Source organism: Pinus tabuliformis, chromosome J (genome assembly GCF_031772625.1).
Source record: "Pinus tabuliformis cultivar Carrire ecotype Pingquan chromosome J, CPIR1, whole genome shotgun sequence".
Lineage (NCBI taxonomy): Eukaryota > Viridiplantae > Streptophyta > Pinopsida > Pinales > Pinaceae > Pinus > Pinus tabuliformis.
This window is the reverse complement of record NC_142295.1, coordinates 982,299,989-982,444,167: the sequence shown is the minus strand read 5'-3', so window position 1 is coordinate 982,444,167 and position 144,179 is coordinate 982,299,989. Positions and strand designations below refer to the sequence as shown.

Below are 144,179 nucleotides of genomic sequence, written 5' to 3'. Positions count from 1 at the left end.
TGTAGTATTTACAGTATACCAAACTGCTAAAACATGACAAATGTACCACTTATTGGAGCTTTATAACACAACTTGATATGGTATTTACAATGACCAACACATATTCTTATACACATTTTCTTCAACCAACAAATAATCACAATGTCTATGGAGCTTTATAAACACATCTCAATACAATATTTACAATAATATACACATATATACATATGCACATTTTCTCTAACCAGCAAATAAAAGGATATGATGCCTGCGTCAACAAAAAGGGAATCCATAGGCTCACACCTCCACCCTCAAAAGTAGTACTAGGATTCACCTCATTTCTAGGAAGTCCAAAATCCACTTCCAAAATCAAAGTCTGCAGCCAATGTCCAGCACCACAATTCTTGCGCTACTTGTTCTCTCGGTGAACAGTTACTAACTCGTTATTGAAGGGCACACTCCCAATGTGCTTTTGATTCCTTCTGGAAATGATAATGACAAAAATAAATTCATTCCTTGACCTTCCCTTATCTGCTATACAGTCGCTCGATCAATCCCATCACCCCCTTTCGTGCAATCACACACCTTCCAAGTTCCACGGGCATACCCTTCTCGGGCGATCCATCCCTTGGCAAGGTTTCCTCACATCGAAAGGTCCAAAAACCAAGGCATATACCTACCTCAAAACCATCATACCAGTCATATCATTCTCATGGAAATAAATGGACACCATTGGGTACCAATATCCCACAATGGCCCTACTCCTAAATTGCTTTACCAACACACTGTTGCATGTTCCAATTCCTTTCACTGTTGTTGCTAACATTCTGGCAGCCCATTCCAACCAACCTAACCATGCATTTTCCCTGTGTTAATGTACCAAGCGCATAATTTCCATTAGATTCAAAAGGAGTTGAAATAATTTCAAATCATAACTCATTGGTAACTCGTCATTAAGGTACACCTACAATTCTATTTACTTCCTATCACAACAAGTCAAACATTTGGTTAGCTCAAAACGCAACCATCATACATCAAAATCATAAACTATGTGCATAATTAAACTAAAATAAAATATTGATACTTATCTTTCAAATGGTTATTTTCTTATGCCTTTGTTCTTTGTCCTTTATGTACACACATTGAATCGGTTTCCAAACCCAGCAACCACCCAGTGCCTTCTCTTCTCTTCAACCACATGCACACACTGGTTCAGTTTCCAAACCCGGAAAGCACCTAGTGCCTTCTCTTCCATATCAACAACAAGGGTGTCCAAAGACTTTCATGTCTCAACCCTTAATATCAGCAACTCCAGATTGGTCTCATCCCAAGTTGTCTAGGAATCCAAAGCATTTTTCCCAACCCACAGGCTCTGGGACTAATAACTCAACCCACATCCTCTAGGGAACCCAAGTTGTTTCAGGCCTCCAAAGTGTTTTTCCCAACCCTTAGGCTCCAGTGAATAATAAATCAACCTGCAGCCTCTAAGGAATCCCAAGATATTACAGGGCTTCATCCACAGCCTCCATGGATCCAGAGAACCTATCCACAACATGCACATATACACACAGTGTACATCACACCACATACACCCACACATGATGTATAACACAACGCATACACCTACACACAGTGTAAAACACCACACATATATGTACACATAGTAAAACGCAATAAATACACATCATGATACAACAACTACACAATACATGTGGCACAATACAACACGTACACAACACAACATGTACAACATGTACACAATAGCAATATTGCACATCCAGATACCACACTGTCTCTACCAAGCAACCTTGCCTCTAGTGCCTTTCCCACACCTTACTTCGTGCATCCACAACCAAAGCTCTAATTCTATGGATCTTTCCACTATCCATTCTTATCACGGCATATTGCATATCACATTGTTGTCATTTCGTTGATGTATCCTTCAACATTTCTTGCCCTTATCATAAACATAGACCTAGTGTAAGCACATATTATCAAAATCGTATCCAAATGATACTAACCTAATAGATCTTCCAGGACTACTCTTCCCACTTGATTCCTCATAGCCAATAAAATTTTCATGCCATTCACTTGCATAACCAATCATTCTTCCAAAATAATGATCCCTGATGACCCTGTCAAATAATGGCACACACACACACACACACACACATATATATATCATCATAATCATGATCACAACATAATTTCCAATGCTTGTAAGTTTAAGGTTAAAAGAACTCCCTATATCCGGGAAAATCATGCACAACATTGAGAACAACAGTTCCCAACATAGCTAAGGCATTTTATACCTCAAATCCATTTGCTCTACCTTTCCTGATTACCTTTCTCATGATTGTCCTGCCACTATCCATTTACTCCAGTGGACCCAAACAGCCCAACTAGTTGTCATATTATTGCCTTCATCTACCCTTTACTGATGCATTGGGATTCATTTGGGTCTTACATTACTTGTTCGGTTTCATTCATCTCTCCTTGAGCTCCATTACTTTCTCTTTCCCCAACCAATTTAAAATACCCTCAAAACATAAAAGAAAATAACAGTAAGGATAGATAAATCAAACAAGGAAAATCAAACAACAATACAACCCCACAAAAAAAGTGGCATTTCCATGCACTAGATGCAATCAAAAAGCACAAACAAATCATAAAGGACCGAAAGTACAAAAATTTCAACATACACAATAACTCAACCCCCATGGTTTCCAGTTCTTCCAAATATTCGTGAGTGAAATCTCAATCCAATATTTCCTCAAGATATATGGCAGTCTTTTTTTCCATGCAATTCCCTGCATCATACTATCATAAATACACAATTGTCAGTGCATAAATAAACATCACAATATACCAGCTACCTTACCTTATTGTACCCAACACACTGCCATGTAATTGGACTCATGCACATATCATCTCTCAAGGGACTCCAATTCCCTTGAAAAATCCATCCATAACTGGAAACAAGTTTTTATGCCTGCATCTAATCCATCATCTTCCATGTAGTTTCCTCAACCCCAAAGTGCTTCCACACACTTTAACGTGCTCTATCATTTAGCCTTGGAGAATTATCTCCTTCCATTGCAAGATGCATTGAGGCTCTTCCAAGAACTGTCCCCTTAGTTCTACTTCCTCCTTAATGATGGATACCTGATGATATGCCTTCCTGTTATCAATTGTTGCATAGATCCGGGGAATGCTCTGACCTACATCCCTAATTGTTCACTCCTAAAAACTTGACATCAAACTCATCCCAAATAAGCTCCTCGTCTATGATGCCTTTGGCACACTTAGCACCTTCCCACTAGATACCTGCTTTTTCCTTGAGACTAAAGGTAGTTATTTTGGCTTTCATATTCTCTGAGTAGTCATGAAATTTGAAGAACTTCTTCATCCCAAGCAGCCATGCTTCTTCATCTCCTCACTTAGTCAACTTCACCATCAAAAGTATGAGGCTCGGCTTTCTTGAACCCTTTTGTAAAATACTGCTTCTCACTCCTCCTATAAGGATGTTGGTAGTAATGATGATAATGTATCTCAGAACCAAAACTAGAATAAAATTCATGAGTATTAGCCCTCCTTTCAGGTGTATCCAAATATTTGTCATCTTTGATCCATGTCCAACCTATAATCTAATCAATACCTTCTACCATATGCCTCATTAGTCATTTCCTCTTGTCCACGACTGATCCTCAGTTGTCCCTTCTTCTTCAAATATGAAAGACTCTGAAGGATGACTACATTAGCTTTTTCTTTATTTTCCTGATCTATGGAAAGTCTTTCATGGGCCTCAACCAACTTGCTATTATCTTCCTTACAACTTCTGATTTCCACCTTCAAAATTCTCAGTGTATCTGCTATATCAAGAGAGTACTTATCTCCTTGTTTCTCAACTGATGTGTAAGGCGAGTCACGTGAATTGTAATCCATCATTCTTCTCATCGTATTTGATCTTCTATCTTCCTGCAAAGATACCATGTTAGATAAACCAAATATAAACATAATCAGAATCATACCGTAGTGTGAGGTTCATGGGAGGCTATCTCGTTTGCACAATCAATCCAGATTAGCACGATATATGTACACATAATTACATCAACATATGAATCATATCCACATCATCATCATCATACAAGATTGTAGTAATTACTATCACATTTCATGCATAACAAACATATCGACTACTAACATGCATGAATAAGAATTACATCTAGCCCATCCAGTCCAAGTGTTTGAACCTAAAAGCATTGATACCAATCTATAACTACCCCTCCTACATTTACCCACTTTTACAAGATTTATAGGGTAAATATGTGACGAGTATCACTATGACATGACACGACCTCCAAGTTCCATTTATGGAAGTGGGTCTGGCTCGCCGACACCTTATAGGCATCTCTTAGGAACACTAGATCACCCAGAAGTCAGTCCACAACCTCTGATGACCAGATCCTGAGTTGGAACTAATTTTTCACAAGATTAACCTCTAACCATACGCACAAGATGTAATTCATGTGGTTATGAGCCTCCAATTGCAATCATAAGCCAGTCTCCATGTGGTTTTGAACTAAAAACTTCAGTTCTAATCATGCGGTTCTAGGATCTATTCCACCTTTTCAGGCTAGCCTCCAAACCATTGCCTAGAATTTCCTGTAACTTTATACAATGCAATCAAAGCTAATAAAAAATCCAACCAATTAGAACTCAAGCAAGAACCTGACCCAAAAATGCCTAATCCATAACAGACATTTCATCAAACATATGGAAAACATGTAAGCTATAGCTCATGAATGCATATCTAATCTTAAATTGATAGTATTCATTTGAGAATCACCAAGAAGGCTCCAATACCTCTCTAACTAGTTGCAATAGAACTTTTTAGTCCATGCATTCATCACCCATTCACTAACTTATCAAAACATGGCAGTAGCCATAGATATAATACATCATATAACGAGCATATAACTAGCATACAACCAATATATCACCAACATAGAAACCATGGCATATCAGTCATAACATCACCATCATAATCAATACAAATGCTCATAGATCACAATAATAAAATATCTCATATTAACATATGAAAACTCCAACAAAGTTAGGGACTTCCACGTACCACCCGACCAAAGATTGGGTTGATCCAAATCTCTCTTTCATCCAATCACCCCCGCACCATATTCAAAGCATGAATATGGAATATCATGGAATAAACCAAGACAAAACTAACGATGGCTTCCATAGGCCAAACCACCTCAACCCTCAACCATAGTGATTCCACCTCTAATGTCTAAAAATCACTAATATCAACTAGATCAATCTCTACCCAAGTTTTTTAGCGCTCCAGGAACTAGTAACTCAACCAATAGCCTTCCAGGGCTCTAGAGCGTTTGTTCCAACAACATCTCCAGGAACTAGTAGCTAAACCCACCAAGGGCTCTAGAGTGTTTGTCCCAACCTATGGCTCTAGGAACTAGTAACTTAGCCCAAGTTGTTTTATGGCTTCTAGAGAATTTATTCCAACCTACAATCATAGGGAACCTGAGCACCAATTAGAAAAACAAGTGGGAAACCCACAACACCATGGTTATCCAAGAAATGGTAAGGCAAGGATAAGACCAATGCCAATCCAAGAAAATATACATGTGAATTACAACACAAAACCATGGAACCACATGCATATACCATGCATCCAAAAAAGAGCATGTTAAATCTCACATGCACACTTTTACCTACAATCCATAGCTAATTTCTATCACACTTGTCACTATCCAAGCTTCCTCTTGCGCACCCTTGTTTTCCTGGATTGCTTGTCCAAGTGCTTGTTCCTTCTCCTTTGTTGATCCTAATCAAAAAATGAGCAAAAGTTGTCAACTGATTCTCAGGTGCCTTTTTATTATTGACGTCTCTTTTTTTCTTCATTTTCCTTCATTTTTCCTCTAATTTCCCTTGCATGCAAAGTTGTTTCTCTTCAGCTTCCTTTTCTCCTCTTTTCCTTTATTTTCATAAATAAATGCCAATTATTGCCTCTTTGCCTTTGCCAATTTCCATAGCCATTAATTAATCACAAGTAATGCCCACTATAATTTTTACCCAAGATTCAAATTGGAATACGTGTCCCATGAACTTAGTCTTATTTTTTTTACATGGAAAATCAGCTAGGGGTTGTTACAGTTTCGTTCTTCACTTATCTTTGAATCATTTCTTTCATGTTAAAATGGGTTTGGGTAGGGGATCAAATAATTAAGTTGAACTTATTGCTCGTGGATCACTTATTTATTTTGCAAAGGAAAAGGGATGTGTTTCCCTTCAATGTTTTGGTGACTCTTCGTTAATAGTAAATTGGGTCAATAAGACTCGAAGATACAAATATATTAATCTTGATCATATTGATGAGGACATGCAGAGTTTAAAAAATAGATTCACTTCAATTTCATGATGTCATGCATATAGGGGAGGAACGGGGACACTGACAAACTTTTTAAGGAAGGCCTACTACTAGACCAAGGGTTATGGCAGGTGACCGACATGATGGGTTCTAAACATTTCCAGTTTTACCATGGGCCTTTTTTGGACAGGCCTCCACATGTTTCTCTTGTTTAATTTGTTTTTTATTATATCTCTTTTATTAATGTTGCATAGCAGACTTTGTATGTATATATATAGATATTTTGTAGGTTTGTTTACAAATTTTTGATCTTGAACAAAATTGCACTGACTATATATCTTGATATGGTGATACATAAATGTAAGCATATAAAATAGTAAATTATCATTTTTGTAAGTTTTTTTCCACTGAAGGATATGGGCAGATCCTTGACAAATGTACACACAAGGTGTGTATATATAAAATGTATTTTCTTTTCAATTATGAATGAAAATATGGTTTTCTTTATGCAAGAAAAAAAAATGGTACTCATAAAAGAAATAGGAGCTTCATTATTATCACTATCCTTTTTTGTAAGGGTAGCTACGTTATATTGATCAAAGGCGAAAGTATAATGAAATAAATCATGATTCAAATCAATACTACATGAAACAAGAGCCTTAGAAGTAGTAATCTTAATTTTATCAAATGCCTCTTTCTCTTCTTTATTCCATTTAAATTTGAAATCCTTATAAATCATCTTTTTTAGTGGATTTATAGTGTTAGCAAAATCAAGTATAAACTTCCTTACAAAATTGATCTTCTTAGAGATTGACTACAATGCCTCTTTGCTATGAGGAAAAGGAAATTGCAAAGTAAATTTTATGTGCTTGAGATCAATATTTATACCTTACTTTTTTAGGATGAAATCGAAGAGTTTCTCTTCTAAAATACTCAAAAAATCTTAAATTTCTTAGGATTGAGGGAAATTCCATAGTTATGCACCTTTAAAAAATAGTAATAAGATGTCAAATAAGATATGCTCTATTTTTTTAGAACCTATTATGTCATCTAGGTAAACCATGACACTTTTGTTGATTAAAACCCTAAAACCAACATCCCTTGCTCATTGAAAATGATCCAAAATGATCCAGGGGATCAAATTTGCTCAAAAATTGAAATGCTTGGAATCGCTCGAAACTGGTGCTAAATCGTAGATATTGTCATTTTGATTCTAGTGATGCTTGAATCATCTTAATCTGACACCATATGCGAAAGTTATCGTGTTCTGATTTTTTGCAAACAACTAAAAAGTCAACTTGCAGGGTTGACTGGGCAGCTGACTAGGCAGGTCATACAATGATGTCATGCTCCACAAGGCAAGTCGTACCTTGTCTTGAGGATGAACCACATTAATTGGTTCTAAACGTCGACCAAATCCTAACGATGTGATTAATCCGAAAGACTGATATCAACATGCTAACTGGGATGTACTGTGAACAGGTGTACAAATCTGAGCTCAACAAGTGGCATGACTGTATGAGGCTAGGTGGTGGATTTTCATTGGTCGACTGATTGTTAAGTCACCCAATGAGGAGATGCCAAATGGCCCATTGAGAGGGCACCATGTGGGCCTCGGTGATTGGAAAAAAAAATTATAGGTCAGTCAACTGACCTCGATGAGTTTCAACCCCTCGACCTCATTATAGCAAGACCAACACACTACCACTATGCCATTGCATGTTTCTTCTTATATATATGATGCTATTTCTATTTGAATTGGTGTGTCAGATGGGTTGTGGGGATGGGTTGGCTTGGTGGGCCCGCCCGCCCAGCCCTGGCCCCAATCATATCGCATTACATATGACCACAGTGAGAAGGTGGAGAGGGCAGAGTTTTTATCTCTATCCCTGAGACATATGGGAACCCACACGACCCTGGTGCGGAGGAGTTGGCAACTACGGTGGGGGGGGCGGGGATATGCCTCGTCCCTGATTCCATTCTTAACCATATGACAACACGCAGAGCTAAACTAGTGGGGGTGGGTGGTTACCCCTACCCCTAGCCATATTAAATGCCACATGACCATGGCCAGCAAAGCGGGGACTAAGTCGGCAGGGGCAAGCGGTTAATCCAACCCCCTACCATATGTGGCCATGTGACCGCCCTTAGGGGCTAAAAGTTTGCCACTAAGGCCATGCTATCACATTTAAAAGACGTGACAAATTGCACCAATTGCAATGGTAATTCCGCCAATCCCAAGTAAAATTGTCACTTGATGGTTAGCGAAATGACGGATTTCGTCACAGAGTTAGCCATATTGGTCAATTTTTAGGACAGATAGGAAGGAAATGGAGAAGGAGGCCTAACTTGGTCATTCTTCAGCCTTTTTAAGCCAAAGAACGACCTACATAGGGGTTTTTGGGTGTTATGAACTCAATGGAAGTGTTATTTTTTGTGCTTTGAGCACTATAAGTTGGGTATTTTGCAGAGCCAAGTCCTTATGTGTTGCAGCCAAATATTGTGTTTGAATTTTTGAGGCCATATGGAGGCTTTTTTTAGCATGGAAAGAGCCTAGACAGGGGTTTTCTAGCCTTCTAGACACATCTACAGTAGTTGTTTCTCCATTAGAGAATCCATTTTAATTATATTCTCAGTTTGATTTTGGAAAAATACCATTTCAACACTTCATGATGAAGTAGTTGTTTTTTAGCTTTTTAATTTCGGAATGAGTATAAGGACCTCTTGCCACATTCAGTGTGAGAGTCCTTTTTCTTTTGTTTCTATCATTTATTTGCTAAAGGGAGTCAACTTTTGAGTGAGATTTATCTAAAGGAGAATGTTTCTTTGTAGTATAAACAAGTGCCACTCTAGAAGGAGGTTTACTCTATGAGTCAAATATTTGTATTGTACTCCTTTTATTGTTGAGATCAATAAAGCAGCCTAGCCATTGGAGCGGGGCCCAAAGACGTAGCCCAGGAGGGATGAACTTTGTTATAACATGGTTATTATTTTTTACCATGTTGGGTTTCATTTTATTTTGTTTCATATTTAAGTTCATTGAAAAATTAACTATTCACAGTTGGAAAAATTATGAACCAAGTTAACTTTTGAAGACCCATATTTATCAAAACTCGCAAAGTATCAGAGGAGGATCGAGTTTCATTTTCAGATCAGAAAAGTAGCATAAATAATATTTAAACCAAAAGGAATTCATTCATAAGAAAAAATTTCCCACTTAGCATGAAAAATATCTTAAGACAATCCTCTTCTGCCACTAGAATTTGGTTCTATCCAGAAGTAAGAAAATTTCAAATCCAAATATTATTTAGAATTGTTCCTTGGGTGGAATGGAATAGTTATCATTTTCTAAAGCTTTTTTCAAGTTCCAAAATCAACACAAAGGAATATTTCCTCATTTTCTTCCTTATCGATATGAGATTAGCAATTGATATTGAGTGTATAACCTCAAAGATGATCATATTGTCTATAAATTTCCTTAAATCCTTTTGGATTAAGGGTTCAAGTGAAGGGTGAAAATTACACATTTTTTTGTCGAAAATGCTTAATATTTTTCTTCATCAGTATAGTATGTCAAATCATTTCTGTCATATGATTTTATATCTTGATAGCACCAAGCAAAACATCATGTTGTTCTTTGAATAAATTAACATAAGCCCTTTTTTCCTTCTATGAAAATGATTTTCCAAGAATAGTATTTTTTGGGTTTTCTATGATACCTAAATTAATCACTCCATTATCTAGACTAGAGATATTAATTTAACATTCAATGACCCTTTGAAACTATTGTCTAAATCAATAAAATCTCAAGATTAATAACTCCTTTTTCCATTGTATGTAATTTCGGCTTTTCATCTCTTCAGTACTTTCATTTAATGATGTCTGAGAATATTTTTCCTTCATTGAGGCTTGGAATTACTCATCATTTGTTACTATATCTCTAAGCTTCTCACCATTGGTGAGGAAATCTAATATTTGTTCATCTCCTTCAAACTCCCTCTAATTTGTGATGTTATTATGAACTGAAGATTTGTATACATATTCAATGATGAGATTAGTGGCCTCAAAATCTTCCAGATGAGATAAACTACTAGAAATTGTGGCTAATGAATAGGCCACCATATTTTCAAATCATGGAATTGAAATGATATTCAAGGTCAAAAAATTATCTATCATTATATGAACTTCCTAATGATAATTCCTAAGATGTGCATAACTACAATTAATTGCATTCTTAATCTATTTGACTATAATCTTAGAATCATCCAAAACATTAATTTTTTCTATCTTCAAAATAATGGCTTTATTGAGGACTTGGACTAAAGCTTCATATTATGTCATATTATTTATGCAATAAAGTTCTAAGCTACATGACAAAAAACTATTTTTACCTCTAGGATCAATGAACACACATCTAGATCCTACTTCCTCTTGATACTTGGTACCATTAAATAACAAAGTCCACATGTTTGGGGCAAACCCTAGTTCTAACGTATTTATGTGACTTTCTTCGATTTCAAATTTTTTTCAATTGAAGTAGAATTTACATAATTCACAATATTGGTGCTTACTTCCTTTTTTTAGGAACGATATTCTGCTGCGAAACCAAATTTGGCATCTGTGTTACTCGCACTTTAGATGCCAAAACCATAAAATTCCCAAAATCATAATCAAGTGCACAATTTCCCAGAGTTAGACATTCAAATGATGAAAGTTCATTAGTGGCATATAGGACAGTAACGATATATTTCATGTATTTTCCCTATCAACTCTTATCTTGTTAGGCTACCCATTCCATGGTAACCATAAGTGAGAGCAATCAGAAGAGAAGTAACCTTGAAATTTTTTTGACCAAGCTCTACTAAACAAAAGTTCATAAGTTCTATAATGTTCACCACAACCATGTCAATGATTTTATGATTTTTTTAATTGGAAGCTACAGTAATCAAAACATCCTTTAATTCGCCAATTATTTTGACATTTGTTCTATCAATATAAATGATATTTTTTGAACTTTTAGTGGGTGTGGAATTCAACAATATACATAATTAGTAGGGCATAACATTTGAGGATGTTCCAAAATCAACTAAATAGTTGTGAAAAATCAATTGAATATCTCAAAAGTCAACAAAAAAGGTGTTAAGGAGATATACTTTATTCTAGTTAAAGTGACATTCACTATTGACTTCTATGGATTAGTTGATCAGTTGTATTTTCAAGTTTGGCAAGGGATATAGGTTGCATCTTATCCTTCTTTAAAGCATCTACAAGAAGATTTTGTTGCTAAGAAATATTACATGGATTTAGAATAGAAATATTCACTTTTATTTGCTTCATATCTTCCATGAAATTATACTGTAAAGGCTCAACTTCAAGAGCCATGGTCTTAGATGAAGATTTAGGTCTAGTGATAAGAGTTTATCTTCATGATTTCCTATAATTAGAAACTTGAAGCAAGATAGGATGTGTATAAGAAGCAAAACCTTTTATTTTGATCTAGATTTCTAAGGTATCCTCTAAAATATCATCCTCCTCTACCACATTCACACCAAACATCATATCCCAAAAATCATAGTTGTCTCCCCTAATTTCTCATATGACTCCCCTTCTATGGTCCCTTATTTCATTGCTCAATGCAAGCACATTTTCCACCAAATTCATAGCATTAATACATTGTGGGAAGGTCACTAGATCTTAACCCTTTATAATTAATCATTGCAAAGAAATTATTAATTAAAACAAAAAATATGAATGGAAAATACAAAGATAAATATAAATATTTTATCTTGGAAACCCAAAACTGGGAAAGCAACCATTTTTTTCAATATCTCTTAAAGACTACATAGCCATTATTGAATTCCCTCTTAAAAGAGGATTGTCTTCTAGGGAAAAATATCTTCACATAACTTCTATCGTCATATCTACAACCTAATGATGAATTATCTAGGTTGGCTATGAAATTACACTATTTTACTAGAGGTGTTGCCCTTGAAATCCCTTTCCACGGGGGGATTCAACCCCCCATAGAGTCAATTATACAGGGTGGAAATCTCCCATGTTAGGAATTGGTGTCCAAATATGTCTAATCATGCAAATAATATAATTCATACCCAACATTCTCCCACTTCTTGTTTTCTTTGCATAAAACGGGTCATAGGAGAACATGATCAATAATTTAGGTTGATAATGCCCATTGTTTATCTACACCAAGATAATTTCTCAGTACTCACATATTTTTTCTATGAATTTGTAACATTCTTCAAAGTGTTCACCTTTACCAGTAGCACCTTCTCTTCCACCATATATCTCACAAAGTGATATTGAACATCAATATGCCTTGTATTTTAATCATGAGCAAGGTTATTTTCTAGGAAAATTGCACTTTGGTTGTCACAATCTATCCTTACATATTTTTGTACCAACCTAATACTTGATCACAATATCTATAACCAAACTACTTTCTTTATTGCATGAGTATCTACTATGTATTTAGCTTTTGTAGTTGAGAGTGACATATTGTCTCTTGTTCATCCAACTTATTTCTCCTTCAAATAGGCTAAACAAATACCCACTTGTACATCTTATGTGATCCATATCTCAAACCTAGTATGCATAAACAAATCCATGTATGTCCATCATTATGTCCAATCTTGGTCTTCCTTGCTATAACATTCCATAATTAGTGGTGCCACACAGATATCTAAAAAACTCTCTTATTGTTTTCCAATGCTCCTTTCCTAGTTTTGACATATACCTGCTCAATACTCTCACTGCATGTGCAATGTTTGGTTTGGTACATATCATTGCATACGTCAAATTTCAAACTACACTAGCATATGGAACATGAGACATGTCATCTTCCTCTTCTTGTGTCTTGGGACACTAATCTATAGATAAATTTATACGTACAACAAAGGGATCTTTACTGGTTTACTTACCTACATAATTAACTTATGCAATATTGTCTCTGCATACCTCCTCTAATTTAAGAAAAGTTTCATATTTGCCTAATCTCTTTCAATTTCCATGCTCGGAATGAAATTTGTAACACCAAGATCCTTCATGTCAAATTTAGAGGAAAATTAAGTTTCAACATTGTGGATAATTTCCCTGTCATTTCCATTTAGAAACATATCATCCACATACAAGACCAAAAAAATAAGATGATCACCAACTAATTTAAAATATACATAGTGATCTACTTTGCTACTTGTGAAGCTAGGTCTCAATATATATGTATCAAATTTTTGATACCACGCCCTTGGTGATTGATTTTTTAACCTGCATACTAGCTCTTTATATACATTCAATGCAAATCCTTTTGGTTGCGTCATGTATATATATTCTTCTAGAACCCCATGTAGGAATTGTCTTTACATCCATCTACTCTACCTCAAAGTTAAAAGTAGCAGCAACAAATAAAATAAATATAATAGAAACTAACTTGGCAACAAGAGAAAAAAATATCGCCAAAGTCAATTCCCTAGACCTGGGAATAACCTTTTTCTACCAACCGAGTTTTGTATTTCTCCACGTTGCCTTATGCATTCAACTTATTCTAAAACACCCATTTGTTTCCAATGGGCTTTCTTATAGCTATAAACTCCACTAGATCCCAAGCCTCGTTCTTGTCCAAGTCTATCTTCTCTTCAACCATGGACTTTTTCCAAAATTTTCAATCCTATGAATCCACTGCCTCCCTAACAGTTCTAGGATAATCATCAGTTGACCAAGACTAGAAGCAAAAATCTCCCCTTTCATCTAAGGAGGTTTTTTATTTTGTATAAGGAGCATCTTAGATCCCTTCCCTTTATCAGGAATTTTAGATTGACAATATTTCTTGTAATTCACTTCTTTCCACATCTCCAACATATCTTTATGAACTTTCCTAGAGACTTTGGTCTTCCACTAAATTTAGAACTCCCACTCGAGGACTTATTTTTTTCTACTCTATGAACATCCTCTTATAAACAAGGCATTTGTGTTGGGAAAATGTTTCCAAGGTTTTACTTCATAGCTCTAAATATTCATAACAATGCAAATTTTACCATCACCATAATTCATGATGTGCTCACTCATTGGTCTAGTAAGCAGCTACAATTAGAGAATACTAGTCTTGAAAAGAAAAACCAAATTGTGTTTGGACATCTAAGCATGCTTGTTAAATTTTGAATCTTTCAAAAGATAAATGTTGATTTCCTTTTCATTTGGCACATTTATGACCACATTGATCAAATGTTTGGTATTTTTTCATTAACATTGATGAGGAAGAATATTGAAATCCAATCATCAATAGTTGAATGTATTAAGAAATCATACATTCCAACGCTTATTTTTTACATATTGGAGGAAACTATTGAAATGTGAATATTTATTCTAGGATTGCACTATGAAGAAAAATGCATTGAACAACTTAATGACATTAGCTTCCAACATCAATTTTGTATCAAAAAAATTGATGAGAAAACACTTATATCGGACAATTATTTAAATACTACAAAATGGTGCCCTTCATCAAGTTTAGCATTTTTGAAGTTCGTTCCAGATCATCCAATATTTGCATCAAAGTTATTATTACAATTATTTGCTAAAATCCATAATGCATAAAGGCATAAGAGAGATGTAGATTATTCTGAATTATTGGAAGAAATTAAAAATTCTATTCTATTAAAGATACAAGTGAATACTTTGATGATGTTGATTTTGTTTGGTGGGAGTCATTTTTCAATGATCAAGGTAACCTAATTTCAAGCTCTAGAAATGGATATATATTTTTAAAGGCTCCATTTATTTGGTTACAAAATATGTCAAATGAATATGAGAAAAGAAACATTGTTGAACAACAAGAATCTCAATGTATTATTAGTCTTCACAAATGGAGGAGAGAAAAATGTATATTGGTTCTAGAAGATCATGTGCACAAGATGAAACCATGAAAGACCTTTACATGGGTTTTATACATAATATTAAGGAGGGTTGCATGATTGTAATGTTAGAAAATTAAGATCCACATGGTTATCCATTTTGGGTTGTTAAGGTTATTAAGGTCATTAAAGAAAATAAAGATATTGCAACAACTCAAGTACACTAGCATGCAACATATACACACCCATTCAATGGGGTGTACAAGCCAAATATCGTAGTTGAGAAATGAATCAACAGAAAGAGAAAAGGAAGGGTCCAAATATAAAACATTGTTGCATTGACATCTTAAAATTAAAGGAAGTTGAAATACTTTTTTGTGACTTCAATTTGACAAACAAACAAACAAAAATCACGTTAGTACCACCGATATTATCAAGAAGTTTCTACCAAAAGAAATAGTGGCAAGATAGGAATCTATTGAACCCAGTCCTAGATCTAGAAGGATTTTTACATGTGAAATGTTGAGCATACATATAGACTAAGATGGGGCACTATTTGACAATAAAGAAGAATATGGATTATCTACAGCTCCAACCAGTCATTCATCTAAAGATTATGTAGATTATGATGGTGTTGAATCTATGAGTCAATTTGAATAATTGTATAAAAACATTTTATGTAATTTTGATCAATACTATGTTTGCATGGTAACTTGAAAGGAATGTTTTAACTTGCATATGATATTACATGAAGTTTTTGGTCATGTCTATGTTTGTTGGATTATATGTTCTAATTATTCATAATTTGTTTGTTTTGAATATTAACAGTGCCACAATAACTTTGAGCAATAATGTATGTTTCATTCAATGCAATTAGTATTGAGGTTTTGATTAAAAGAAAAAAGAAAAAATGGAATTAATATTGAAATTTTAAATTATATGGCAATATTGACATGCCATTATGTATTATTATATTTTCTAGACCATAGTTAAAACAATGTTGTGATTTTAATGCCCCACTGAAAAGGGGATGTTATTGATTTTATATTTGCTAGCAGTAAGTTTCAATTTGATGGTTGATTTTTAGTTTTTGGTTGAAATGGGTTAAGTTGTCTTAGGCTAAAATTTCAAACGAGCTATAATTTTAACATTTAAAATAAAATTTCTCTTGGTAGAATGACTCACAGATTAAGATGTTGATTTTTAAGGTTTTGTGTACTCAAAATATTTGGTTTTCAATGTCACGGTTGGAAAATGTTGGAATTTCAAAGTTTACGTGATCATATTGTTTATTTTTAATTCCATGGTTGAATCATCCATAAATTTTCATGGATATTTCAGTAGACAATTCGTCATAGCAAATCCAATAATAAAAAATTACTAAACTTCGAAATATATATGATGAGGATTAACTTTACCTTAGATTTCTGGAATTATCAAGTTATTTGTTATTGCATACAAATGAAAACTATAAATATGCAAAAATTAGATAACAAATAGGAAATTCACTCACAAAAGCACAATGACAAAAGATATGGCTTGGAAAACCCTTTCGGGAAAAAACTCAACTGGAAGGTGAGGCTACTCTAGTCTCTCTTGCTCTTAATGGAAATTGATGCAAATACAAAGGGCTGAGACCTATTTCCCACGGGTTGCTATAGAACACAAATCTTTTATGTTTCTCTCTCTCTATCCACTCCTAGCTACTCTGCTCATCTACAGAGCAAAATGCACTTTAATATAATGGAACCCATTTTCCTCCTAGTGGCTTGGTTATAACACAAGTCGATAACCTACCAGAATAAATTTTGACTCCTTCAGCTCTTAACTAAAGCTACAATATTGACCCTTCTAGAGTATTTTTCATTTTTTTCACCTAGATAACCCCTTGTCCATCAGTAATGGGGGTTGACATTGTTGAGAATTCAATAGGGTTGTGAATATGTTAATTCTCTTTAACTTGATAACCGTTTGTGTTAACTTTTACCTTATTAGCTTTGTTCCTTATTATTGTATTGTGAGATACATAAAACAACTGCCAAAACAATAAGAACAGTGACATGGTATATAGGTTGCAAGCCAGGACCAAAACACCTCCTCCAGAGGGGAAAACCCTTAAATCTCTTCTCTTATTATAGATCCTTTAATTGATGAATACAAACACCTAGAGACTCAGACAAATACCCGCCAATATCAAGGTCAACTCGGCCTTCTTCTGCAATATCTTTGACCTCCTATTTCTAATCTGAAATTATGTCTCTTGGCAATTGTCGGTTCTCCTTAAGAAGACTTCGATCTTCTTCGTATGGCCTACTTTCCCCTTTGCTTGCCTTTCTTTGAGCTTTAGGGCTAGTGAGCCACCCTAAGACACCTTCGCTTTACTTATTTTCTCTTTTGACTCCAATATCAAACCAAAGATATATGCAGCACATACACCCTAGCTTCATCTTTCACGTGGGAGAGAAAGAGAGACTTAACCCAAGCACTTTGACTTCCTTTTCTTCTTCTTTACCTTCTTCTTCAACCTCTTTTAGCCTTCTTCCTTGCATAGAAAGATATGAGTTTGATTGTGTCTAATGGAGGATGAGTTCCTCTCTATATATAGGCTTCTTCAAGGGTAGATGTGGCTCTTCATGTAGGCCGACTTGGCAGCTTCTAGGCTAACTTGATCTTGGAGGGAATTTTGACACTTTAAAGACAAAAACAAGTTTTCTCTACTTGATACAATGTGCCCATAGGGTCTTCAATATATGACAATGAATATTAAACCCTAGAAGCACTCAATGGGTGCTTGACCTATAAAATAAAAGGACTTGAGCATGAAACCCATGCTTCAATAATAATTTCTTTTCATTTTATATTTTACAAGAATACATTTCATACTTATGAAGACCGAACCTAGTTACACATTTTTCAACACTCCCTCTTAACTAGGGAGGTATTCATAAGAGGTACATGGTCATTCTCAATCTGAAGAGATCTCATAAAAAGAGTCGGATTGGTAACCTATCTATCTAGCATCATATTTAACTAGCATTGTAACATAGAAAGGCCTTGACTAACATCTCTATCTCTCCACAAGATCATATCACAATATTCGCGAGACCAATGAACTATAGACACCATAATCATTATCTCTCAAGGTACATACTCCACTCGGGTGTTCAACGAGTATGACCTTCATTGGACTATTCTTATCTTGGGTAGCTAATCCTCAAATAATATCAGTCCATGACTACTCTTATTTTAAATGCTCTACCTCATTCTCAAAGAGTATCGAATGCCATATGGTTACCCAATCCTCCATTCTTTCTTCTCAAGTGAAGACAAGAACGTAGTGTCTATCTCTCCCTCTCAATTAGGGATGATACATCAACCAACCCAAGCTTGTCTCTTAAGCACACAAGCTTCTTGTTTGGAAGTGACTTTATCAATATGTCAGCTACCTGCTCATAAGTGGAGATATATTGTGGTTGTAGCACACCATTTTGCACTAGCTCTAGAATATAGTGATACTTGTTGTTTATATGCTTTGTCTTTCCATGAAACACTAGATCCTCAAACAAACATATACAACTGGTGTTATCACAAAGTATCACTATAGGGTTCATCATTCCTTCAAATAGGTCGAATAGTATCTTCCTTAACCATACTACTTCTCTTCTTACTTCACAAGCAGCAACGTATTCAACCTCGGCACTACTTAAAGAAATTATGTCTTGGTTTTTGCTCATCCATGAGATCATGGAGGATCCCAAATTGAAACATCCTCTCGTTTTTCTCCTTCCATGTTGCTCATTTCCTCCCCAGTCAAAGTCTATATATCCAATCCATTGGACATAATTTATTCTATCATACTTCAAACAGTAGTGGATGGTTCCTCGTAGATATCTCATAATATGTTTTGCTGCTACCTAATGATCATGCTTCAGCTCCACTTGGAATTGACTAAGAACATTTAATGAAAATCATATGTTTGTTTGATTATTCACCAAGTACATCAATGATCCAATAAGTTTCCTATACTTGGAAGGATTCATAGGGTTGGACTCGGAACTTCTTAGTCTCTTCAAATTTGTGATCATCGAAGTAGTCATAGGTTTGAAATCCATCGTGTCAAACTTTTTCAGCAGCCTGATCACGTATTTTCCTTGACCCAAATAAACTTCATCTGTGCTGCCTGACTTCTAGTCCCAAATAGTAATGCATCAGCCCAATATCCTTCATGTCAAATTTTCCTGCTAGTTTCTTCTTGCATTCCTCAATTCGACCTTCTACACCTATTAAGAGAAGATCATCTACATACGGAAGAATGATTATAGGTTCGCCGTATACCACCTTAATATAAAGGTTCGGATCTTTTGAACTTGTTGTGAAGCCTATTCTTTGAAGATATACATCCATTCCAGTATACCATTCCCTTGGTGCTTTCTTGATTCCATATAATGTTTTCTTTAATGTAAAAACATATGCCTTTCTATCTTTAACTCTGAACCCCAAGGGTTTTTCTATATAGACTTCCTCATCTATTTTGCCATTTAAAAATGCAGCCTTGGCATCCATTTGGTGAGTGTTCCATCCCATTGTTGCTGCCAAAGAGACCAATGATTGAATTGTTGTATATCTTTTTGTTGGATCAAATTTCTCTTCACAGTCGATGCCTTCAAGTTAAGAGAAGCCCCTAGCCACAAATCTTGCTTTATACTTATCTATACTTCCATCATATGCATGTTTGATCTTATAGATCCATTTGGAAGTAACCACAGATTTATCATCAGGCCCAGGTACGATCTCCCAAACTTCATTCTTCATTATAGATTGATATTCTCCATTCATGGCATCCTTCCATTCTTGATTGTTTACATCCTCTTGAAAAGCCGACGGTTATTCTTTTATTAGTTTTTTCATATATTCAGCATGCCCACAATATCTTTTGGTTTTCTTTCTTTCTCTAAATGATCCTTTCATTGCCTAATGACCTTCTCCATCAAGTAGAGTAGATTTTAACCAATTAGGTATTTTTCTTGTCACAGGAATAACCATAGGTTGAACAGGATCACTAGGACCTTGTTCTTCATTGTGTGATTCTTCTTCTCCCTTATCCAGTTCCTCTTCAAATACGGGAAGTTCTTCATCATCAAATTCTATGGAAAGTTCCTTTGATTTCTTGAAAGCTATGATTTCATCAAATATGACATCACGACTAACTTCTATGTGATGTCCATCTTTCATGTAGATCCTATAAGCTTTTGATGAGTTGTTGTACCCAACAAATTTTCCCTTCATTCTTGAAGGATCCAGCTTCTTTATTTTATCCTTGGGTATGTGGATATATACAGGACACCCAAAGATTCGGAGATGATTTATAGATGGCTTATTTCCAGTGAACACTTCTTCTAGAGTTTTTTGTCTAAACATTTGTGGGGACTTTGATTTTGAATGTAGACAATGGTCTTCGTGGCTTCTTCCCACAGGAGATTAGGAAGATCTTGATCATGTAACATTTCTTTTACACTTTGTTTAATGGATCTATTCTTTGGTTCTGCAAGTTAATTTTTCTCGGGATTTTATGGGACTATCAACTCCCTCTTCATCCTAAACTCCTTACAGAATGGCATAATTTATTTGAATGTATATTCTCCTTCATTATCAAATCTTAATATCTTGATTCTTTTTCATGTAAGGTTCTCCACTTCAACTTTGAATTCTTGAAATTTTGAAAATACTTCGTCCTTCGTTTTCATTACGTAAACCCAGGTTTTTATTGAGTGATCATCAATGAATGTGACATAATACATATGACATCTAAGATATTTAGGAGTCATAGGGCCACATACATCGTAATGAATGAGACCCAAGATTTCTTTTGACCGTGAAGCATTGCTTCCAAATGGTCTATTGGTATTCTTGCCCAATGCACATCCCTTACAAACTCCTTCATGATCTTCCTTTAGATTCGTAATTTTGTCTACCATAGAATTTATAGTTGGAAGGATTTTAAAATGTAGATGACCAAATCTTATATGCTAGAGTTCACATGGGATAATTTCAATGTGAACTGAGGCTTGGGCCATAGGATACATTAGTATGTAAAGTATTCCTTCTCGAATGCCAATGACTTTAGCTTGATCTACACTTGAGTCTTTAATCCATACAACGACCTTACCATCAGTGAAAGCTACACTATCACCCTTTTTTTCTGGACTTGAAATGGAAAGTAAATTCTTGTGCAAACCTAGGAAAAATAGAATGTTGTTGAAGTGAATGTTGCTTCCATCTTCCATCTTTATGGCAGTTGATCCAATACCTTTCACGGGATAGATCTTGTTATCTCCAGGTTCCACTGAATAAACAGATTTTCCTTTTGATAAGGTATTTAATTGATTGGAGTGGCCAGTAATGTGCCTTGATGCACCACTATCAATTACCCAAATGTCTTCATCTTGGAATGTGCCAGAGAGAGCCGAGAAGATGCATTCATCCTTTTCTTTGATTGATACCTCGTTTGTAGAAAATAAGAAACTTCTTCCTTGATTCCTTTCTTGAGATGGCTTGCAATTTTCTTGATGAACTTCTTCACTGTAGAGGAGATCTTCATGATGCCATTAGATGACCTTATCTCTAATACCATGTTGAGAATTCAATAGGGCAGTGAATATGTTAATTCTCTTTAACTTGATAATTTTGTGTGTTACCTTTTACCTTATTAACTTTCTTCCTTATTATTATATTGCGAGATACATCAAATAGCTACCAAAACAATAAGAAAATTGACAGAGTATATAGGTTGAAAGCCAGGGCTAAAACCCCTCCTCTTGAGGGGAAATCCCTTAAATATCTTCTCTTCTTATAGATCCTTAAATTTATTAATACCAAGACCTAGAGACTCATACAAATACCCTCCAAGATCAAGATCAACTCGGCCTTCTTTTGTAAGATCTTTGACCTCCTATTTATGATCCAAAATTTTGTCTCCTGGCAACTACTGCTACTCCTTAAGAAGACTTTGATCTTCTTCGTATGGCCTCCTTTCCCCTTCACTTTCCTTTCCTTGAGTTTTAGGGCTAGTGAGACACCCTATGATACCTTCTCTTTACTTATTTTCTCTTTTGACTCCAAGATCGAGCCAAATATGTCCCCAGCACAGAAACCCTAGCTTCGTCTTTCACGTGGGAGAGAGAGAGAGACTTAACCCAAGCACTTCGACTTCATTTTCTTCTTCTTTGAACTTCTTCTCTGACCTATTTTATCCTTCTTCTTCGCATAGAAAGAGATGAGTTTGGGTGTGTCTAATGGAGGACAAGTTCCTCTCTATATATAGGCTTCTTCAAGGGTAGACATGGCTTTTCATGTAGGCCGACTTGGCAGCTTCTAGGTCGACTTGATCTTGGAGGGTATTTTCACACTTTAAAGACAAAAACAAATTTTCTCTACATGATACAATGTTCCCATAGAGTCTTCAAGATATGACAATGGATCTTAAACCCTAGAAGCACTCATTGGGTGCGTAACCTATCAAATAAAAGGACTTGAGCATGAAACCCATGCTTCAATAATAATTTATTTTCATTTTATATTTTACAAGAATACATTTCATGTTTATGAAGACAGAACCTAGTGACACATTTTTCAACAGACATGGCATTCTCTCGAATTATTGTGGTCAATTCATGATAGGTCAACTTTTGGGAGGCATATTTTATCATACGAGTCTTATTGAGGAAATTATTGTATTGTTGGAAAGGTATCAGTGTGCAGATTATGGAATATAGGTCCACGGTAAGTTTGAGACCTCAAAAAGTGGCCATTTAAGGTCTAAAAGTGCTCTTGATCTTTTTCACCCACAATCTTCCAAACTCGGATCGTCAGTAAAAATGGTATTGTGAGATGATTCCTCAATTGTTTCCATTCTGAAAGCATCAATATGAATCAAAAATAATATAATGATCCAATCTATAACATATCTCCCCATTTTAGGAGGATTTTGGTCCCTAAGATCTTTTACTGCATGAGGTGAGGAATTTTTCCTCTACCTTCTCTCTAGAGTATCATTCAGCCTCGCTTGGAAGTTGTCCTTTCAACCAAATATTTCAAAGGTCATGTTTCCCCTGTCTTGTAGCTCTAGAAATATTCTAAAAATTTAATCCTTTGTCAACTTTTCCTTATAATCTAGTATCAAGTTCTATACAAAAGATAGGCCCTTGTTCCTCTTCCTTATCTAGCATAGAAGGCTCATATAGTTTTAGAATTTCCACATTAACTACAGAGTAAATGCACCTGTATGGTATTATATTGAGTCTATAGGGTCATATCCCACCTTTTCTAGTATCTCAAAGGAACCATATCAGAGAGCTTTTCATTTATTACTAGGACCTTATACACTATCCTTGTTCAACTGCAACCATACTCTGTTTTCCACTCTAAATGACTTCTTTATTCTTTGTTGATAATTCTTGGCATTGTACTTCCCTTATGACTTCTACAACATATCATGTACCTGTATATGGATTTGCCTGATATTTTAAACAAATTTTTATGCCCTTAAAACACCTCTTGTGAGATCCTCTCTCACTCCTCCTTCATATCCATATGCAATATCCAAAGGTGAAGGTGGAAAATATCTAATAAATGTTTCAAATTGCGACCTACCAGTAGAAGTGTAGACTGCTTTTTTACAAGAGTTTTATATATATATAACATATTTTCATCCCAATTCTTTGAATGCTTCTCGTTGTAACCCCTAAAAATTTGCACCAAATTCTTGTTGACTAATATTTTTCCCCATCTACCTATCTATGGAATGTTGTAGACCTCTTCAACCTCCTGTCCATGTTCTCCCAAAATGTAGTCCAAAAGGCATTGAGAAATCTTATGTCCCTATTAGAAAAAATGCTCTTTTGGATCCCAAAGTGCACCCAGACCTGTCCAAAGAACAATTTTGTTGCTTCTTTCCCATTGATGGTCTTTTTACAGAGCATGAGCATGCACATCTTATTGAACCTACAAATGACCACGAGCTGGTAGTTAGTCTCTTCCTAGTTGTTAGTAAACCTCCCACAAAAGTCCATGGAAATTCTTTCCTAAGGATGAGTGGGTATAGGTAATGGATGTTATATATCTTGTTTCTTGTTATTAGGCATGTCGAAACAACAAAGCATACATATCTTATGATCTTGGCTACATCTTCTTGCATCCTAGGTCAATATACATTCCTCTATAAGTTATTCATTTTCTTCGCTACACCAAAATTCCCTGCAATCTTGGAGGCATGAGGCCCTCTCACTATTTGTAGTTTCTCACCTGTAGGAACACACAACTTTTCCATCCTATAAAGTAACCCATTCTGGATATGGTATTCAATTGTGTTATCTGCATCATGTACATTAGTTTGGCTCAGTAACCACTAAAACACCTCCTTGAAGCCCTCAACCTCTGTCTATGCCTCTTTGTATGCACCATGGGTGAAAGGATCCATATACGTTAGACTTCCAAAATTTGTGATATTTGATGTGGGTGACATTGAACACTTGTCATCCAACTTTTTTGTGTTTCATTTCTTGTACTTGATCACTAAATTAAACTGTTGTAAAAATCTCATCCACTTGTAATGCTTAATTTGTTGTAACTTACTATGGGCATGTAGACACTATAGTAGTTGGTGATCTATTTGGATTACTATCTCCTTTCCTATTATGTAGTGCTTCCACTTTTTAATAGCTTGTGCCAATCCATAGAGATCCTTGTCATAGATAGGGTAGTTGAGAATTGCCCCATGAAATACTTATAAATTGTAGCATGCAGACCTTCCTCCCTGCACCAGCACCACCCTCATGGAATACCCACTTGCATTTATCTCCACTTCAAAGGGTTATTGCAAGTTCAATAATGAAAGAACCAGTGCTTGATTTATCTTCTTCTTTAATTCCTCAAAGGCCCTATGTTGACCCTTTCCCCACTAGAAACTTTTGTCGCTTCCTTTTATGGCATGGCATGGTGTTGATACTACTAAAAATGAGCCTTTGAATTTCCTTAAGTATTGTGCTACCCCGAAGAAACTTGTAACCTAAAAAAAATTGTTAGGCACTAACCATTTCATGATCGCCTCCATCTTGGTAGGATATATCTTCAGCTCTCCTCCACCTATCACATATCCCAAATACATCAAAAAACGTTGTGATAACTCACATTTCTTGAGATTTCCTAGCAATTAGTGCTTCTTTAATGTCTCTAGCACCTACATTAAATGTGAGATGTGCTATACCCAAGTAGCATTGTATACCAATATATCCCATTTAAAAATTAACAAATGAATATATAAAATTGTGTAGTATATCATTCATTAATATCGTGAATGTAGTCGGTGCATTACATAGGCCAAAAAACATAACTAACCACTCATACAAACCTTATCTAGTTTTGAAGGTGGTCTTCTAGGTATCTTCTACTCTAACTTGAACATGGTGACACCCTGACTTTAAGTCCATCTTGGTGAATTAGTTTCCTTTTTTCAATTGTGTAACACTCCCTCCCACCCCCTTGAACTATCTTAGGTTGTGGGAGGTGTTACTTATTAAATTAACCTAAAGTCAAAAGTCTTTTATGAAGATGGGGCCACAAAAATCCTCATTTTAAAACTTATTCAAATATCAAAACAAATATCACCATCACATTAATCTCATCTATATCTATCCAACGATATAAATTTTATCTCAATCTGAGTCACAGACTAAAAGTTATGCCTTCCTAAATTTTGACCAATCAGATAGGGCCACATTAGTATTGGGTTTCGACGTGGCACCCACATGTGGTTATCCCATGTAATCATAAGAATTTCCACATCAAAAACGTCCCCTAAACGGCTTTCTTGTGGCCATTATTAGGTCTCCATGGTACCTGTCATGTCAACCCAGGCTCATGGGCCCCACTAGGCTCGGCCCCATGAATTATGCAGTGATTCCAGATTACTCCCAATTCTAGTTCCCTGGATCCATAGTGGTTTGTTATAAAAAATTTCCTATTACAACCCCCCCATTAACTCACGCCAAACTAAGGGCACCCCACAGGTGAACCTAGGTCGTTAATCATCCCCTACTATGATTGCACCGCCACGAGGTGGCATCCTTTTTAAATGTGAGACCCTTGGGAGGATTCCCTATGTCGAACCTCTCCCCATTAACTCACAGTGAACAAGGGGGCCCTAAAGTGAATGAGGTTCATCGATCTGGCCATGCTCTAATCAACGAGCAATCCGATGAGTAGTGTTTGGACCCATCAATTGACAACCTTGATAAACAAGAAGGTGTCATAGCATTTTTTCGTCGTCACTAGCGCCACTGCCCATTCCAGATTACATTACACATTGGTTACAATGGCGAGTAGTGGGCGGTGGGCTCTAGCATGGTTCCACACCAAAACCATAATGGGTCAGCCTCTTCTTCACTAGCACATCTATATTACATACTCAAACTTTCACGTGGTGGGTAGTGGTAAGGTCACAAGGCACCCACATGGCCTCCACATCGCTCCAACAAGTCATCAAAAAGGATCCCATCTCCACAATATCGCATGTGCAAGCCCCACATGGCCCTTACCCATCATGTTTAACGATGATTCTACATTATATTTGGTCATTGCAAGAGTGTGAAATCTTTTGTCAACCCCAGATATTGAATTTCCCCGAATCCATCTCTTGTGTGATACAACTGGTGAAAGACCAACTAGAAATCAATCAACTTCCCACATTGTATCTCGGCCATGGTGTATATAGGGTTCGAAAGAATTGTGCACTCTCACCACACTCGGATCTCTCAAATCTTCAGATAACCCAGCAACGCTTCAAAGTAATCTGACCTCGGATGTATCCAGATACAATTAGCAATTGGAAAAAAATGAAGAAGTATCTGTCTCGGACACAGTGTGCAATAAGAGGACCATCTAGTCCTTGATGAGTTTTGGATTTTGCTGAGACGTGTAGAGAAGAAAAACTTTAGGAAATTTACCAGAATTTCCTAAGACTAGGACTTCTACCAAAAACATGAAACCTCTCAAACAATGGCCAATTCGTGAGGAACAACCTTTAGATGCACTATGCCATTTCTACAAGAACTACAAGCACCAACAGAACTTAACTTACAATGGATTCTAAGCAAAATAAAGAAGTGGCTCCAAAGGCCATATTTCACAAGGAAGCTTCAAACCAATCTTTGATTAGAGAATATAAATATCTCTCAATACTACACATGCATGTATAAACTATGAAATCATTACATCACTCTTGAACCAAGTGACTATCAACACAAACCAAATCATCATTTAACATCCAACACATAGGTTACCTTCTCATCATGTGAGATAATATTAAGTGTGGCAATGAGTCATTCAATTCATAAACATATCAAATGGTTGGAAAACACTTATAATAACAAGTTCATAGAGAGACCTCATACAACCAAACATAATCATATAACATCCCTGCAATTCATGAAAATAATAACCATCACATAGTTCCAGAAGTTTAACATATCCATAAAGACATATGGGACAACTCATTCATCATGAACATGCAATGAATTCAACCACCTTCCATGATTAATGTTAAACCATAATTTTCCAGCAATATATCAAATAATTTCACTAACCATAGTTCATTCATGCATGTCATTATACTTAGTTGAATAACTTGAATTGGCTAGCAATTGAAGGAGGGACTTTACCTCTCCACCCAATCATAGGCCATATACACCACAACTTTCTTATAGTTGAACACCCCCAAGTCGGATCCAAAGTCTTAGGGGATTCTTTCTTAGGGAATTCACCTTAAGTTTAGTTGGGGTATTGCTCAGTTCTAGGAGTCTAAATATACTATCTAGGTTGTTTATCAATTGTATCTTCATTAAGGAAATCAGTGCAATAGTATGTAGCTCACTGTCTAGATGGTTTATAAACTTACTTAGCAATCACTAAGTGGCTTATCAAATTCCTCAACAAGTACTTAGTGGTTTATTAGCTCTTTTCAACAAGCACCACAGTGGCCCAGCTTACCTTCCTAGTGGTTTATCAACCTTACAACAAGCACCTGAGTGGTTTATCAGTCAATTCAAAAAGTACTAATTGGTTTATCATCTTATCCGGCAAGCACTTGGTCGTTTATCAACTTACTTAGTAAGGACTCATAGTTAAATCTCCCACTAAGCCTCCCACTGGTCATTCAAGCTCGGACATCACATTCCAACAACCTCAACGCATCAACACAAGGGAACACAGCCACTTCTCCTACACTCATGCTCAAAATTGCGGGAATCTTTTTTCTCCTCTTTGCTCTCTTTTTTTCTGCTCGTTTTTCCTTCTTGCCTCTTGTTTTTCCTTGAGGCCCTTTGTATCGTACGAGACTATCAACTTTGCTTTCCTTCACATTGTGGAACAAAAATTTCGCACTTTATTCCATATAATCACATCTTCACCATGTGTCAAGCGGTGGTTTGATCTGTTATTCCACCAAACACCTCTCTCCCACTTCTCCACTCTTCCTCCAACTTGGATCCATGTGTCCTTCTCTTCATCCTAGCATTTCATATTTTCATTATTTTCAAGAAGACAATTAATGCTTGAATTGTTTACAGGGTTTGTCTTAGAAAGTCATGATTTCTATGTTGGTCTCTATAGTTATGACCACATATACAAAAACAAGGGGTATAAAGGTAGGGTTGTTATAAACCCATTGTTCGCGGTGTTTCTATAACTAGAAAGAAAAATAAAAAAACTAAACTTTATAGTCATAGCTCTTACATATGCTTAATCATTAAACAAATGTAGGTATGGTACCCTTATTTTTTCTACCATATCCCAGACAGCTTCATTGAGTCCAAAGGGCTTCCATTGCACCTCTAACTTCTCTATTACTCAATTCTAAAGTGTGATGTCTCCTATTCATGATGCATAGTGATTCTACTTGGAACTCTCCCTCAAGTTCCACATGTATCATAGGCCAGTCAATAATATGAATAGTGTCATGTACATACTTTTTAAGTAAAGAAATGTGGAAAACTTTGTGTTCTTTCACTATGGGTGGTAAGGCTAATCTATAAGCCACTAGCCTCACTCTTTCCAAAATTTGAAATGGTCCACAAAATATAGCTTCCAGCTTAGCAAAAGACCCCATTGTCAGTGAGATATTCCTCGATCTTATGTAGAGATATACATGCTCTCCCACTTGGAATTCTTTGTTCATTCTTTGTTGGTCTACATAACTCGTTTTCCTATCCTAAGTTGCTTTCAATTTATGCCTGATATTGATTACTTCTTGCTCCATTTTTGTTAGTATGTTAGTTCCAAGAATCACTTTACTCACTGGATCATCCCAAATGAAAGGTGTGTTACATTTTCAGTCATACAATGCCTCAAAAGGACTCATCTTTAGTGACTCTTGATACCCATTTTTATATGCAAACTTCACTAATGATAGGAATTCTTCCCAATTCTTTGATTAATGCATGGCATACATTCTCAACATGTTTTCTAGAAAAAATTTCAATCTCTTCATTTGATCGTATTTCTGAGGATGATATGTGGTATTAAAATCTAGTTGGGTTCCAAAACCAACAAACAATGTCTTCCAAAAATTGGAAGTGAACTTGGCATCCCAATCTAAGATGATTTTCTTAGGTATGCATGCAATATGAATATTTATTTCATGAATAACTAAGTTATGTCAATGGCTTTGCGGGTGGACTTGATAGCTATGAAGGGGATTCTTTACTCAACATGTCCACTAACACCATAATTACATCATGTTGTTTGGTTGTTTTCAGTAATCCCGTAAAGAATTCCATAGATATGACTTCCCACTTCCACTTAGGAATTTGGATTGGTTGTAGCAATCCTACTAGGTGCTTGCATTATACTTTGACTTGTTGGCATTCCATACACTTGGCAATATATTCAACAAATTCATTCTTCCAACCTCGACAATAATACATTTTCTTCACGGTTTTCATCGTTTTTTTATAACCAAGATGACTTGAGTAGGGTCTCTTATGAAACTCGTCTATGATGAGCTTCCTTAATTTAGCTACATAAGTCACATACCATTTGTCTTTAAACAGCAACATACCATCATCAGTGAGCTTGTAGCTCTTTCTCATTAATCCCTCTATATCCTTCTACAAACATTCCTTCACATGCTAGTAATTCTCATCTTGAAGTAATGCCTCTTTGATCCTTTCCTTGATTTCAAATTTACAAGTTCTCGCATATGCCAAATGAGCCACTTGTATACTTATACTAAGTGCACTACCTTGTTTAATCACCCTTAATATGCTTTATCTCAAAATCAAACTCATTAATCAATGCTAGCATCTGGATTGTATTGAATTTAAATTGGGTTGATCAAACAGTGTCTCAGCCCTCCATGGTTTGACATTAGCACGAGCTTTCTCTCAAGCAAGTAGTGCCTCCACATTTTTAAGCATGCACTATTGTTGCAAACTCTAAGTTGTGAGTAACATAGTTCTTCTCATGTTCATTTAATTTCCTTGACTCATAACAAACCACATGTCCTTCTTACATTAGGAATCCACCTAGTCCTTCCTTACAAGCATCGATACAAGCCAGAAAGTCCTTCTATGTATCTGTTATTCTCAAAATAGGTGCACATGTGAGTACTTTCTTAAGCTTCTCAAAACTAGCTACACATTTTGATGTTCGTTGATATTTGAATCCATTTCTTTGTAAGGATGTGATTGGATTCCTTTTTTTTGAAAATTTTTGAATGAATCATCCCAATTCCATGAAGGATCTAATCTCTATGACATTTCAGGGAGTCGGCAACTCCATTATGTCCTTGATTTTTTTGAGGTCCACAAACACTCCTTTTGAAATGACATGCCCCAAATAGTGAACTTGTATTTGGAAGAATTCACATTTGTTAAGTTTAACATACAACTTATGCTCCCTTAGAAATTGCAACACTGCTTTTAGATGAACTTCATGCTCTTCTCTAGTTTTCAATTAAACCAAGATTTCGTCCACAAAAACCAATACAAATTTGTCCAAATATAGGCTAAGGACATTGTTCATCAAGCACATAAATGTGGTTGATGCATTTGTAAGCCCAAATGGCGCCACTACAAACTCATAGTAACCATATCTTGTCCTAAAGGTTGTCTTGTGGATGTCATCATCCTTAATCTAAACCCGATGATACCCATACCTCAAATCTATTTTTGAGAACACTGTAGCTCCTCTCAACTAATCAAACAAGTCATCAATCCTGGGTAGTGGGCACTTGTTCTTTACTATGGCTTTATTCATCTATCGATAATCAATGCACATTCACAGCGTGCCATCCTTCTTATTTACAAAAAATGTTAGGGTTTCCCAGGGTGACATGTTGGGCCTAATGTACCCGTTATCTAGCATTTATTTTAACTACATCTTCAACACCACTAGTTCTGGAGAACTCATACAATATGGAGCTTCTAATGTTGGTACTGCCCCAGGATTAAACTCAATGGTAAATTCAATGACCCTCCTAAGTGGTAATCTCGGTATTTCTTCCATAAATACATCATTAAATTGCTTTAACATTGGATGAGTTTCCATTCCATCCTCACTACTTTCTAATTCTCTAATCACTTTGAATTCATACAATGCACATTGCTTCTTGTTGCATATTTTCACTTGCAGCACTGATATTTTCTTAATAGTGGTAGGCTTCATTATTCCCTGGAGCATCCTTTCCTCTCCCTTGTCATTTAGGCACTCCAAAAACTCGTTGTAGTAGCCAATTTTGGTTTTATGAACCGCTCACAAATCCATGTCAATTAGAACATCATATGATCCCAACGGTAAAATATTGAGAGTGGTTGAAGTAGACATGTAGCTCATCGTCACGGAGCATGATTCCACGATGTCTGTGACCCGAATTTTGTTTCTCATGGCCAGCTGAACCAACTACATTTCTTCATGGATTTTATTTTCTAGAGCACATGTATCAACTACCTTCATGTTTATATAAATTAGAACTTGGGTCAATTAAAACTAAAATTGATAGGTTAATGACCATACCTCCCATCTCGATTATTGAATCTTGATGGTCTGCCTACCTATTATCTAATGCATTGTAAATTTGTGGTAATTTTGAACCACATCATTCACTATTGTTCTCTCTCACGCATTGTACAACTTTGTGCCATTTTGTTCTTATTGAGGGAATTTTCTCTGCAGATGGTTCTCTCCACATGTCCAACAAAATATGGGACCTTTACTGAACCCCTCGATATATTCTCTTGATGGTTTAGTGGGCCTATTTTTGTCAGAAGTAGTGGATTTTTTTTTATACTCATTCTTGGCAGGAGTGGTGAACTTAACATTCCTCGCTCCTTTCTTATATCCCGAGGATTTTGGCCCTTTTCCCTTGAAGTGGTATTGTCTCACTTTTTCCATTTTGTTTGGAACTCATCTTTATGTTTAAACTATTTAGAGAAATATTTGACCTTTTTTATAGTGTCCTCTAATGTTCTTGGCTCATCAAACTCAACCATGTATTGATAATCTTGTTGTAACCCACTAAGGTACCTTTTAATTTTCACCTTATCATCTATGATATATGGTGCATACCTCAACGGGTCCAAAAATATATTAGTGTACTCATCAGCAGTAAACTTCCCTAGCTTATGCTCGTCGAATTCCTTAACATTGTTATCATAGTACCTCTCAAACAAGTACTTCTCACTCAAATATTTCTCATATTTTGTCCATAACAGTTCCTTCGCCCTTATGTTCTTAACATTTCTCAAATCCTCTCACCACATATAAAATTTTTACTTCAAGCTAAAAATGGTTACTCTATCCTTCATGTTCTCAGAGTAGTTATGCACCCTGAAGTATTTCTTCATTCCCAAAAACCAATGTTATGCCTCTTTAGCCTTATTTATCTCTCCATCGAAGGTAGGGTGATTTTATCTCTTAAACTCTTACGACATTGAGCTCTTCTCACTTCTCTTTTTATGATGGTGACTTCTAATTGTCATATCCGATGACTGGTCATGGCTACTTGACTCTCTTTCCGGAGTGCTAAGTGGAATTTCTTCTCTCATTGTGTCTTCACTTACTTTCCTATGTATTTTCCTTGACTTGTTTCCTTTTTCCCTATTGGTCTCCAATCCCCACTTCTAGATATTCAATGGGATTTCCTTTGATTTGTGTCTGCCTAGATAGTTGGCACCTATCTCATGTTTATTTTTCCTTTGCATCCGATAAGCTCTAAAAATCATTGCATTCACCTATGCTTGTTTTTCTTATGCCCTGACAATCTTTCCATTATTTTCCTTACAACTCCTCAACTCAACTGTCAAGCTCCTGAGAGTATCCATCCAATTAAGGGAATTTTCCTATGACTCTTCCCAACATAGACCTCTTCCTAATCATGTCGAGACTAAATGCGTAGTACTATACCATTATGTTGCTAATTTCTCTATTTCTCAGTTGCAATTGTGTCTTATTATGTGTTGTCATGCACACATAGTTGTTAGTTAATTCAAACACAAATAAATATATCTACACGTCACCTTGGTATATTTTTAATAAGCATGTCGATCTAAAATTGGTTGTAAAACAAAATATTATGTTAATATGCATGTCATAAAACAAAATAGCATATTAGAAATCTGTGAAGCCAAAATTCATATCACCTGCAAGTCTAAAATTAGTACTCATTAGTATATATAAATTAATCTATTAGATTAAGTGTTCATCATGTGTGTGTGGGCCTCTTCAAGTCCAATGTTGAACCTTAGCTCTAATGCCACTTTTTAATTCTCCCTCCCACCCCCTTGAACTATCTCGGGATGTGGGAGGTGTTACTTATTGAATTGATCAGACCTCCAAGGTATTTTATGAAAATGGGGTCATAAAAATCATAATTTTAGAACTTATTCAAATCTCAAAATAAATACCACTATGTCGTTCATCTCATAAGGATCTTTCTAACAATATAAATTTTATCTCAATCTGACTCTCGGATTGAAAGTTGTGCCTTCCTGAAATTTGACCAATCAGATAAGACCACATCAGTATTGGGTTGTTGTGTGGTCCTATGATATCATCATAAGCATTTCCACATCACCCATGTCCCCTACATGGCATATTTGTGTACATTATCAAGTCTCCATGGCACTTTCCATGTCAACCTAGGCTCATGGGCCCCACAAATTATGTCATGATTCCACATTAGCCCTAATTATGATTCCCAAAAATCGGATTGGTTTGTTACAAGAGGTTTCTCGTTTCATACCCTCACTATTAACTCACGGAAGACCAAGGGGGATCTCGAGGTGAACTTCGACCCACTTTATTGCCCTTTCTTTTGGCCTATGTTTTCGATGTGTTTTGCCTATATACAAGCCTCATCCATTGTTTTGGGTTTGGACAACGTCATTGGCTTCCATAGATGGCTTTATAGACCCCACAAATAATTGAGAAGTACATATGGGTTATTGGGAGAAATATACAACATTATTTCCATATTTCTGAATTATACTCCTATACAATCTACCCCTATCCTTGCTTGAAGTAACGCAGTCGAATCCATTGGTCCTCTACATACCCTATAGGATAGAACTATGAATTTATGAGAGCTTTGAAATTGTCCCACTTAGTCACTAGAGGATCCCCCTCCAACCTGGGTTTTTGTATGGCTTTCCCAGTAGGCTAGGGCATGGCCCCCTAGCATGAAATAGGTGAACAAAATTTTATGTTTTTCCTTTATGTGATGAATGCTAAAATATACTTCTAATTGTTGCAGCCAGTGATTTAATTTCAAAGTGTCAATATCACCTTGATATGGCTTGATTTTGACCTTCCCTTCCATATTGAACAAGGATCATGAATGGTTCATGGCAATCGAACCAGGTTGTTCTCTTTTGGGTTCTTTCCTATAATCCTTCTCTAACTCTTCTTAATCCCCTGATTTTCCCTCTAATTTGATCTTTGAGTTGGAACCTTTGTCTTCTCCAAATCAAATTTTGTTCATAAAAGTCGTCATGGGAAGGTTCATATTATATTTGATATATGTGACCTGCACTTCTAACCTTGTGAATCTCTTCTCTTCTAGATCTTAAGGATTATTAATAGATTTGTGAGCCATGGCTAGGGTTTTATGAATTTTAGCATAACTTATCTATATCACCTACAAATCCCCACAATATACTCAAAGATACCTACCCTAACACCATATGCTTTGTAAACTTCCATTGATAACCCATTGGACAGTTCATCACAACAAATTTGATAATGAAAATTTGTTGAACCCTGAAATCTATATTATGAGGGTTAAATTTTCCTTATATTTATGGAAATATTAAGTTATGGTTTACTATATATGTAGGCAAAAAATTGAGAACAAATAAAACAATCACTCACAAAACCAAAATCACACAAGATATGACTTGGGAAATCCTTTTGGGAGAAAACCTAGTTGAAAGGTGAGATTGCTTTGCACTCTCTCTCTCTGAATGGAAATGGATGCAAGTACAAAGGAGTGAGACCTATGTCTTGTGGACTACTACATAACACAAACCCTTTATGTTTCTTTCTCTCTCTATCCATTCTCAGCTACGAAACAAAATGCCCTCAAATAGAATGTAACCCATTTTCCTTTTAGTAGCTTGGTTATAACACAGCTTGATAGCCTACCAGTGGTTAAGTTTGACTCCTTCAACTCATAATTAAGAGTTAAAATATTGACCCTTGTAGTCTTCTTCATCATGTTCACATGCATAGCCACTTTTCCGTGAGTAAGAGGGGTTGATGTGGCATTATCTCGAATTATGGCAATCAATTCACGATAAGTCAAATTATGGGATGCGTAACTTTCTTATATGAGCTCTGAATGGGGAAATAATTGCACCATTGGAAAGGTATTGGTGTGTATATTATGGAATCTATGTCCCTATTAAGGTTGGCACCACAATAAGGCTTAAAAATGGCTCCTTTTTAAGCCCCAATTTTCCAAATTGGGACCACTCGTAAAAATGGTCATGTGAGATGATTGCTCCAATTTTTCCGCCCTAAAAACATCAAGTTGGATGAAAAATAATGTAATGATCCAATCTGAAAAGTGTTGGAATTTTAAGGTTTTTATATTTATAATATTTAATTTTTAATGCCATAGTTAAAAATTGTTGGAATTTTGAAAAAAAATTTAGTCATAATAATTGGTTTTTAATGCCATAGTTGAAAAAATGTTGGAATTTTGAGGTTTTTCACAGTCATGATATTTGGTTTTTAATGCCATGGTTGAGAAAATATTGGAATTTTGAGGTTTTTTACACTCATTATATTTGGTTTTTAATGTCATGGTTCAAAAAATGTTGGAATTTTGAGGATTTTCGTAGTCATGATATTCAGTTTTTAACGCAAGGTTGAAAATGTTGGAATGATAAATCTAGAAACCAATCTACTACTAATAGCACCACTTTTTTATTTAGGGATTTTTCTTTCATTTTTTTCGCAAAAATATGGGTTTTCAAGGTTAGAATTCTCATTTTGCACATGAGTGCATGATGTAGCGGTCAGCGCAGTCAATTTGCACGCACCCCGGCCGCGATCGAATCCTGTGGCGCTGCGCGGATAGTGTAGTATTTGTATATTGGTTAAACGTTGATGGATGTGACCGATTTGACGGTTGTCCGCTGTTTCAGCTCACTGATATGTAAATTTGTAAAAAGAAAAAGAGGGCCAATTACGCTTCTTTTGGGAACTAGCCCCTCCCATTTCTAAAAAAGGTTAGAGTTCTCATTTTGAGGTCACAATGTTGGTTAAGTTGGTAACTTTGAAATTATTATTTCCTTTTCTTTCTTATAGGTTTTTATGTGTATTTATTGCGTATATGTACAAGTTTGTGGAGAACTTAGGGTCGACCCATGAATAGCACAAGTGGCAAACGGGTTCATCCTGTATTAACCCATACCACTTCAAATGTAAAGGGTAACCCAAGAAACTAAAGACTCTAACTTGGTCAAAGTTAAAACCACCACTAACCTTCAAGAAATGTAAAACTTTCGCATTGTTTTTGTCTATAATACTATGTTTTTTTCCACTAAATATGAAAGCCAAATATAGAACAAAAAAATTTGAACGTGCCATAGTGTTGTCCCATGAATCTTTATCATCTAGAATGGCGACGAATGAATCATCAACCAAATGGAGATGAGTAATTTTATTCTATCAAGGCTATGCCATTGAATGCCTTTGATAAGGCCTCGAAATGTTGTATTCTATAGTAGACAATCCAAGGCTTCCACAACCATAACATGTAATGCATAGGCTAAAGGAAAGTCATAACAGAGACTAGTAATGATTCCAATCCCTTGTGCTTTACATATATTAATTGAGAGGCAGGTAGAGCCCTCTACAAATAAAGAATCAACAATTCTAACGAAGTAGCCAAAACCCAAGCCTTTGAATGTAGCTAAAATAAAGTCACTTTGCACAATCATAGGATTTTTCAAGGTTTTTTTTAATAAACGAGAGCATTATTGCCCAGATATTAAACAGTGAATACTCTCCCATACCATAATCATATCCAAAAATAAAACTACCTCAAATGAACCATAAGTTTTCCTAGGTTACATTATTTTGTATAGGATGTGTTGGATATGAAGTGCCAAGGGATGAGCTAGGATTTTGTAAGTAAAATTTAGTAAAGTAGTTGGCCACCAATTTGTTATGAGATCAAGATATCTTTGGAAATAAACCTAGTAAGACCTTATTAAGGTTAGCTCCCATAGATTATTTTGACATAGCTTCCTTACAAAACTACAAAGGCTCTAACCCAACAAAGTCCCATGTTGCTTTATAAAAATGGCAATGGAACCCATTTAATCTCAGGGCTTCAACATTAACAATACTACTTGGCATCAATGTCAAGTAATCAAGGGATGTGCTTATTCGCAAGCTCCCCATGTTCCTTTGAGAAACAAAGAAGGACCACATCCAATATTTTCTATAAAGCAACCTCACATTCTCCTCATTGGATAATTTGTGTTCAATTGTACTATACATTTAAAAAACAAATATACATAAAATCTATAATGAAACAACTACAAATTTAAGAAATCATAACTTCAAAGCTTTTGGTAAAAAATATTAAACCAAATTTAATTAATCCACTAAGCTTTTAGATTATTTAATTCAGTGTAATCAACAAACAAATTTGCATTACCTCAAATTTGTTTAAAATTTGAAGTATTTGAACCAATAAATAAGAATATGGTAAAAGACAATCAACACATATAATGACAAAAACAAAATAATATCCAAGTAATACAAATTGAACCAACCAGTTAAACACTCAATTGCTTAGATGGGTAAATCAGCCTAAATCCATCTTAACTCCGGATCTACCAAGCGCCAAGAGAGATCAAATCTCTTTTCACTTTAAAAGAATCCAAAATAAGTCGCTACATCCACCAAAGAACCTAAGAAGTTTCCCTTGATAAATAAAAAATGTTAACTCTCACTACATACAACATTGATGAAGATTTTATACCTATCAAATTGAAATATTTAAAGTACATGCATTTGATGTTTAATAGCACCCAAACATCTCCAATGTTAGTCATTTATATTGTTGGTTTATCAACTTTATATGTAATTTTGTTAATTAAATGGATCATTCTCGAGCACTTATTTGGACGTGAACAACCAACACATATTAATTCTTTGTAAGACTGAGAAGATAATTATTTATGGGAAACCAAAACACAATCTTATGTTAAAAGATTTTCTAACAAGCCAGTTCTTTCGAAAAAAATGGGAATTGGATATTATACCTTACCATAGGCTATGATACTCATTTTACATCAGAAAGAAAATGCAAAATCCTTGTGACAATCTTTCCCATCTAATGGTGTCTTTGTTGCCATCAATGAAAATAAAATTCTCATCCAGTAAATGGAAACATAAAATATGTTCTTCTCCATATTGCAGTGTGAAAACATGATAAATTGCTCAAAATAGTCATGCAAAAATGGGGTTGAATTGTACAAATATTAGAAAGATTGTCTCTTGAAAGCCTATAAAATTGAAATATTTAAAGGACATGCATTTGATCTTTAATAGCACCCAAACATCTCCAGTGTTAGTTATTTATATTGTTGGTGTATCAACTTTATATGTAATTTTGTTAATTAAATGGATCATTCTCGGTCACTTTTTTTGGACGTGAACAACCAACACATCTTAATTCTTTGTAAGAATGAGAAGATAATAATTTAATAGCACCCAAACATCTCCAGTGTTAGTTATTTATATTGTTGGTGTATCAACTTTATATGTAACTTTGTTAATTAAATGGATCATTCTCGGTCACTTTTTTTGGACGTGAACAACCAACGCATCTTAATTCTTTGTAAGAATGAGAAGATAATAATTTATGGGAGCCAAAACACAATCTTATGTTAAAAAAAATTCTAACAAGCCAGTTCATTCTTAAAAAAAGGGAATTGGAACATGCATTGTTATGAATGCAAAAGACGAGAAACTGAACCCGTGAAAACATTGATTTAAAAACAAGACATGCCAAATGAACTTTGACAGTGTCTCAGCAAACTAACAAGCTAGTTCTTTCTTAAAAAAAAGGAATTGGAACATGCATTGTCATGAATGCAAAAGACGAGGAACTGAACCAGTGAAAACATTGATTTAAAAACAAGACATGGCAAATGAACTTGACAGTGTCTCAGCAAACAAGGTAATGATGCTAGATTCTGATTTTTGGGGAAGATTCATCAGTATCCCATTCAATTGGTTCTCTTTTATAAACATTACTGCGAAATTCAAAGCTCTTTCCTTGGAATTGAATAAAGCCTGAGTTGGAGGCTTAAACTTCGAGTTGTTTTTAAAAATACACTAGTTATCAATCAAAAAAATACATGATTTAAGAAATTTCACATGTTTGAAAAGATCCTTAGGAAGAGATTGAGGTTTGTTGGATTACCTTGAGCCTTTTGAAATCAGTCATTCACGTTCACAAGGAATAAAATGGTTTAACAAAGAAGATTATTGTTTTTGTTGCTAACAACAATATTCATTTGATAGAACTTACTCAAAAATGTGACATCGCGCAAATCACGACAACTCTACCTGACAACTGTTTGATGAGAACACATTTTTTTAAGAAGAAAATTTTGGCCTATATGACTCCACAGCTGCTGCTTGTGATATTATTCAACTTTAAACTAACGAACTACCAAAATTACTTGAAAAAGTGGATCAAACGTTCCCTGTTAATACTATACGTTGGTGTTCTCGAGAAAGAGAACCTTCAAGGAGGATCATATATGTCCCATAAATTTAGGAACCTATTAAAATTCATGTTGGACACTTAGATGATGAGAAAAAGAAACAATTTGCCTCGTTGAGGGATCTTATTAAAATTTACTTGAAGTTGTGATCACCTGCATGATCGTATCCTTATATTACCCAACATGAGGTTCCAATCAATCAACCCTGGAGCTCAGCTTGTAAGACAAAGACAACAGGTTATGAGCCCTCCCTTCAAAGAGCAGTCACTCAATTAACTTCATAAATCTAAAATAACATTCAGTGGCAAACCCTATTTTGGTCAGAAATAAACATGGAATCATCATATTATTGTCAATTTTTACCATTTGAACAAATCAGGTACGAAGAATGGTCACACATTGCATAACATGGATCAGTGCAGCAAGTTCACGATTCACAGATTACGTCACTTCTTGATGGATTCACCCACCATAATAAGATTGTAGTAATGCATAAGAAAAACAAATAAAGACCACATTTACCACTCAAGGTGGTGCAGCTACTTAATTGAATATATTTTCTTAATATACAGCAGAACAACTTTTTGAGGAGTTTAAAGCCTGTGATGATTTAGTTATACAAGTTTATCTTGAAAATTTAAAAGTTCATTCTAATGAATCATTTTTTAGATATACAAGTTTATCTTGACAACTTATGAATTCATTGTTATAAATCATTTTTGAACAACTGATAAAAGTTCTTAAATGTAAGAAACGTGGTGCGTCATTAAAACGTCTTTGGGCTTTACTAACGAAAAGCTAGTAAAAAATGTTAAAGAGTCGTTATCATCATAGATCACTGGCAAATTGGCCAATTAAAGCGATACCACTTCTACTAGAGAGAACAAAAAAAATACAACCCTTATTTGGTAAAGTCAACGCTCACAAACGAACATTCCGGATTCTTCAAGCCCTAGCGTTCATTTTAAGGTTATTTAACGACCGAGAGAGATTATCTGAACCGCCTACACACCCGAATGAAAAAAAAAAAAAAAAAAAAAATATATATATATATATATATATATATATATATTACAGCTGCATCGTTCCGGATTCTTTTAAGCCCCGGCGTTCATTTTAGGGTATTTTACGACTTTATAACACCAAGAGAGATACACTGGCAATATACACGGTTATATTTAATATATATATATATATATATATATATATATATAACCATTCCGAGCCAAATAATTCAAAAACTGGGTAGTGCCAACCACAATGTGCCATTATACCCTTGAGATTCCGGCTCCATGGACTTTATTAGTGCACTCCCCACTAACCAGGTGACAACCTGATATAAGTTATTGGCTTTCTGTCATCTTTGAAAAGAGCAATTTTGTCCCATGTAACAAAAGCACTGATCCTCACGATCTGTTACACAATTATACAAGTTCACTCGTCACCTTCACTAGCATACAGTGTTCTTTGACAAACCTTTCGTTCCTAAATTATAATCAGACCGATTGATACATTTACAAATTATAATCAAATCGATTGGTAACGGAACAGATATCTTCATGTTATTCAGGATAGATACGATACCAAAAAAATTGCAGAATGCGCATGTCAAACAGTGAATCAAAAGTTGTCCACTCTCACAATCCTACAGAATTAGTAATAAACGATGAACTATATCAATAAACTATCGTTAACTTAATTAAATATTGATACACACATCGGATCGATCTGAACAGATCGTGCCCCTTGTATAGGTTTAACACAATCTTTGTGTTTTCTGACATTAGTTTACTGTGTTGTAACCCTTGCATATCACAGCTACTACACAAATACGGTGGTCAGTCCTCAATAACTGAATAGTATAATAGTAAATACTTCAGCTAATGTCCAAAGCCAACAAACATAAACATATTTCTGCTAGACAAAATACAGAGATGAGGTTATTAAAATTAGCAATTAGGCCAACATAGTCACTGTCTATAAGAGAGTCTAACCATGGATAACCACACATAAATGCACTTTATTTGGTAAAAATAAATTATCACAAATCAGCTGGTGTGATCATACATCTCCAACTAAGAATTTCAACGGTAGACACATTCGCCATAGCTACAACAACATCATGGAAAATTGTTCTAACAGTTGACTGCATATTTATGCGAATTTACAAACCATATTCTAATGACAATCCTTTATATAGTAATGAGTCAAGTACTTCAAAAATTACATTTAGAGACAGAAGATGCCAAAAGCGTTCTTATTGAAGTTATCTGGTCACTAGTGAAAGAATCCAATAAGTCCGTACTATGTAATCCAACCATAAGTTCAACTTCAAACTTTGTTCTTCAACCAAACAGCCTCCTTCAAGAGACTTCACCAAACAAAGTGAAACATAAACCAGAATTATTGGCCATAGTTGTTTGCTCTCAACTTCAGCAGCTTAAGGCCATAGCAGTAAAGAAACTGCTTTGTTGCAGAATACACACAATACGATAGTAGATCGGTTGTATCTTCCATTTTAAGATGAATGACGATGTTGGATGCTGGATGAGCGTTCACAGCTTCAAGACATGATATTTCAATGCAACCTCTTCTTCCCATATATATACCGAGTATTGTTTACTCTTTAACAACTGATATACAAAAAAGGCAGGCAAGAGCTTCAGTGCTCAAAACTATACAGCGACATCTGTCACAATGGCAGTTATGTCTTTAATGTCTATTTCAGAATCAGGACCAACAACTTCTATTTTGGAACTATTTAAAGGTGCTGTATATTTAATTTGCTCTAGTACTGGACTTATGTCTCCTTTTCTGATGGCTTCTTCAGTTTCCTTGGACAAATCTTCCTCAGTGACACTAGAAACTATTCCATCTCCATTACTCTTTGACTCGATTTCTTCTGAGAACTGTGAATTTTCACATGTAGGAACACCACTAGATGCATATTCAATAGTGCCATTCTCAATATTGACTTCTGAGCTCCCACACAACTGATTTGACTGTTGAACCTCCATTTTCTCCTTTACATCTTCAAATTTAGTCATTTTCGCTCTCTCTTCATCACTTACACTAGCAGAAGAATCTTGACCTACCCTGGATGCAGTGACTCTTGCAATCTCAGCTGACTTGTTAACAGACCCCTTTTCTGATATTTTCGACATCCCTTGTCTCGGGCTATCAAACCTATCATTAGGTTTAGTGATAATAGATTTTTGAGAAGGTAATCTGGTCAGTGACCTCCGCATTATCTTCTTGGTTGGTGTACCTTCTTTAGTATCCATGACCTTTTGTTGACCCCCATTGATCTTGCTTTCATCCAAGCTCAAACGAGATGTTCTATTGCTGTTATGCCGCCCCAACTTGGGTGAAACTGCACGGGTTGTAGGTATCTGTATTTAAGACAACTTGATTAGACATTTGACAGGATCCTCAGTTTACCAGGAAATAGGATAAATGATAAATAAGACAAATATCAAACCAAACCAGCAATTCACACAATAAAATACACTGAAACCATAAGCTACAGCACACTATCACGGAATCAATTTTTAGGCTAGAAAATGAGAGGATTAGCTCATTCATTTTGTGATGTTAAAGTCCACCTATAATTTTTGTACCGTTCATTCATTTGTGATGTTAAAGTGCACTCCGCTCTATTTTGCTAGCCTTTGGTTTTTCTCTCTTCTCGCTAAATAAAAGAGTTGTCAAGTAGAAAAACTTCATTATTACAATGCAGAAAGGATAACTAATACGCCAACTGTCATATGATATGTTATACGCTTAAATCCAAAGCAATACGTTAAGTAATTTACTAACGGAATGCTATATATGACAAATCACCAATAATCATGGGCAAAAGAAACGGCTATTATATCTAAGAAGCAGTATTGGCAAGGTAGGAAAAATGAGCGCTAGCTTAAGCAAGTAATTCATCGGCTCAAGGAATGCTGAGTGTCAACAAAATCAAATCGACGAGCATTTCCAGCAAGATTGATTGGCAAACGGAACATTTCAGTGGCCAGTCACTACATGCAAGTTGCCAAAGGCTGAATGTTCATTAACGCTGAAAACTAGAAGATCTGTCATTAAAACCAATGTTACATTTATCATTATTGGCAATTTATCACCAGGGGTCCCAAATATAAATTTATTGGCAATATCGTGGAAAATATTGGAATTATCAAAAAAACTTTTACAAAAACACAAAAATAATCAATTTTTTCCAATTTTTTAACTTCTAAAGCAACATCAACATCAAACAAATAATGTATTGCTACATAAATATGAAAATAAAATTGATATATAAAATGTATAAGATGTCAAGCAGTACAACAGATATCGATACCGAAATATGATATTTGTACTTAGTCATATGATCTGACAGGCTGATACAAAATCACATCACAACAAAAGTAAATGTAACCCGTGTTGAATCATGGCAATAAAAACAACAGATTTCCGCATGTTTGCTTGATGGAAAATGTTCACAACACCCTCAACAATGTTATCAGAATCAAATCAAAAGATTGGTCGCCCGAAAAAATACATAAAATATTGAAATTTTGAAAGGAACACATAATTCAGGTGCATCCATATGAACCTAAACCATTATATACAAATATGTGAAGTTTCTCATGTATATATAACAGACAAGGGTGCATATAACCAAAACTGGTGATTGAAGTAATGTGAGTCCTGAGAAAACTGAGAGATCCAAGGTTCAAATCCCCCAGTTTGTGACTCAGTTTACAGAGGACAGGTCGTAGACCCCCAGAGGTTTACTAGTAGCTACATCAAGCAGGCTGTTGGATTCCTCTGGGATACAAAAAAAGGGAGCTAAACATGCATAATCAGTGATTTTGTTTTAGTGAAGGGTACCTTTTTACTAAGGTCATGACAGAATCCAATAGAAACGTTGCAATCCTACCAATCCTGAAATCCTGAAAACTGTTAAGCCTGCTGAATTTTAAATGGAATCTAAAATTCTACTTTCTCCATATGAAATCCAGTGAGGTTGGAACCACTGTCAAACATCCTGAAAGGTCACTTTTACTTAAATTTTCATTTTAAGTAAGGAGAATGGATTATGTCACTTCTACTTGAATTTTCATTTAAAGGAAGGAGCATGTCATTTTCAGTTTCATCATTTTAAAAATTTAATATTACCATTAACTACTAGGGTATGTATCTCATAGATGAATCATGGGAAATGAAAACAACAAATTTCACCTTGTTTTATTGATGGAAAATAGTCACAATATCCTCAGAGTTCAATCCCCCAACTCACTTTAAAAAATAAGTTAAAAGACCAAAAAATGTTTTTAGGTGATAATGACAGGGACAGGGTCATAATTTTAAAATTAATGCAAATAATTACCAAAATTATCGCGATAATTAAAAAAGGGAAATTAACAATATTTACTGCCAATATTATAGCCTAGGTTGGTTTTCATGGTAATATCGAGATAAATGCAACACTGATTAATCAGCAAGGGATTATTAATAAATCATTCACTAAACACAGATATGCTTAGTTGCAAGTTTCAGCAAATGTCTACATTGCTAATCAGTTGCACATAAACTATCAATTTGTCTGTATTTAAAACAATGACATGCATAAGAACAAGAGCATTACTGACTCAACCTTTTGTTCAAGGCAAAATGTTTGACAAAGGTCTATGCCCACAAGAGTGAATGATGAGACAAATGCAAGGACTCGAGACATATTTTGTCATCAGAATTTGTAAGCATGGGGGAAATTATGAATAGCAGGCCCGACCATTGTAAATGATTTTCCAATTTCTCTTTTATCAATGGAGCATAACCATCTCATTCTCTAGAGTCTATTGAAGTAGCCATCTTTTCAAGTCCAACCACGCCTACATCAACTTTCACATATAGGAATTGCATACACTGCAGCTATTCTGTATGCAACTCAATTGATGACAATATGTCAAAAAAATGATTCCCACGAAAATGTTGTTGTTGAAGAAAATTTCAAAGTCCGTTATATTTAATTCACGTGTCCTCACAAATACCAGCAATTTCAATTCTATTTTATGCATTCTTATGTAGAACTACAACCTCTGTGTTCTACAGAATGTTTCTTGAGCCTACCTACTACTTATTACAACATGTGATATTCTGAAGCATCCTAAGTTTACTGAACATACAGGAATACCCACTACTCTATCAAGGATGCTGTTCCACAGATTATTGTTTCCGCATACCTAAATCAAGGATGAGTTCAAGAGAAAGACATCAGATTGATATACGTTAAAGATATGCTCCCTGCTACTAGGGGCTGACAATGGGAAGAAGCTCCACACTGTTGGCCTATGTCCGTTCATTGGAGAAGCAAATTGTATTTGATTCATTTTCCTCAAGAACAGAAATTCCATGGGGATCTAAAATAAAACAAATTCAGAAAAAATGGGATTCACTACAGTATTATTCTACCAATAGATGACAATATGCAAAAGGAATGATTCCCACGAACATGTTATGTAATTTGCATAACCTCACAAATACCAGCAATTTCAATCCTATTTTATGCATTCTTATTTAGAATTACAACCTCTGTGCTCTACAGAATGTTTCTTGAGCCTACTACTCATTACAGCACCATGAGCTATTCTGGAGTATCATAAGTTTACTGAACAATTACACAAAGACGGTAGACCCATTACTCTATCAATATAAGGCTTCTGAAGTTGTTCCACAGTTTAATAGTGAAACAAATGTATTTGATTCATTTTCCTCAAGAGCAGAAATTCCATGGGGATCTAAAATAAAACAAATTCAGAAAAGAGGGATTCACTACAGTATTATTCTACCAATAGATGACAATATGCAAAAGGAAAGATTCCCATGAACATGTTATTTAATTTGCATAACCTCACAAATACCAGCAATTTCAATTCTATTTTATGCATTCTTATGTAGAATTACAACCTCTGTTCTCTACAGAATGTTTCTTGAGCCTACTAATTACAGCAACACGTGCTATTCTGGAGTATCATAAGTTTACTGAACAATTACACAGCGAGAGAGTAGACCCATTACTCTATCAATATAAGACTTCTGAAGTTGTTCCACAGTTTATAGTTCCCGCATACTTAAATCGAGGATGAGTTCAAGAGAGATACATCAGATTGATATACATTAAAGATACGCTCCCTGCTACTAGGGGCTTACAATGGGAAGAAGCTCCACTCTGTTGGTCCACGCCCATTCGTTCATTAGAGAAACAAATTGTATTTGATTCATTTTCTTCAAGAACAGAACTTCCATGGGGATCTAAAATAAAACAAATTCCGAAAAAAGGGATGTCCTACAGTACTCTTCTACCAATCCCCAAAAGTACTCCTTCCTGATAAAACATTGCTTTACCCTTTTGCAGCCTAGGCAGCATTACTTCCTCTCCCCCACCCTAGAAAAACAAAAATTCCCTCCTCGCGGCATTTCCAACATGATTCATTTTGCAAAATCGTCCAACTCAAATAAATCCCTTCATGTTAAAAGTAGTGAGGGAAATGTTATGAAGTTGTGCCTTTCATGTCTTCCTGATATTTAGTGGAAGCTAATTGCAGCTCCTACCATGCAGATCATGGATTTTTCAAATAAACCAGACCCTATTTCATTCTGTGTGCATCAGGATAAATGTCAATAACAGAGTTACAATATGGATTGTTAAAACTGGGTACCAACCAAAAAATATAGCAAAAATAGAGCATTTCAATAGAACGGTAGTTTCCTCTATGAAAAGTGTAGCTTCCCTCTATCCACGCTAACTTTTTATAGACTTGAATGTATATCTAAATTTAGCTTTCTTACATGCCCATATTAATACAGATAGGTCCCAACAAATGTTTCAAAACTCAGACTCTGCCTCAGAATCGGCCTAGGATCAACTCAGACTGAACTCAGTTTTGGCCATGACGCAGACCAGTTCGAATTTAATGTCTCCGTTTAATAAAAAATACATTAAAAAAGATTATATATATATATATATATATATATTATAAAGATTCCAAATCAATAGAGACAAAATATGCAAAGTCTACTCATGTAGATATATCCCAACGAATGTTATAAAACTCAAACTTTGCCTCAGAATTGGCCAAGGATCAACTCGGACTTGACTAACATTTGGCCATGACTCAAACCACTTTGAATTTAAAGACTCAGTTTAATTTAAAAAATACACTAATATATATATATATATAAAGATTCCAAACCATTAGAGACAAAATATGTAAAGCCTGCTCACGTAGATACCATGTTAAGGGTGAATATATCAAAATGGCACCAAGTGCAATACACATCAGAAACAAAATACATAATCAATGAGGGACTCTAAATAGCATAGTTTTAGAACATGGCCTCGGATTCGGCACCGATCGATTCTGACTCAATATCCACTCGGCCTAGTTGATTTCAATGACTCGCTCTTTGTAAAAAATATACTAAATATTTAATTTTTTAATGAAAAAACACATTTTTAAAGATTTTCATTCATGATTCCAAACTCAAAGCATTAGAATATAGAGAGAAGACAACATATGATCAAAGTATGCTCATGAATATATCTATTATATCAAAATGGCACCCAGTGCACTGTCCAATACATATAAAATATAGAGATCAGCACAAAAACACAACCAAGCAGAAAAAATCAATTCTCTTGAATACAGGTTGCAACAGCAGAAAGCTCTTAGTGAATTTGAACATCGACGACAGATTAACCTTCACAAACAATAACATCAAGAGCAAGAATATTTTGAGAGACGATTGAAACAAGAAAATGCACAGCTACAAGAGACATCTGCAAATACAGTTGCAGATATCATTGTTGAAAAGGATAATAAAATGAATCAATTGCTCATTCAGACCAGAGAATTACAGGACAAACAGTCAGGGCTAGAATTCCTGAAGAAAGAAGCTTTGAAATCAGACGAACGGTTAAAGGATTCTCAGGAGGAATTCCACAAAAAGTTAAGCCAGATTCAGAAATACCATAAGACTCTTAATGAATTCTCCAATATAGTCAAAGACAAATTGTCTCAACAGAAAATTGCACAAGATGCATTTGAAAAATTGAACAGTTGGCAGGTGTAACATTTATTGGTACCAGCTAGCATTAAGAGGATTCGGATTTCCAAAGAGGACAAACTCAAAACACAGATTGCTCTAGATAACTAGTTGCATAACTTGAACTTTGCAGTGTTGCACAGAACCTACTCACAAATTCAACCAAATATTGTTCAAATCTTTAGGATAGTGCAATGGACATCATTATTGATTTCGACATGCCAAATGTACAGCTTTTGGGGGAAACAGTTTTCAGTGAATTGTGTTTTACTGATTTACAGCAACAAAGGTAAGAGACTGACAATTTAATACAGGGAATAGGTAGATGGACTATGCAAACTATTTTTCAGGTCCCAGGACGGCCGGTTTAAGACGGGCTGGCCGAGCCCACCCATACGTTACCGAACCAGTCGAGTCGGTTACCAGGCTGACCAGTTTAAGACGGGCTCAGCCAAGCCGGCCGGTCCATTACTGAACTGGCTGAGTTGGTGAAGGACTCATCCGGTTCGGTAACGTACCGTCTGCCAGACCGCTTTTTTGACTGAGCCAACCCGGGCAGGGGTTTGGCTTGGTCTACCAGGCCGAATCCAAGTCAGACCAGCCTGGTTTTAAAACTATGCTAAATAGCCACTAGAGTCCAGAAAACTTGCTACAAACTACTGGCCTATTACAACACAGTGATCACCATGATCAATTATCAAATCATCACCACTGCTAGAAATGGGATTCTCAGCAAGAGATACAAGATCACCCTCTGGTTCGGAGTCCTCGGATTCCTCAGGAACATCTACATCAGCAATAGTGCTAATAGAAGTGAGCCAAATAGAGGTTGGGCAGTCTCTATATAGTTTGCTTTTAGGGTTTACGGTGATAGGATTTAGGGTTTAGATGGAACCTTTTTTTAATTTAAATTTCCTCAAACCCTGCACTGTGGTGACAAAGATGATCAAACCTGTTTTTAATTTAAATTTTCCTCTAGCAAGCTTTTGGCATACTTTCTATCTTACATAAACACAACAACATAAGCATGCCAAAATTCTACACCTAGACAACAATGAAAGAGACCTATATCAGTCATGTCAAAAAATGAGCATAATTCAAATTTTGAATAATGTATACCTCAGACCCTGTGATGCTTGTGTCAACCGCATACACCACTTCGATGTCCAATGATTATTTCATCCACTATGATCACCACCTCATCACCAATGCTTCTCACATAAATATTTGTGCTAGAAGGGCTCTTTATGTGAGAATTTATAAATTTTTTGATTCTGTAAGGAATTTATCAATTTTTTGTGTCGTAAGCCCTTTGTTCACGTTTTTAATTGTAAGGAGCTTTACTTAGGCTACATACCAAATGCTTCTCAGCTGTTGTATCCTGAAACCCCTGTGGCTGATACATAAATAATTCCTCTTCCAAATTACCATTGGCAAATGCACTCCTTACCTTCACTGAATACATTTTCCAGCCAAAGAAGGCCTGCCATTGTTGCCACAAATCTTACTGTGACTAGCTTTGTTGTTGGAGCAAATGTTTCCTCAGTCCACTCGTTCCTGCTGAGCAAACCTTTAGCAACCAGTCTTTCCTTGTGATTGTCCAATGAACCATCTGCATAATAGTTTATGTTGTATACAGATTTGCAACCAATGAGTGTCTTCTCTAGAGTAACACTTGAAATAATGAAGTGTTCTTTCTCGTGAACAAATCAAGATAGCCTTCTACAGCCTAGGTACACATCTGGCAGTCCCAGGCACACTTATGAACAGATCTGGGCACCTTCAGTTGAAACAGTTCGAACTGGGCAGTGATAGTGCACTTGCTCTCTTCCACATTCAACAGTGTCACAGATTAGATTATATAGGAGTGATTGTTTTTCTATTTCCAAGAATCTATCCTATACTGTTTGCATGTTATCATCAGCGGTATGCATGTGTTAGTTCTGTTTTATTCTAACAGTTTTCTAATTTTGACTCATGTCTAAGTTCAGTTAGGTAAGAGGCATGCAATCCAGTTAAGATCACAGGGCACTAGGGGGATGCATGCTTGCATACCTAAGATCATCTTCAGTAGAGAAATTTAGTTGGCTCTTTATCCATGCAAGGAAGGCTGCCAGTATTAAGAGTTAAGACCTTCAGTTGAAGCATTGTTGTGCATGTGTCCAGATCCATTGTACCTTATAGACTATAAGGGACAGGGCAGAGATATAGTATTAAATCATTCCATTGAGCAGCCATCAGTGAATCAGTTAGCAGTTTTCTCCTGTGGCAGATTTCAGGTCAGAATTAATGAGAAAGCAGTAACAGGTTTTGACAGTCCACCTACTGAGTTTCTGTTATATATTTTCTGTGGTGTGCGTTTCAAGATTCTAGCATTATTAGAGTTCCAGTTTTGTGTGGCTTTCAGTATTCTGCTATCAAGTTTCCATTTGGAATTCTTTTAGTGCAGTGTATTTGCTGTGGTCCAGAAAATTTAACAACATACTCAGACTTCACGGCCATTTGCCACTCATCATGTCCACTTGCTTCCTCATATTTATGTGATTCAAACCAATTATCACCAGCAAGTAGGAATGCAAAATTTACACATTCAGGTGGGTACCAAATTACAAGCTTGCCCACACCTGTCTTTAGCAGACCACCACTGTTTAAAGAATCCCCTGGACATAACAGCCATTAACTAGGCCCTTGTAACATCCCACCATTGCCAAGCACCATGTTCAACCACAACAACGCATCAAGCAATACTCCCATGCAAGTGAGGTTTAGTGAGGAAAACAGATCAAAGGAGACCAAACTTGAGCATTCAAAAGGATTCTTGCAAAAAGATTCAAGTGATGACAATGGCAATAATGTGCCACACATGGCAACTTCCCTCCGGAATAAGATATATATCCTTCACCTTCAGCATTTCATGCAGAGCAATTTGCTTCTTTTATTTATCACCTATGTTGCACAAAACATCTATGAACCCGGCATTTCGTGCCATACCGGTACCTGAAAAACTGAAACTCGGCTGAAACGCAGGTGCCATACCATCATCTATGAGAGTTAATATGGACTTGGTTCTCCTTCTAAATTGTCAATATATATGCACAAAATATCTATGAACCCGGCATTTCGTGCCATACCAGTCCCTGAAACACTGAAACTCGGCTGAAACGCAGGTGCCATACCATCATCTAAGAGAGTTAATATGGACTTGGTTCTCCTTCTAAATTGTCATCTATGGGTCTTATTCCTTGTTTTATTGCAAGATAATGTGCTTTTCACTCAATATATATATATATATATATATATATATATATATATATATATATCTTACCGGATCCGCCAGGCCAAAGGACAAGATCTGCGGATCCCCGGATCAGAGACGGATTCAGATCTGGATCCAAGGAGATTCGCCCCTAGCATCAGTCAGTGGGTTAAGTTGTCAGACGTTAGCGCACACAAACACATCAGCGCAAACATCAGAACAAAATAGTTTGCGGACAAGTAAATGGATAACCCAATAATATGTGTTAATAAATGGATTATTCAACTGGCGTCAGCGAAACAGGATAATTCAACATCAACTAAAATAAAAAAATAAAAAATAAAAAAAATCAGAAGAGGGAATAATAAACCACTATTAGGTTAAGAAATGGATTGTGGTTAAGAAATGAATTATTAACGAGCGTCAGCGAAACTAGAAAATTGAGCGTCAACCAAAATGAAAAAAATCAAAGGTGTGAATAATAAACTAGTTTGTCACTAGTTACTTTTTCCTTATTATAAGATTTAATGCTAAGTTGCACGAAACACCGAAACATTTCGGAGTTTCTGAAACGGGTACATTTAGAAACGTCACCTCCCAAAAATCGAAACGTCAGCAGAAACGTTATATATATATATATAAGTGAATAACACATTCATTATCTTGCAAGAAAAAAGGGAATAAGACCCATAGATGACAATTTAGAAGGAAAAACAAGTCTATATTAACTCTAATAGATGATTACATGATGGTCGAGTTTCGGCCAAGTTTCAGAGTTTGGGGTACGGGTACGGCCTAAAACGTCAGGTTCCTTGAAGTTTTGTGCAGAATAGCTTTAATGCATATATGATAAGCCACCAAACATTTATTTAGATATTTTAATTAAATTTAAAAAAAAAAAGTGTAAAAAGTAAGTTTTATAAATTAAGTTTCACAACCATTTAATATAAATATAGTAACTATGAATTAAAGTTTAAATATTTATAAACAATGCATTAATTTTAATATTATTAAATTAATAAAAAATAAATATATTATATAGAAATTATATATTTAAAATTTAAATATTTTTATATTGATTTAATTATATTTATAAATGATACATTAATTTTGTTATTATTCATGCAATAATTATTTTGATAAGTACTAAAAATTATATATTTAAAAAATAACATATTTCTATTTTTATTTTTAATTTTATATAAATTTAAATTTAATAATTATAGAATATTTTATATTTGTTTATACTTGTCGTTTCGTTATTGTATCCAGAATCCAGATCCCGGCTTTTCAAAAAACTGGCGCATCTGTATCTGAATCCGGATCTGAATCCACTTTTGGGCAATGACGTTTCTAAACCTACCCATTTCGGAAGCTCCAAAGGGTTTTGACGTTTTGTGCAACATATTTTATCACCAAGCTCATGGCAAGTCAGCATTATGGTTTTCATACCTCTGCTCGTTCATTCCATTTAAAAGGCTTCTGCAACTGTGGGCATCCTCACCTTGCCCTTGGCTCTTTGTGCTTCCCAAGAAGGTAAGGCTCCTCTACTTTGTACTAGAGCAAAAACCAAGCCAACTATTGTACCCAGACGCCACACCACTCCACATTCGAAATCAGGTTCAATCATTGAAGCACATGTCAAAGCAGAACAGACATACAAGCAAGCGCTGGATGTGGACAAGCTGCTACAGCATTTTCAACTTGACCTAGTTTCAAGTCATACTCACAACATAAAATTTTATAGAACCGTTAGAACTCTACCGGCACATGAAGGCATTTGTGGTCCATGCTCTGTCGTCCCATGAGGCTGACTAGGAAGAAATTCGGAATAAACTAGAAGCATTGGATGAGCAAAATGGCTTCTTCATTACTCTGTTCTTGATTGATAAAAACGAATGGAAGCATAATCCAAGTCGAGGAGTTGAGATCCTCTAACTACACTCCAATAGTGCACCACTCCTTCCAAGATGATGGCCATAGAAATCACATCTAATCACAGGTTCCTTCAACCTTGCAATGGTTTTCAATTTGTTTCCAAGATTTGTTGGTTTTTCTCTTTGAACTTATCTTCAAACTCTATAGTTATAATATGTCGAGTTTCCTTCTTGGCAGGCTCTTTGAACCTAATGGCCATTTAAGCGAATAAAATAGGGTCCTTCCATACCCATTTCAGCTAGTCGTTATAAATCATTTGTCATTATAGGTAAGTGATTATTGTTCGTTATTTCTCTTCGTTGTTCTAACTAATAACATGTTGTATGAACTTGCTTACACATGCTTGAAAAGTTAAAACCATATCGGACTGGGAGGGTTCACCCCTAGGAGGGGTAGCATCCAAGCAGTATTTTTGTGCTCTCAAAGTATAGACAGTATTTTTGTGCTCTCTAAGTATAGAACAGAGGCTTTGCTTTTATGTGGTAGTTGATCTGACTTGGATCTAATGATTGCTACTGCATCAACATAGCAGCCTTTTCAATCCCATTATATCTACATATCTTATCTTGACCCTCTAATAAAGAATAACATATAATTGTGTGTGTGTGTTTGTTTTTAATTTCATATCCTAAAGAACCGAAAATTGCAAGATCTGCAGATGATGCTCAAGATCCATCAACTTCAAGCATAGATGTGAGCGATGATAGTTAGCAACAAGCTGAAAAGTGGGCATAAAAAGAGAAAACCAAAATTCCACAAATACAAAATGGCAAGTGAAATTCCTTTTATTTTCATATCTTAAAAAACCCAAAATTACAAGATCGGTGTATGATGCTAGAGATCCGTATTACATCAGATAGATACATTTCGTTCTGTAGAAGAAACAGATATTAAAAAAATCCTAGGCAAATCTAGAAGGATCCACCCCCCAAGGTCTATGGATTCAGTTACAAAACTAGCTACCAAGTTCCGTTGATGCCCAAATGCTAGGTACCCTAACACATAAATACATAAAGTCAAATCCAATTATAAACACACGTGTATACATGCATTGTTATCATTTATCATTAAATATACTTGATGAATGATAAAAGGCTCTAATGGGTATGCATTAATTATGCATGCTTGAGTGTCTCCTCTACATCATCCAGGGTAGGGATCTCCTTTGCCTCATCAAGGTCAAGGTTCTCTTAAACATCATCAAGGTCAAGGGTCTTATCTTCATTCTTTTAATCCCTAAATCTGTAAAGAGTATCTTAATATATAGACTATATTTGATATTGATGATACCTTGATAGTGTATGTCATATATAATATCTTGATTATGTATGTTATTTGTTGTGTGTGTGTATTTTCAAAAAAAATTAAGGTATTTTTTATTTTTATTTTATATTTTGAATTTTTGCATTGTTCCCTATACATTTTAGGAGAGCTATTTCCCACATACCCACATACCCATTTCCCCCACTTCCAAAAGCTCATTCATGATACAATGGTAGACTTTAAAAAGAAAGTAAAAAATCAATGAGATGAATAAAGAGAAATTGAAGGTTTATAAGGTTAAGTTTATATACTTTAAAAATATTATATGATTACCTAAAGGTTATTAACTTATTAGTAATGTTTGTTTATGAACAATTTGTATTTTAAAATTAAAATTGAACGGTTTTAAGAATGTCATAGATGTTATAGTGTGTTCTGTCTCACGGATGAAGTCAAAAAATGGCATAATATATTTAAAATTAAAATTAATATGTGTTAATATCGTCATAGATGTTAGAATTTGTTATGTTTTATGTTTCAAGTTAAACAATGGCATGATGAAAGAATATGAAATTACATGGAAGATTCTATAGTGGAAAATGTTTTAAAACACCGACTTGGGTTTGGAACCGCCTGAGGGTCGACTCTGACTCCAAGTCAGTATCGACTCGGCCGGTTTGATTTCAATGTCTCGATCGTTGTACAAAATACATTAAATATTTAATTTTTTATGAAAAAACATAATTTTAAAGATTTTCATTCATGTTTCCGCACACAAAGCATTAGAATATAGAGAGAAAACAACATATGATCAAAGTAGGCTCATGAATATATCCATTATATCAAAATGGCACCCAATGCATTGTCCAATACATACATGATATAGAGATCGAAACAAAAACACATAACCAAGGAGGCTCTAAATGGCCTCTACTGGCTACTGCTAGAGAAGCCAACATCATCTGGCTCAGAGTCTGAATCAAAGTCAGACAAGGAAACCCATGGTTGCTCCTCCTCATCACCATCTCCAATTGCCACTGTAGAAGTAGTAGCACTAGCAGGCGCAACAGCTGCTCTAAATGGCCTCTACAACAAAAGTAAAACATCACTAGTCACCAATACTACTGGCTACTGCTAGAGAAGCCAACATCATCTGGCTCAGACTCTGAATCAAAGTTAGACAGGGAAACCCATGGTTGCTCCTCCTCATCACCATCTCCAATTGCAATTGTAGAAGTAGTAGCACTAGCAGGCGCAGCAGCTGCACGCTGAGATAGACGAGATATGTGCTTTCGTCGTGGCTGAGTAGAGGAAGTGCTTACAACTAGAGGACTTGGGGTTGGGCCTAGTACAAGTGGATTTGCATTCAACTTAACATTATGTTCAACTAACGCCTCCATCTGTAAATCCAAATCAAGACCAATATCCTCATCAGAATCTAACTTTGTTGAATGACTCTCCACTACGCAATCTGATGTTGGATCAATATCTTCCAACACAATGGGATCTGTATCAAGTCTTTTGTTCAGCAATTGGTTGCGTCTTAGCCGGAGGTTGTATTGGACATAGACTAGATCATTTAACCCTTTTTCTTCCAAACAGTTTCTCTTCTTCGTGTGAATCCTCACAAAGACAAACCAATTACACTCACACCCAGTAGCACGGCAAGTTTGACTCAAAATATGGATTGCAAACTTCTACAATTGAGAACAATGGCTACTAAATGCCTCCCGCCATTGTGCTACAAAACACATGTTGTGTAATGAGTTAGCTCAACAAATTATATCCAACTTTCAAATTATAAACAATTTAACAAAATAAGAATTTGAAAATTGAAATTGTTTGTTTACCTAGTTCATCTGCTTCCCTTGCAATCCTTGCTAGGTTCTTGCAAAAGGTACCTGTGGCTCTGCTAAAACAAGTGACCTGTCAGTGTATCTCCAGTTGATCACTCTCCTTAGGGACTATGCGATCAATGCAGTCAATCAATCCATCTATAACCTCCCCAGTCAAAGCTTCTGACTCCAGAGCTTTATAATGATACCTTGGCTTCAGAAAAAACCCAGTTGCATGTATAGGGCGATGGAGTTGATTATTCCATCTTCGATCAATGATTTCCCAAATGGGCCCATACTTAGCCACTCTATCCTTGTATGTTGCCTTTATTTGCTCCTTTGCTTGATCCATAGCCTCATAAATGAAGCCCATAGCCAATCTTTCCCCATCCACCAACTGCAACACCTTAACTAGTGGCTCAGCAACATTCACAATCTATGTTGCCTTTTTCCAAAATATTTCTTCATTAACTTCTTCCTCGCATCTTTGCCATCCTATTTGCAAGACCATCGACATTCATTCCATTCATCGCTGGAAAACACCCTTTGCAAGTTTCTATGTTGGGAAAGCATAGATTGCAATGTCAAAAAATGAGTTGTAAATCTAGTGATGGTAGGCCTAATAATATCACTACCCCCTGTGTGTTTCCTCATCAGGTTCAAAATCCATGAGTGATTGTAGATATATTTTGTTATGCTTTTGGCATGCTCTACAGTGTTCTTGACCCAATCTATTTTGTCAATATCCTCAAGCATGAGGTCTATGGAATGTGCAGCACATGGGGTCCCAAAGATGGTTTTGTGTTTTTCCTCTAACATTTTACCAGCACCAACATAGTTAGAGGCATTATCTGTGATGATTTGAACAACATTAGCCACCCCCATCTCTTCCATAACCTCATCCAAACGCTGAAACAAGTGTGCATCTTTCACCCTATCAAATGCATCAACTGATTTTAGAAGCATGGTTCCTTGTGGGCAAAAGATAAAAAAGTTTATGATGGTACGGTTCCTTTGATCAGTGCATCCATCTGACATGATGGCACATCATGTTTTTGCCCATGAGCTTTTGAAATCTTTCAAATATTCATCAATGGACAAAACTTCTTTTTGCAAAAGAAACCCCCTTAACTCATGCATAGTAGTGCCTTTGAATCCCTTTTGAGCAGCAAATATGGCTTCAAACATAGGTTCATAATATGGTGGACGAGAAGCATTGAAGGGGATATCAATATCATACCACCATCTAGCTATGGAATCACAAGCAGTTTCTCTCAATTCTTTCTTCCAATGGTCATCTAAAGTGGGTTGCTTTTGACCTCTATTAGCTTGAGGCCCATGTGCACTATCAAAGGGAGAGGATGGTGTGAAATAAATTTTGATATCACCCTTCTTTTTCATTTTACCCTTACCCTTTTCTTGAATAGACCCCAAAGAGGGAGGAACATAGTGGAATGGGTTGGATGGATTAGTGCAAGGCATAAATGAAGAGCCCTCATAATCAAAATTGGGGTTGCCAGCCATCATGTGTTTTATACCCTTCTTCCTCCCAATTTCAGCCTCTATTTCTTCTTGCCTAACTTTTTCTTCCTCAAACTTCTCAAATTTTTCTATCAACTCCTTCCTAATCTCCCCATTTTGTTCTGATGATGTTGCACATGGAGCAATTTGGCCTCTAATACCAACCAAGTGTTGTTTTAGCCTATGAATGCCCCCTCCACCTCCCTTAATTTTTCTATGACAAGCTTTGCAATGCATTTGATTATCAATCATTTCAGCATATGCCCAAGCAGCATCTTTCATTCTAAGAGCCATTTTCAGATAGTTGGACTTGGAAATGAAAGGAAACAAATCTGAAAATGAAAAGAAAAAGAAAAAAACAACTCTTCAATGTTCATTTCTTTTACAAAAATTACTCTTTTCAATTTCCAAATTTGTCAAAAAAAACAAGCAAAGGCAGTTTTTAGAAGTGAAAAAAAAGTACCTCTAAACTCTAGCCTCCCCAATGTTGCTCCAACAAACCAACTCCTCAATGTTACTCCAATAGCTGCCCAAGAAGCTCCTCATTGTTGCTCCAATGATTGCCCAAGACTCTTTATTGTTGCTCCAATAGCTGCCCAAGAAGCTCCTCACTGTTGCTCCAATGATTGCACAAGACTTTTCAATGTTGCTCCAAAAACCAACTCCACAAGTCTTCACAAACTCCTCACAAATTCTCACATAAATGCAATGAGATAGTTGTGAGGAAATGTGAGGGGGTTGGGTAGCTTTTATAGGCTTGGGAGAGGTAGATGGGCTTCAAGAAAACCTGTTTGGGGTCCGAATTCCCCTCCAAAAAGAGTCATTCGCCGTGTTTGGATCGGCCGGTTTAAGTTGGACACAACCAAGCCGACCAATGTATTACCGAACCGGCCGAGTTGGTGACCGGCTCGGCATGTTCAGTAACAGACTGGAGATCGAACAAGTTTTCCTACCGAGTCAGCCTAGCCAGGGGTCCAGCTTGGTCGGCTCCGCCGAATCAGATTCGGTTTTAATGCTAATCACTATAATAGATTTTGTTAAAATATATAAACAATGATGGGTGCACTGTTAAGGCACTCCTTGCGATAGATCACTGTTTCAAATCCACCGTGGGTGCTTACCTACCCACACAAAAGGCAGTTAAAATTGATAATAAAAAAATGTTATGAATCAATATTATCAATAAACATATTATTGAATAAACATTATCAATTTTAAAATTTGAAATTTAAGTACTCCCGTTTAATGTTAATAAGGCTAATTGATTTTGTTAAAATATATAAACAATAATGATGTAATTAGTAGTTAAAAATTAAAATTGATCAAAAAATGTTATGAATCAATATTATTGTTGTTAATGTGATTATCAACAAGGCAAAGTGAATCTAACACACGTTTCAAGGAAGAATTGAATTTAAAATCATCTTCACTCTTGAGGTTATTAGGTATTTTCTCAATTTCTAGGGCTTCTTCAATTTTGGCAAGGACTGGAACTTGTCAAAACAGATGGACGCATTGGTTCTATCCAAATTTTCTGCTAAAGCTGATTTGTTTATCCTGTCATGACTAATATCATCTGTGTGTTCAGTTAACATTAGTTAAGCATACCAACTAGTTTGACCAAAGTAGGGGAGGCAATAAGAGAAGGGAATTACAAAGACACCTCAGATTTGGAGGGGCCAAAGTTGGTCTTTAATAAGTTTGACGAAACTTTAAAGGATTTGATGAGGGTTGGAGACAGTATTAATGTATTTGTTTCTAAAGTATTTAACAGTTTTATCAGTAATCCAGTGAATGAAGATAGGCAAGATCAAGACCCTTCATTCTCACTAAGGTGATGGAAGCATGGTTAGCTGGAATTATGGAGGGCTTTCTTGATTTGTTGGGTAGAGAAACCAGTTCATGCCATTTCCTTTCAAGACTCTGTTTTTGAAGAACATGCGGGGATTCCTCTCAACAGGAATTTTCTTGCTTATAATAATTGATGCTCATTGACTGTAATCATTGTGAATAGACATGACTTAAGCACGTCATCTTGCGAGAATTGAATATTTTTTAATTTTGCTAACAAAATAAGATGAATTACAAACAAAAGGAGTGTGACCTACTAGACGCTAAGTCACCTAACATGCCCCACACGTGTCATGAATCCTCCGTGTCCGACACAACACCATGATGACACATGTCCGACACGAGTTTGACTCATTTTCAAGGTGAGGGACACGAGTTTGACTCGTGCCGGGCACATGCCAAAATCACATCTCAATTCTGTGACACATGTCCACTGAAAGTCAACCCCACACACTTTGGTTTTGGGCCAATTTCCCTCACTTGTGTTTGCTGTTTTGCAGCCATAGGAATATGTGGATGGCCAGCAAAGGAGGAAGATGAATTTTAGAGGAGATTCAAGGTGCAGGCAAGTGGATTTCCCTTCCAGTTCTTTTTAATTTTGTTACAGCAGTCTGCCAGTCCATTTTTGTTTACATGCACAGCCTTACAACAGTCCATTTTTCTTTATATTCACAGCAATCGTGATTCAATCAAGGGCAACAGGAAAGAGGCAAAGAAGGGGAGGAATGCCCCCATTGATAATCCCCCTCTTGTATTTTCATCAGGGTCTGCCAGTATTCCATCTGTTGGAAGTGGGGCTCCAACAGCAGCTTCAAATGTTGAGAGAAACATCTTTTTAGCAAGACAGCAGGCTCAAGAACATTTTGGTTCTGATGACTTGATGAGAAAGCTACAGTTTATGGTTATTTCTAGTGTTTGTCAATTCATCATCATTGATGTAGTAATAAGTATAGACTACTAGTTGTATCATTGATGAACCATGATTGTATGTATAATGTATGATTGAATTTGTATCATCATGATGTACATGTTTTAGATTCTAAATTCAATGAGAATCTGTGTAATATCTATTAATTTTTAATTTTTTAATGTGTGTGTGTTTGTGTCTATATATATAATGTGTCCTCTGTGTCATGTTCCATGGGGCCATTGTGTCACATGCCAATACTTTTATTTTTGTATCCTCCGTGTCCCATGTCCTCATGTCAGGTGACTTAGACTAAAGGGGTTTAATCGGCTTGGAAAGAAAACCAGTTAATGATTGTGATAGAATATCTACAGTGCTATCAATGTCTCAAGGCACTATCTTCTTTGTGCACTTTAAAGTAAGCTATGTGATTTGAGGTGAGTGGCCTTCAGAATTAAATTCCTTTTGCTGAGGAGATCTAGAGTGGTATCCCCTCCTGAAATTTCCAGTTCAGATCAGGAGTTGGCTTAATTCAATGTTGCTTGATCAGCTGTTTATGGTATTGAGATTTTGATGCATGATTATAGATTGACCTAGTAGAGATTTGACATTATATGAGCATTTTGACAAGCAGACCAGCACCAGGTCGCGTCTTTTCCTCAGATCGTAACAGATATGGTGCAGATTTTAAGGACTTTCAAGCCAACATCCCAAACTTTACTTTCCATGGGAATTCTCAGCTGACAATGAATAACAGATTAGAATGATTGATGTCAGTCATTGTTGGAAATCATTCCTTGTTTTGCTTGCTGTTGATTTTTGTGCTGGTATGAAAAACTCCACAGCACCTTTTTATGGAGATCTCGGGACTTCATATAGCACTTGCTATGTATAATTAATATCAGACCTAGGCACCTGTTAGGACAGTTTGTTAGGACTGGCATGGAACACTTAACATGGAAAAGAGATCTGGAAGAAGTCTCTAATGTAGAGCCGGCATAATGGAGGCCGAGATTAGGGCACCTTTGAGTCAGCCACAGGAGCCTTAAAGATAGCCAAAAATATCAGGTCATATGCACAGAACAGTGACCTTATAAGATGAAGGTAACATCAGGTTAAATTATGTGGATTTGCTACTTCATTTTGGTTTTTGCACCTTGCAAAGAGATGGAGATCTGGTTCTAAAGTATTTAGAACAGCAGATCTTGAAGCCCTAGTTAAGGTCTTCTCAATGCATGTACAGTCAACGTGGATCAGCCCTTAAGTTTGTTCCAACAGTGCATGCTAGGGTGCAGAAGTGAGGCGCACCATGAATGGTAGTAGGGCTGTCATGAAGTGTTGAGAAGAAGGCAGATTCAAGAGTTTTTTAAAGGAGCTGTTCAAGGTGTGAACAGCAGAGATTTGTATACCCTAGTTAGGGCTTCCCTTTAAGGGATGCAGCCACTAAAAGTCTGTTCAGAAGGTTGATAAATTTGCTCAGAATTTCTGTACGTGAGAGACAGGAGAGGGACCCTACTGAAACATACACAGGGAATAGTGGCTGTATTCTGCAGAGATTCTATGTATATGCCAGTCCCGAAGTAAGCCTTTTCCAGCCTCTAGTAACTGTACAGAAGTGTGAATTTATGAGCAGAGTATATGATTGATACAGTGAAGGGAAATATGGGTCAACGTGGAACAGTCTCAGTGCAAAGAGAGCTGCGTTGAAGTAGTTGGAAATGACTGTTCTAAAGGACTTAGGATAATAGATTTGATAAGCCCTAGACCTGTGCAATTTGAGGAACAAATTACAGAACAGATGTAAGTAAGTTTGTACCTCTAGTTCAGTCACAGAGATTACTGTAAGTGGGCAGATCGGAAAGAATGCAGAAACAGTGCCAGTTGCAGTGCAGGATCTAGTCCAGGTTTGGGACAGACTTATTGGCAGCGTGTGTACAGGTGGGAGGACTGTTAGAGGGCTGCCAGAAGAGCCCTAAGTACAGTTCTGGTGAAGGACTATCAGGCTGTTAGAAAGGCAGAAGTATTGGATCCCAAGGAGCTGAACCTTGAAGGAGGCAAGGGCAGCCAAGAAGGCTAGAGAACCAGCCCTAGTTCACTGTGTTGAGAAGGACATCTTCAGTGGAAAGTGGGCAGCCTCCTTTGCCGTAAGACTTGTGCAGCTAGAGGTCAGACTGTTTGGGCCAAAGATCAGTGACCTAAAGGAGCTGCATTCACTGATAGTGACAGATTGTGGAGCTGGAGATGCACACTTTGAGAGGAAGCAGCCTTGAGCAGCAAGGCAGGAAGTTCTCAGAATAGAAGAAGTGATAGACTTGCAGAGCATGGTGGGAAAGAACAAATCTTCCAAGGCAGGTTCCGCAGAAGAAAGCAGGAAAGCCTTCTAGTTCAGAAGGAGCAGCTGCAGTGGCAGCAGCAGAGAACATGGTAATGTTGGAGACAGATCCAGGTGGACAAGGTTCTTCCAGGAACACCTTCCTTTCTAAGGAGTGTTGAAAATGTTAGAAAGAAAGAGTTTCTTGATTTGATCCTTAATCAAAGGAACCACAAAAAGTTTTTCCTTGAGCATGCAAGAGTTCACTAGTGTTCAGAGGATGGTGCCATCTCCAACAAAATGTGCAGAAATATCCAAAGAAATGGAGATATACAGGATGGAAGGTGGCACATTTAGCTTTGACATGGTTGTTGTGGATAGGAAGGCTAAAATGCCAAGTAAGCTTTAGATTGTTTCAAATTTTATTGTCTCTTCAAGTTCATACTTTGCTTCAACTTTCAAATTTCATTTTTTTCTTATGTTTATCTTATTTGTTGTAGATGCATGGTGGGGAAGTTATGGTGACAAAGTACCCAATCTCAGAAGACTTGCCATTCGAGTGCTCAGCCAAACATGTAGCTCCTCGGGATGCGAGCGCAACTGGAGTGTATTTGAAGGTTAAAATATTTCAAATTTCCAATTAATTTTTTGAATTCATTAAATTATATTTTTCTATAATTATTATTTTATTATTTATAATTTATTCATTTATGACCCTTGTACAGGTTGGAGTCTCAGCAACTTAATGACATGTTCTACGTCTACTACAATCTTCGATTGTGGGTGAAGCAACTTGAGAGGGATACCTGATGTGGAGGGCATCTCATTGGATGGGATTGACACCACTGTTGCATGGAGCGTTTAGGCCAAAAGGCCTATCATGGAGTCGACCCCTGATTTGTTAGAGCAAGAGGTAGTGGATCGGGTAGAGGAGGAGGTGACACCACCTACACAAGCTACCCCTATCAACAGTAGAGGACGTGGTCTACCTCCTATAGCTCCTACTTCTTCAACTTGTAGAGCACAGCATTGTCCATTTCCAACTCCAACACCATCTACATCTAGAGGGAAAGTGGTTACATTTTCTCACAAGAGGGGGAGAGGAAATCAGTAGTATTAGTTATTTGGTTCATTTCAGTGTATATGACATTATGACTCATGATATGAGGTACATTATTATATTTTTTGTTGATATTTTGAGGCTGAGTTGAGACTCAAGACTTAGTATTCAGGACATGATTCACTGTTATGTGTGATGTAGCACTAGAAATGATATTACATATCTTATATATTAGTTCTTTTATCATATTTATGTGAATATGCATTTATTTTATGTTGTGGATGCTTTAGATATTAAAAAAAAATAATTTTTTGTATTTGTTGATTTTTTGCCAATTTTTACCAATTTTTTCCCGATTTTTTCCGATTTCAAACCCTCGTCAATTTAATCTCAGTCGCGATGTTCGCAACAATGTTAATTTTCATCAATTTGTTCCATGTTGCAACTGTTACTTCAACAATATCCAATAGCATCCAATTTAACAATTTCACTTCTTCACTTATCCAATAGCAGTAAAGCAATAGTAGATAATTAAACAACTGCACAATGAAAGACAACCAAGAGACAAGAGACACAATATTTGGTCAATCACCTGGGAAAAACCCCACTAGGGGGAAAACCCTTGCAAATATTATTCTATTAGATTGTCTTTAAATGTTCAGTAGAGAAAGAGTACAACATCCAATATCCAATATCCAACATCCAATCCACTATCCAAAACAGAGATGAAAGAGAGAGAGTCAACAACAGTCAACTCAAGTGCAGATCTATCCCAGTAATAGCAATAGTCAATGCCCTAACCAGTCAACAGTTCATGGTCAAATCAGGCCTTCAGCAGCTCGATCCAAGACAATCAAATTTGGCCTTTTAAGCTGGTCAAAGATTAGTCAAAACAGTCCCAAAACAAATGGTCAAACTTGATCAAAGTTTGCTCTTTTGCTTGTGGTCAATCATGCAATCAGCCTCAATCAATGTGCCCAAAACTTCTCGGTTTTTGTGCCAATAGATGTGGCCTGCAAAGATCGAAATTTTGTTGGAAAAATCGCAGCAAAATGAGGTCAAAATACCCAAAATCGAAGCTAACCTTGACAATATGCACATGTGAGGGCTTAAATTCAAAACGCACTTCTCCTTGACCAATTTGAGTGAACTTTAAGTCGATTTTGGTCCTCTCAAAAAGAGGAATTCAATGCAATGTTTATCTTCATCAAATGAGTTGTCCAAAGTGGAGTTTGACCTTAGTTATATAATTTAACACTAAGAGGGGTAATGCATTAATCTACAAGGCAAAAAAGGGCTACTATGCACGCCACAAATCAACCTTAGATAGCTAAAAATTGATGCAAAATATTATCCTTAGAGAGCTAAGGGTGCTACTCTAAAACAAAGCAATGAAGGTAATGTTGTATTATTTCAAACTACATCTTGGTTGGGTGAATATAAGAGGAATGAAATTCCCACATTCCGTTTTCCAAATATACATCATTGCAAGTCCTTTATGACTAGTTACAAGGGTTTCCAATAAAATCACAACATGTGAAAGAAATGCATAATGAAAGCCCCACATAAGATAGATGCAATACCTCCAATCTTCCCTTAAGCTTGCCAAATGAAGTACAATGTAGCCGAAGGAGAGAGCCCCACAATACCCAAATTCCCCTATTACACACAAAAATGGAGAGATACTCCTCTTGAAATAGAGTGAGTTAGATCGCCCATAAATAGAATATAATATTTTTCTAACTCCATAAAACGTCAAAATAATATTATAACAATGGAGTCGTTAGATCTCTCCTAAATCCATGGTTGACCATGTTACAACATGTGCAAAATAGCTCTCAAAGGAAAGTCGCCCCCATCCAAAAATAGTAAGAGTATACACCAAGAAATGTTCATGATGTGGACGCCCAAAAAAACCAACACACTCCAAGAATGTGTATGCATGCAACCACTCCATGTATGAGTTCCAAGGTAACCAACTATAATTTGATGAATGTGATAAATGCCAAGAAGATAGAGCACTCCACAAGAAAAGATGTTGTCAAAACGTCAAAATAGCAAATGGACATTCTCCACAAAGCAGATCGAAAGAGGTAAGGGCCATTTAGGCTTTTGACCATGTCAAGTATTCATGAAATAATGATACAAATATCTCCAAGTATACCAAAAAATAAAAAGGAGACGAAGTACAAGAGCATCATCTAAGTGTGAAAAGGAAGCATATCAACCAAGCTATGAACATCTATTTAGATGAAATAGATTAATTTAACCATTAGGGTTAGATCAACCTCAATATGTATGCACAAAGATTAATTGTACTAAACTACAATGGCCCCTTGCATGTCATACATCGAGAGGGCAGAGAAAATTTCTCAAAAATTAACTTGATTAGGGGAAGATATTTTAGTATTTAATCTGAGGATAGCCCAATAATAGGAAAAATGTTGAAGAGAACTATTAGGAACCTTACACAACACCAAAGCATTTAAACATCTAAGTTCTAGCAAAAGGCAACACCTTGGAGCTGAAACAAATGTTGGTGGGTTTTGGTTCAATGATGTTTAATAGTGAGGTAACTCTGTATTAGCAATAATTGAATAGGCTATGAGGTAACTCAACAATGCAAAAGATAAATTTTAATTGAGAGGGAAAAAAATTAAAACAATAACAGCAATCAAATCTGCAATTTCGAAGGAAGCATACCTAATAATGAAATCCAACTTCCAAAGCCTCCTCCCAAAGATGCTAACTACACTAGACAACTCCAAGATGCCAAAAAACCTCCAAAATTGTTGTCGTTAGACTATCACTCCGAAACTCTAAGTTGTTGCAGAAACTCACCAATCTCCATAGAAAATTTTAGGGGCGAATGTTTGCCCTTTGGCGAAATTAAGGGGTTTTAAATTTTTAGTGGGCGAATATTTTGTATCATAGTACATTTTTACAAATCACCTCAAATAGCCCACCTTATTTTAAGGGAGAGGGTAAAAAAGGTAAATTTAGCCCTTGAAATTAGGAGTTACAACCTTCCATTCGCCAATTTTCAAGAATAAGTTTTATTTAAGTGAATCCTATGGGCCAAAGGCCCAAATACCATATTTATAAAAGAGGTATAATAAATTAATAAAAATATAAATAAATGAGAGGTATGGTAAATAAATAAAACATTTTTTATATTTACTCCATAAGTCACCTTATATACATGCAAGGGTGTAAACAAATAAAAATATAAGTGGAGGTATGGTAAATAAATAAAACATATTTTTATACTTACTCAAAAGGTATGGTAAATAAATAAAAATATAAATAAACTAGACGCATGGTCAATAAATAAAAACTCTTTTTAACCCTCGTTCTATTTATGAAGGCTCAAGAAAGAGGTTTTATTTAAGTGAATCCTATGGACCAAATACCATATTTGTAAAAGAGGTATGGTAAATTAATAAAAATATAAATAAACGAGAGGTATGGTAAACAAATAAAACATTTTTTTATATTTACTCCATAAGTCACCTTATATTTACGAACACTTAAAAAATGCATTATATTTAGGTGAAACCTATGGGTAAAATACTATGAGACAAATTACATGGACCAGATTGTTATTAATACCATGCAAAAAAACATTATTAACCCTAATATTAGTATTAATAAAAATAAAAATGGCACATGGTATTGACCCATGGTATTCACCAAAATGGCACATGGTATTGACCCATGGTATTCACCTGGAATGTAGCCTATTTAAATGGAGGAATTAAACCAGCATAGATCCATCTTTACTCTGGATCTACTAACCCCTGAGAGGTATAAAATATCGTGAAAAAATATTTGATCCGATCAAGAGTAAAAATGGATGTTGTAATTTAATGTATGTTAAACATTTTAGCTTGGTTAAAATAAAAAATAAAATAAAAATCAACTATTAATTTTATTAATTTTATAAATTACTAATAGTAAATTTTAAGCTCCAGGTTTATGATAACCATGGTATTGACCCATGGTAATACCATGGTATTCATGTGAGCATAGACTATTTAAAGGGGAAATTCTATCATCTTAAATGCATCTTAATTCTGGGTCTACCAAATGCTCAGAGGGATAAATAGATTTCATCCCCTAAGAGTGGTAGATGTGGAGTTAAGATGGATATAGGTTGGTTTTTATGATAATGAAGATATTAAATAGACTTAGGAAATTATATTGTAAAAACATCTTAAGGTGAATGGTTAAAGCATAGACATTGGACAAGTATATTTGTATACTTCTGTGTTAAACTGAAACAAATCCAGGGCTAAAAGGAATGGATTGATTGCACTAGTCATCCTTCTATAACTTTCCAACATATGTTGGAGTAAACAGATTGTAATTTGGGTAATTTTTCTAATTGCAAACAGGAACATACTTGTGTATTGGCAGGGCAGTTATGAGGTCCCTAGAAGTGATGAATTTGAATTTTTCTTGGTTTTATATATAGTATTAAGTTTTTTCTCATGCTTTTTGTGAATGGCACAGGTGAATTTTATCCTACACCCACTAGGTTATTGATATGTAATTTCGGTAATTTTGATTTCAAAAGATATTTTAAAGAAATGCAATGATTTCATTTGTGTATTCAATAAACACACGATTTTATAATTGAGTAAAATATTCGCCATGCCTAGTGAGAGATTTGCCAAAAAATTATATATACATATCATATTATTGATAAAATCGCCTTCCATTTTTCCTATATACCATGGAGATTCGCCCATTTATTATACATGTAAATTTAGGGGGGTTCTTAAAATTTTCCCTACCAATCTCACATATGCTCAAAAACTCAAAATGAGAGGTGTGAGGCAAATAGTAGGGGGGAGGTTGGTTATATAGCCAAGGAGAACTACTATTTTGAGAGGGAAACAACATCTAATTTCCTCCAAAACCACGTTAAAACACACCAAAAAATGCCACTATGGGTCCCCCACATGTGTGAGAGCTAGCCAACCAATTAGTATCAAAGTTAGTTGGTTAGGACCCTTTTATACTGGTTAGGTAACAAACTGGCCAACCAGGGCCGATTTGTACCAACTAGGTGTTGGACGTTGGATAAACCAACACTCCCCGTGTGTTTTGCGACCTGGACTAACCACCTCTCATGGATCCTTATCTCTGGCAATGTGATCGTTGACTAACACCTGCGGGTTTTCGTTTAACGACAATCGTGATTCCCAACAAGTGGTATCAAAGCGTAGGTCGCGAGTTCGATACACATCCATCTCGCATTGGGTGGGAAATTGTTAGACATTAGATAAACCAATGCTCCACGTGTGTTTTGTGACATGGACTAACCGCCTCTCGTGGATCCTTATCTCTGGCGATGCAATCGTTGACTAACACCTGTGGTTTTGGTTTAACGGCAAGCGTGATTCCCAACACTAGGTACCAAATTGATCGATTAGGACCAATTTGTATTGGTTAGGTACCTAATTGGTACACACTAACCCTTCTATCCAATAAGCAAACCTGTTTAATACCATGTCCAATTCAACCAGCCAATTTGACCAGTTCAAATTCTAATCAAACAAGTTTTCATTATTATGAGTCAAATAGAGAGTGCAATGGGTAACATCCCATTTTCCTTTTCTTCAAACATGGCTAGAATGAGAAATCCATCTTAGTCATAAAACATTAAATCAATGTGGGGTGGCAACATTAAACTCTCTTTAAAAGTAAGAAGTTCATGATGTTGTGGCTGACAAGTCTTTTGAATCTACATTCCCATTTAATGTGGCCAGAACACCTTATATCAAATCCTTACTTTATCAATGCATGTAAAATGATAGCAAATAGTGGAAAAGTAAATGTATCTCCCAGTTCTAAGACTACGAGAACCACCTCTTCTCGATAAGTCAAAACAAAGGGGGTCATGCAAATTAACGAAGATCAAAGAGTATTAAAAAAAAGAAGGTGCACAATTTTATCAAATGGTTGGTTAGATATGAGTCATAGGCCACAAATTAATGCGTTGGATGCACAAGAAGACTTTTGAACACATTTTTAAGATTTTAGGGGAAGCCATTCTTTAAGTTGGAGAAGAAAATGTGGTCCAAGCCCTAATTGACAATGTTTCAATTTTTGTGGAAGCTATAAAAATATTAATGGATAAGTACAAAAAACGTATTGGACCATTTGTGTCGCTCACTACCTTGACTTGTTGCATGATTTAGCAAAGCTCCCATGGATTAATGAGGAAGTTCAAAAGGGCAAACAAATTTAAAATTTCTCACATATTTAACCATCAAATCACATTGACCTTGTATAGGAAGCAAGCATCTAGAGAGCTATTGGGTCCTTACGATACCAATTTTGCAACATAGTACATTACTCTCAAAAGACTGGTTGAGCAAAAGATAAGTATAAGAGATCTCATCTGCAACATTGAGTGCAAAAAACTCTTATCTTTCAAGAGAAGATAAAGAAAAGGAGTTGGTATAAATCATTTTACCCAATGCTTTTTTGGGAAACTGTTGTAAACCAATTATTGATATGAATTGCATGGTTGATAGCAACACCCCTTCTATGGGTTTTGTTTATGAGTGCATGGATTGTTGTTAGAAAGTTATTGCAAAATCTTTTAACAATGCGGAAAATGGGTATATGGAAATATGGGAGGTAATAGATGAAAGATGGAAGACTTTGCATAACCCCTTGCATACAATAGCTTGCAATTTGGACCTTAGTTTGTATGGGAGAGAGAAATAATGATGCATAAGTCATAAGTGGTCTTTATGCAACTATTAAGCAATTGACCTTAAATCTAGGAGAATCCAGGAGGCTTAGAAAGTAGCTTCAAGCATATAGCTTACAAGAGGTATATTTGGAAGTAAGGCTTAGAGAGTGACTTATAGCATATAGGTTAGAAGGGGCATATTTGAAAGCACTTGTGCGATACAGGATAGGCCCAATATTCCTCTAAGGATATGGTGGCAACTTTTTTGGACTGTAATCACCTAAATCACAACATTTTCCAATTCATGTTTTGAGCCAAGGAACAATGTTTCTGCTTGTGAAAAATATTGGAGTAGCTTAAACCATATTCAATCCAATAAAGAACCAAATTACTATCTACAAGGTTGGAAGCCTTGTTTATAGTCACAATAATTTGCAATTTTCCTTTAGCAATATGCCCAAGGATGCATGTAGTTCCTCTTGACCATGGTTTGGACCTATCCCGGGTGTAGAGGAAAACGATCTTGGCATTTATGGTGACCCACTAGATAGAGTTCTACTTATTGATGAGTTTGATGATCACAATTTTAATGGTTTTACCAGGCTATGTGTTGTTGATGATTTAGAGTGTTACCAGGATATTATAAATAGGACACAAGAATAGAAAGTCTCACCAAGTTTTAGATTTTCTGAAACAATTTGAGGGATTTTAAATACTTGAAAGTCTGAACTTCTTTTTAAATTTTGAAAATTGAAGAATATGTTCTACTTCATTTTGCAATTTGAAGTAGTATTATATGTTCAACTTTTGACCATGTTACTAGAATTTCTGAATCTTTTGGGGGGGATTGCAAGTATTTGACATTATGCACGTCCTTTTAAACTTTGTGGTTTGAAATATATGTTTTGCTTCTTTTTTCAATTGCGGGCTATGGTATATGTTTATATTTCAATAACACCATTGATGAATTGCAAATTGTACTATATGCTCACATTGTAATAACATTGATGACTAGATTTTATCATGATTAAGTTACATATATATGTTTATCAATCATGATTCTTACTTATATATGATTAATGATGTTGATTTCTTATTACTTTATGCCATATTTCATTTTAAAGTGTGTGTGTGAGAAAGAGAGAGAGAGAGAAATGTATATAGCCAAACCCTAAGTCACCTAGTTCAAATTCGAATTCGAGTTCGACAACCTTGAAATTAGACAAAAATTCGAGAGTGAAAATTTTAATGATAAAATTCGACATTAGATTCGAGATACTACAAAATTTGAAAACGAAAATATCTATATATATAATAAACACGTAAAATAATGAAAATTCCAAAATTTAGCAATATATTTTTCACTAAATTTTATGTAGATTTCCATCTATCCCATTGAAAACTATAATGACTAAAGAGACTCAACTAATTAAATATTTGTGTGTTCTTGCAAATTACGATCCACCACCCTTATCCCTTAGATTGTGTGATCTAACCCCCAATCTATGCTTGGAGATGAATCTGAACTGAGGAATGATGGAGACACTGGGCTTTGGCATCTACGACTCAGCAATAAGAAAACTAGAGTTAGCCCCTGCAGTCTATGTCTGTCATAGAGAAAACTAAATTTGAAATCTCGCAAAAACAAAATCACTCAAAATGGGCAACCAGGGTTTTTTGCGTTTTATTTTTTACTTTGTCGAGGTTCAATTTCAATGAATTTGTGTAGTTATTGCTAAGCTAAATTTATTTAGCTTCATGTTCAGTTTCCAATCCAACGCAGGTTTGAATTGAAACTTATCAAAGGAGTGTCAAATTTATTCGAAACACTTTAAGATTCAACAAATTTCAAGCGAAAAAACCATCAGATGCGGTGACACAGGCCAAACCTAATAACGAACACCATTAAAACCTTATCAGATAATACAAATTTTAATTGAACCTAATTGTGGTCAAGTTCAAACATTAATCATGTGACATAGTTCATATCCCACATGTCAAGCACAGGACACTTTGGGACAGGTGTATTGAAAGGTCACATGTGCCAAACTCTTGTTCAACACAAGCCATAGCGTGTCCAAAGGAATCAGATATGTAAGGGGCCAAGAAAGGGTTAGAAAAAGTGATTTGCCCCTATTTTTCACTTTCAAGCACAAGAAAGACTCTAACATTACGCAGGTGATGGAAATAATCAAAACGCAGGTGATGGAGATAATCAAATTTGAAGGGATTTTAGGAGATTTGAAGGTATTTCTCCAAAACAATTTTCCATGCATACCACAAAAAACATGGTTTAATCATCAAGGGTCGCTTGTAAAGGTCAAAATAAATAGAAGACCGTCAATGTTTGGTGTTGCCTCTTGTCCTCCTAGTCCATCTATCGATGTCACTGCTCCATCTATCGTAGGTGGTGTTGCACTTGTTGCAAATAACCCTTCAATATCATGACATCAAGCTCAAGGAAGAGAAAATCCATTTGACTCGGAATCTAGAATATTTCGTGTACAAATTTCAATAATCAATTTTTCACCTTAACCCTGAAGTTTCCCTGATCTATTTCATGTGAACTCCATCCTTGAGATCGAATCTGAAATATTAAATTACAACAACAAATGTTTCTCTTTTCTTCAACCCAAATCACAAGGCATCCAAAGAATATAAATATCAAACAATTGCCCATCAAAGCAACAATGTTTCAGCCCTTAGGGCACACTTTACAGGCAAAGTACATAATTAAAAATTACTTATTCTAACAGTAAATTGCCCCTTTCGCTTCTAGATGTTTATTAAATCACTTCCACATTCTACTCAATGTTATGTCAAATCAACAAGCATAAGCATCTCTTCGAATCCTATCTAGGGCAATTCACCAAAATAGAAAACCTTGGCCACCAACACTTGTATCACTTGAGTATAGGAAATAGTCTCCCCTATCTTCTCAACATCAAGCATTCCAAGTAGTATTAGGGTTTCCAAATTCCCAAAAACCTATCCTCCTCTCATAAGAACTACATCAAGTACACCCTTTGTTCTTCTAAGGTTTATCCCAAACATTAGCTCCCCTTGTCTTCTTAGGGAAAATCTTAACAGTAGTCTTCCAATGAATTCCTCAAGAACCCTAATGTTCAAGACAAAAATGGAAAATACAAGTGAAGTAGGGTGAATATGAATATGATGGAAAGACTCTCTCCTTCCTCTATTTATATGCGAAGTGAGGGAGGACAACAATAACAAGTGGCCCTAGTCCACAACAAGAAACCTAACTAAACGATAGATAGGCCCACACATGAAGCATTCCAATGCCAAGTGACACATGTCAAGCTCCACGGTGAGTACATCCAACCAGCAAGGTTCCACGCGTGAAGCATTCCAACACAACATGACACGTCAAACTCTAGGGTGAGGACATCCAACGAGCAAGGTTCCAAGGTAAAGCACTCCATAAAATATGTTCCTCCAAATGCTCCCTCCTACATGATGTGCACCTCCAAGTCCAGTACACCTACATGAGCATTTTCCACGCGTGAAGCATTCCAACACAACATGACACGTCAAACTCTGAGGTGAGGACATCCAACAAGCAAGGTTCCAAGGTATATCACTCCATAAAATATGTTCCTCCAAATGCTCCCTCCTACATGATGTGCACCTCCAAGTCCAGTACACCTACATGAGCATTTTTCATCCCAAGCATTCTCGAGTCAATTACAATTGTACAAGCCTCCATGCAACTTGAAAGCAACTAAGGGTCCCATGCCATCTAGAGCTCAACACCCTCCTTTATGATGCCCAACGCTCCTCTTCCATTCATCTTCCCAAGAAAGAAACCAAGCCACAATCAGCATGTCTCCTCCAAGATGTCCAACGTTGCTCATGCATAGTTGGTCATCATCCCAAGCTTGCAATCAACCTCCATGTCCATGCTTCGTGTGTAAATCAAAAAGATACATAGGTCTCCAACCTCCAAGGGAAGTGTGCCACAAAACCATCAAATCAGGTCATGGAAATCCATAAGCAAGTTATCGCCAATGCATATGTTCATAACAATACAACAAAAGGTAATCAACACACCATGCACCCCCACACCACATAAAGCACCCCCAAGCATGGCATCAAACACTTTCAAAGTAACCCCAAAAACTAACAATTTGTATTTGCTATTTTCATTCATATCTATAGTATCAATATCTATGTAATATATTTGTCCACTACATCTACATGAGCATTTCTCAACACAAGCATCATCAAGTCAATTACAATTGTACAAGCCTCCATGCAAGCAACCAAGTGTCCACATGCAAGTAACCAAATGTTCCCAAGCCATCTAGGGCTCAACAACCCTCCTCTAGGATGCCCAACACTCCTTGTCCATTCATCTCCCCAAGAAAGCAACCAAGCCACAATCGACATGCCTCCTCCAATATGCCCAATGTTCCTCATTGATAGTTAGCCATCCTCCTAAGCACACAATCAGCCTATATGTCCACCCAACCTCCAAGGGAAGTGTGCCACATAAGCATCAAGTCAAGGCATGGCAATCCATGAGCAAGCTATCTCTAATGCATATCTTGATAATAATACAAAAAAAAAGGTAATCAACAAACCATGCAACACTAATCACATAAAACAACCTTGACCGTGGCATCAACACTTCCACAGTAACCCTAAAAGCTAACATTTTGCATTTCCCATATTCATTCATATCTATAGTATCAATATTTATGTAATATATTTTGATTTTGGTGACATTCAATGACTTAATGACAAAGTTGCAGTTTATGGTTCTAACCACTGAACCTCTATTCTATGTGTATTGATTCCCAAATACTCTAATTCCCTGTGTGCTTCATGTAGTAATTAGTAGTTTCAATGATTTGTAAATGCTCTAAAAAAACTGGATCTTTATGTTTATTATCAACTTTATATTTGTTACATACATACATGTATATGCATATATAGTGTCCCCCATGTCGTATTTTGGGTTGAAATGTCCCATGTGAGGCACTCATATCCACAGGTCGAGCACATCCTATCCCAATGTAATGTGACTTAGAAGCAAAGTATAAAAAATTGAAACCAAGACCAAAACAAACAAGACCAAGGCTAAAAAGAAACCATCCAACAAGTTGGTTTTCAAACCAATATACTAAAAGATACAAAAAAAACAAAGAAAATAATTAAATGTGTGTGTGTATTCATTCATGTGCATCAATGTAAACATAAACCATTAGACACCAAATATGCAAAATAGGGGCCATCATTATGGAACACTAGCTTAGTGCTTTAAGGGGATAGGAGATTATTTATTTCCTTTTATCGGGCATTCATGTCCAAATCTATTGAACCATTAGATCTAGTTCGCAAACCACTCCAAAGTCCCTTGGAGGTGCACTAGTGTCTGCTAACTAGTTCTCAAATTGCATAGATGGTTTTCAATACACTAATAATAGGCATATTAGGGCATGTGATAAGAACTTATTTTGACTAACAATAAATGCTTACAAAAATGAATAGCCAATAAATCAAGATAATTTATTAATGTCCATAGAATGAAAACAATAATAGGTTGAAGGAACACAAAAGTACAATCTACTACAAGTAAAATAGTATGAGTGCAACAGCAACTCACATCACTAACCTATAAAACAATAGTTAATAAGCTAAACGATAGCAACCATAGTATAAACACAATGTCCATGTCAAACACATTACATTAACAACGAAACAAAAAGAGACCCCCCCAAAAAAAGGAGAAAGGGTGGGGGGGATTGCAAGTGAGCACCTCAATTTGCGTCAACATTACAAGCAAAGTTGGACGAAGAAGAAAGCAATAAAATCATAATCATTAATCACAAATAAGAAGTCAATAAAATATCAAGAATCTGTTGTGTCGAGAACCCCAGACAAAGTTGACAAAGTTGTAGTATCATATGATGAAACTCTCCTACACCCAAGTTCATCGAGAAGAACTTTGTGTTGACGCTCTCAATGTAAGAGTGGAGAGGAGTAGGTAGTTAGTGTTGCTAATAGAGCCAACATTACAACCTAGTGCAAACAAATCTAGTAGCTACACATTGACAAGAAGTTCAAGGTCTCACTAATCTGGAAGCTTATGTCTCCACATATATTATGGTCATCTACTACAAAGATTAGTTGTGCAAAACATGCACCTCATAATTTTCTCCTTTCTGTCTACAAGTTGAGCACCTCTACAATCCCAAGCTAAGCATTTAGTCAAAATAGTTATAGATTCTCATTATTCAAAATCGTTGCTCCTCTTTCTTCAACAGTATTTACAGAGTCTTGTGCATTAGCATTTTCCTTAGCTTTGGCCTTCCCCACACATTTTGCAATCTTTGCAACTCATCCCTCTTTCTGTTGTTTCAAACAAGTGATGTTCCTTCTTCCTCCCCCTCGTCCACTCAGGGTTTTTTTGCTTGTCCTCATCCTCAACCTCCGTGGTGTTCTTTTGATGTATTGGGTGTAGCAGAATTCTTGTCACATTCTACAAATGTTTTCTTCGCCAACAATTCTTTGCACACCTCCATAACTTCTCTATGCAACTCCATTAGCTTTCCTTTCCATGTGATACTTGCTTCACAATCTTCCACATCATCCTCTTTCTACTCAGTGTAACATCCTGCATAATCATCTAGATTGCGCCATGCCCTGTACTCTCAAGCTTACTCTACATAACCTCTGTGCTCAAAGCTTTAAACTAAGCATCACACTCTCAACGCATTAGCATGTCTCCTCTACCTTAGTATACTTTGCATTGAAAGTAATCCAAGCTCCTTTCTAATGTGTTCAACCTATGCACTTTCTTCTATTGCATGTTGCTTAAACTCAAAAATGCAATGCTCCTCCTTCACGGCCTTCTACGCAACCCTTCTTATCTACTACGCAACCTGCTTTGGTTTGGTTCTTCACACAATGTTTATTTATCATCAAAGGAAAGGAGAAAGAAATCAACCTAACAAAGTTCCCCTTGGGTGGGCATGGTAGAATCTATCCCATGCATACCAAACTTCCCATATGAAAAGAGCTAGACACCTCTCCTCTAGATATCGAAAGAGTGTAGTAAGGAATTTCCTGACTCTTTGTAAAGACAATGGAACTTCCACTGATCTAATCATAACACAAGGCAACAGAAGATAAGGCACTCCACTAACTCAATGTCAAGCAAGTGATTGAGCCTCTCTAATCTCAAGATGTTCTGATTGGTCTCAATCCAAATCGACATGGACAAACTTTAAACCCAATCCAAATGATCCTAAGACCATGCTTCGATTACTTCCAAGCATACTACATTCTAACAATAAGGCCATCACTAAGTTGCATTAAATGCTCAAAATAGAAATCCATCACATGACAAAGGTCCTTGGTAGGGGCAATTCAAGTGAAGTGTAATTACTATCTAAAACTATCTTGAGACTATACATCGATTTCTTCCAAATATACTTAAGTCTAATAATAAGGCCATCACTATGTTGCATTAAATGCTCAAAACAAAAATGCATCACAAGACCAAGGTGTTAGGGGCAATCCAAGTGACAAGTAATTACAATCTAAAATATCATATCATCGCCTTGTTCAACTCCTGCTTCGACCAAATTGATGACCAACAACATCAAAAAAGTACTTAAAGGGAGCATGGCGATCAATAGAAATGGAGAGAGACCAATTTCAAAAAGTCTCAATAGGATAAGCACCAAACTCCACATCAATCATATCTTTTGATATTATCCAATCACAAACAATCATGCATTGTATTAGAAGTGATTGATTGGCTTAGTCATGTGAAAGACTAGGTCCCTAAACCTCAGAGCCATACAATTTTGTGAGCTAGATAATTACATCATAAACTTGTAATTTGGCAAATAATCCTAAAAATATATCCAAAAAGCACCATTACTTAGCCACAAAAAGGGAGAAAACATTTATTGAGCCTATGCAAGAAAGCCTATCTCAAATTGAATATTGGAACCATGACTTGTATTGACAAACATGTGTCTTAGGTGGTCACCTCAATCTTGTTGCCTCAAATGAAAAAGTGATAGTTTGCTAAGAAAATCCTATAATGTCACTCAAGGGAAGAAGCCCAAAGGGTCACATCATTAGCAAAATGAAGGGTGGTGATCAAGCCAAGATGTAATTAAGATCCATTGACCTCTTGATTGCTCACTCAAAAAGGATTCAATTTCATCAATGTAAAAAACAAAACAAGATTGGGCAAAGTAGACAACCCTCCTAACACTAATGGTGCTCCAAAAAAATCAAATATACCATGAGAGATGTAGAGTCTACAACCTCTTTAAAAGCATCACCCTTGAAACTAAGTTAAAAATCTACCCAAAGTCAAAGGCGCAATAGAAGATCTTCAAATAAGGTTGTCTCATCTCCTCAATCATAATAGAATATATTATCAATCTAAGGCTCTCTGGAGAAAACCACCTACCCTTTGGCCTTCAATCTTCACCTCTCTAAGTGGCCAAATAGCCATATGTTAAGAACCGTGGCATGAAGTTTGGCAAAAGTATCCCCCATCACGATAGTGTTGTGCAGTTAGGATATGAAGCATCCCCAAACTTGAAAATGGGGTGGAATAATACATGGAGTCCATGAAGAAGGAAAACCCATGCAAGCAACGTGGTTAAAAAAATTGGGATTAGGAAAAATAAGGGAATGAATACCATGTTTCAAAATACTCGAGTTGTCAACTGCTTCAAGCTTCATGTCCCTGATCTCGAAGTCGATCCCCTAGTTCGGTTGCCTATGTTGCATGCCTCACTCAATGTCCCTACCAAGTCCATCATTTTTTTAGACGAGGGAACTAGCAACCTCCCCGGATATATGCCACAACCCACAAGCCACATATATCAAAAACTCATAGTTCAGCCTAGGACCGAGACATCCGGAGACCACCGGAACTGGAGCTGGGATTCCATACTCCAATGGGACTTGAACCCAGGTGGATGGGATGGCAAACCTCCATCCATACCACTCGTGCTAAGCACTCGTTGACACCAAGTCCATCATTTTACTCAATGCCCAAGGGTTTCGCCCGAAGATTTTCCTTGGAAAACAAATATTTGTAATCTCAATGGGCTAGTTTGAGTGCTCGAGTGCTTTCAAATTCATGCAAGAGGTCTTGTGGTTTGTTCCCTAGCCTAGCCTCCTTTATTGCATGCCTCACTTGATGTCCTTGCCGACTCAAATACCATAAACAACATAGATGAGTTTGCACTCAGTACCATCAGCGAATTTGGGAAAGTGTCCCAAGGTTCTACATGAAGAGATTCTTCGAAATAATTAAAAAGACTAAAAATAAAAATAAAATAATAAAGTAAATTTGACCCCAAAATTCAAGATTATTTGTGACTATGGCTAATAGTATCACTACAAGAATTGGTAATGAAGTATTAACTAGAGAAGAGGCATATTAATTGTAAATGCTAAACTAGTAGTTACAAAATGCTGCATATAAGAACCAAAACACACACAACAATAGTTAGGATAATTATTAGTGGGAATGCTCATAAAATCCTCACAGAAAACCAGAAGTGTGAATAAAGCAAACCCTTATCTCATCAGTCTCTTGGGAGTACATTGGTAAATGGAAATAGATAAGAGACATGAAATAGCTCAAATGAGTCAACCAGATGAGAGATAAGTGAGGCACTAAGTGCTAACCCATAATCGAGTTGATGCAACATGTCTACTACTCCAATAGAGATGAGTTAGCATACATACCCTGCCTCATTAATATTGAGGAACTCTACTAGGAAATAACCATGTTTAAAAAGAAGTCAACACAAAGATAAAAGATAGGGCTTTTGGTTCCATTGATAATTATATAATAGATTATTGTACAATCTCTACTATTCTCCTTGTAAACAGGTAGAATTCTAGCAGAGAAATGTTAGGGACTAGGAAACAAAATGTGTTAGAAACAACAATGGGGTAGCCAAATGAATGATATCCAAATACGAGAGATATGGATAAAGTTTAAGTTTCACTAGTTGACTTACAAGCAATATACTAAATTAGACATTAGCATATTAGGAAGAACACTGGGCCATCGAAAAAAATTGCAAGACTAGAATGTCTACTAGAATAAAGATCAAGACAGTCAAACATCCTATCATATGGTAAATGGTTTAAAATAAACACATCTTATCATGAAAACAAGTTCAATGGATATGAGAGAGCCCAAAAATTGCTCTAAGAAATGTCAACTGAATGCATGAGATACCATCAATCCATATGCTTTTATTATCATGCTTTTCTTTAGCATTAAGATTTCTAGAAACCTTCTACCTACCTTTGGCGGATAATTGTTGACCTAAAAGGCCATGTATAAATGGTCTCAATTAGGAGCTTGGAATGTGTATCTGCAAATTGTTGTAACTAGGGTTGGCATAAAGTATAATGTCCCTCTTCGAATGATCACTCCAAGAGGGGAAAAAAGTTATAGAATAGAGACCCATTGGTATTCTGATGATTAGAGACAGATTGGAGCTCACACTTTGGACATGCATAATCATTTTCCTCATATTGATTTGGAGAAATCTTATGGCTTGGGAGTGCTAAGGGTGAAACCGTAAAAAGAATTGATTTCGATGGTGAAACAAATCCACCTTAACTGATCAAAAGGAAAGATCACTCGAATCTTTCATCATCATTTATTGTTGAATATTCATCTCATTGCCAGGTCGTGAGTACAGCGAGAGATCATGGGAGTTTTGGAGGTCCTTTTTTCCATCTGTAATTCATGTGGAAAAAGGGGTTGATTCTCTCATTGCCAGATCGTGGGAACACTTGAGGAGGTTGTATTAGTTATTATCAGCAAGTTGAACGTATTTTTTTGTCGGTAATTCCAGCCCAGAGTTTTGTGGCCCTATCCAGCGCCATTTTTTCTTAGCAGTTCGAGCAATCATTTGTTAGGTCGTGGTGTCAAAAGGGAGGGTTGAACCAACCATCAAATCTGCTCCAGTATAGTAATTTACAACAGTGTAAGTGGGCATTTCAACGTTGTTTATGGGTTTCCAGAAATCTATTTATGTAACTCAAATGGCTCCTCTAACATGTAATTCCATGTCAAATTAATAAAACAAATCAAAATATATTGATTGAGTTTGTTTGCTGTGGTATTTTTTCTTATGGTTTGATGGTTGAGTTATTTGTTTAGCAAGAAGGGATTTTACACTGGTATTAATAAGCAAATTTGTCAAATTGGTTGAATTTATTTGTTGTGATATTTTATTTTGGGTATATTGGTTGAGTTGCTTGTCTAGAAAGCAGAGATTTTATTCTGGTATCAAAGCGAGGTTTTTCCTCCCAGCCTGTGATGTTATCTTGATGTCTCTGTAGGACAAGGAATGCATCACCTACAAGAAGCATGGAAAGGGTGTAACAACCTTCACTCAAAATCAAAAGAAGAGGAAGATATGGCATACACAAACGAACAGCCCGATGGAAGCACTATGAATATTCCAAACGACCTTGCAAGGGGGAAGCAATAATTGCTTTAGCTTATTACCCAGCTTATAACAAATAATCTAGGGAACCAAAATAATATCGCCAACAATGATTCAAGACAGTCAAATGGTAACAACAAAAACCATGCTCAACGGAGCAACACCCATATCCCAGTTCAGAATAACCCTCGAACAGCGAGTAAACCGACTCCTAGACCTGTTCCTGTATTTAATTTGACAGAGAAGAGGAAAACATGGCAAACACAAACGAGTAGCCTAAGGCAAACACTATGAATATTCTAAATGACCTTGCAAGGGGGAAGCAATAATTGGTCTAGCTTATTACCTAGCTTATAGCAAATAATCTAGGGAACCAAAACAATGACTCAAGACGGTCAAATGGTAACAATGTAAACCATGCACAACGGACCAACGCCCATATCCCAGTTCAGAATAACCCTCGGATAGCGAGTAGATAGACTCCTAGACCTCTCTTACCTCAATTCTTGGAAGAACGACCAGCAGGAAATCAAGGACAACACGGACAAGGTGAAGGGCTTTCTGAGTATCAAGCTCTTATTAAAGAATTTCATGCAGGCATGTCATTACATGATTTTGTACCATTAAATACAGGATCAGGTCAAGAGAGTACAACATGGGTGCTCAAAATTTTGATCTTCCACAATTGTTAGGAAAATTGTCCATTCCTTCTTTTGATGGTTCATCCAAATGCACTGCCAGAGTGTGGATTCAATTGTTGGACACATATTTCCAACCCAACCCTACGTTGGAGACAGAAGCCGACAAATTTGCTACACTACATTTGGACGGAGAAGCTCAAGAGTGGTGGTACCATGGGCTAGTCAATTTAAGGCATTCAAGAATTATTTCATACCTGGACTTTACACAGGTTGATTGATCGATTTGACAAGAAGGACCCAGAGACACATTTTAGAGAGTTGGCACAGCTCAAACAAACATGTACAGTAGATGCTTACATTTCAAAATATCAGAGACTCACAGTAATGGTGACAAATATGTAAGAGCACAGACTGAATGTGCATTTTGTTGAAGGATTATCCAAACCACTACGAGGTTCGGTTAATGCCTTCAAACCAAAATCTCTACAGGATATTATCATTAGAACCCAAGACATGGAGGATGCAGTACCAAAGAATAAATTCTCTCCCAAACCTTTCCTTCCTCAAAAGAACAAAGACAAGAAGCCCTTCCAGAAGGAGTCGACCAAGAAAGACAAGAAGCCCTTCCAGAAGGAGTCGACCAAGAAAGACAAATTGGATGATGTGATGGGGAAGAGGACGCGGGACAAGCTTAGGGAGATAAGCAACCACGTGTGGAGACTAGGGTCGAACTATAGCTGCTCTATCAAGCATCCCCAGATATCACACTTTCAGGGTCAAGGGAGTAGTACAGGGACAAAGGGTCACTATCATGATTGAAGGTGGGGCAACCCACAACTTCATTATCACAATCCTGGTAGCTAGGAGAGCCATTCCCACATAAGACTTGAGGGATTCAATGTTGTGTTAACTAATGGGTACGGTATGACATGCACAAAAAAGGTTTTGCAGTTGGAGTTGATGATGGGTAACTACATGGTGACCAATGACTTCTGTGTGGTTGAACTAGCAAACACTAATTTCATATTTGGTGTTCAAGGCTTTATTCTATAGGGAAACATTGAAGAACTACCAAACAATGAAGATGGAATTTACTACAGCAGATGATAAGAGGGTGGTTCTAAGAGGCATGTCCAATGGTACCCCTAAGCTTGTTACGACCAAGCAAATGAAAAGCATATTCAGGCATGCTGATGTACATTGGGTGGCAAAGCGTCTGGTTACGACACACAAACCTTTAGATAGCATCCAACGTTATCATGTAGACATTCAGTAGTTGTTTAGAAACAAGACTATGTTTTTGGGGAGATCCATCCAAGAAGACCACCTGATAAAGGCATCTAGGACACCATTGACTTAGACGAAGGGGCCAAGCTCGTAATAACTACTCCATGCAGTCATCTAACGAAGTTCACAAATGAGATAGATAAGGCAATCAAGGAGTTGTTAGAGATGGGACATATCAGTCCCAATGGAAATCCATTTGCTTCTTCAGTAGTCTTGGTTAAGAAGAAGGATGGCACCATGCGAATGTATATTAAATCGGCAAAAAATCGCGATAATATCGTATTATCGCGTTTTTTTCAAAATGACGATTAAAATGAACAAACCAAGCAAACAAACAATAAATTAAACACAAACAAAGATAAAATAAATAAATTGGCCGATTTTTTTGAAAAATCGTGGAAGCAAACTAAAGATAAAAAAAAAAAAAACAAAAAAATTATGAGGAGGTGACCCAAGCTACCCCTGTCACAAGTAGAGGTTCGAAAAATCGCAATTTTTTCCCCAAAAAATCGTGGAATCAAACTAAATATAAAACAAAAAAACAAAAAAAATTATGAGGAGGTGACCCAAGCTACCCCTGTCACAAGTAGAGGACGTGGTCTACCTCCTGTAGCTCCTAGTTCTTCAGCTTCTAGAGCACAGCAAAGTCTACTACCAACTCCAACGACATCTACATCTAGAGGGCCAAAGGAAATCAGTAGTATTAGACTTTAGTTATTTGGTTCATTTCATTGTATATGACATTATGACTCATGATATGAGATACATTATTATATTTTTTTGTTGATATTTTGAGGTTGAGTTGGGACTCAAGAGTCAGGACTTACTATTCAGGACATGATTCACTATTATGTGTGATTTTAGCACTAGAAATGATATTAAACATCTTATATATTTAGTTCTTTTATCATATTTATGTGTCAATGTATTTATTTTATGTTGTAGATGGTTTAGAATCTAGATATTAAAAAAAATTGAAAAAAAATGAATATTCTTGTACCAAACGATTTTTTTCCCGATTATTACCGATTTTTTCCTGATTATTACGATTTTTTCCAATTTTTTCCCCATGTCGAATTAATCCCGATAACGATTAGTGCAACATTGGTATTAACTATTGGGCTCTTAATGAAAGAACAAACAAAACAAGCATTACGTTACCAGGATCAACGAGTTGTTCGACAAGTTGCATGGGGCAGTATGCTCCTCAAAGATTGGGTCAATGAGCAGGATGTTCACAAGACTACCTTCAGGATGTTCATAAGACCACCTTCAAGTGTCATTATGGGTACTACGAGTTATTGGTTATCCCATTTGGGATGACCAATGCACCTGCCACTTTCCACTCTTGCACAAACCACATCTTCAACAAGCAATTGTGGAAGTTTCTATTGGTGTTCTTTGATGATCTACTTATATACAATAAGACGTGGGAGGATTACTTGAGGCATTTAGATAAGATATTGGGTATTATGGAGAAGCAATCATTGTACGTTGAGGCGTCAAAATATGAATTCAATCTGATAAAGATGCTATATTTACGCCATGTGATCAGCGCGCAAGTGGTACAAGTACATCAAAAGAAGATTAAAGCTATATTGGATTGGCCAACACCTACGAGTCACAACCGTTACAGAGTTGTGGGGATTCTTTGGATTATGCAGCTACTATAGGCACTTATAAGGGGTTTTTGCAATTGGCCACACCCTTAACAGATCTTAGGAAGAAAGGGGCATTTAGGTGGACCAAGGAAGCTTAGCAGGTATTTAATAAATTTAGGAGGTGACGAGCACTTGTCCAGTATTAGCACTTCCCAATTTCACTCAGCTCTTTATGCTTGAGTGTTATGCTTCAAAAGAAGTTATAGAAGTTGTCTTGATGCAGAACAAACATCGAATAGCATTTGTGCATCGAAATCTCAAGGAACCAAAAAGGATCTACTCCATCTACGACAAGGAGATGCTCACCATTATGCATGTTTTAACAAAGTTCAAATAATATTTAATCAATGGCAGATTTGTGGAACAAAAGGACCTGAATGAGAGGCAGCAAAAACAGGTGAGCAAGATACAAGCTTATGATTTCGACATTGAATATATGAAGGGAAAGAAAAAATTTGTTGTTGGTGCCTTTTTAGGAAACCAACAACTTGTTCCGTTGTGGAGATTTCAATTGATTGGAAATCACACATGTTGGTGGAATATTCCAAGAATAAGCTTGCTTGTGAGTTGATGGATTGTCACATTCAGGATGACAAGTACATAGTGGTGGATGACATTATCTTCATCAAGGACAAAATATATTGTCCCTATGTCCACGCGTAAGGAGAAGATTATGAGGGCTACACATGATACACCTTTCGCACGGCACCCTTGATACTTCAAAACTTATAGGCAGATTAGAGAGGTGTTTTCATGGAAGGGCTTCAAGGACGATGTGTTGCAACATGTGAGGGAGTGTATGACTTGTTGGCAGAACAAGTCAGAGCATACTCATCCTACAAGTTTATGGCAACCTTTGCCCATTCCATAATAGAATTGGGAGAGTGTCTCAATGGATTTCATCACAATTCTACCAAAAGGTGCAAGGTTGAGATTGCATTTATGTAGTTGTTTATCAGTTGATCAAATTCAAGCATTTCTTCACAATTTCGCTGAAGTATGAGGCAGCACAGTGGCAAATTTGTTTTTTAGGGTGGTGTTTAGGCCCCATGGACTGCGGATACATAGTTTGAGGCAACAAGTTTCTTAGTTCATTTTGGCAAGAAATTTTCAAATTGGTTGGCACCAAGTTGACTTGTAGTACCAATTATCACCCCCAAACAAATGGCCAAGTGGAGATTGTGAACAAATGTGTTGAGTGATATCTGCATAACTATATGTCAAGACAAGAGAAGGCTTGGGTTAAGTGGTTGCATCTAGGGGAACATTGCTACAACAACACTTACCACATGTCCATTAGTATGACCCTGTTCTAAGCATTGTATGGCTATGATGCTCCCCCACCTGTGGATTTGGCATTTGGGGATAACAAAGCTCCCAAAACCAAAGATTGGATATAAGAAAGCCAAGATATCCTTAAGATCCTTAAGGAAAACTTGCAAGTTGCTCAAAACCAACAGAAGATGTATGCAGACAAGCACAAGGTTGAACGTAGTTTTGAGGTAAGTAAACTTGGTTTTCTTGAGGTTGTAGTCACACGAACAATGCTCTCTAAAGAAAAGTGGTACAAAAATTTTGAAACCACACTACCTACAGAGTAATTAGGGCTCAAGTTGGGGAAGTAACTTACAAGCTTGAGCTGTTAGAGGGGACCGAGATCCATAATTATTTTGATGCATCATTCCTCTAGAAGGCATTATGACAGCATGTTATAAATTCTTTAGCAAAGTTACCGCCATTAGACAAGGAGGGGCAACTGGGATTGACCCTTGAAGAGATTTTAGGTGTCATTGAAAGGAAATTGAGCAGTAGAGTGATCAGAGAGTATCTGATCAAGTGGAATGACTTGCCAATAGAGGACATTGCATGGCAAGGAGAGAAACTTTTGCAGCATCCTGATTTCCAATTACTTAAAGTTAAGCAAACTCAAGAATGGAGGAATGTAATAATGTAATGCCCCTCTTTGAATGATCATTCCACAAGAAAAAATTAATAAAAAAGAAGAAAAAAAAGCTATAAAGAGAGACCAGTCGTATTTTGATGACCCTTCTTATAGACCCGTGGTATTTTGATGATAAAAGAGAGATTGGAGCTCATTCTTTGGACATGCATAATCGTTTTCCTCGTATAAATTTGGAGAGCTCTTATCGCTTTGGAGTGCTAAGGTTGAAACTCGAGCGAATTGGTTTCGGTGGTGAAACAAATCCACCCTACCTAATCAGAAGGAAAGATCACTCAGAGTTTTCACTGGTATTTATTGTTGAATTGCCAAGTCATGAGTACAACCAAAGATCGTGGTATTTTTGGAGGTTGTATTTTCCATCTGCATTTTGTGTGGGAAAAGGAGGTTGATTTACTCATTGCTAGATAATGGGATCATTTGAGGAGGTCATACCAATTATTATCAACGAGTTGAGGGTATTTTTTGTGGGTAGTTCTAGCCAAGATTTTTGTTGCCCTATCCAGCGCCATTTTTTTCTCAGCAGTTCGAGCCATCATTTGTTGGGTCGTGGCATCAAAAGGGAGGGTCAAACCAACCATCAAATCTGATCCAGTATAGTAATTTACAATAGTGTACAAGAGACACATCTACGTTGTCATCATCTCCTATTTGCCCAGCAAATTGCGCCATTAGCCATGGTTGTTTATGGGTTTCCAAAAATCCATTTTTTTAACTCAAAAGGTTGCTCCAGCATGTAATTCCAAGTCAAATTAATAAAACAGATCTGAATATGTTGGTTGAGTTTGATTGTTGTGGTATTTTTGCTTGTGGTATGATGGTTCAGTTTTTTCTTTAGCAAAAAGGGATTTTACAATGGTATTAATAAATTGATTTGTTATATTGGTTGAATTTATTTGCTATGATATTTTTTTTTGGTATATTGGTTGAGTTGCCAATCTAGAAAGAGAGGATTTTACATAAAGAGAAAACATAACTCCATAGATCATTTGATAAAGTGTTGATTCTCGTATGGCATATTGACTTGTATGATTTTGGTAAAATGCGGATAGCACATGGAGAAGACATTAGTCCATCACACTACTCCACTTAGCTACCAAATTCAATCAAACTGTTAGGTGAAGCATTGTAGTTACCACTAAAATAATTAGTCTTGAGGGAGACAATGGCTCCCAAGAAAGCTCATAAAATAAGTTGGGGGTTTGAAAATGGTTAAAGACAAAATCAAAGCCTTTTTCCCATGAGACAATGTGCTAGAGAATAATAAGCTTGATTAAATTTTCAATAGAAAGAAAAACAAGTTCTCTAGATTGAACAAAATGTGGCAGATCAAAACATCTTTAATAACAATTACAACTCTCACCAAGTTGAATTGGTGGGAAGAGAGACCCTAATCAACAACCAAGTTTTTTTGCAATTGTTTAGTTGGGGGCAGAGGAATCTACAACCCTACTAAAAAAGGGCTTACAAGTTACAACTTTATAAGATTAATGACCCTCACCTGAAGAACATAGCCAGATTGAAAAGAATTATATTTATTTAAAACATAATCCACAGGGTCCAAAGGCAAATCAACTTCAAAGCATGAGTGGAATGATGTCAATACTAGGAGCCCTTTCGCAAGTATGGAAAACAAGTTACAATTATCAAGAAAAGTAGCAATTGATTCTAGGTAGATAGGCAACTACAAAGTCACAAACCCACATTTTGATAAGAACTTTGAGGCTAGAGGTGCCAAGCATATATGTTGATAAAATTACAGAGGCATGGAACATAGCAAGGGTTTTAACTTTTAACTTAAAGTCTAATTGCTTTGTGGCTTAAGTTGTTTACAAATCTAACATGCATGTTTCCAAATTTCCTTCTACTAAAGCAAACTGCAAAAAAATTCAAGTCTTTATGCAATATAATATTCATTGATAATTTGATAGCCTTTGAACAAAATTAAAAAAGTTATTTAGGATATGGCAAATACTAATCGTCAAGCTTACATGATTTTCCATGTGAGTTCTACAGGAACAAATGAAACTTCACTACCTCCAACTTCATAATGTCTATCGACAAGTGAATAAAACAATTACTAGCTAAGATAAGATAGTTTTATCAATGCCAGACGAATGACCATAAAAGTAGGTCAATGGTACTAAAGAATAAACCTGTAAGAGTACAATGTCAAAGTGGAGTTTAGCACGTCAAGTTGAAATTTGACAAACTTGGGCATGGTGAAGTGCTTGCCTTGAGTGAAATCAGAGGTCGGACAAAGAGGTAGAGTTGTGCACAAAACAACTAAGTAGGGCACCGGGATGTGCATTCTCATGAGTCGGGCACAACAATAGGATTGATCACCCAATCAATTCAAGGCATCAAGGTCGACAACATGCAGACGCATGGCAGGACGATTAGAGTAGAGGCATAATGAGCATGCCAACATGTTCAGTGTTTAAGCGGAGTGCAGATGGCACAATAAGGCAACAACAACACAATAGAGTTGGCTTATATCGACTTTGGGGAAAGATCGCACAAGCTTGTGCAGAATGCAATTGAGTTGTCTAGAGTAAATTTGGGATTTCTCGCAAAGGACTTTTGAACAAAACTAAAAAATCCATTTAGGCTATGGCAACCAGTAACTGCCAAGCTTATATGAGTTTCCTAGAGGTTAGAGGTGCCAAGCTTATATATGTAGACAAAATTATAAAGGCATGGAAGGCAACAAGAGTTTTAACTTCAAGTTTAACTGCTTTGTGACATAGATGGTTGATTGCCTAACATTTACGTTTCCAAGGTTCCTTCTGCTAAAGAAAATTGCAATATAATACTCACTGTTGGCCCTTAACCAAAATTTAGAAAGCTATTTAGGCTATGGCAGATAATAACCACAAGGTTACATGATTTTCCATGTGAGTTCTACAAGGGCAAATGAACCTTTACTACCTCTAACTTTACAATGTCTATTGGGAAGCGAATAAAGCAATTGCTAGATAAGATAGCATAATTTTATCACTGTCTAGTGTATGACCAAAGGCAATGGGGTTGAAGAATAAAGCCAATAAGAGTACAATGTCAGAGTGCAATTTAGCATGTTGAGTCAAAAATTGACAGACTTGGGCATGAAGAACAACTTGCCTTGGGAGAACTCAGTGGTTGGACAATGAGACAGAGTTGGGAACGAAACAACTAAGTATGGCATCAAGATGTGCATTCTCATGAGTTGGCCACGACAATTGATTTGATCACCCAATCAATCCAAGGCATCAAGGTCAAAAATGTGTGCATGCATGGCAGAACAAATGGAGTAGAGGTGTAACAAGCATGTTGACATGGTTTAGCACATGGAAGGAGGGTATGGCAACAGTAGGGCAACGACAACATAGGAGCACAACAGAGTTGGGTAATATCGACTTTAGAAAGGGATCATGCAGGAGTTGTGTAGATTGCAATTGAGTCGTCTAGGGAAATTTGGGATTTCCAACAAAGAGACCTTTGAACAAAATTAAAGAGCCTATTTAGACTATGGCACATAGTAAGTGCCAGGCTTATATGATTTTCCATGTGAGTTCTACAATGACAAATGAACCTTCACTATCTCTTACTTTACAAAGTATATAGGGAAGATAATAAAATAAATCTACATTCTTGGAGCCTCAGAACACGTATAAAACCATGATAATGGTACAATGATATAAAATACAAAATACTAAGTGAGTTTTTCCAAGACTAGTAAGTGGACAACTCCAGAGACACTCTAGAGAAATAGAGAGCGAAGGAGAGGTATGTCAATGAATTCACTGGATCGAGGTCTCTTGAGTTTGATGGTCAAGGGCAAGAGGGGGGGAGATGCGCATTGGCTCATTGTCAAAGTCATTTGGAATCACGAGGAGTCTAGTTATATGATCGAAGGAAGGATGTATGTGCGAGGATACTTCTAGCATCTGAGGTCAAAAGAAAGAAACTCTGAATGGTTAACTGCCTACTCCTCTAAGAGTGGAAGGTTGACTAACCAGTAGGAGGCACCTTACTATGTATCCATTTGGCATTCATCCCAACACCATGAGAATGTGTGCATCCTAATGTATGGTTAAACACCTCCGAACTGGTCTTGATAATATCAATTGGTCTTCTAAGCAGGGTTGAGGCGAAACCTTAAGGTCTCACAATTCCATTATCTGGTACATTCTGGTATCTGTCAGATCAACATGAAAGTATAAGGTGGTTGCCCTGGTCATCCCAGATGCAACATGAAAGTATAAGGTGGTTATCCCTGAAGTAAGCATCCCCAATGCAAGGTATAGCGTGCTCCTATAGGTGGCACGCCTAGCAAATCTTATATGAATGAGGAATATGGTGGTATGTCTCTATCTGAAGTCGACAAGAGCCATCTCTAAGTTGTCCCGAAGGGGAATAAGCATCTTTGGTACTATTACCAAAAGAAAGTAAAGCAAGGCACCTACTAGTATTCAAGGAGATGGCTCATCTGTGAATGAATGAGGTCCATGCTCTATGTCTTCTGTGAGCTCCTATAGGTGGCACGCCTAGCCAAATGACTTATATGACTTAATGATGGAAGAACATCCACTTACAGCAGACAAGATATCTAGAATCTCTCCATCTTGACCAATCTACCAGTACAAGCTCAACCCTTAGATCTCGAAGTCATAGAGAACTATAGGTCCATTCATGAAGTGGGATCCTAAGTGAGCACATCCAATTTATAAATGTATATGAGGGACAAATGATGATTCCATCCTGCAACTTCAAAAAATGCTTTAGGTATAAGGGCATCTTTAAGCCCAAGCTTGTCAAAGGTGAAGTTCAACTGACCTGAATGTACAATCTATAACTATCCTCTCTATTACTCTCTTAAAATGACCCTTTAAATATTTTGGCCATGGCAATAGCAATGAAAATCAAGCACATTTGATCTCTCATTGTCAAGATGGAATGGACATGTTGCAATCAAGGGCATTATATCCTTGTGTTAATTTTAGTTAACAATGGTATGTTCTATGTTTAACACAATTACGTCAATGTTCTTTCGGCAACGCAATGATAATTTCCAATTTAGTTTTCTAATAGCAATCACAATAACCATAAATATATTGACAATAATTGTAGATAGAACATAAAATAAAATGCATAAGACAAGCCAAGACAAGAGGACACTAGATTTGGCAGATGTTAGGGAAAAACCCCAATGTGGGGAAAACCCTTTGATTAATTCTTCTTATTATTATATCAAATGTTCAGCAGAGAGAGAGTACAAAAATTCAAAGTTGACTTGCCAAATCAAAGTCAAAATATCCCTAACAAATCTACAGTCAACTGCAACGAAATTCAGCCCTAACCAAAAAGTCAAAAATGGTCAACGCAGCAAAAAAACCTCCCCTTTGAAGCTCGATCAAAGGCAATCAAACTCAGCCTATTTAAATGGTCAAATAGCAATCTAAACAGTGCACAAAACAACAATCGAACTTGGTCAACTGAAGTCAACTTTTGTAGTCAAACAAGCCTATGGTCAACGCAAGTCAAAGTGCTCAGAATTTCTCGATTTCTGTGCCAATTTGTCATATGTACAGCCTACCAAAAACAAATTTTCCCACAAAAATCACAATCAAATGTTGAGTCAAAGTGTTTGGTCAACGTTGGTCAAACCCTTGCAACAATCCTGAAATTCAGCCCTGCAATTTGCCAAGAAAATTTTACTTCTTGCCACACATGTGAGAGAGATCTACCCAATAGTTGTACGAACCAATGAGAGGAGAGAGAAGAAAAAGTGTGTGTGATGATGCCAAATGAGGTGAGAGGTCACTTATATTTATACAAATCATTGCGGGTGAAGTGACACATCCATTGGGCTTCATGAGCCTACATGATGATGTGGCTGACCTAAACAATTTTCACATGTGTGGGCATAAATTCAAAAGCACACTTCTACTTGTTCAAATTAGATGATCTTTATATCAATTTTGGTCCTCTCGAAAAGCGGAATTCAATGCAATCATCATCTCCATCAAATGAGTTGTCTAAAGTCATGTCCATAAGACAATACTCTTAAATTGTAAAGACTAGTTATGAATAAGCTTTGTTGTAGAATAGTTCATGTTTTGGAGGGGGGCGTGAGGACAAATAGCATCGACAGTGAGAGAGAACCTGAATTTTTTGGGCCCTACACATAGGACAAAAAGATACGGTATATATGGGAAAAGTTACACAGACTGCACCCTAACCTATCCACAATGCAAACTCCATCCCTTAATGGTGTAGGGTTAAGTACAAGAGTGGCATCCATAAATGAAGGATATCTGTCTCACTTCACTAACATGGATATTATGCAAAATTGTAAGTCTTGTCTCTATTCTCTCAATTTTGAACAAAGACCTCTATCTTCAAAAATGCTACTAGGCCTTTGTTCCTTCATTGTACAAGGATCTTCGTCTTCTCATTGCAAGGCCTACTCTTGGTCGTAACGTGCACACCACAACCACTTATTATTCTCCTGCAAGTAGGTAAGGGTGCTTCCTGCCTTCAGTTGATTGTAATTCTCCTATGATATTGGCTGGGAAAAGTAGAATCAATTACCTTTAGTGTCCAATGTTTGTGGAGTTCACCTACCTTTAAGACTCCAAATTCGACAAATGACTTATCTCTCTATGGAAATGTTGTTACCTATTTGAAACCATAGAATGAGCATGCCTCCACGTACCAACAATTGGTAGTATTATAGCCTCTCTTCTTCCAACGACAACAAACAAGAAATGGCATTGTAGTTTCCCAACCTAACGACAAGTCCATTATCGTTCCCAAGCAAGGTGATGATACCACATACCTTGTTGGCATCCATGCATAGCATCTCATAAACCACCCAACTATAATCTACAACCAAGAATCATACAAATATCATCTCTTTGCTCCAAAGGATATTTCCATATTAGCAAGAATCTCAAAAGTCATGCAATAATGTTTGGTTCTAGCTTCCAAATTCTAATTAATAACAAATCCAACAATGGAGCAAGACTAAGCCACCTATTACCATCCATGGCTTGTATTTGGCAACGGCATTTTGCAAATCCAAGCCCAATCTTTTCACCAATTCCTTTTAGTAGGAGCACCGAGTTTTAATGAAGGGTGATTACGATTTAAAGCAAAATTTTATTAAAAATGAATTTACAACATTATTAATTTTGAAATTTTGTTCCCAACAAGATCCATGTAACCCGATCTCTCCTAAGTTGCAAGAAACACGAGTACAGGGTCCATGATCAGATAATTTGTATGGTATAGCCTAAAAATGTGATTCCTAATTTGGAAACACAAGATAAAATACCATGTCACATTTCCAAAAAGTTTCTTCACATGGACCACGCATTTCACAATTTGCTAAGTATTGTTTTTATTAGACCGTGTGAACTCACCTTGGCTAATGCAAACTTCAATTCAAGGCTAACTAAAGACAAGCAACAGGGACATCAGAAATTAATTATACTAACCACCATGGGACAACAAGCGACAAGAGGTTTATGACATATAAATAAACTCGCGACATGGGTACAAGAGGGCACAGTTTCGCTTGGAGAAATTTTGGAGGAAAATGGTTAGGTATTTTGAAAAGTGGATAAGTTTTTTCATAAAAATGGGTAAGTCTCCTAGAAAGTGGATAAGTTCTCCAAGTGAACTTTTGCCCTCCTATACCCATGTCTCATTAGCTTATTTATCTACCATAAACCACCTTTAGCTTGTCGTCCCATGCTAGTTAGAATAACTAGGCTTTTATATGCCTCCACTGTAATTAAAACGCTCTTGTTGATTCACAATGCTTTCAATTAAAGATTCAATATAATTTGTTATTTATAAAGTAGCACATGATTATCTACATATCTATCTATCTATATATGCACACACACAGGCACAGACACACACACAGGTGTGAGCTTTTGTATGAGGAAACATAACCCACATAAAAACTCATACTTGTTTCCTCGTATTGTGCAACTTAGAATATCTCACTTCAAATGAGAAAATCTACTAGAGGTTTCTAATTCCTTTGTGGAAAAATGTTGAACCAAGAACCAAGGGTTCTCAACAGGAGGCTAGCCCACATCAAGAAAGACATGCAACCACAAAAGGGTATGGGGATTGACAAAAAGTTCATTTTTGCAATGCACCCCCATCAAGCTTTCCTAACAAAATATGATGGTTATGCGCACCAAAACTACGTTTTAAAATAGTGACAATGAAATTATTCAAAAACCATAGCCCACTCAAGACATTTCATGAGTCCATCGCTTTTGTGTCCAAAATAGAACCAAGTAAAACATAAGTCAAAAAAAAATTCCTGCAAATTTCCAAGTCATAAATGATAAAAAGGCCTAAGCTAAACCAAGCCTCTTGTTCCTTAAGGCTCCATCTATGACAAAGAAGTCCTTTATTTTATGACGTTCAACCATGTTAAAGTCCTCTCAAACCAATGAATTGGTCTCTCACAACTCTCTATCATCCAAACCAAAAGATAACAATCACTAAAGTATGACCATCCAAGTGGAACAATGCTAAGAGCTACCTTTCGGTCAAATCAACTCCCCATTCAATAACTTAAGCTCACGAAAAAAGAATTTCCCTATGGGATGTGTGATCCTTTCCAAAAACCTCCAATATTGGATTAGCAAGGGTAGGGATTCAACTAAAACCAAGTATACATGATGGCCCTCAAATGCACTCAACCCTTAGGGTCTCATAATATTCGCTCCAAGTATACATCATTAATAGAATTAAATATTTTTAGAATCCCTACATATTTAATATACTTCATTGTCAAAATGTAGATCTAGCCTACCATACACTAACTCAACTATTAAAAGTCTAGTGAAAAAAGGATTATGTCAAATTTAATAGGGGACCAGTTACATGCTTGAGAAATTGACATTCGTATCATCAATAATGTCAAACAACAAAGAGCAAATATAAGTGTCGAACTGATTGTCAAATCCGTCAAGGAAAATGAAACACATAAACCACTCATTGATGGAAACGCCAGAGAATGATAGCAATTTAGAAATCTAGAGTAGAAGGGCCTTTAGCTCCACAATCCACCACTTATTGGTCAAATAAATTCCATTTAAAAACCACGAGTAATTTGTTTTCAAAGAGTTCAGAATGTTAAGAAGATTTGCAAGCCATTACTGAGATGTAATCAAAATCACTTAAACAAGCATCTCTTTTCATAGCTATTTTATGAAGACTTGCAAGCCATTCCTGAAATGGAACTGAAATCAATTAAACAAGCATCTCTTCTCACAGCCATTCTATATGGTGGATGCTTATTTTTTCTTAGGAAGGTAGACCACTAGAAGAAATAACATTGTTTGATGCTCTGAGATTCTTTCAAAAATATTTTAGGTTTACAATTAGAACACAGAATCCAAATTCATGGCAACTCAACTTAGCACTCGAGATGTCCATTTGCTTATTTGACAATGGAAAGGTCAATCACAATGACCTTAACTAGACTAGATGAATGCCTAACCCACTATACAAGACAACGATTGAAAATTTTGAGGAAGGTCAATCAAAATGAGCTTAAATAGACTAGATGAATGCCTAACCCACTATACAAGACAATGATTGAAATATTTGAAGAAGGCGGATTTGCTCACTACAAAAATTGTACAAAACTACTTGACAAGCGATTAATGATTTTTTTTATTATATCTAAATTCAAGCAAGATTTGATAGACCAACAACCTCCGTGTAGAGGAAGCATTTTATAATGTCCACTTCTGAAAGTTCTTACATAAGCATTTTAGTATTTTACTTTAAGATAATAACATCTAGGGATTATAATTCTGACTCAATGCCTGTATTTCTATGTTCATTGGCTGTTAGCCTACCTTTTGGCTGATTTTATAGTCAAGCTCACAGTAGGTAAAGGCATACTCCAAAACCAAAAGCCAAAATGATTATCAATAAAGGTTCAATAGTTATTTTATACAAAGGACCACTAACTTAATTTAGACGATTATTAATGAGTTTACAAAAAATATATAATGCAGAAATAAATTAATAATTCATTCAAAAACTTTAACATCAAAACAGTTAGACTAATAACTCCACATGCAGCTATATTGAGACAGTGCTTTAAATGCCAGTTAACATGATTACAAAAGTTTCATGTAAATTAAGCCCGGTGGGATAGCTTGAATGGTTGAGTGCTGCATGTTACAAGTAGAAGGTCACAGAAGTCCAGAGGCTGGCTGCCTCCGTGAATATTGTGTCCTCACTCGATTTCCCCAACAGGTTTGCCAAAATTGCAACCAGCTGGTTAACAGGGTACCATCCTCAAATTGAGGGGGAGTGGCCAGAGGATTTTCCGGTAGATTAATTTTTTATAGCTATTGCAATATGAGACATATTCATCCAAAAGAAAAAAGAAAAAAATGTTTCCTAGGTATAGGTTCCATTTGCAAGCTTGCACAATTCAGAATAATATTTTATGCATTCACAGTATGGATGCATTCACAAGTAGACTTTACCGAGAATAGGAAAGAAGCTTTAGATCACATTCAATATTGAATAAATATCTTTTGTTAGGTATGCTGCATGAAAAATATAAAAGGTCCAAGAGGATATAGTGCATATAGATAAGAATAAGAAAAATGAAAACAGTTACCAGAAAATGGTTCAAACAGTATAAATAAAGAAATCTATCAAAACATCTCACACGCTGTAAGCATTAGAAGAATAATCCATCCATTTGATTGGCTTGATTCTTCCAAATCACCCAACCATCTACATTTTAATCCTTGCTTCCTTACATATGCACTGTGCAATAATATCCCAAAGATTTAAGATATATACTATCAACATTGTCATTGTCCCATAGTCACAAAATTTTGTCCCATCAGAATCTAATATAGTGCAATCCTCTTTGATTTTAAAATAAGCATTTCATCAGAAAAACTTTACTGTTTCTAGCTTCATAGTTCTCCTCAGAATTGATTATTGAAATTAGAATGCATCTATTACGTTTACCTACAGCACAGGTATGATAAAAGGACCATATGGTTGGCCTATATCCTATGTGGCATGCATATTACATCACTTGGAGGCATAAAAAAGGAACACTGAATTTTCAGTGTTCACCCCTGAATGCAAGTGATGCTTCCTTTATCAATCAAAGCATTCTCTATAGAATACAAAGCATTGTGTGTTTCTAACTTTCTAGGACCTCTTGGTCATTCTAGGATGCTTTTTCTATATGATCTTTAGAACATTTCGACCTTTCTTGCATTCAAGCAACAGAGATCTACAAAAACAGAGAGTTTTTTGTAGTTCATTTTTATCCCCACTCCCACCCAAAAACATTTCCTTTTCTTTAGGATCAAAAACATTAATCTAATATTTTAGATTACCAGTTGCTTAGTTATAAAATTTAAAGCAATTCCAAGTGCACCAGGCAGTAACATTTGAATATGATTCAACAAGGTATATAATGAAGAAATCTTCAATAAAAAGGCTGAAAATATGCTAAATACCTTCTTCAGCTCAACCTTTGGCGGTGCTCCCTCCTGATAGAAACTTGGCATGGGTGTTGCTTTGAATGTTAAACTTTTCCTTAGTTGCTTAATCTCAGCCTCCTGATACTCCTGTTCAGATGCATGAATAAATGTATAGAAAATATATTATCAACTGACAACCTAGCAACCCCATATTTACCATCTTGTAGTGTCCTATAGCGAGAAACCTTAAACTTTCAAAGCAGACCAAAACGAAGTAAATACTAAATACTACCCTAACTAGAATTTGTGCATGACAGATCACATGTTTCTGCTAATACTGCACCAAACTAAGAATGGGGCATTAAGAAAACCTTTGACTTGGCCTGCAAATGGCTTTTTTCCATCTCCCTTGCTTGAATCTTTTCCTCTAACTTTGAGAAAAACTGAACAAGTGCAGAGAACAACCATCAACATAGTACTCTACAACTTAACAGTCAAATAGGTAACTTTTTATGTGACAATATTGGAAAGGCACATAAAATTGAAGTAAAATCCTAGAAAAATGCATGACCTCTTTTCGCTTCTCAGCTCGTTCATTGCATCTAAAATTGAAACCAGATGCAGAAGAAGCACTGCCTGGTCTTGCTTTAGAACCTATGGCAGTAGAATTCCTAGGAATAATTAAGGAACTTCAGTGCATTTCTTCTGAAAATTATGAGTACAGAACAAAATTACAGTATTGATAAAGAAAACATGTAACACCATAACAAAATACTTGTTAAACTAAATTGGTCTTATATCATGCTCCTGTAAATTAATCACATGCCAGGCAAAAGATACGATGAGGTCACTGAACCAGTATCTTCATACTCCTCCTTCATTTCATCTTGCTTGAGAGGTTTCTCATTTTGGATATTGGATCTACAACAGATGATTAATAAGTTTTCCTCATGCTCAGAAGAATTCAACTTTAAAGAATAGCTACATTTTTCAAGCCAGTGGAAGGAAAATATTCAGCTCTGAGAAATATTATCTGTGTTCTTAGATAAATATCACCGCTAATAACAAAGAGATTAACGAATGACTTACTTCATGCTATTAGAGCGTAAAAACTGTGTATCTGATCGTATTGAGGCAGATTTCGTGGCCACCTGCTCAAGTAAGGAGTATTAAAAACCAACTTTCCATTGACATCACAAAATAGCAAATACTAAACACCTAAAGGCACACTTTTGAAATTTCAGAACTCAAATAGTGAACACCGTAGGGTCCACACTACACTTAAACTCCCTGAGAGTATCTATCAAAAATCAGGAGCTCAAGGGAGCTAATATATTTCCAAGCCTTACCTGTTGCTTCTTGGTAGTTGAGGAGGATGTGGCACTAGTTGCACTCATGCGTCTAGCTGCATTACCATCAGAAGTTTGCACTCCAGTGGAAGCTCTCTTATTAGTTGCAAGGGCAAAGGGCTGCGGAACAGTGCAATTTGACCTAGCAGTCACAGGGTTAGCTGATAAAGGAAGAGAACCATTTGAAGCAGGAGACATGACTTCCGTGCCCTCAATCTGGGAATCTTGACTGCGATTATTCTTCTGCTTTCCAATCGCATCCATGCCATTTTTTGATGCAACCTTTGAGACTCCCTTTGAAGAAGTAATTGTGTTCTGAGGAAGCCTGGGCTTTTGAACCTGAGAAGATGAACGTGGACCTTTTGCAACTGTGGTTGTGGCAGATTTCTGTGATTTTGACCGGGTTAAGTGAGCATTTCCCTACAATACGAGCACAGTGAACTAACACTATAATTTCACCCTGGTTAAGGACTTCAAAATAATTGTAATATGCATACATGTTATTTCTGAAACATTGATGATTGAATGTATATACCTTAGCATCTGTTACATTCTTCTGATCTGGAGCTTGTTCTGATCGGTCCTGTCTTTCAGTGGCTACACCAGGATTTTGTTCACAATATGGATTTAAACTGTCTTTCCCTTCACCAGTGCTAACCTGTTCAGCTTCACTTTTTCTCTGTGATGCCTCAATTGGTTCATTTTGATCTGCTACAACTGTAAGTTCCTGGAACTCATCCTCATTTCTAATTCCTTTACCATTATTTCCATCATCCGCCTCACTTAAGTTTCCCACATCCCCATTCTCGCAAGAGAGCTGAGAGCGCAAATCACCAGATATGTTGGCATTTTCATGGAAGTCCTCTCCATCCATTGCAGTCTGAAAAGAATATCCTTGAGCCCTTGCAATTTCAAAATTGATTCCAGTTCGTCCACCTTTTAAATGCTAAATCCACAAGACAGTACCATTTTATGGAGGGCTGCATCAGATATGAATAACAAATAAGTACACCAAGAAAAAGATCATTGAAAAGACTCAAATTGAACTACATCATAGGGTGTGCATATTCATAGGCATAGAAACGGAATTAAAAAAAAAAATAACAGAATGCAACATTGGGAAAATACTAAGTTCTTGAGCTATCCTTCAAGGAGAGTAAGCTTCTGATGCATCTCAGAAGGAAAGAACTAAGAACTTCCCAGTTTTACACATTAGATATTGATCAAAGATTGGGGTAAATTTACGATCAAATTTGACATGTTGAACCAGAAAGGGAATATTTGTTAAGCACGTTAACATAGAACAACTATTAAAACCAGGATCAGTAGCCTCAAACTGCACGAAATGTTTCTTGGAAAGTGTGTGATTATGAAAACAATAGGCTCGTGAGAAGGTCTTAAAGCAGCCAATTCTGAGAAGACACATCCTCACATACAAATAATGTGATGGGCATTCATTTGCTAACTAAACTAGTGATACATGTGCATAACTACCAGGTACGAGATGTTCAGTAGCCTCAGGAAGGGCTCAAAATAGCGAGGGATTTCAAGAAAAGATTTAAGGGGTCAGAAATATGGAATATAGAATTAATAACAACAAAATAAAAATAATTAAATATAATACAACAAAAAAAAACCTTGACTTAGACATTGTTAGGTTTTCCTTCAATTTTCATGTAAAAGTAAAGGTTTGTAGATTTGGACTGGACCAGTTCAGCCAATCTGAAAGGTTTGGAATCCAGCCAAACCTGTGCCACTTCTGGCTGCACCTGGGAACCATACGTGCACAAAATACTGATTAAGCAGACAAATAGCGCTTGCTTAATCCATAATTCAGTTATCTAACCACTAGATGATGCTGTTTTTCGATTTTGGTGTGGAGTAATCAATCAAGTGGTCCAGTTTAATATATTTTGGCATCAGAGAATACTTTGAAGAAATAAAAATGTACGGTGAAGACTGCATGCTCAAAAAAAACAACGAGGACAATGGCTATTCACACACCTTGTATGATTAATCGTACCCATTCCCACATGCATATTTCATCCTTGTTACCAGAACCTATATGTTTTCGTGGGAAAGAATGTTCATCAAACCTGTACTGCTGAATGCACCCGGCCAAAAGGTAGCCCAATCGCTTGCTTAAGGAAATTTCTTTGGCTCCTGCTAAAGAAACTCTGAAGTTCAGATTCCCATTCAAAAAAACGTTCCACTTTTTCAGAACTAGGGTTCGAGAGATATTCTTCGGACCAAACTTTGGCAAAATAGGCAAGTCCATTCAACAAAACATTAAAACCACCATCCACTCAAATTTGATTAAGAGGGTAATGTGCCCATCAGCCTGTGGGTCTGGTAGTAAGTTGGAGCACTGATTCTATGGATGGCCCAGGTTCAAGTCCCAGCAAACAGGCTGTGGGAGAAGAAATGTAATGGAGAACATGTTAAAGTCCCGGCGACCTTGATGGTCCATAGAGGAAGGTAACCAAATTGTAAAGCGCCTCTGTTTGCAGGCACTATTGCCCAAAGATTCGAGTGAAGATGAGCGAAACACCACATTATGTGTTGATCCGAATTTGTATGGAAGAGTTGGGCGGAAAGGATGGGAGATCGGCCATTCCATAGATGAATTCAGGGGCTGGCTTTAAATTGCATGCATTGGATGCACTTCAAGGGGAAGATTTTCCGTTGAACATTCCATCACTTCAGCAAAGGCAGAAGGATCAATTATCTAAGTGATGGCTAAAAGCCACATTCTTCTATTCAAACATTTATTTAGCCACATTTAAAGTTGAAGCCCCGAATCCTAGGCATTTTTATCAAAAAAGTAGTTTAATATCACACCTTCTAAAGCAAAGGCAGTCCAGGCATAACAAAGGACGCAAGGAAAAACCCTAACATATTGTGTTTTACTACTTGTGTTAAACTCTTCCGCATTTTTTCCTCCCAGACATCACCTGTTCGAATCTCGCAACGTCTCAGCTCAGCTGCAACAAAATGACGCTGACATCGACCGCCCATAACAGCAGTCTTCTCCCGTCGCCGGATGCCACTCTGATACAAAAGCAGGCCGCAATAACCACCAGATCCCGACCTTTAAGCCCCGTCTTCGGCGAAAAAAAAACAACTAAAAGATCACCAAAATGAATGATTAAGACAACGATCAATACCAATTTAGAAAGCCGAGAACGCCACGGATCCGATCAACCCGCCATTTTTAGCATTCGTCGCGATGATGTGGCTGACTTCGAGTTCCGAATGCTTTCAGGATCGCCATTGCAAGGACCTCTCGGCTCCGTGATCTGCAAACCCTCGGATGCCTGCAAACCCTCAGCGGGTGCGCAAAAATATTTTGGGGAATATTCGAAATGGGCTGACAATTTGTCATTTGAAATAATTTGTTTATTTAAATTAATTGTGGATAATATTCGAGAGGGTCTAAGTCAAATTAAAACGGTGGCCAAACTGGTGGCCGGACCCGCCGGTGGTTACGGTGTGTAATTAATTACCTGCCCTCGTGGCAACCGTCGACGACGTGGACGCCTGCTGCGCTGGCCGTGAGGTGGACGAACATCGTGCGATTGCGTGCGTGTGTTCCCCGTGGGGCCCACGACGCAAGAAATTGTTGTGCGTGTGGACAGGCAAATGGGAAGCGCTATGTCGTTCTCTAGCAGAACCGTGAGGTGATGCGATTGGGGTTTTGTCACGAAGCCTGCTTTGGAACTCAAACCCTATGTGGATTCAGGTCTTCATCACTGTACCATGTATATATGGATATGGATCTTAGATCCAAAGATCAAATTTGAGTCTTTGTCAATGTACTCGTTGTCATTAGTTTTTAATGCTTAAAGAGCATATCATTGTGGTGTGGATTGATAGATGTGATAACAAAGGTTTAATTTGGGTCCGATGAATTGGATGGTTTATTTTAAAAGGGGTCCATCTAGAATTGAATAGATCTTGGTGTACAATGGGTGATTGGTGGGTATTACCACTATTTGATCAATAATGTTGGTTAAAGCTTAGTTGAGGTTGGTAAAAGAGGTTTTGATGTTGTTGATTATATATATTTTTGCATTATAATATTGTATGATGAAGTTACTTTGTGCATAATTATGAGATGACATTACTCAAAGAGGTTTTGATGTTGTTGATTATATATATTTTTGCATTATAATATTGTATGATGAAGTTACTTTGTCCATAAATATGGATGACATTACTCATTTATATTAGTAGATTTTTTATTTTTTTAATAGGTAAAATGTCATGATTTTAAATTGATATAATATAAGTATTTTATTTAATATGAGATAAAAAGTGGTGTTTGATCATAAAGACGTAAAGAATTAAATTCTGATTAAGTTGGATAATCTAAAATTATCGTTTCTAGATATTAAAGGTCACTTTGTTCACCGTGAATTTGGTTCGGCTTCAAGTCTAATTGACACTCCATCTAGAAAAGATGAAGCATAGCCTATTGAGGTGGACACATATTTATCTTTATGATGTTCTTGTTTCAATTATTTTTTATTTTAATTATAAGATTAAGGACCCTTTTTTTACTCTTTTTGTTATTCTCCTAGTTGATTTTCCCACTATATGGACAACCCTCAAATTATGTAAGATGTTGCATGCATTCTCAACTTTCTCTGTGACTGATAATCAATTGTTCTATCTCTAGTTTAGTTTCCCAAGTGCTAAGCCAGAGATAGATAACGACTCTTGGTTCTTGTAATTTTGGTGAATTATCAATGAAATTTTATCTTATAAAACAAACAAACATGAGGTGTAGAGATTTAAATCTTGCTCATTTCTTATGCAAAAGTCAAAGCTTCACATATGATGAATATCTTGGAGGTGTAAATGTAGAAATTTATGGAGCCTCTGGCAAAGTGTTATAATTTGTGAAACCTAATCATGGATATGCGAAAATAGTCATAATCAAAGGCTTTAGGCTAGCATATCTTCAACTAATCATAGGGGGAAGCTAAAGGGGAGGGGTTTGGTCAGTAAGCTAAGGAGCCAACGGAAGTGGATCAGCCATCTTATATGGAAGATATAGGCAATCAACAAGTTCTTTTCCAAAATTATGTTTTTTTGAAGTCATATGTATTATGATCATATTTTATAGACAATATACTTACACTTTTCACACCTCTGTAGTCGGGAATAAATTGCACAATTTTTTGTTTATAATAAGGGAAAGTGCAATTTTGTATGAAACAACATGTTAAAAAAATAAGTATTTTAGTAGCCATTTATGACCACTTTTAAGATAATATTTATTCACCTCAATTTAAAAAAGAAGAAGTAGCAGCAAAGACTTCACTAAATCTAACATTATAAATATGACACATATACCTTCCTTAACATGATGGATGGAGATTTAAATCTTACTTCTTTCTTATGCAAAAGCAAAGACTTCACTAATTAATCATATAATAATCCCCTACACAAAATCATTTTCTAAACTAGTAGAAATACATGAACAAATTTATTGTTGACATAACGACTTGTAAATTAATGCAATGTAAAGAATAGTAATTTTTAGTGTAATCCTTAATTTAACCAAAAAAAAAAAAACACTATGACAATATTATATCTAGAAATTATGTACCAAATTACATATAATATAGATGCACGAGTGTGAAACTCTATGAGAAAGATATATGTGTGTGAGAGAGAGAGAGAGGTTTGACCATACAAAGAATTAAAATCTATGAATAATTGCAAGATAAAATAAATTTTGAAGTGAGAACAATATTGAAAAGGAAAATTCATATAATGAAGCATAAGAATTTGTGAACTTCCAAAATCCCTTTTTATTAAATAAAATGTTTATTTTTTATTAATAATGTATTAAATACTTAGGTCAGGAGATCTTAGGTTGAGTGTTTTGGTGAACAATTTGTTTCTCTAATTGTGTGGGTTATAGTCTCTTGAGACATGTTGTAACTGACCCATTAGTAGCATTTATTAAAAGTTGTATGTGGTGTAATAGCGGCAGTTGATGATTCGACCGCCAATTATTTTATCTCTGGTCTAATTTCCTAAGTGGCAAGCTAGAGATAGATAACAACTTTTAGTTCTTGTAATGTTTGGTAATTATCAATGAAACTTTTACTTATAAATAAAATGAACAAACATGAGGCGTGGATATTTAAATCTTGCTCATTTCTTATGCAAAACTTAGGGATTCACATATGATGAATATCTTGGAGGTGTAAATGTAGAAGATTATGGACCATATGGCAAAGTGTTATACGTTGTAAAACCTAGTCATGAATATGCGAAAAGAACCATAATCAAAGGCTTTGAGCTAGCATGTCTCCAACTAATCAGAGGGGAAGCTAAAGGGAAGGAGTTTGGTCGACAAGCTAAGAAGGCAATGAAAGTGGATCGATCAACCATCTTATATGGAAAATATAGATCCGGGATCTAGTTGCAACATGTAATAAACGGCCAGCAACCGAAAACCAGCAAAAGTTTGTAAAAAAAAATGGAATCCATCCCCACGATTGCTCTGTCGATTGAAGAACCCTGCAAAGCGGCTTTAAACCTAGCAGAATGAGGGCTCATTGGCCAGTTCACAGGCTTATGGCCCTCGCCTAAAGCGGTAGAAGCCTAGGTGCAAAGGAACTGGCATTCACTGGTCAAAGAAGGAATAAGAAGCCATTTCGTCGGCAAAGGCTTCTTTGTATTCGTATTTGAAGCAGCAGAAGACAAAAACCTAATATTCAGAAATGATCCATATTTCATGGGGCCTCAAGGTCTCTATCTAAATCAATGGACACCAGACTTTGACCCGACTCAGGATTTGCCCTCGGTTGTTCTAGTCTGGGTGCGATTGCCCCATCTACCTCTGCACTGTTGGAACCCTAAATCCTTAGAAACCATAGGCAACAAGTTAGGCAAATACATTGACCGAGCATAAAGAAGAAACCATTACTCCTGTGTGAGAATTTGTGTAGAAGTAGACCTGGAGGAAGGTCTCCCTGAAACTCACGGTGGCTGACTGGACACACATACAAGTGCTAGACTACGAGCAACTCCCATTTAAATGCCGGCACTGCCATGGTTATGGGTATTTTTCCAAGCATTGTAAAAAAGATCAGAGGATGGAGCTGAGAAGGAGAAAGGAGATCAATGGACACAGGTTTAGAAATGAGGACCAATTAAGCAGAGCAACAGGAACAAAGGGAAAGTCATCTCCACTAGGAGGGTTTCTCCCCCCGAACACCAAGTAGAAGGAAGCTCAGTCCCAACAATACCGGACATATCAACAAACCCCTTTGATATACTCAGCGCACCAGAAAAACTCCAAGATCCAGCAGATAAAGAGGTTGAACAGTAGGCAAACAACATGGAAGAAAACAAAAGGCAAGAGGAACCAGTCCAAACCCCAAAAGGTGCCTCTAGCTCCCCAACCTATGCAAATATGACAAGAAAGAAGATCCCTGAGATATCGGGATCCTCAGAAGATGAAACATCTGAGAGACCCTTGAAAAGAGTGGGGAGGAAATCTCATACATAGACTAGAGAAAAAGAAGCAGAGAGACAAAAAATGCAAGGTAACCAGGCCACTATAGAGATGTCTATCGGCAGAAATACTAGAACGAGGCCTCCCAAGGGAGGTGCTGCCTCAACCCCTACCAGTAAATAATGTGATTAGTCTCTTGGAATTGTAGAGGATTGGGGAACCCATCAAAAGCTGAAGTATTCAAGAACCTATTAAAATTAGAATTTCTTGAGATCCTCATGCTCCAAGAGACTAAAGTAGAAGGCGAAGCCCTTTTGGGACTCAACAAAGCAAAAATGGAAAACAAAAGCTGGAAAAGCGGTAAGTGCTAGAGGTACATGCAGCGGGTTAGCCACTCTCTGGGAGGCTGACAAATTCCAGCTTGAGAGCTCCTTTCAGACGCACCACTGGATTTACACCGAACTCCGACACTTATCAAGTAATTAAACATTGCACTCTTTAATCTCTATGTACCTATTCTCTATGCAGAAAAGGAACAATGCTAGCAAACTCTGAATGGTTTTTTGGAAGCATACTCCCTCAACAATATAATTATTGCCAGAGACTTCAATCTAATCTTAGACCCAAAGGAAAAAAGAGGAGGAACTAGCTGCAGGGATCGCTTCCTTCCCTTAGTGGAAAACCTGATTCAACAATGGGATTTAATGGATTTCAAGCCAAAAAAAGGGCTATACACATGGACAAATAACAGAGTAGGGGAGGAGCATATTTCAGCCAGGCTGGATAGATTCCTTCTTCAGAGTTCCTTCCTCTCCGAGAAGATGATCATCTCTACAAAAATTCTGCCAAAGTGGAACTCAGACCATAAACCCGTCCTCCTTCTACTGGAAGAAGAAGAAAACCTGGGACCAATACCCTTCCGATTCAACCAGTATGGGAAAACAGAGAAGGGTTTTTGGATACAGTGAATAAGGCATGGTCCATCCATGTTCTTGGATCACCCAGCTATGTTTGGGAGCAAAAGATAAAAGCCACCAAAACAGCTCTGAAGCAATGGATAAAAAATCCCACAATCTCTCCCACTACCCAATGAAAACAGAGCACAAAGTAGTTGTTGGATCTCCAAATGGGCCTAGGGACACAAGACATAACCAGAGCAGAAATCTAGAGTGAGCAAGAACACCAAATCAACACCCTCCATACATTTAGAGAAGAGGAAGAATATTTGAGGCTCAAGTCACGCAATCTCTGGCTTGCATCTGGAGACAAAAATACAGCCTTTTTCCACAAGCAAATTCGAACCCACCTCTCTAGAAGCCACATAGCTGAAATCACCTTGCCATATGGGACTGTTCTTAAAGGCACAACTCTGATAAAAGAAGCGGCAACCTCTCACTTTAAGTTGTTGTTCAAAGAAGAAGGCGCGGATGATAATGAGGAAGCTCATGACTTCCTCAAGCATGCTCCAAGGATGGTTAACGAGGAGGACAATGCAACACTCCTGAAGCCATTCACTGAAGAAGAAATTAGCAATGTCATATGGAAGATGGAACTAGACAAAGCCCCAGGATCTGATGGATTCTTAATACACTTCTATAGACTCTATTGGGACATCACCAAGTCTGATTTGTACTAAATGATTAAAGGATTCCTACGAAAAGCCAAAGTGGGAGGAAGCACAAAATCCACCTTCCTAGCCCTAATTCCCAAAGAAGCCAACCCAGAGACATTTGACAGATTCATACCAATCTCGTTGTGCAACGCGTCCTACAAAATACTCTCCAAGTTACTTGCTAATAGAATAAAACCTCACCTGGAAAAACTCATCTCTCCTAATCAAGGAGGGTTCGTCAAAGGCATGCATATCCTCGACAATGTGATTCTGGTGCAGGAAATCACCCATTCCAGCCATCAACACAAAGAGAAAGATATGCTCATCAAACTGGATATGGCAAACACCTTTGATAGAGTAAGACACTCCTTCCTTCTCCAAGTTCTTTCTCCATTTGGTTTCAATTCTGAATTTGTAAAAATGATTAAAGCATGTATTGGAGAACCTTGGATCGCCTCTTTAGTAAATGGTAGGCCGACAAACTACTTCAAAGCTTCGAGGGGAATCTGGCAAGGTTTCCCTCTCTCCCACTTCTTATATATTTTGATGGCAAACTCTCTAAGCCAAAAGCTCACAGATGAGAAACTCAACGGGACACTCTCTAACATTAGGGTGATACCAGGACACCCCAATCAATCATGCCTTGTTCGCATATGACTCTATCCTTATGGTAGGAGCCTCCTTTAAAATAGCAAGAGCCCTCAATGGAGTTATCCAAAGCTTCTGCAAAGTCTCCGAAGCTATGTTCAACAAGAGAAAAAGTGCAGTGCACGGTTGGGCGGTAGACCAGCAATCTATACTCAGGATTGCCCAAGCCCTAGACTTCACCGGATATGTCTCTTGGGAAAAACTCAACTATCTTGGCCTACCTATAACCTTGGGTACCATTAAGGCCCCTCATTGGATGGATATTATTAGCAAAATCAAGGCAAAAATGACTTCTTGGGGCGGTCAGTGGCTTACCTGAGTAGGGAAGCTCACTCTGGTCAAGTCAGTTCTCTTATCCCTTCCTATCTACTAGGCTTCATTCCTTTTAGCTCCAAAAATGATCACTAAACAGTTAGCAAAGTTGATTCGAAATTTTCTATGGCAAGGAGGAAAGGGGAACCAAAAAAATTTCCATATAGTAAGCTGGGACATAGTGAAAAGGCCAATTTCAGAAGGTGGACTTCAGGTAAGAGATCCTGTGTTGGCCAATTTGGCAATGGTAGGGAAGATCCTTTGGAAAATCTTCTCAAACCAAAGACACCCTATAAGTCAAGTTCTAATTAAAAAATATCTGCACAGACTCTCAATAAAGAATATGCAAGAAGGAGCTACCCACAAGGAACCACGCTATGGAAGCTATGCAGCCAAGGCTGGAAATTATTCAAAGAACAACTCTACATAATTACAGGAAATGGGAAAAGAATTAGACCGTGGGAGGATAAGATCATGGGTCTCCATCCCCTAAATCTTGCACCGGAAATAGCAGATTTGCGTAACTGGCTCATCCAAAAAGGTATCCACAAACTTGTTGACATATGCACATGGTATTCAACAGGGAACTGGAATAATTGGGCCCTCCAACGCCCCCCTGATTGGATGCTCCCTCAACTCCATCAATTATTAGCTAAACTCACTGGTTTGGCACCCATGCATCTCCATTCGAGGGACAAGTGGGGTAGGGGGAAGACCGGAGCTTACTCAGCTCGACTGAACAACAACATCAGATCCATACCACAAAGCTTTGGCAGCATGTCTGGGACCCATTTGGCCTCCCAAAAATCAACTTCTTCTGTTGGACTCTCATGCGCAGAAGGATCCTCACTGGGGACAACTAAGAGAAAAGAGGAATCATTGGTCCACATAGATGCCCTCTCTACTGCAAGGACCAAGAAACGATCGATCACTTGTTCATAGACTACCCCTTTTCTCAAGAGGTCTGGTTGCAATCAATTATGGGGCTCAACGCCCAAATCCCTTAGCAGTCTTCAGTTGTTAGTCTTTTTGCAACTTGGAAAGAAATATATCCTCACTCCTTGAATAACAACTCAACATGGACTAAAATCTGGAATGAAATCCCAAAATATATTTGTTGGGGAATCTGGTTGGCTAGGAATGAAGCTATCTTCAACAACAGACTTCAATCCACCAACATAGTGACTGCCAAGGCCAAAGCTTTGCTGCTGGAAACTTTTGAAAATATACCTCATAAGTCAGACAATTCCCTACTCCCTGAAGAGCTCAGTTGGCTAGGTGAATCCCTGAGATAGGCTAGCATCAAGAAGAATATCTCCCTGCCTAGCCATTATCCAGAGTAGCGTCTTTGTATCTCTAAGGCGAACTTTAAAAAACGGTGGAAAAATCAGGACAAAGTTACGATTTTCTTCGATGGAGCCTCCAAAGGAAACCCGGGGATATCTGGGGCAAGAGGAACAATTTACTCCACAGATGGACAAAAGCAGGACAACTTCAGTCGGGGCCTAGGCCAGAGTACCAACAACCAGGCCGAGATCCTCGGACTGCTTAAAGCGTGTTAGTTGGCTCTGAGGAACAGAGGGGAAATCCTTCAAATATTTGGGGACTCTGAATCCTGATAAAAATCCTTAACACGGGCGACCAACTCAATAGTTCTGCTCTAAACAAGACCCTTGAAAGAATAAGAAAGTTGACTCAAAACTTCAAATCCTGCTCATTCTACCATGTCTTGCAAGCTCTAAACAAGGAGGCTGATATAATGGCTAACAAAGGATGTCTTTTTACTCAAGGTATGTTGGTTAAGAATGATGAAGAAGTTGAAAGGCACCCAATTCCTTAACGGATAAGGAGAGCTGATCAAGGACAGAACTTAGTAGAACAAAGGCTAACACAAACTGACTTTCATTGACGAGAAAGTGTGGGTCACTCCTCGATGGTTTAACATCGCGAGGAGTCGGCAGGTAATTGGTTTTCTGCATGGGCTAGTAGTGTTGGGTGATTTAACAGGGCGCAGAATTGAATTCAAACAAAGGACGGTTTTGAAGGACGCAATGCGTAGGATCTGGGGCAGAGATGATCCAATGGTCATCGCGCGTTGGAAAAGGTGGGGTGTTAAAGACGCAGGAAGTGGTAAGCAGTATACATCGCACTGCTTCTGGCTACTAGGCAGTATTTCATGAATTAGACGCGATCTACCTTAGGTCCTAACACGTGGCAGGACAAAACCGCTCATATCGCGCGCTCCTGAGGGGTTAAGGGTCGGATAGCGAAGAACGCAATAAGCGTTGGATCTGGGTGGCGGAAGATCTGACGGTTAACGCGCGTTGTATATGGTGGGGTCTTAATCTAGTTGTGGGGCCGAGTACATAAGATTCAAGTTAAGGGTCGGACAGCGAGGGACACGATAAGCGTCGGATATGAGCGGGGGTTGATCTGACAGTCATCGCACATTATCAATGGAGGGGCGTTAATTCGTTGGGAGTGGTAAGCGGTTTTCATTGCACCGCTCCTGGTTGCTAGGCAGAATTTTATGAAACGAATATGATTCCACTTAGGGGCTGATGTGTGGCAGGACAATACCGCCCATATCACGCACTCCTAAGGTGTTAAGGGACGGTCATAGAAGGACGCGATAAGCGTCGGATCTGGGCGAGGGAAGATCTGATAGTTATCGTGAGTTGGTCATGTTGGGGTTTAAGCTTGAAGTGGGTCAGGTACGGATGAGAAGGTTGGTTCTACAGATGAGGGGATAGGTTATATATTAATTCGGTTTAAAATATGCAGGTTCTGTTTTATTTGGAATATGGATTAAAGTTTATGCGGGAATTAACTTAAGCCACAAAAGTTTCAAAGTATCAATGAAAAGCGGAAATGTAAGACACGACACTCAGATGCCATTAGCAAGCAAGGAACACTTAGTCACAGCGAATGCGTCAAAAGCAACAGCAAATCTCTAATACAAAACCTAGAATATGAGGACTCTATTGAGTCAGAATTCTCTCAATTAATTGTAATCGAGGTTGTTTGGCATGCCCAACCTCTTCTTATAAATAAAACTCTACTGGCTCTGTTAAAAAAAATAGTTGAAAAAGCAATTTTGTATGAAACAACATAACATAAAAATATTTATTTTCATAGTCATTTATGGCCATTTTTAATATAAGATTAGTTTTTATTCAAAATAATAATAATAATAATAAAGAGACAAGAAAAAAGAAAAGAAAAGAAAAGAAAGTAGCCTCAAAAACTTCACCAAATTTAACATTATGAATATGACACAAATACCTTCCTTAACATAATGGATGGAGATTTAAATCTTACTTCTTTATCATACAAAAGCTAGAACTTTACTAATTAATCATGTAAAAATCCCCTACACAAAATCATTTTTGAAACTAGTGAAATACATGAATAGATTTATTGCTAACATGATGACTTTTAAATTAACACAATGTAAAGAATAATAAATTTTTAGTGTAATCTTTAATTCACCCACAAAAACAATGGGACAATATTATATCTCAAATTTGTTTACCAAATTACATGTAATATATATGCATGCGTGTGAAACTCTATGAGGGAGATATATGTGAGAGAGAAAGAGTGAGCGATCGAGATTTGACTATACAAAGAATTAAGATGCATCTGAATAATTTCAAGATAAAACAAACTTTGAAGTGACAACAATATTGAAAAAAGAAAAATCACATAATGAAGCATAAGAATTTGTGAATTTTTAAAATCCCTTTTTATTAAATAAAATGTCTATTTTGTATTATTAACATATTTACTATTTAGGTCAAACGATTTTAGCTCAAGTGGTTTGGTGAACAATTTGTTATCCTAGGCGTGTGGGTTTAAGTCCGTGGAAACATGTTATAACCAACCCATTAATGGCATTCATGAAAAGTTGTATCTGGTGCAATAATGGCAGTTGATGATTTGAAATAATCGGTTCTCTACAAATTCACAGGGATTAAATCTCTCCGAGTGCAAACCTCTTTTTTAGTGCAAAACTTGAGGAAAAGTTTGCACCTCGAGAGATTTGATCCCTCTCTGTGCTTGATAAATTCAGAGTTAAGATGGATATAGGCTAGTTTAACTGTGTGTACGTGTGTATTACGTAAGAATACCATTGACAAAACCATGGATTGTTAAACCTTGAAGACCAAAAACTTCCAATGGTAAATTGACTTTATGACCTCAATTTTACGTGAACTATCGTAACAATATTAAACACTAATTTGTGAAATATCTATATATATATATATATATATATATATATATATATATATATATATATATATATATATATATTAATTTTATTTTAAATGATTTGTTTTTTTTAACCAAGTCAAAATATTTCCATAACATAACATGACATGACATTACAACTTCTTTTCCATACTAGATTGGAGAGTGTCTCTCAGCGCAATTAAAACCAACCTAGATCCATCTTAACTTTGGATCTATCAAGTGTCGAGAATGATCAAATCTCTCAAGGTGCAAACCTCTTTTTTGAGTGCACAAATTGAGGAAATGTTTGCACCTCGTGACATTTGATCCCTTTCGACGCTTAATAGATCCAGAGTTAACATGGATGTAGGTTGGTTTCAGACACACACATGATTTTATTTTGTTTTTTAATTTATTTTTATTTTTATTTTTATGTAATTTGACTGAGTCAAAACATTTCCATAACATAACATAATAGGACATTACAACATCTCCTCCATACTGAACTAGAAAGCGCTTCTCGGCACAAAAAAATATATTAAATATTTAGAAGATGCTTATCAAACCAAAAACTCAATACACTTTTCTTTTTCAAAAGTATATTTCCCTCTTCTTGCTTAATTCAAGGAAGATGTACATAGTACAACATATTTTAGAATAATCCACACATTTCGAGATAACCATACATAGTCATGTCAATGAGACTTGAACCTAGGTGGGGAGGTTATCATTAAACCCTCCCAACCACCTGGGATATACTCAATTGACCAAAAACTCGATACATTAAACAATATTTACAAGCAAAATTGTAATATAATTTTTTCATTTAACTAAAATTTCCATAAATTTTAAAATGACGTTTCTTCAAAAGATACACTCCATAATTTGCCGAGAGAATTTAACAAGAAATTCACAGAGCTTCTCGATAATAAACTACAAAATCTAGCTACTTTATTTATTTAATACTGAGAAGGAAATTACATCAAATTGAATAGAAAACATGATAGATGGATAAGCAAGAATAATTTGGTCTTCTTCAAAATTCTCCTTGGTTGGACTCTCTTATCTGCAATGTATGCTGCTTCGACCTTTTAACAATTACCCCAAAATCTCACCCTTCCTTGCTAAGCACCATTGAAGAACCTAAAATGGTTTTTCCCCTTGACTAGCTAGGGTGGAATCTTTCACCATTGAAACTAATTGCCACCATCTAAGGTGTATCTCTCAACACCGAAAGTAGGAACCATACAAGGGTTTTCCCCTCACACGGTAAGCTACTAGAGGTCCCAAATCCAACTCACAATAATCCAAATCTTCATGTCCTCGAATGGTCCTCTACCTTCCTTTTGTTATGATAGCTTGTTAGTATGCCATGGGTCTTCTGAAAACCATGGATCCTTTTCCTTCTTTTAATAAAGTGACTTTTGTATAAGGTTTATTCTTTAATTAATTTTTAAGTCACTTAATAATCACTTTTATTGATTTAATTACTCAATATTGTCTTAGAGATGACATTAAGTAATTAAACTAGCTAGATGGTCGTTTGTTCTAAAAAAAAAAGACATTACAAAAACTCTATAAAAATTACGGCTAAGGAGAAAGTCTACCGTTGTCATTTAAACCATAGAAACACCACAGATAACTTTTTCCCTAAATTTTCACAAACAAAGAAATCATTAATATTTAAATAAATCTTCTATAATTAAAAAGTCAATATACGATGTCACATTAAAGAGCAATGGAAATTATTACAATTATTATTATTATTATCCAATTTTAAGGTCACGACCAAGAAAGACACCAAATTGGTGTATGAGACCTCCTTGTTTGTGGGACGAGGGACCCATCTCTGCGCAACGATTTGACTGCTAAATCTACGAAGGCATACATACTCTACCCCCTCTAGTTTTGAATATGTGACCTCTTAAGAGGAAACATGTGCTCTTAGTCATTAAGCCCATTCAAACATATCTCAAGTGTCTTTAGATCATTTCCCTAATCAAATTTAAAAATTTACTTTGTCTCAAAAATAATTTATATTAAATATAATAAAAACTTAAAATTCATGTCAGTCTCGGATATCTCTATAACTCAAAATCAATGTTAAAATCTTTCTAATTAAGATTAAATAGAGAAGGAAATGGACCAGTTTCCTTTGGGGGTATATATTTCAATTATCTTCATTTTACCGGTCCAACAGTGTTTTCCCCTTCTGCGCATTTGTGTTCTTCAACATTGCCTACATGAATGGTTTACTCAACCCACATCGTAACCAAAGTTAGACTATACACGCTCACGACGTGCATCGAACAATGCGACTTCACCATTATCTCACAACATGAGGATATCAACTCGCAAGGATTGCGAGCCCTTGATTCTCGTGTGTGGTAGGTAAGATTAGTTCACGTAGAACATGCACAACGAATAGGTTGGGACCCCACCAAAGATCTCAATAGATCCGAAACTACATTTCCATGGTAATAATATCACCACATATGAAGGATACTAAAAATGGCCAGACATTAGCACTCATTTGAGAATTATGAGAAGTTAACGTTCTAAAAGTTGACAACATGCCATTTAACCTTTTAAAAACAATAAATTTTAATCATGGAATCTTTCACCCTTTCTCACTTTAGGACCTTGGTATATCCACATATTTTAATTTAATAATAACTTTGGTGTCTCTTCTTTCCCTGTGAGAGACATATGGAAAGATACTAGAGGAAGAAAGATTAGTCATTACATCAACTAGGGTTATTTGAGAATGGGGGATTAATGAAATTATTGCAAAGAGCAAGGAGGATTTAATTGCAATTAGTGGAACCTGTGGAAGGTCGTAAGGTATGAGTTTTATTCATTCTAGAATATGGAAGGAGCATTTAGGAGTAATGTCAATAATACTTCAGGGTTGGTTTTCAATGGTGTGGTGGTGAAGGTTGATTAGAATAAAGAAATTGGTTAAAATAAAGGTGTGTATCTAGGATATTTCATGGTTAAAGGTATGTTATTTAAGATCATCTTATACAACCCCATGTTACAAATATTAGGAATTCTTTAAAGGTGTGGGAGACTGTGCATCCTTTTCCACTGATTATGGTTTTGAAATTACAATGAAAACAATTTTTTTCCAAAGCTTTGTACAAAGGCACTTTTCTTTATTTTGCTTTTATCATGGGTTTTTGATGGAGGTGGGTGGACAAAGGTTTTAGCAAAGGATTTTTTTTTGTTGTTGTTATATTTGAAATATATATATATATATAATATAAAATAACGATATAAAAGGTGGTTCTACATATTTAAAATTTACAATATATATAGTTTGAAATAAATAGATTATTTCGTGGTGTGTATCAAATTGACAATTATTTTAATTCTCTTATATAAATATGCATTAGATATAAGGTGTACATTACTAAGCCCTAATGGTTAGCTCAGTTGGTAGAGTTCTCGTTGCTAAGTACCTCACCAGTTGGGAGGTCATGGGGTCAAATCTCCTTGACACCCTTGGGGTTAGGCTCTACTTGTTTGGTCGATGGGTAGATCCCTTCGGGTTGATCTACCTAGATTTTCCCGTGGATGTAGCGGTCACCCAATGTCCGTGAACCACCCTTTAAAAAAAGTGTGTACATTAGTAGGGATAAATAATAGAAAATTATTAAGACGTGCCTAGTTCTATTAATCATGCTTTAGAAAAAATGTTTGACCTTATGTAGTAAACTTATAATTAGTGTGCTTATGTATAAATGCATCTATCTGTATGGATAGTAGGGATGGGGGAACGGATTTTGTTCACTGGAGTGTATGGGCCTCATAATTATAGAGACCGGCGAGATTTTTTGAAGAACTTTCATATAATGAGAAGTTTAATTCCCAACATCCCGTGGATAATAGGTGGGGATTTTAATATGATCAGGACTCTAGGCGAAAAGAGAGGGGGACTAAGGAGAGAGGATGTGTTTATGGAGGAATTCAACGATATGATTAGGGATCTCCGGTTAGTGGATATACATACAACGAATGGGATCCACACCTGGAACAATCGACGAGGAGGACAGAACCAAATTGCATCCAGATTAGATAGATTTTTGCTATCGGAGCAAATTCTAAACAGTGATGTGTTTATTGAAGCGCAAATCCTACCTAGCCTGGGGTCTGATCATTGGCCCATACGGTTGGAGATTGACATAAAGCAGGTAAAAGGGAAAAAACCTTTTCGCTTTGAATCCTTCTGGCTGAGAGACCCGAAGTTTATCAGGAACTTGGAGGAGTGGTGGAAACAATGTAACATTATTGGCAAAGGAAAAATGCATACTATACAATTGAAGCTCAAGACAATTAAACAAAAAATTAAAGATTGGAATAGAAAAGAATTTGGTAATATTATGGAGGCAAAGCAGAAATTAGAAGGAGAAATGGAGGACATTCAACAAAAGATAATCTTGGAGGGTAGAGATGAAGAAAAGAGTAGAGAGGAAGGACGAATTCTCAGTCTGCTAGAGGAGAGAAGAAAACAAGAGGAGATTTTGTGGAGACAAAAATCAAGGGTACGCTGGTTAAGGGAAGGTGAACGAAATACAAAATTCTTCCATCAAGCCATGATTCAACATCGCCAGAAGAATAGGATTTTTTCACTTAAGAATGCAGAAGGAGAAAGAGTGATAGAACAGAAGGATATTGAAAAGACCTTAGTTGACTATTTTAAAGGAATTTTAACGGAAGATCAACATGATAGAGGAGAGGCTATTAATAATATCTGTAGGGAGATACCGAGATTAGTAACCGAGGATCAAAATAAGGCACTAATGCGGGTAGTAACTATGGAAGAGTTAGAAGAAGTGGTGATGAATATGAGTAAGAACAAGGCTCCAGGTCCGGATGGTTATACAGTTGAATTTTTCCAGGCTAGTTGGCATTTTATAGGCAAAGAAGTATTGGAGGCGGTTGAAGAATCAAGAATGAGACAGCGTATATGGCCAGGCATCAACTCAACTTTTTTGACCCTGATTCCTAAAAGCAATACCTCGGATGAACCACAGGGCTTTAGGCCCATCGCGCTGTGCAATGTCATCTATAAGATTATCTCTACCATGATTGTGAAAAGGCTGAAACATATTTTACCCAATTTAATATCGCCTGAGCAGACTGGTTTTGTGGAAGGACGACAAATATTAGATGGTATAGTGGTCTCTCAGGAAGTGATACACTCTTTAAAGGTGCAGAAAAAGCAAGGAATGCTTATGAAGCTGGATTTATCTAAGGCCTATGATCGATTAAACTGGCAGTATCTCAGAGAGGTTTTGGGAGCTTTTGGATTTGATAACAGATGGATAGTATGGATAACTAGCATGATTTCTACTCCCAATTTCTCAATCTTGGTCAATGGTATCCCAACAGATCCCTTTAATGCCACCAGGGGCATTCGGCAGGGAGATCCAATCTCTCCGTTTTTATTCATCTTAGCTATGGAAGGATTAAGTCGAAAGCTCAAGAGGGAGGTACGTGAAAGAAGAATCAAAGGTATTAGATTGTGGGGGCCTAATTTAGTTATCACACATCAACAGTTTGTTGATGATTTGATGCTATTCGGAGAAGCGTCGCTTAGAGAGGTGAGAAGTTTCAAGCATGTTCTAGCAGTTTTTATGAATGCTTCAGGTATGGCGATAAATAATGATAAGTCTTGTACTTTTATTTTTAATACACCTGCAATTGTCAAAGCTCATTTAACTAGAGTATTAGGCTTTAGACAGGGTGAATTACCGACTAAATATCTGGGTATCCAACTGGATATAAACTCACACCGCATAAAGAATTGGCAGAGTTTGTTGGAAAGGATTAGAAAACGATTGGCTAATTGGTCGTTCAGGTTGTTGAATTTGGCCAGTCGTGTTGTCCTCTTAAAATCTGTTTTACTGTCTATTCCCATCTATTCATTGTCTATTATGGCTGCTCCCAAAGGCGTTCTCTCTAAACTGAGGGAACTATTTGGAAAATTCCTTTGGGGAGGTCCTCAACAACAGAAAAAATGGATTCTAGTTTCATGGAAGAAGGTAACCCAACGGAAAGAGGAAGGAGGTTTAGGAGTTCGAGATCCGGAAGTCATAAATCAGGTTTTAGGGGCGAAATTATGGTGGCGATGGGTACAGGGGGGTACTGATCTGTGGAAAAGAATATGGAACCAAAAATATGATATGCCAGGTACAATCGAAGAACGCCTACGAATAGCAGAAACTCCTCGAGGATCACAAATATGGGACTTTGCAAGCAGTAATAAAGATATAGTTGGGGACCTAGCATTTTGGGAAATCCGTGAGGGCGGTACAGCAAGATTTTGGGAAGAAGGGTGGCAGCAACGTGATAAGCTCAATGGAAACCAATCTCTTCATGAGGTTCAAGTGCTAGGGCAAAGAGCAGGAATGGTATATGTGAGAGATTATTGGCATAGAGGAGCTGTAAACGATATCTGGAGAGTGTGGAAACAGCCTCGGGAATGGGCAGATCGAATCAGCTTGGAGACAGAGCACCGGTATTCCCAGGAAATTGAATCAAGGAAAATTAAGATCAGAGATGGTAAGGACATCCTCAGATGGGGTAAAACGATGAAAGGAATGTTTACAGTCAAAGAAGCATATTATTGGAAATCGAAAGAGGAAAGGGTTGATGATCTAATGGAATGGAAAAAGATTTGGGAAGGAAAATGGTGGCCTAAAATAACATATTTTGCGTGGTTGGTTTGCAAAGGACGGATCTTAACTTGGGAAAATATTCAGAAACGAGGTATGCATGGACCTTCACGATGTTATTTGTGTTGTAAAGAGGCAGAGAATCAGGAGCACTTACTCAATCGATGTCTCTACGCTCAGAGTATATGGGAAGAAATTAGGGTACTCTTTGGTCAAACGAATAGGGACCCAACTAGTCTTCGGAATACCTTATTTCATTGGGGCAAGGGGAATTTTCAGAGTAAAGTTGTTAGGAGACTATGGAATTTGGTGATTGGTTTTGCAATATGGGAAGTCTGGAAGGAGCGCAATCGAAGGATCTTTAGGGATAAAAGTTCCCAAGAATCAAGAATTTGGGAAGTAATATGTAAATCGATAAAGGAAACGGTTTTGTCTGAAGTATGGGATGAGGATGATTGGAAACTGACCCCGGAGGAGCAACGAATAGTCTCAAAGCTGAATATAGATTATACAATGATCTTCCCTAATCTTGACAGGCGTAATAGATATCAGGTACACAGCCCAAACCATTTCAGATTTCCAGGGGATAGGCGAATCAAACTGAATTTCGATGGGGCATCAAAGGGTAATCCTGGACGAGCAGGTTGGGGAGGCATTTTTAGAGATAATACAGGGAGTACACGATGGGTGTATGCGGAATGGGGAGGAGACATGACTAATAATGAAGCGGAATTATGGGGAGTGTATAATGGACTTCGAATTGCAGTTCGAAATGGATACTGGAATCTTGAAGTTGAAGGCGATTCCAAAATTACGATTGATATGCTCAGAAAATTACGGAATGGCAAACGGTGGGATCAAGTGGCGACGAGTTGGCGGACAGCTGCGATCATACAAGACATAGAAGGGCTGCTTAGTAGGATTGAGTATACGATGGTTAATCATGTCCTGCGGAATGGCAACAAAGCAGCGGATTTCTTAGCCAATTGGGGCAGCGAAGCGTCGAGCAGAGTAATAGATGGGAGCTGGGTTTCATACCAGGATGACCCAAGGTGGAATGCACTACAAACTATACTTCGACAGGATTATGATGAGGCCATGGCATCACACGGAAATGATTAAGTGCTTCCTTATTATGAATAGGAGGAGAGATGACATGATAATTAATGTTGGACAGGGGATTATGAAGCGCGTGGATGGGATTAACCTTAGGGGCGGCGAGGTTAATCAAGACACGAGCGGGATGTTCATCCCAAGGACAGATTTGGGTACGCTTTCGAGGATGCGAGGTAGTTGCGTCAGAAAGATTGGGTACATCTCACATCATGACCCAGCAGATGGGGCAAGTGTTAATGAAGGCGACAGGCGGGCACGAAGCTTTAAGATGAAAGGGTGGCGGATTAGGGAGTTCTTATGTTCTGCATGCGAGCGCGCGGAGAGCAGGGTGAAATTCGGGGTCAATTACTGTAAACAGAGGAAGCGAGATAGGAGTATGCAGCAGTCGACAGTGCCGAGTATGGCTGGGAGTCAAGAGCAGGGAGACGGACGCTGGACACGCAGCAAGGGGAGGCCTGTAGATCAGAAAGGAAAGGGTATGCCAGAGGTTGATGTAAAAGGAAAACGTGTTGCAGAGGACTCTTTACCGCGGATTTATCTGGATATTACGGATGAATCAGATAAGGAATTTGATATAAGGGATTATTTGGTTGAGGAGGAACCGCGTCGGACGACAGGAGGGAAGGTCGGTAAGTGGAGGCGTCGGAGTAATGAAACGGAGGATTCGGAAGACCAGCGGGAGGAGCAGGAGGACACTGATGAGGACGCGGGTGGAAGGCGTGGAAGAGGTCGACGAGCGAGAGGACGTGGGACACAGTGGGGTCGAGGAAGGAACAGTGGAGGAGGCGGTAGAGGGAGCAGGCAGCAAAGAACTGATGTGGAAGACGGAGTAGCTCCTGAACGCAGAGGTAGGGGAAAAGGGAAGCGGGACATGAGGAGGAAATTGAATGAAGCAGAGGATGCATATATACAAGAGACAAACCCTCATATCAGGAAAATTATAGATCACTTAGAAGAGGAGGCTTTGCAGGCAGCTTCGGACCCGGAAATGGAGGACTGGGAGAGTTTTCTCCCCGATCCAGGACACACTAGAGGGAGAATGTCGCTCTACAAACAGTCTCTGCATGCTTACTGGGGCATGAAGCGACTATTGGCTAAAGCCATGGAGCAGGTAGCTGTTGAAATGGTGGAATTAGCTCAAGGTTTCCCCACCTTCAAGAGGGAACTAAGGAACATCCAGATGACTCTGATTATGCAGGATAGAAAGATGGATAAAATTCTGCAGCTGTTCAAAGAAAATGGCATAGAGATCAAGACAGAAAGCGGACCAAAGCCAGACACCCTGAATAAGTAGGATATGGACACTGCTGTCAAGAGGTTTTTATCATTTTCAGTTTTGAATTTTTGTAATCCTGAATGGTAATGTCTCAAAGACGAAACAGTTTGCTTGTAGAACATTTAGTTGGAATTTTTGTATGGTTAGATAGAATGGATATGTATTTTTTGTGGATGGTTGTTAAAAACTATCGGTGGTACCCGGTTTCCCTTAAGGGCGGGTAATGACCTGCCTCTGTTTGTATATTTTCCATATTTGAAGTAATAGAATTTCGCCTTAGTTTACAAAAAATAATAAATAAATAAATAAAATAAAATAAAAAAAAAATAAAAAATAAAATAAAAAATAAAAATTATATGAAACTATGTTAATTGTCGGGCAATTTAATTGCTTAAACTCTGGACATGAAATCTATCTATCTGGGAGCATAGGCTTGTGAGACGCAAGCACCGCATGTTCATGATTAGATTGTATTCTAACAAAGGAGGGACTTCGAGAATCAAATGCAAATTAACAAACAATATGAGGGTACATCGCTCATTGAAATTGGAATCTAAAGGAATTGTAAAATTATGAGGTGTCACACTCTTTCACTTTAGATAGGTCAGAGTGTCCATGCAACCATATGTTCAATTCGTTAAATAACAATTTAAGTGGATGCCCCCATGGCTAAAAAAAAATCATATACGTGAATTGAAATATTAATCTGAAATAATATTTACTGGAATTGCATGACAAGAAAATAAGAGAATTTAGTGCAACAAGAGTGATCCAGCTACTAAATGATTGCAATCGCTTAAACCACTTATTAAAATCTTTTGTCGTGTTCATGTAACAAACTTTATGCAATTTGTTTTGATCAACAAGCAATTTTGGGTATTCTTGTAGTTTTGTCAGCCAACCACATTATTAAGTTGTAAACCAATAATTTGGCATAGGGATCAATCACTTACACTAACTATTATTCGAATTGCAACTATCAAACATGAGTTATGTTCTTACAATGTTTGTACTTATTAGAGTGTTCATATAACTTGAATATCTGTTTAATTCACTTATCAAAAAACCAAGTGGATATTCCTGTTACTAGTAGGCACACAACAAAACATGGAAATAGAGTGGACAAAAGTTAATGACTATATCTACTTATGAAGCAATATGTAAACACAAGAATAAAATGCATTAAAAAAACTAATTAACATACAATTAGGCGACATATGCTAGAGAGAGGAGGCCTTGGCTCACTCAACATACGCCGCTTAAGAAAAAATTTAGTATTAAGTGACTATAAATACTTCACAAAACCAACAATGGTCTTATATTAAATTTTAGAAAAATAGAGTACAAAGCTTTATCTTAGTCAATATAATAGTGACCACGTCGAACTCTCCTCTTTATATATCATTACATTGTCCAGTATAGAGTTTACAATACAAAAAGGAGATACATCCCATAATTGCTCTATCTTTAACTTATGGATCTCAAATTGTTTACATCCCAAAATAGAAGAGGTGTGCCTCTTGGAATGGATAATTTAATCTCTTGAAGAGAGGACTGATACAAAAGTAGTTTATGGACTTTACCATTAATAGATTTTATGATTTGAAGCACGAAATCTCATTATCATGTGCATTGTTGACCAAATCCTTGACCATGAGTCTACACTCTTGATGATGAGATATAAGGTTGGCTAGATAGCCAGAAACCATATTGATGTTATTCAAAACATGACCCATGTGATTTATTTTTGTCATGGTATGGCGCGAATATACGACCGTTAAGGTATTACTTGAATTCTAGAAGATTGATAACTACAAGAATTCTGATAGCAAATGGCTTTCTAATAACAACTAGACCACCACCGAAATCATGACTTGTCACAAAATTCTATCCAATCTAGTAGTTGTGAGATAAAAATAAGTTCTACTCTAAATGATCATTAAAACACTGGGAAATTGCTTTAAATCATCAATTAATTACCTAATAGAACTTCATATAAGATGCATCTTAAAGAGGGAATAAATGTATTGGTGAGAGTTTCAAAATGGTGGAAATAAGGAAGTGTGGTAGGAGGGCTTTTGACATTGCAAAAATGTAAAATAAAAATCGGGTTTAATACTCATATTTTATAATAATAAAAAATAATGTTTTTAACAAAATTACTTTACAGTGCACATCAAGCCTCTAATTGCCCTGATGCACTTCTATGGATGTGCATTAGTGCGTCTAGATATGAGGTGTATTGTTCTAGGATTAAACTAAAAATCAGTAAAACATTTTCAAAATATTGTAAAACATGTTATTTAAAAAAACCTTATGGTGTGCATTAAACCTACAATTACACCAATTCATTGGGATATGAGGTGCACCACGATAGAGTCAAATAAAATTTTTATCAAAGTGATTTATTGTTTTTCCCACCCACCATTGCTTCCAACACCTTCGAGCATTGATGCTCTTTCTCCCTCCACAAAAACCACAATGTCTCTCTCTTCTGAATTTTTGGATTTCACCAACAACGTTCATCCACGATGAATTTATTTTCATTTATGGATTTTCCAAACCCCCCACGAATTTAATTTGTGGTTTTTTTGGCAATAACACCTCCAATGTGGACATGAGACTATGCAATTTCTTTCCTATAGCTTGATTTACATTCTTATATATTTTTTTCCCATTTCAACAGGTTAATTCCTTTTTTTCAATTTTTTTATAAATGCCATTGGTGAGACTTGTAGTTTTTTTGTGCACCAACCTACAATGCAATGCTCATTACCATGCTAACTACACCAAGTATTTGAAAGTTATTAACACGCATATGTATTGTAATAGGTGGTGTGCTAAAGGATGTTATGGTGCACCTATCTTAGGGGAGCCTATCCATGTACACACACCACTTAATACAAATTGGAAAACCACAGTGTTCCAACAATATAGATGTTGTTAAACCCTATGTAAAACCTAATTTTGTCAATCCAACTGCATTAACATTGAGGTGTTGTGCATTGCATATGCAACTACAACGTGTTTGGCTACTAATATTTGTTATGATAACTCACTAATTAAATGAAGCAAACAACAATAAAACTAGCACAATTGTTCACCATGTATTGGTTGAAAGACTTGCTATGTAGCAAATAATTCAAAGCAACAACAAATAAAACCCTAACTATTTCTCCAATAATCATTGAAACTAAGTGGCACTACAATTAATGACATGAAACTAACATAACAAGAAGCAAATCAATTGCTTCTAAAAATAAACAAGTTCATAAGTCACAACACTAGAAAATGCACCATGGAAATGTATATACGTTACATGCACTCATCAATTCACCTCCTCGAGTGGGCCTGTGCTCAAAGAGGTTTAATGTGTCCTTCAATTAAAAACCCTAACTTGAAATATACTCTGATTTTATTTTTTTTCACTTAAAACGAACTACAACAATACTCTTGTTGTCCAAGCTTGAAAGATGAAAAACAAAATTAACTCACTAACTAATAAGCCCCGATGAGTTGTTGAGATGCATATATATGATGGGGAGTTTTTGGATTCCTTATAATGGGTCCCAAGTATTTTTTTTTACTTGGAACGAGAATTTATGGAGAATTAGTAACTTTGAAAGATTAGTTGTCACTATTACACCAAATATAACTATTTCATAAAAGCCACAAATGAGGCAGCTACAACATGCCTCTGGAGACTTGAACTCACGCAATTGGGGAACAAACTGTTCATCAAACCACTTGAGCTAAGGTCCTTTAACAATGGGTACCAAGGAATTACAATAACTCCTTCAACCAATTTCTCCTTGAGATCCATGGAATGTCATATAGTGGGTTCAAGAAGACCCAAGTAGTTGTTAGTTGCTTGATCCTTGAGCTCCATTGCCCTTCTTTCTCAGTTGTTCTTATGAATCATGTTCTTTTGGTATTACTTTAAGATTATGGTGTTGCATGATGGACTTTGGCTTAGTTCATTCCTTGTTTCTTAGGTTGCAAAGTTCAAGAGCTCTCCATGACTTAAACTAATTTAAATTGAACATTGCTTCGCTAAGGTTTTCTAACTTGTTTTCCTAATTATTTAAAGGTAAGTTTGTAGCAATCATAAGGAATTTGTAGCAAGCTTAATTTCTCATAAAAGTTATAATCAACATTGGTAACCCATATGAGAACATAATTTCGTAACACATTCGATTAGATACACATGTAAACCAAATATTCCATCATTATTCCTTATAAATATGCCAAAGCACATCAATCCACAAGCAACACCTAGATAAGTTAATATGGCTATGACTTGTGGTGGATATACCTCAAAAAAGTAGAATCTTCGGCTTTAAAAAAAGTGGGTAAATCAAGAGGAAAACGATGAGCAGAAAAAGACAAATCTAAGGCTCATCCAAGTGTAAGAAAAGTACAAAAGTTTGACTACTTCCATATAATAGTTGTGTAGTCAATTGTATAAGTCAAGTTTTCTCATCTCCTCTATAATAGACTAAGATATTAGTTGCCCTTATGTGTATATTTTTCCAAGGCCATTAATTATAAAGTGAGTTCATCCATCTCTATCATAGTTGCTTGAGCACTAGCATATCTTCTTGTTGTGACTCTATAACAACCCCCCCATTTTTATGTAAATAAAAATTGCGACCCTTTTAAATCTTGATTGAATTTCACAATTATTTTTTGTAAATGATCCCTATCCCCATTTAAATTATTTTTATAAAATTGGAATGATTTGAAAATTTTAAGTTTTTTGAGTTTTTCATGGAAAAATATGGATCTTAGAATCGCTAGATATCATTTTTAGTTTTCATATCCAATATTTGAGCATCCAACTTGTTCAAATGATAGGTTCTTTTCTAGACTCAAATACCTAGATATCCCTTTTAAAAGTTCGTTTCTTTTTGGGATTTTATAATTTTATGTTATTGCAGAACTTCAAATAATTCATGTTTTTGGTATTCGAGCCCATGAATAATACTTTAATCAATAGTTCGCTTTTGTAGTCGACTATCTGATTCAATTTATATATGTTCCATTATATGCGACATTATATTTTCCGGTCCAAAAACATTGGTTTTCACCATTTGCACCCTTGCATGTCCGGATAACCAGATAGAATATTGAAGTTTTATTTAACTTCACGAATCAACGATTTTCTTAATAAACTCATTACTTTGGTTTTCGTTTCGATTCTTGTTTTTATATAAAGTTATTCGGGACATGAAGAGTGATTGCACTCTTGCACATCCAGATACCCGGATAATCGAATGGCACATCAAGTTTTATAAACTTACAAATTTCATGTAGATTTAAACCAAATTCTTAATAGATTTAAAAGCTTTGCTTTTAATAAAAGTTATCCAGTATCTAACCCGATTGGATGAACAACAAATGATAAACCCATTGCGAGCCCAGATGAACGAGTATCCAAATATGTGCATTTTGAAAATACTATTAGGTAGTCAATAAATTTATACATGATAAGCATTAATGATAACTCAAGTGCCAAAGATTTATTATAGTTAGAGAATTTCTCTGGAAACACTACACATTTTTGAAAAAAATAATCCTGTAACAGTCCTTTTTGCTAACCCCCATGTAAATGTCACTATATATATTTGTTTATGTGAAATTATTTGAAAATGTAAGATATGGCTGAGCTAGAGGAGTGGACATGGATTTACAGCTTGAGGAGGAGGAGTTGCTTGCGTTGAGTTAAACCCAAGCCACTTTGTTTATTCCCTACCTATCTCTTGGGCAAATTAACTGGTCTATTAGTGCAAGCATTAAAGTTGTGTATGGGTATTTTGAGCGAATAATGAGCCCATACTATCCCTATTCTCGCATGATGTGTTGAGGAAGTCAACATGTAAGAGAGGGACAAGAGAAGGGACGTGAAGAAAAAAACCTTGTGGAAAGAGAACGCAAACAAAATGTATTTGCAGGAGTGGGAGCGTACAAGAGAAACAATGTTGTACAAATCCTTATGGTGTGATTGGGAAATCGTTCCTACAATTGATGTGACCTAGTGTGCATATCGATGTTGGATTTGGATGAGAAGGCTTAGTGGCGATATTAATACATTCGTTGTTGGCCTTGGGGCTGAAAAACCACCCTTAAAGTGAGATGATACTCCTGGATTGAGAAAACCTTCACTGCATCTTAGGTGAATCCCTCTAATTGATTTTTGAGAGATAGAGAGAATCACTGTGGTGCTTACTACCTGCGAGCAATTGATAGACCACCTAGATAATGGACTCCTTCCCTTGATTACTTGTTTGACTGATTATTTCTCTGAATTTGGTTGAGTACTTAACTCCTCATACTCTAAATTTGACTTGGGGGTAGTCAGCTGCAAGAAAGATCACAGTGATGTTGGGTTATGTTTGGGTGGAGAGTTGAAGTCTCTTCCTTAGTTGCTAACCATTTCAAGATATTCACATAAGTATTCTTAGTTATGCATGTTAGAATATAGGTTATGATATGCCTTATTGTGCTCATTACTAATGACTAATTCTATGACATTAATGTAAGAATATCGGATAGTAACACTACCTACCATATCACTCAAATTGTTATGGGTTATGGGAGGTGTTATTGACATTTTAACTTACTTTTCTCAATGATAATCAATGTACCAAGTTGCAATAATGCCAATATCTAAAATATTGCAGAAGTAAAATGTGTTTATCATGACAACTCAGTCAAAATTGCTTCAATGACGTAAATACACTAATCGAGTTACGTGGCATGTAGGTGGAGTTTATATGCTTATATGTTTCGAGTATAAATTGATATACCCCATCTCCTATAAACACGTGTCATATAATACATTGCATGAACAATTATTTGATGCATAAACAAGTAGGTTTACCCCTGTATGTATAAGAAAATGAATGAATAAAATGTGTTTATATATAAACAATATAAAAAACCAATATTTACGCCGTAAGGCGTTTCCCTTTGAAATGAATTACCCCAGCCATATAATACATTGCATGAACAATTATTTGATGCATAAACAAGTAGGTTTACCCCTGTATGTATAAGAAAATGAATGAATAAAATGTGTTTATATATAAACAATATAAAAAACCAATATTTACGCCGTAAGGCGTTTCCCTTTGAAATGAATTACCCCAGCCGATGCCGTGTCCTATTGTTGATCGTAGATTTGTGGTGTTAGACGATTGAATGATGTTGGATCGTTGATCCTCACACTGTCCTTTTGTCTCCCAACCCAATGGATAACATATTGTATGCCTTCGGCAGAGCAAAATCAGGATGTGGCCACCGTGCGTTTCAAATCTACTGTCAATCCAGCACGCCCTATCTCACAATCAACAACGTGAGCTACAGGGTTTTGGGCTACAATCAAAACAGTATGAAAATCGCCAGTGGCACAGTTTTTACAGACTGTGGCATTCCGCAAGCTCCTGTTAATCTCACTGCCTCTCTGTTTAAACTTGCTGGTTCGTCCTACCAAAGTATAACCCTGGGAATAAGATGCCCGGCAATAGGAAATTTGCCTGTGCTGAATGTCCCTTTTGGTAATGATAATGGTACATGGGTATTTCCTTCAGATCTGGAAGGAATCAAGTGGGCTCCCTGCATCTCAACTGTTCGATTCCCTGTCCTGCAACAATTATCTTCTTTAACTTTGCAGAAACTTTGGGACATTCTGCGTGGGGGTTTTGAAATCGAATGGAATAAAACTGATGAAGCATTCAAAATGTGCAGCCCCTGTATGTCAAGCGCAGGAATCTGTGGATACAATGTTTCTGATTCCAGCGAGCCTTTCCTCTGCTACCTTCCTCAAAGCCCAGGTTCGCCACAAGCGGGCAGATATACTTTCGAAAAGGTCTCTTAGTGCGAAAGAAGGCTTCATTTTTTTTTGAAGGGAGACAAGACTATCATATAATGAATAGTGGGAGAATTCCCATCTCCGCAAGTCAACAATCTCCATACGATCAGAACTGTCTTCACCCTGTTCATCTAATAGGCCTCCAAAATGAATATTGCAACTATCTTCGACATATTTGGTTTGCTGTCAATTTTTTACATCCTTTTAGAAATCTATTCCAAGTGTCTTTTTGGCTTGCAGAACTCACTAATTACTGTTTTTCACCAAATTGTTGCACCTTTTTATATCAGTCTCTGTGATATCAGTGGATGATTATTTTTTTTGGCCACTCTTTTCTGTAAATTATATTTTGTTGTTATTTTCTGCAACCCTGGTTTGTATGTCATAGTCATATTAAGCAGCGTAAATACCTTTTTTTTTGTTGTAAAAGATGATATATACTCCTTTTTAATTAATAGAAGAGCATGATATTTTTCTTTATGGGAAAAAAAACTCTGGCTAAATTCATTCTCTGTGTGGTTGGGGATTTTTCAATGATTATTTCCCCTATGATCAAGAATCTACAGTTACAGTACATCCACCTCGAAATTAAACAAGAAGTGGCCCTTTTTGCATAGCATAAAATTCTCCCATTCCCTCATAAATGCAAACAAGGCCATTGGAAAAAAAATTGGAATCCTAAGGGTCAATTTCTAAATTTCAGGTCGTTCCCTAGCTCAGTAGGGTCTCATGTTTTGTTGGTGGGATAACGTTTCCAGGCACTGGTCTTTTTAGGGCTCCAGTGAGCAATGGTTGCTCTGTTCTCCATTTTTTGCAATGCTTCAGCTTACCTTGTTCTCTCGGTGGAATTTTGATCCTTTTATTCTGTTCTCTGACCTCCATCGCAGGTCATTTTGAAACATATAATTCCACAATTGGAATCAGAATGTGCCCTTCTTCGAACCTCCCGACAAACATTTCAAGTCAGCCTCGAAGCTTTTTAAATATCCATCAGTGAAATATGAAGGAAACACAGTTTTACAAGAAGAAAGCACAATTCAACATCAAGATGAAACAATGGAGACAACAGCTATGGAACCAGTCCAACCTTGGACAGATCCAATGAACCTGGCAAGTTGCATCACCCTCTGAATCTCTCAAAATCTAAAATTAATAAAATCTAAAAATAATTTAGAAGCTACAAAGTAATAAAATCTAAAAAAAATTAGAGCCTCACTAGAAAACTTAGAACCTACCCCACTTATAATTATAACAGTGCTACCAGTAATATGTATAAACAAAATGAAAATAGATTGCATATCAAATCCACATGGACCATATCATGGACTTCATCCTGTTCTTTTGCAAAAAATAAAAAAGGCTAAAAGTGAAACCTTGTCATAGGCTTTCTTATCTACTTCTACATTTCATCTTTACATACTAAAATCTCTGGTTTACCTTTCATCTATACACAATAAAATCTCAAAATCTCTGGTTGAGTTGAGTTTCAAAGCCCTCGACCTTGCCCATTTTTACGCCGTAAGGCGTTTCCCTTTGAAATGAATTACCCCAGCCGATGCCGTGTCCTATTGTTGATCGTAGATTTGTGGTGTTAGACAATTGAATGATGTTCGATAGTTGATCCTCACACTGTCCTTTTGTCTCCCAACCCAATGGATAACATATTGTATGCCTTCGGCAGAGCAAAATCAGGATGCGGCCACCGTGCGTTTCAAATCTACTGTCAATCCAGCACGCCCTATCTCACAATCAACAACGTGAGCTACAGGGTTTTGGGCTATAATCAAAACAGTATGAAAATCGCCAGTGGCACAGTTTTTACAGACTGTGGCATTCCGCAAGCTCCTGTTAATCTCACTACCTCTCTGTTTAAACTTGCTGGTTCGTCCTACCAAAGTATAACCCTGGGAATAGGATGCCCGGCAATAGGAATTTTGCCTGTGCTGAATGTCCCTTTTGGTAATGATAATGGTACATGGGTATTTCCTTCAGATCTGGAAGGAATCAAGTGGGCTCCCTGCATCTCAACTGTTCGATTCCCTGTCCTGCAACAATTATCTTCTTTAACTTTGCAGAAACTTTGGGACGTTCTGCGTGGGGGTTTTGAAATCGAATGGAATAAAACTGATGAAGCATTCAAAATGTGCAGCCCCTGTATGTCAAGCGCAGGAATCTGTGGATACAATGTTTCTGATTCCAGCGAGCCTTTCCTCTGCTACCTTCCTCAAAGCCCAGGTTCGCCACAAGCGGGCAGATATACTTTCGAAAAGGTCTCTTAGTGCGAAAGAAGGCTTCAGTTTTTTTTGAAGGGAAACAAGACTATCATATAATGAATAGTGGGAGAATTCCCATCTCCGCAAGTCAACAATCTCCATACGATCAGAACTGTCTTCACCCTGTTCATCTAATAGGCCTCCAAAATGAATATTGCAACTATCTTTGACATATTTGGTTTGCTGTCAATTTTTTACATCCTTTTAGAAATCTATTCCAAGTGTCTTTTTGGCTTGCAGAACTCACTGATTACTGTTTTTCACCAAATTGTTGCACCTTTTTATATCAGTCTCTGTGATATCAGTGGATGATTATTTTTTTTGGCCACTCTTTTCTGTAAATTATATTTTGTTGTTATTTTCTGCAACCCTGGTCTGTATGTCATAGTCATATTAAGCAGCGTAAATACCTTTTTTTTTGTTGTTGTAAAAGATGATATATACTCCTTTTTAATTAATAGAAGAGCATGATATTTTTCTTTATGGGAAAAAAAACTCTGGCTAAATTCATTCTCTGTGTGGTTGGGGATTTTTCAATGATTATTTCCCCTATGATCAAGAATCTACAGTTACAGTACATCCACCTCGAAATTAAACAAGAAGTGGCCCTTTTTGCATAGCATAAAATTCTCCCATTCCCTCATAAATGCAAACAAGGCCATTGGAAAAAAAATTGGAATCCTAAGGGTCAATTTCTAAATTTCATGTCGTTCCCTAGCTCAGTAGGGTCTCATGTTTTGTTGGTGGGATAACGTTTCCAGGCACTGGTCTTTTTAGGGCTCCAGTGAGCAATGTTGCTCTGTTCTCCATTTTTTGCAATGCTTCAGCTTACCCTGTTCTCTCGGTGGAATTTTGATCCTTTTATTCTGTTCTCTGACCTCCATCGCAGGCCATTTTGAAACATATAATTCCACAATTGGAATCAGAATGTGCCCTTCTTCGAACCTCCCGACAAACATTTCAAGTCAGCCTCGAAGCTTTTTAAATATCCATCAGAGAAATATGAAGGAAACACAGTTTTACAAGAAGAAAGCACAATTCAACATCAAGATGAAACAATGGAGACAACAGCTATGGAAACAGTCCAACCTTGGACAGATCCAATGAACCTGGCAAGTTGCATCACCCTCTGAATCTCTCAAGTCTTTTTGGGTAATTATTGTGATTAGGATGTTTTTGTCAAATTTACACCTGTGTCATCTGTAAAAAAATTGTCATCAATCTTAAAAGGACAAATTTGGTTTGTGCAGTCCACTTAAAACAGTCCATTTGAATTTTGTTAGAACAATGTATTCAACTGCTTGGCTATGCTACAACTTGCCCTTTTTTATTAATACAGATGCTCTCTGGTCTTGGCTTTTAAAAAAATTACTTTAGGTATGCTTATGAGGATTATAATAAGAGGTGAATTAAATAGAAAATTAAGAAGGCAAACAAATTCATAGAATATGATTTTTTTTTTCAATTTAGTGATTTAACTAATTTATTTAATTATAGATAAATTTGAAAAGAAAATGCATTTTAATTACGCCGTAAGGCGTTTCCCTTTGAAATGAATTACCCCAGCCGATGCCGTGTCCTATTGTTGATCGTAGATTTGTGGTGTTAGACGATTGAATGATGTTGGATCGTTGATCCTCACATTGTCCTTTTGTCTCCCAACCCAATGGATAACATATTGTATGCCTTCGGCAGAGCAAAATCAGGATGCGGCCACCGTGCATTTCAAATCTACTGTCAATCCAGCACGCCCTATCTCACAATCAACAACGTGAGCTACAGGGTTTTGGGCTACAATCAAAACAATATGAAAATCGCCAGTGGCACAATTTTTACAGACTGTGGCATTCCGCAAGCTCCTGTTAATCTCAATGCCTCTCTGTTTAAACTTGCTGGTTCGTCCTACCAAAGTATAACCCTGGGAATAGGATGCCCGGAAATAGGAAATTTGCCTGTGCTGAATGTCCCTTTTGGTAATGATAATGATACATGGGTATTTCCTTCAGATCTGGAAGGAATCAAGTGGGCTCCCTGCATCTCAACTGTTCGATTCCCTGTCCTGCAACAATTATCTTCTTTAACTTTGCAGAAACTTTGAGACATTTTGCGTGGGGGTTTTGAAATCGAATGGAATAAAACTGATGAAGCATTCAAAATGTGCAGCCCCTGTATGTCAAGCGCAGGAATCTGTGGATACAATGTTTCTGATTCCAGCGAGCCTTTCCTCTGCTACCTTCCTCAAAGCCTAGGTTCGCCACAGAACGCCAGCCAACCACAAAGCCTGGATTCAGTAAAGAACGCCAGCCAACCGCAAAACCCGGCTTCGGCACAGAATACCAGACAACCTGGTGGGTTTGTCTTGGGTTTAAGGAGTAATGGTTGTTTCAATTTATTGAAGGTCTATTATTTGTTGTAGTTTCATTTTTTTGCTGAGTTTGCTTGGTTGGATTTGCTGTAGGTGATTCACATACTCAAACTGATACAATAAGTCCCAACAATGGTCTTTCCCATCCGAAACCTAGAGGCAAATCTTATAGTGGGATTCTCACAGGTAATCATGGATTCTATGTACAAGGAATTTAATTAATTGCAGTGGGCATTCAATGATGAACATTTGGTGATGAAGTTCTTGGTTATGACCCTAACATATAAGAGAGGAAGTTTTTTAATTATGTAGTAATTTTTTTGGGATTGGAGTTGATATAGATTTATCTAATCTTTAATAAGATAACTTTATTTAGAATCAGGGTAAAACTCTCAACCTACCTAAAAGGGTTCAAACTCTGAACATACTTTAAAGAAGGTAACAATAAAGAACATATACTATTCTTTCTGACTTTTTTATATCTAGGATTTCAAAAATATTTTGTAATCCTATGGACAAGAGGTAGATCAATTGTCTGAAATAGCTATCTAGGATTTCAAAAAAAAATTGTAATCCTATGGACTGAAGGGAGATCAATTGTTTGAAATAGCTCTCGCTAACAAATACGCGATCTTGTATAAATAAAAAGAGAGTACATATATAGATCTTCGCTTTTTCCGTTCTTCCTGTTTTGTTTTTCCCTTTTAATCCTTTACCGATTTTATCCATTTACTGGAGGAAAAAAATACCTGGTCACAATGTGTCTGTCTGATTTAGATTGGTAATTTTTTGTTTCAATAGCTATCGAATGCTGGAGGAAGGCTTATCATTGCAACTGATGGTGTTTGGGATGCTTGAGCTCTGAGAAGGCTGCAAATTGTTGCCGAGGCTTGCCAGCAGAACTTGCTGCAAAACAAATTGTTAAGGTACAAATACTGTTGACAAGGATAAGCGATCAATGTCACCATCTTTAAGTTTATTTTCTATCATAGCCTAACCGATTTAGCTGTAGGAGGCTTTGAGGATAAGAGGACTTAGGGACGACACTATATGCATTGTAGTGGATTTGATCCCACCTGATAAATCTGCACCACCAGCTCCAGTTAAGAAGGAAGGCAAATTTAATAATTTTTTCAGAAGGAAATCCAAATGAAGTTATCAGTTAACTTGCAGTCTCTAATATTATTCAAATTGGCAACAATCTCAATTCAAATTCAACTCAGACTTTTGTGATACCGTTGATACAGAGATACAATATGACCATATAAAAGTTGATTTGGAAATATCATATGCAATAATTCTGGCACACTAACATATACAATTAATCAGTAAACTGCATGATGATAATGAATGCAACCTTTACATTACAGATATGGTCCAACTTGATGATTGGGTGCTGTGTCGAATTTACAAGAAAAATGGTCATTCTCAGAGAGTACAAGGGGTAGAACGAGATGAATCACCAAGTGTAGATGAAGTGATGCCTTTAGATATAGACATTGTCCAGGAAATCTTTGAGGAGGGGTCAGTAATGCTCGCTGAAACTCTTTGGAGGAGTGCCTTTGTTCTGGTTGCCAGAGTTTGTCATTGTTGTCCGAACTAAGGGAAGTGCAGAACACCCAGGTATGGGTTTTGCTTGTAGAAGTGTTCCCACCTGGTCAATTATCCTCTTCTGGTTGGAAATATCCAACATCTTTCCAATACCTGTCTCTGTCACAGCCTGGTCTCAGGTTGAACGCATGAAGTGGTTCCAACTCTCATCAGTGTTTCATTCTCCTCTTGATGTCTGCAGTTTGTTTCGATTCCAACTTCATCTCTATGATAACCATCTCTGTCACAGTGTTTTCTCGAGTTGAACGCATTAAGTGGTTCCAACTCAAATCAATGTTCCATTCTCCTCTTGATGTTTGCAGTTTGTCTCGATTCCAACTTCATTTCTATGATAACCATCTCTGTAACAACGTGGTCTCGAGTTGAATGCATGAAGTGGTTCCAACTCATATCAGTGTTCCATTGTTCCCTCGACGTCTGTAGCTCATCTCAATTAGTTACCATTCCACATCATCTCTTGGAGCTTTGCCATGGCTTCCTTCTTGATTTCCCACATTATTTCTCTAAGCTTAGATTTGAAAGCCATTTTCTCCACCGTTCCATTCATAAGGCTCCCCACAATTCTAGCTAGCAATTTGTGGATCCTCTGCTTGGATGGACTGTCTACAAAATGCGATTGTCTTCTCATTCCAAGTCTATCCTTCTCTAGTAACCAGGGTGGGCGTCCCCCCCCTGGCTCAATCCCATCTTAATCATCTCTGCAACCCTTGTTTAAGAGCCTTTCCGAGTCGATAGGTCTGCTATGGAGCATTTGGAGGCTCTTCCCTTGGGCCTCCTTTCCTTCCCTTAACCTGCCACAATCTCCCAAGTGCCAATTCAAAAATAGTTCAGACCTATGTCACAAGGTTCACCGAACTTCAACTTTGAGGTTCAAAATTCAGCAAACCTGAATTTTTTTTTTGAGGTTTAGCAAACCTCATCGAACCTCTGGGTCATTACCATTTCCATGGTTCAAGCTCATAACATCATGTCGCAGCTCACACTTGTAGTCCATCCAAAATTCGGCAAACCTAAATTTTCTTTTGGGGTTTGGCAAACCTCATCGAACCTCTGGGTCATTGACCAATTCCATGGTTCAAGCTCATAATTTGATGTCACAGCTCACACTTGTAGTTCATTCTTGCAGTTTCGAAGTCCATGATAGCATTTTTTTGTTTATTGATGTTGATTTCTTACTATCTTGTGCTATATAGCGAACCTCATCAAGAAATTCAAACTCGAATCAAACCTAATCATTATTGAACCTGAACTTGAACCCCAAACCATGTGACTTAGGTTCAGACCAAAGCAAGAAAGTGGCAAACCTCAGAGAATTTTCAGGTGTAAAGCATAGAATGAAAATTATGACTAGATTACTCATCCATAATCACAATTTATTGCCAGATTGAGGATGTTATTACGCTGGGGTGGTGTTTGGTTGAACACCAGATCTTCCTGCTTTGGGGCTCTCAACGATAGTCTATTTTGCTTCCATTAGAGCTCTCAATTTACCTGAGTATATGTGTCCATTGTTATCTATTTTGTGTAGACTGCTAACATATCTGCAGTACTGGCTCTGATTCATCAGCAATTTTGTTGGTGCCTGCTGTCTACAACTGAGTTGATAATTATGACATTTTTCTTTGGAATATTTGCTTCATTAATTTATCTCTAAATGGTGAATTTACTTCAAAATTATGAGATTATTGGGTCTTTGTTAATGGTGGTCAAGCTGGAAATCGCTAGTTTTTCGAATTGGGTTGAAACTTGAAAGTTATGATCTTTCTAGGTATTTTATATTGGTTTGTGTTTTCTAAATGTATATGTTTTTGACAAGTTGGGTAGACGATCATACTATTTGTATGTTGAAATTTCTATGGATTTTTCATGGTTGTGGTGTGTTTGTATATAGTTATATATTGTTGAAAACTAGACAAGCTATAGGAATTGAACCTAAGATCTGTCCTCAAGCAATTAGCTGCTCTATCAATGAGATAGATGCCCCTTCATGACAGACACCCTTAAGGTTCAATATAAAGTTGCGAATTGCTACCTCTGAAACCCACCCTGTTATCCCCTTTAACACACTTTGGTAAAAAATTGACAGGCTAGGAATTGAATTGAAAACTTGCCCTTTAAACAAGTGTTTGCTCTACCACTAACCTGTGTGGTGCTTTGTGATAGGTACCATTAGCAGTTTGATCTAAAGGTGTTGATTGCAACCTTTGACATATATGTGCTATTGGTGAATAGGGTTGAAAATGTGGGCCAAAATCTATTCATATTTTTGGTATTTGTCACAATTATTGGGTGGTGTGAAGTGAAAACTATGTGACTTAGGTTCAGACCAAAGCAAGAAAGTGGCAAACCTCAGAGAATTTTCAGGCGTAAAGCATAGAATGAAAATTCTGACTAGATTACTCATCCATAATCACAATTTATTGCCAGATTGAGGATGTTATTACGTTGGGGTGGTGTTTGGTTGAACACCAGATCTGCCTGCTTTGGGGCTCTCAAGCATAGTCTATTTTGCTTCCATTAGAGCTCTCAATTTACCTGAGTATATGTGTCCATTGTTATCTATTTTGTGTAGACTGCTAACATATCTGCAGTACTGGCTCTGATTCATCAGCAATTCTGTTGGTGCCTGCTGTCTACAACTGAGTTGATAATTATGACATTTTTCTTTGGAATATTTGCTTCATTAATTTATCTCTAAATGGTGAATTTACTTCAAAATTATGAGATTATTGGGTCTTTGTTAATGGTGGTCAAGCTGGAAATCGCTAGTTTTTCAAATTGGGTTGAAACTTGAAAGTTATGATCTTTCTAGGTATTTTATATTGGTTTGTGTTTTCTAAATGTATATGTTTTTGACAAGTTGGGTAGACGATCATACTATTTGTATGTTGAAATTTCTATGGATTTTTCATGGTTGTGGTGTGTCAGTATATAGTTATATATTGTTGAAAACTAGACAAGCTATAGGAATTGAACCTAAGATCTGTCCTCAAGCAATTAGCTGCTCTATCAATGAGATAGATGCCCCTTCATGACAGGCACCCTTAAGGTTCAATATAAAGTTGCGGATTTCTACCTCTGAAACCCACCCTGTTATCCCCTTTAACACACTTTGGTAAAAAATTGACAGGCTAGGAATTGAATTGAAAACTTGCCCTTTAAACAAGTGTTTGCTCTACCACTAACTTGTGTGGTGCTTTGTGATAGGTACCATTAGCAGTTTGATCTAAAGGTGTTGATTGCAACCTTTGACATATATGTGCTATTGGTGAATAGGGTTGAAAATGTGGGCCAAAATCTATTCATATTTTTGGTATTTGTCACAATTATTGGGTGGTGTGAAGTGAAAACTATGTTGATTGTGTTGGAGTTTATATCAGATTCTATCATTCTTGTAGTGTATCTGCTATTAGTGTATGCATCACCTATGAGTGAACTTTGTTGGAAATTACGAAGTTCTGTTTTAGGTTTCTGCTATTGGTTATCAGGTTAAAAAGAATAGTTTTGTGTTATTTGTTTCTGGTATGATTAAAACTACTATTTAAAAAATTATGCAATTCCTTTGTAGGTCCTTTATTGGTGGATTGGTATTTGTCACAATTATTGGTGGTGTGAAGTGAAAACTATATTGGTTGTGTTGGAGTTTGTATCAGATTCTATCATTCTTGTAGTGTATCTGCTATTAGTGTATACATCACCCATGAGTGAAATTTGTTGGAAATTACGAAGTTTTCTTTTAGGTTTCTACTATTGGTTATCAGGTTAAAAAGAATAGTTTTGTATGCATCACCCATGAGTGAACTTTGTTGGAAATTAGGAAGTTTTCTTTTAGATAGCCATTTCCAGCTTAGCATCCTTGCAGTAGATTATGTTTTGTAAACACAGACTTATCATTGGATTCAGAACAAAACATGATAAATTGTATCTGAGTTGTTGCTCCTTGAATGTGGACAATCTTTGTTTACAATTTTTTATGAAAATTGGATAATTGTGTTGCAAATTTGAATTGTGGCTATGCATGGGTAATGCCTGCTTATATTTTGGCATTTTTGAATTTTCAATTTTTCAATCTGGTTTTTTTTTAAATAATGTTTTTCTTGTTAACAGATTTAGTTTATACTCGGTTCAGCCTTAGTAAAAGCATTAATCTATTTCTTATGTGTTTTTTGGGTTCTAGGCATTTAATATAGAATGGTGTTTCCTTCCTTTTAGGATTTGGTATGTTATTTATACTGAGGTAAGAGAAGTCCAAAGGAGGCCTTTTTCTGTTATGGCCTTGTATATCTTTGTCTCAGCTACGAAGGATTAAATCCTTGCTTTTCCATGTGATGTACTGAAATAAAAACTAGCTGTAGAGAATATTGTAGAATGCATCTTGTTGCAAGTCCGTCATGCTAATAATTGCGTATTTGACATTGCAGGCTGGGCTCGGAATATACGGTGCAGACAGTATCAGGATTTTTTGCTTGTGCTATCTGTCAAACTGACATCACACCTAGTGAGGGAATTTCTGTGCATGCTGGCCTT

At 36.7% G+C, this 144,179-nt stretch overlaps 1 protein-coding gene across 3 annotated transcripts; it reads right to left on the bottom strand.

Moving 5' to 3' along the window:
* Positions 1 to 42,990: 42,990 nt before the first annotated feature.
* LOC149230145 (uncharacterized) lies at positions 42,991 to 105,545 on the bottom strand. Of its 3 annotated transcripts, XM_089378863.1 has the most exons (11): positions 105,335 to 105,545; positions 105,122 to 105,218; positions 104,264 to 104,330; positions 102,703 to 103,147; positions 102,168 to 102,587; positions 101,908 to 101,969; positions 101,659 to 101,739; positions 101,390 to 101,489; positions 101,190 to 101,261; positions 100,855 to 100,965; positions 42,991 to 43,942 (listed from the first exon to the last, which is right to left on the bottom strand). In XM_089378863.1, exons 4-11 carry the CDS (start codon positions 103,039 to 103,041, stop codon positions 43,226 to 43,228), a joined length of 1,902 nt encoding a protein of 633 aa, XP_089234989.1. In that variant the 5' UTR covers positions 103,042 to 103,147; positions 104,264 to 104,330; positions 105,122 to 105,218; positions 105,335 to 105,545; the 3' UTR covers positions 42,991 to 43,225. The 3 variants fall into 3 exon arrangements, with proteins under 3 accessions (XP_089234989.1, XP_089234988.1, XP_089234990.1); XM_089378862.1 differs by lacking the exon at positions 104,264 to 104,330; XM_089378864.1 differs by lacking the exons at positions 104,264 to 104,330; positions 105,122 to 105,218.
* Between the last annotated feature and the right edge of the window lie 38,634 nt (positions 105,546 to 144,179).

Excerpts from the sequence above, each read along its gene's own strand:
- LOC149230145 (XM_089378863.1), bottom strand. The coding sequence starts at position 103,041 with ATGGATGGAGAGGACTTCCATGAAAATGCCAACATATCTGGTGATTTG. Across the intron at positions 101,740-101,907 it reads TTACGCTCTAATAGCATGAA|ATCCAATATCCAAAATGAGA; the intron begins GTAAGTCATTCG and ends CATCTGTTGTAG. Across the intron at positions 101,490-101,658 it reads ACTGGTTCAGTGACCTCATC|GAATTCTACTGCCATAGGTT; the intron begins GTATCTTTTGCC and ends AATTATTCCTAG.